Consider the following 144179-nt stretch of genomic DNA (forward strand, 5'->3'; position numbering starts at 1 on the left):
TATTAAATTCAGGGTCCCAGACTTTAAGCTATTGCTTTGCTTACTCTCCATCTAGTTTCCTCAGTCCATCCTGGGAAAATCTTTAAACCTCTTCTTTCCAAATTTATGCCTTGGTTGCAGTTTTCCCATGGACAGAAGACCAGAAGTATGTATAAATAATTCAGGACAAATATGCAGACAACAGTACTATGGATGTTCTAATATGATCAAGCATTCAGTTCATTATTTTAGTATCATGAGAAAAATATGAGTAAATGTCTTTATATTCTGACTGAAAACATCAGGTGGAAAGTTTCAGGGGAATACAGCAGTTCACATATTTTTGTATAAGGATGTTAACACATTTCTATTGTGGGAGTTCAAATTGGTTTTGTTCTTTTCAGTTCATACAGAACTGTAATTTACATACAGAACAGCTTTTAATTATTGAGAGTTTATAAAATAAAAAAAAAAAAAAACCAGAAAGAAAAGAAATAAATTGACCTTGAAGGCTTCTAATCATTTTTACAGCCCATTGAAAATAATGTTACTGACTTACACTCCCTATTCTCCTGGAGAAATGAATCACCTCTTCTGCCCTCTGACTCCTTTTTTAAAATTCTGGTTTTGTTGAATTAAACAAGCCAAGGAATAAAACAGAAAAGAACATCCATAAACATTATTTTGCAGTTTTTAGTAACGTACTAAAAGAACCACCACTCTAAATTCCTCCATAGATTAATTCTAAATTTCTATTTAAAGTATTGATTTTTAATTTTTAATTGTTTACTTTTATTTTACTAATGCCTTCTTCCCCACCTGCTGCTCTGGTCTGAGGTTGATGTTTGAGGCGTCCCTGCCCATGACAAGGTGTTGGAACTAGATGATCTTAAGGCCCTTTCCAACCCAAACCATTCTATGAATCTAGTTAGCATGTCACAATCTTTTAAAAGATGATCTCTCTTCCAAATTAAAAAAACACCAAAAAAACAGCAACAAAAACCCCCCAAACAACTACCACAGGAATAAAAGACACACATCTTAACGCACAAATTAGTTAGTCCTCTCCATCTTGTGTCAGTTCTAGGCTTTCGTAAAGAATTTACTAGTCCCAGCCTATAACAGGTTTTTATTTGCATGTTAGAAACTCCTGTGTTCTAGGGACTGGGTTTTGCTTAAGACCATGATCCACTTTAAATACATGAATTATTAGTTATATCCATTATACAAATTGATACATAATTATTTTGTAGAATTTATTGTAAAACAAATTGATGGCACAGAAAGCCTGTCTTTAGCTTCCAAAAATGATGACTCAGCCTTTGACTTGGGTTCTCTGCAGAATGACCTGCCAGTACTGATGGGTGTGCTAGGAGGAACACCAGTGTATGCTGACCTGTTTATAGATGCTTTCCCTAAATTACACTAAATATTGAGAAAACATTTTGAGAAGCTATAGGTGATTTTCATCACATAAGTTCAAGGACTTGAAAAACCCACAAAAATCAGTCATTATTGCCTATGGTTAACTGCTGTAATTGCACAGTACCAGGTCCAGTGCGTTCTGTGCCACAGGGCTAACAGTTATTACCAGATTCTAAGCCACGTAAGACAAGAAATAATTACATCTTCAAGTACAAGACCATGATATGTTCTGTCAAATAGTGCTAACCCAGTTGTAATACCTTCTCTTCTAACATGAGGGAAAAAAAAAAGAGAAATCAGAGAATTTTAAATTACAGCATTGCCATTAACCCACGTGTGGGCTCACATGCTTTCAGGCCCCTTGAAACTTGTGGGATTATCAAGCGGTGACAAGAGCAGCTCAGTTAAGCAAGAAGGTGCACCTGCTCTCTCTTGGTATGTACACTATCTCGTTCAAGTATGATACTAATCCCTTGTCCTGGTCATAATGAAGACTGTATCTTGTTTCATATACTTGAATTTCTACAATATCACTCCTCTTCTTCCTCTGTCTTTTTACCACATGAATACTTTATTAATAACAAACTTGTAGAATTTGCTTTTACATGGCATCTAACATTTTTCACAGTTTGGACTTATTTCTCACTATGCATAGGAATTACTGTAATAGCTCTTTTTAAATAAACATTTGATTTTATAAATAATATAAATTTAAATTTAATTTTTTTCTTCTTTATAACACAATATTTTTGCTGCCCTTTTTTGGGCACTGTGCAACTATCTTTCCTGCAAAAACGAGGATGGTATTTAGGGAACATCACTGATTCTTTATTTTTCAACACTATGACTGCTACCACCACAGCGCATGTCAGTTGTTTTGAGGAGTATGGTAACAGCACTGTCTTCAGACTCACTCATTCTATTTTCATTCACATATTCTCTCAATAACCTGTAAAAATCCCTATTTTTTTATTTTTTTTTTTTTAGTTAGGAGCAATGAGAATTTTCAAAGAGTCAGTTAATTATTACCTTGCACTTATCAACCCTAACTACAAACACTTCCAACAAACTTTTAATAAATCATTTAACTTTTTGTACTGTTTCACCCTGTGACCCCATGCACAATGCCCTACACAAGTACTTTTATCCCCTGCTACTCTTCAGCACGTTCACTCATCTTATTGCACATCGTGACATCTTAATGACAAGCTTTTACTTGCAAGAGCAAAGAAGCATGAAAGAGGACAAGACAAATCTCTGAGTCAAGGCAGGAAAAGAGGCACATACACTACTGGAGTGTGGAGGAGAACAGCACCACACGGACAGCTACTAAGTTCATCACATAAGCCCTGCTATCATAACCTGGCTGTTGGAAACATAGCACTGGTGTACACCCCTGCAGCCAGATCTACTGATAATGAGGATTCTAAGCACTCAGCATGGAACCACACTATCTTCCTGGTGGGAGATGATCAGTAACTTTGGTACTAATGAGGCTACTTCACTGGCTGGCCCATACCACAGACTTCTCTCAAGCAATAACTTAACTCTCTGCAAAAAAATACACCTGTTCTTCTGGCCTCCTCTTCTATTTATGCAGAGTGGAAATGTTTCTCCTGCACTAGTGACCAATTGCCTTCTCTCTTATTTCTTGACCCATGGTCTCTCATTAATTAGCCTTAATAACCAATCTGCCTCACTCAGTTTTGTTCTGTGGTTGCTTATTTTCACCCCATGACATAGCAGCACAATTGAGTAACGTGCACATAGACGTGCAGCACTACAGACAGTAGCCATCCTAGAAATTGTCTACAGTGACTGTGAAAGACAAATATAGCCCTGGTATGCCAAGAAATGTCTAACCAATGTGTCCTCAGGGGTGGTCTTGTCAATAGACACTGTGAATACTTAGAAATCTGAGCTCAAGTTTATCTGTGACCACCCTCTTACAGAGAGAGCTGTGTGAATACAATCCTGAAAAATGTTAGTCTTATGTTGCCCATGAATACTAAACAAGGGATGAAATTTCTGTTTTGTATATGATGAAACAAGGGATGAAATTTCCATCTCTCATATCACAGGAGTCAACAAATCAACTGAACACCATTTTTAAGACTGAAGTTTATAGGGCTTATGTTGGCACAAGGCACAGGAGAAAGGTCTCTATTTGAATAATTAATAAAAAAATACCAACACTGCTATTAAACTGTGGGGGGTTGTACACTTTTATGTGTACATGACACCTGCAGTGTACCACTCAACAACAAACATTTGAAGCGGATCCTCTGAATTCTCTTTGTAGATCATTTGTTACCTAAGGATCTGCTAATTTTATTAGAATAAAGGATAGAACGTTTTGAATTTATAAAATCTGAATTTCAGAGATCAAAAGTAATATTCTGATAGCTGATAGTAACATGGCATTGAATTTCCATTTTGCCTAACTGCACATAAATCTACAGTTTCCATTCCAACAAAAACTTAAGTTCTTCCTTCAAGCTACAAATTATAGGAATCATTTTACACAAAGGTACATGAAGTTTTTTTCACTGAAACTTTGCGAACCTTGCCTGTTACCCAATTAAGACTAGGTTAGCAATCATACTTCCCAGACAGGAATGGATCTGATAGAACAACGCTAATTTCTTCAACATAACCATTTACTGCAAAAATTTAGAAAGATTTTAACAGAAGACTCAGAGATATTATTTTTCTGTTAGTGGGAAATAAACAATTTTGGGGTTTGGGTTGTTCTTTTTTTATTGCCTGTTAAACTACATAAATTCTAACTGTTTAGAATAGAAATGATTTTTTTATCACACTGAAGTTACTTTTAAGTAAGTTAAATATTAATGTAAAAACTTGTGGTAGCATATAGCTACAGCATTTATTTATTTATTTATTATCAGCAACCTTAATTCTTAACTAGGTATGGGTCTCTGGTATTTCAATATTTTATTGATAAAGGTACGGAGTGCTGTACAAAACATAAAATCTTTATATACCCAAACGGCAAATTACTCCCTTTTCCACTTGGGAATAGTTTATTTTTTATGCCTTAAGGGTTTTTTAATGTTTTAATTCTTAAAATTTTTAATTCTTCATGGGTAATTGTGAATTAGCACATACATCTTTAATACTAATGACATTCAGGGAAACATTTTCTGTGGTGGAGATAATGCATACACATTAATAGTAATATATTAAAAAAAAAAAAGAAAAACATCTAAGAGAACATACACTGTATAGTTATCTGTTTATTGACTTAGAACTAATTATATATTAGAACTAATTATAGTCATAAAGCATCTGCTGCTCTTCTCATCAGGGTATGAGCCCACCTGGGTTGCCTTGAACTGTCCTTCACTTGGCTTGTAAGCACTATAGCCACTGCACAATCAGTTGCTTGCTGCCTGTACCCTCACACCAAATGGAAACCCAGCACAAGCATCTGCCCCAGATATAGCTCACAGGTACCACCACAGGCTATTGTCTCATTTACGGCACTCACAGCAAATTAAGCTTCAGCAAAGGCAAAAAACTCTCTGGGGTTAGGCTCTCCCAGCCCCTTCACCAACAGATCCCTTCTTGCAGGGCTATGAGTCCATGACTACTCCCACCTCTCACCAGATCTCACACTTAGTTCATGAGCACTGATGCCACCACAAGTCCCTGGTACTCACACTGGTCTCACAGGAGCTGAAAGCTTTGCACTCCAGAACCAAGATCCCCCTGCCCTAATCCATCTCTTCTTACAAGGCTACAAAACAGCCTGAATCCCAACAACCTCTTACCCAGCTCACAAGCATCTTTGTTCTCTCAGCAAATGGAAACATAGCAAAGACATCTACTGCTTCGGGCTAAGAACGTAGCCACCCCTGTACCCTGGCAGGTCCCTTCCTGCACCTCTGTAAGCCCTTTATACTAAGCCTGATGAACTAACAAAGCCCATGTATGTTTTCACTTCGAGCCACCTGCACACCAAACAGAAACCTAGTGCACCATGCTCCAGAACAAGGCTCTCATTTGTGCCTTTGGGCATAATCTGCAGTATCCTTAGCACCTGACCCGCATGAAGCATCCACAGCAAATTAAAGACTAGGACAGGTGTAAACCTCTCCCATTCCCTGTTCTGCCAAGTGCAGATATAGACTAGATATCATGAAAAATTTCTTCACCAAAAGGCTGATCAGGCACCGAAACAGGGTGCCCAGGGAAGTGGTGGAATCATGATCCCTGGAAGTGTTCAAAAAACATGTAGATGAAGCCCCCAGCGATACGGCTTAGTGGTGGTCTTGGCAGTCTTTGGGTAAAGGTTGGACTTGATGATCTTCAAGGTCTTTTCCAACCTAGTTGATTCTATGATTCTATGATTTTAAGCCCATGCTCTCAAGGACATGACCTCCCCTAAGCACCACCTCATCTCACCAACTCCCTCTCCAGGGCCACCCTCACGCTGCCCCTGCTCTGATGTAGGGCACCACACCATGATCCCACCCTCAGGTCATGTAATGCCATCACACACCGTTCCCAGCCCCACTGCCACCTCAGGTCCCCCCTTGGTAGGCTCACAGCCTCCCCAGCACCCACCACTTAACTCATGGCACCTCAGGCCACCTGAAAGCCTCCTGTCCTCGATAGCACGCCACCCTGTGCCCCTGAGTCAAGCCCGGCACAAAGCCATCAGTATGGGTATCCCCCACCACACTCACCTGATGGACCCCACCTGTGCCATGCACCCACCGGATGAGGCTCCCGTTGCCGGACCACACAATGTCATCATGGCTGCACTCCGCAGAGCTCCTGCGCAAGCTGCCATGACATGCTATGCTCCAACCTGAAAACCTGCCCGTGTGTGTGCCCAGGCAAGTGCGAAATGTGAACAAATCCTTCACACCTGCCACACACCCTCAGGAAGCTGCACATGACATAGGGAAGTATTTTAGGTACTTTTGATATCACACTGAGCAATTTCATTGGCATAGTCACGGAAAAAGCTACAGAGATTCTCACCTGGTCCTTTTGTTGCATGCCTTCCTTATTTGAGAATCCTTGTAGCCACAGTACCTCTGGGCAACCTGTTCCAGTGCCTCACAGGAAGGAAGTTCTTATAGGTCCCTTCCAGCCCTAATAATTTTGTGTTGTGGGCCATCCTCCTTTCAAGAAGGCCTGAGAAATAGGTAAACAGCTCCAAAGTAAAACAGATAAAGGAGCCTCTCAGGATCACAAGCTAGCCCAAACAAGAACATGTAGTTAATCGGCAAGACTGAACATGCATTCCAATGTCCTTAACTAACAGATTTCCATAAAGGGCAAAATGAGAGACCACTCCTCAAATTCACAGCACCTGCAGCACAGCCTTATCTACCAAATCTACCATATGCATGAGTAATGACTGGGTGGGGATTTTGCAGAACTATGATGAATATGCATATAGTAAATTTATATGAAGTGCAAACTGTCTCTCCTCGGTGTGCCTGATAGGCGGAGTGATCCCTATGCACCCAGTACCGTAATAAAGTAATGTCGGCTTTCTAACTTGTCATTCTGGTTGGAGAGTTTATTTCCCAGGTTTCGGTAATGCTTTTACGGAGAAAAGCGACAATCAGAAAGTTCAAAGTGCACCTAAGAGGGATGTGGGAGGACCACCCTCAAGCGCTCTGACCCTCTCCCCATCCGTCCTCCCTCTTCCTGCCCACACTGCTGCATTCGGTCGTGGGACGGCGGTGATCCCCGGGCGACGAAGAGGCTCCCGTCACCGTTCTCCTCCGGCCTCACTTCCCTCGCATCATAAACTATCGCGACAGCTGGTCCGTGCGTGGCGAACCCACAACTACCAGCCCCTCGCTGCACCCACAGCGGGACATGCCCGGACGAACGCGAACCACCGCCGGCCAGCTAAAACGAAAGCGCTGGCACATGACGTCATGAGCGGCGCGCCCGGCAGCTTTTAACTGTCCCCGCGGTGACGCGAGCTCCGCGTTTAAAGTCCCGCCTCACGGGAGTGGGTGTGTTGTTGCTGACGGAAGCGAAGATGGCGGCGGCTGTCTCTGAGCTGCTGACTGGATGGTGCCTTTTCGGCCTGGCGTTGCTGGTGAGAGGCTCATCCCGTAGCCCGGCTGTCCCAACTGTGGCATGCCTTGCACTCCGCTATCCTCACCAGGGTTTTGTTTTTCCGCTTTCGGTCTCTTGCTGTTGCAGTGCTGGGTTCCCGCTTAATCTCCTAGCTCGGGCTGTCCCACCAGCTGCCACAGCAGCGAGTCCTTTCCCGCAGCTTTCAGCGACGATGGGGTCGTAGAGGTCGGCGGAACCCGCAGCTGAAGGGACAAGGCTGCTTTGCTTTCCTGTAGTCAGCACACTTGTGTGTGTTCCAGCCCTTCTTGCGTGTAAGCGCTGCTCTTGCTATTGCTCGAGCTGTGCTTAGCCAAGTACAGAAAATTAACTACGTGCAGTGAATATAGCACTGAAGGATGTGGATCTCTTGGAGCGAGTCCAGAGCAGGGCCACAAAGGTGATGAGAGGGCTAGAGTACCTCTTCTATCAAGACAGGCTGAGAGCTGGGTTTGTTCAGCCTGGAGAAGGCTCAGAGAGACCTTACAGCAGCCTTCCAGTGTCTAAAGGGAGGACCTACTAGAAGGCTGGAAAATGAGTTTATACAAGGACATATAGTAATAGGACAAGGGGGAATGGCTTTAAATTAAAAAAGGGTAGATTTAAATTAGTAAGAATTTCCTTACTGTGAGAGTGGTGAGGCACTGGTACAGGTTGCCCAGACAGGCTGTGGCTGCCCCACCCCGCCAGTGTTCACGGCCAGGTTGGATGGGGCTTTGAGCAACCTAGTCTAGTGGAAAGTGTCCCTGCCTATGACAGGGGGTGGAATTAGATGTTCTTTAAGATCTCTTCCAACCCAGACCGTTCTGTGATGTTTAGGGCTGAGCTTAAAAGTCTGTTGATGCTCTGTCAATCATGAATACCAAGACATAGAGTTTAACTTCAGTGCCTGCTTTCTGATAGCATCATTGTTCAGCTCATAACTTTCTTTTCTTGTGTGTTTCAGGCTATTCTGATTTTCTGCTGGGTTTATGTGCGCAAGTATCAGAGTCGTCGGGAAAGTGAAGTGATTTCTACTATAACAGCTATCTTTGCCCTGGCAGTCGCTCTTATCTCGTCAGCGCTACTACCAGTGGACATCTTTTTGGTTTCATATATGAAAAATCAAAATGGTACATTTAAGGTATGGACCTTTAAAAATGTTAATTGCCTCTTCAGAAGAAGTACTTTTGTTGAAAAGGGATGTTTTTGGGTTGACAAAGTGTTTTAACTCAATGCTAATATCTGATCTAGTGCCTGAGTATTTGGGAAAGCTGGAAACTAGCGCTGTGAATGCGGCACTGAACTTTGTTTGAACTGGATTTCAGTTTTCGTTTCTAGTAACTATTTTTGATATTCTACTAATTTGTAAATGCTTACACTTTCTATTGTGCTAAGAGGAGTGTGTGTATGCTGTCCTGAAAATATAAACAACTCTCTTAAATCTTGCCTTTTAGTACATCATAGTGGGGCATGGTAGAATGCAATTTGTTGCTCCTTTGCTCAAAACCAGCTTGCATGGCCCATTTGAAGTTTAAAAATATTTTTGTTTTCTTTTTGCCAAAATTCTCTTATTCTGATAATGAAACATTTGAACTTATAAAGATTTACTGTGTTAATCTGCCTATATTGTAGAGCCTGAGTTAACAAGCACTTTTTTAAAGAGGGAAAGATGGAGCAACCCTTGGGGAAGGGAGATACAGTAATATCTCTTCTTGGCTGGTAGAGCCTGAACTACTGTTTTTGTAAACTTAAGCTGTAGAGTGTTGCTGTGCAGAATGAATTCTTAGTGGGATGAGTCCTCGCTGTGGTCTGCTGTAAGCCTTTCTGAAAGTAGGAGTTCTTCCCAATGCTTAAAGTTTCAGCCTTTTTAATTTTAGAGAAGAGTTCTTGAAGGTAGTAACTTTGTGAGGACACCACCGTTAGAAATAGGTCAAACTGGAGCATATTAGTAACTTGAATAACTGCTTAGTTTGGTTTGGAACCCACCTGGATCTGTAGTAAAATATATGATCCTGGAACAAATGAGAGAGTGGTGCCTGTGCATCAGACTGAAAGACTGGTTTCTTTCCAGCCCTGCTTCCAAAGGAAAACCTGACTCCTGCTAGATCCTTTATAAAGCTTCAGAACTAGCTTGCAGCCAATACAGTACCTTTTGACTGGTGCTCATGTAAATGCAAGTCATAAGAAGCTTTTGGAAATGAGCTGTGATGTGATTCTTGGGATATTTATTACTCAGTAGTAGTAATACAGGACAAATTAAGCTTTTGTTTAATGCTGTTGTTAAAAGCTTGTATATTCTTTCTTGAGAATTAAAATGGCTGTAGAAGGTGGAAGAAACCTTTTATATGTTATGATACTAGCAGTTTAATGAGAATAATACTGTGTATTAAGAAATATATTGAGCGTGACTAGCTAGAGAATAAACAATGATGTAACTAGGCCTAGCTGAAAAAAGTGTACTTGAAGTACTGTTTTTCTTGTGCTAGGGTGCATAGATTCTGTTTAAAAATTGTACCTGAAAGCAAGCTGTTATGCTGGTGATAAAGCTTTTCTCTCTTCAAAGTACCCTTTTGCCTGTACTTCTGAGGCTTCTTGGTCCTGCTTAATTCCTAGTGTTTGTAGATGCTGCTCTTGGCCTGTTGAAATAAAATTGCTGCGTGCTGCCTTTCAGAAGAATTATTTTTTTTCTGAAGGCTCAGATGAATGAGTTTTTACTTTGCAGCAATAGCATGAGAACTAATATGCTTGTCCACCAAGTGTTGAAATTGATGCAGAAATATTAATGTAGCCTTTCCAATAAAGTTGAGTAAAATCAATCAGACCACACAACCCTATACGTAAACACCCAGCTTGTTGATTTGGTAGTCTCAGTTTAGGAGTAATATCAAGTTAGGAGTTTCACAGCATCTAAATGTGAAATATTCCTGAATTGTTAAAGCTTTTAACTCTGGCCTGTGTAACAGGCTTTTTTTCCTGCTACTGCTTCACGAGTAGGACAGACTGGATTGGGTTCAGAGCATTTCCAAGACACTACCACCATTTTCCTGGAGCTTTCTTTAAAGCTCAGCACCTCCAAGGCACTATATCTGATCCGGGATCTGAAGGACTGTGACTGGCAAGAATCCTTTGTTGCTTTTGTATGGCCAGAATTAGTAAGTCTTCTCTAGATGATTACTCTCAATTAATTTTTGAGGTGAATCCAGGTAGCAGATGTGGATAATGTTCTCTGTAGATAAGTCATTAGTTCATAAAAAAAGCTGCCAACTGGATTATTCCAGAGCTTATGCCTGAAGAGTAGTGGCAGCTATCCAGATCATAGGTAAACACTTTTTTTGCTGCATATATTCTTTTCCTCTACCTCTTCCAACTGTAATTCCCTGTGTCAGTGTTAGAGATGAGAAGTCAAGAATGCTCAACTTACAAGGAATTGGTACTATATTTGGACTTTTAGTTAATTTTTAATGTATCTGACCCTACTATCAACTTGCAGGTATTGAGATTTTTCTGTGAACAACCTGTAAAAATCATGTTATATTAATAGCAGAGGATAACTTGAAGGCATAGTCTTATGGTTTAAAGTTCTCATTATGATTTGTGTGTTCAGTGGCAAGTAAAGGTGTGTGTCCTGGCAACAGGGATTAGTTTAACTGTCTAAAGTGAGATACCCAGGCAGATTACCTTTCTGTGAAGGCTGTCAAAATGATGCTGCTTTTTGAGTTCACTTAAAGCAGTGTTGTATAGCCCTTTTCCATCATGTGTTCTGAGGTGTCTTCCTTGACAAGGGGCGTATAGTATACCTTGGTCAGCCTTTGATAACCTTGAGGTCCTGTCCATTTTGACAGGACTGTTGAATTTCATGTACTGTTTCTACATCTTTCAATTAAGACCAGTTTTTCTTCACTATAAATGACTTATGGCATTTGGTACTTGTTGGTCTTGCTGTATTTTGTGAGACTTAACAAATATTGTCTTAAAGCTTTAATAATGAGTTGAGCAGATTTGATGTTAGGTTTTGCATAGTAGTTCTGTAGCCCTTTAGGGAAGGAGCAGTGGTGCATGGACTTGGATGGTCATTATTCCTATGTACCATAGAAGAGCTTTTCTGGAGGGTGGGATTACCTTGATTCATTGTGCTGTTAAGTAGGAAAGCAGGCTTTTGGTTTTAGTACTAATCAAAAGAACTTGAGTATTATTTTGTAAGTGAATTCCTGGTAATATTTGCCAGAACCACTTTTATCTTGAAGGTTTTGACTGTTTCTATCGACAGTATTTTAATTTGTGCAGTGGAGTTCAAATATATCCAGTTGGATATGATCTGTTTGATCTGAAAGCTTGTTTGATTTATAACAAGCAGTTAAGGCAGGATGAGTTTTCTCTTCCTAAAGACTTAAGATTGCTGCTGGAACCCAAGATGTCTGGATCTGACCTACAAGTCTCATAAATATTTAAAACTCAGCTGATCGTGTTTTGCAGCAGAAAGACTTCTTGAAACAAGGATGTTATCACCATGGTGTCTTTTTTTTTAATCTGTTGTTGATGCAGCAGAAGACAGGAGGTGATGGCAAACATTTCTTTTTGAAATGTATGTATTCTTGCTACTATATGAAGTTAAGGCAGTGATATTTCTTTCAGTCTGGTTAGACTGAACACCCGATAAACCTTGTGTGTCTGCCTGAGCAATTAAAAGCCAGTTGTCTCCTTAATGATTCAAGTAGTAATGTCTGTTTAATGAGAGATCATTTTTGCAGACCATTCTATTAAGATTTTGTATCTTTATGTAGCTGCTTAGAATACAGAATCACTAGATCTGTCAGATGTTTTTATTCTAGAAAGATGTTCGCTGAGAAGTCATTATCAAATGAGACCATGCTTCCTGTCCTTAGGAATTATTATGAGGAATTACTAATTGTGAAGTAGCAATATTTGGCCAGATGTGGCTGAGATATGAAAGGAGAATGTTATTCTCCATCTGGTGGTCAGAATCCTGGCTTTGTCCCATTTTGGAGGTAACAGGCTTTAAGATCTGAGACCTGGGTGTGAAATTTCTTCATGTGTAACCTGCTATGATGCACTCACCAGTCTTTGGTATTGCATCTTCCTTTTGTTGGCTGAGCTTTGGGACAGGCTAATCAGCAGAATGACTGGTACATCTACATTTAATGAAACATCACAAATACTGAAACCTGGAATGTTGCATCATTTTAGGCTGTATTAAGGTACATTTGCAGAATGGAAGCTGTCTTCGTTGGGTACTTGTGAAATTGTTGCAGATTCCTTTAGTGACAGTAGAAATACCTGTTTTAGGAGGAACAAAAGAATGAAATTCATGGCTATTCCCTCACCAAAAAGTGGGGAAGTTAGAAAATGTCAGATTAGCTTGTACTGCTTTCATCTGGGGAAGTTATCTGTGCAGTTTGAATAATACTGTTCTGTTGAAATATGTTAATCTAAGTCATGAACTGGACATAGTTGCTGGGAGAAGGAAGACCACTCAATGATTACTGAGGGAAACAAGTGCTCTTTGTAACTGGTTTTCTATGTATGTAACTACAAAATTAATCTTCTGAGGGAGCTTTGCTTTTGTTTAACCTTAGGTAAAACAGAAGTGCCTTAAACTGCCTTTATCTTTATTTACATAACTTTTTATCAAAGCATTTAGTTTTTACACTTGTAACTGTACTTAAATTTCCTGAATCTGTCAACATGGCTTGTGTTAAGAAATCCTTGAAAGTAATACATTAATCTAGGCCATCATACTCATTGTACATATCTCTGCAAATTGTTGGTTCCCTTATCTATCAATGCAATGCACTGGTACAGGTGTTTTAAAGATGATAGGATGTAGGCTTGCTAACCTGCATGGAACAGAATGAAGTACGGCAGAGCAGTGCAGAATGCCTGAATTCTGCAGATCTTAAGAGAATTTGTGGTCACATTTCTGCATCTTAAACTACTGCTGAAGGCAGTAATGAATGCTCATCTTCGTAGTCTATTGTGCTTCTGTGGCGTTTGCTGTGTATATTGTAGGCTTGGGCCATAATGAAGGAAGAAGAAAGTGGACTAGATGTAGAGGCTGTCCAGAGAAGTTTTAAATTGAGTCCTGGATACGTGTGTCCAGTAAACTCATACACCTATCAACTTGAGGTACCAGCACTGCTGCTGAGAATGTCAGAGCTCTGATGCTCACTAGGTAGCAGTGCTTCTTGCTTTTGACAAAGACAGTGCTGCTGTCACAAGCTTTTTGAAACAGCTCCAATGAACTAGTTAACTGCTTTTGAGATGCTGATGATGTGTGCATATGGATAATTCGTCAGCAAGAAAAGGATTTTTCAATTTGTGTAAATGCGGGGCTTCAGCAGCTGACTGAAAGCTGACATAATAGATATGATATATCATTAAATTGGCTTGCATTACAGATTTCACGTGCAAAGTAAAAGCTTGTAAGTGCAGTCATATGTACACAATGGTGAAATGTACACATCTTCTAACGTAAGATAACATCTCAATATTTTAATATGCTGTAATATATGCTTCCTAGTATATTACTGAGTCCTGTAGACAACGTAATTTGAGCAACAGAATGAAAAGCAATTGCTATGTCTTAAAGATTTACATCTGTATCCTGTTATAAATGTTACTAATGCTTTTTGTGGAGTTGGAGGAGAAGGATCCTTCTGGCAGTTAAGCCCTGTTCTGTTTCAGTTACTAGCTATCTCTTCCTGTAAAGTGGCCATGACACTTAAACTTCAGGTCTTACTGTAGCTTTTCTTGCTTATTCTTAGTTGGTGTGGGTTTTGAATGTCTCTCCTTTGCTTATTGGAGAGATCTTCTTTGAATGCTTATGTGGAAGTAAATAGTGCCACCTGTTCAGTCTTGCTTTTCCCTTAGGTGTAATTAAAGCAATGCATTTCCATAATTTTTAACACTAGGTAATTTAAACAGTTTAATATCCTGTGTATGTATTCTGAAGATCAAATTCTTTTGTGGTGTATTTTTAATACAAATGGCTAGAATTTTTGCAGTTGAAATGCTATTGTGCTTGAGCCTGACAGTCTTCAAAGTTTGGGCTTATTGTATACTTGACAAATACTTAAGGTGTTCCTTTTGTCGCTTCTGCTAAAATATTTTTCATGCATTTTTGCTGATTAGATAACAAAATGCATATGTAACTTTATGCTCAAATTCCAGTTAAATGTTAATATAATGTATTTCAGACATTGAACTTTAAAAGCTCAATATAAAGTGACCTATTGGAAGTCTGTTAATACAGTAACACAAAGGAAGGTGATACTGATTTTACTAAGGTTACAGAAAATCAGGTGTTTGTCATCAAGCCTGTATTCTGTTGGATTTTAGCCAGTTCTGGGTGAAACTGATAAAGCAAGCGTTAAATGTCTTTGAGTCTTACCATGTACACTCTTCAAAGATTATGTTCACTTGCATCTTTCATATGCTCTGTATTAGTGCGCGTATCTTTACAACTGAAAGGGCTTGAGTTTATAAGTTTGAAAAAAGCCTATGCATAGAAATTTAAAGGCATTTTGACAATACTGGACCTTTACTTTTCTTAACAATTCAGTTATGTTGGCATATATCCAAAATTGTTAGCTTTTGAAGAATTTTCCTTCTGGATAACCACTTCTTTGATCTTGACTTCTTGTAGATTGGGCCATGCAAGACTTGAACAGTTCTGGGCTATGTTTAAGCTGTATAAGAAGGCCTGGACTTCTGGATTTAATCCCTGAGTTTGGCTGCCAATAATCATGTTACAAAACATTTAGCTTCCTTAAACCAATAGTTCCTCTTGAGAAGAAGGAGAAAGGGATGGGGAGGAGCTTGACTTCAGCCTTCTGGCTGGGTGCAATTACCAATGTCGTTGAAGTTGTTTTTTCACTTCCGTTTTCTGAGCAGTTTGCTAGGACTGAGTAATACAGTTCTGAAAAAGATCAAATTTTGCTCTTGTTCATGTAATGAATATCAATGCTGTTACATGTTGGGAGTTAGGGAATCTAAATCCTAACATGAGCTGATGGGTCTCTCTGTGGTATGATTTGAGAAATACTAATCTACTAATTTCTGTAAAGAATTATGGCTTCTTGGTCAGCATGTGACTTTGTACAGTAACTTCAGGAAAACAGTCTGCCCTTTTTATTATGTAAAGAGCTTCAGTGCTTACGCCAGAAACTCAAGGCACACTGTTAATGTCTAAGCTCTGCTAATGTTCGAGTATCAAGTAATCCAGCAAGTTTTAATTTTAATACTTGGTTTAAGGTACCGTTTGCTGAAGGTAACTTGAATATTCATACAATTCAAGTCTTGGTCAAACTAAAAAGTAAAGGCTCATTGTCCTGAAAAAGGAGATTATGGCTTAAACTGGGTGGATAACTAATAAAAATATGTTTGGAAGATGCAACTGAACACAGTAAGTTAGTTGCCATGCTTATATTTAAGTACCATTTCATCTGTGTATATAAATTTCAGTCATAGTTATTCTGTCATAGAAATGCTGTGTGCATTGTTTACTGCGTCCAGGTCTGAGGCTCACAGTGCAAGAAAGACACGGAACTGTGAGAGCAAGGCCACAGTAATGGTCAGAGGGTTGGAGCATGTCTCCTATGAAGAAGGACTGATAGAATTGGGGTTGTTCAGCCTGGAGGGTGGTGAGGCACTGGAACAGATTACCCAGAGGAGCTGTGGATGCTGCATCCCTGGAAGTGTTCAAGATCAGGTGGGACAGTGCTTGTTAGTAAAGGGTGTCTCACCCCATGGTTGAGGGGGGTTGGGCTACATGATTCTTGAAGGTTTCTTCCAGCCCAAACCATTCCACTATCAAGCCAAAACTACTCTATTTTTTCTGGTCTGTAAAATTTTCCTGTTATGAAACTCTCCTGTGCTTATTCCTTTGTGCTCAGTAATTTTCACCTTTGCTAGCACTATGTAGCCAGTAATTTTTTAGAAGCAGCATTTTTGTATCTATCTCGCTGTGTTTGTGTTCTTTAATGAGTGATTCTCTTGTAGTGTTGCCAAGTACAGTAGTAACAGGAAGTGAATCACTGTAGAGATTCTCAGAGGAATGTGGGTCTTAATACACTACTCATATCTGGACTTACATGCTTGAAAAATAAATGTTTAATACCTTAGAGCCTTATGTACAGAATTATTCTTTGTAATTCAAAGTCCTAACGAAGCAAATTCTGCTTATCACATTCTGTTTATCAAATTTGACTTTGCCCTTTCTATCGAGTTGGGTCTAGAAAACATGTTTTCTTACCTGACATTTTATAGAAAATGTTCCCAAACTCTAGTTTGACTGAAAGTCAGTAATACCGATATCGGCTTCAAGTGGGATTTTGGGGCTGCTCTTTTAGCAGTTTCCATTGTCAGCTTTACTGGTTCAAAACTAGTGCTTTTTTGATTGAAAGGTATTGACTTCAAAACAAGTGCATCCTTGGCTTGATTGGGTTCTTTCATTAACGCTTTCCACATGCATATTTTCTGAGGAGTTGCAAAGTAGATGTAAATGTGTTAATTATGAAATCGAATGCATCCAACTGCTGGGCTGGACAACTCAAGCAGCTTAGTTGTTGGTGTGGTGCATTAGAAAAGACTGCACAGCTTCAAAGCCTATTATATGCTAGGTTTTGTAAAGACTCATCCTAAGGAGAGCTTTGTCCTGCAAGGACTTGACTTTGAAGCACAGTGTCCACTGCAGTGTTCAGAATTTAAAAAAAAAAAAAAAAGGCTGGAACTGCAAATTAACTATACCTTCAGTTGTCTTTTACAAAACATCTTCAAAAACTGTTCAAATTGAGCTTCAGGCTCATTAGCTGCATTTTCTGATCTGTAGAAAACAGAGTTTTGTAAAAATAGGTATTAAGAGACCGCTTAAATACTAAGAGAAGGAGAGTGAGTTATTAGCTGCTAAAAATTAACTAATAATTTTATTTTAGTTTTGTATTGGTAATATAATGTATGATAACTAAAGATTTTTAATCTGGGAAAAAGAAAAAAAAGAGCTTTGAAGGTATGAGGCTAACAGCCAGAGAGTATAAGCAGTGGGGATACTACTACAGTGTCTCCTTTGAAATGCATCACATTCGTGAATTATCATTGGAAGGTAATTACCTCTAACTTAAATTGTAATACAAACTGGGTGTTTAATGTTTTTCCTTAGGCATTTGGTATGAGCAGTGGTTTTGGTTCTGTAAGAATGCTATTGAATTAAGCATTCTTTTATTTCATTTGATAAAAATGCTTCTATCCTTTATTACTAGGACTGGGCTGATGCTAATGTTTCAAGACAAATTGAAGACACTGTACTTTATGGATATTACAGTAAGTATTTTTAACTTCTAATTTTTTTTATTTCCTACTCAGTTAATAGGACCTTCCAGTAAAGGCATGAAGTTTTTAGGGGACATATTGAATTATTCCTTTTTGGTTAAAAATTAGTCTTGCATGACTTTGGTTAAACATGAAGTCTTAGTGCTCTTCAGTTAATCTTTTTACATTGAAGTGTCCCCTAAAAATGCAAATATGCTGAAGGCCAATCCAAAAAAAGGCTGATGGTTTCTGTCATAATCTACTGTTAACGTTTTCCCTGTGTGCATATTTAGAGGCCCATTAACAGAAACTCGTGGTTTTACTGTAACTTTTATGGTACTTAACATATGCAGCAATGTGAAACTTGCTTTCCATGAATAAAGCTTGTGCAACTGTGAGTGGAACACTTGCTGTTTAAGTGTTCAGATTCAGCAGCTACCATATTCAAAGTAACAGCTGCTCTAAAGGAGCTTAAAGGAGTTGAGTCAGGAGTGGTAATCCTAAACAAAACTGAAGCAAAAGATTTACAGAAATCAAGCCAAATAAACTGATTGTTTTCTGTAGTTTTAGAATAGTTTTTTTAGTTGTCCTCATGAAGCTTGTGGAAAGCTCTACTACTAATGAATGGATGTAAGAGGTATCTGTGGAAGAGTGATGCTTATCACAGAGTGAAATGCTTGCCTTGGTCAATCATATAAACTCAAACATAATTGCCTGCTTTTGGTCACATTTTGTAGGACTTCCCATGGAAGACTGTGGGTTGGCTCTTGTGAATGTATTTTCCTAGATCAGGAAATAATTTGTTCTTAATAGTGAACTTGTTTTTTCTTAATTTACAGAATGCCTGTTGCCTGCCAGTGATAGTGACAGAAACCAGAATGTGCAGTTTCATGCTGAGTGAAATGTCAAGCCAAAAGTAGTAGGAAACTTGTTTTTGGAAGGGAACTTTTAAAATGCTAGTTTATCTCCCTCTAAGAGTCTTCACTACAGAATAGAGGAATTGCTTTGTGTCAGCTTTTTACTTTTATTAGGTTGCTACAGTCTTGTTTAACAGCTCAAGCATTTCACAAATCCTAACATGGAACAGTCTTCAAACTCTTCTGTGAACCATTTTCTATAGATTTGTGAAACTGATGGATGAACTTCCATAAGATGTTTTGGACTGAGTCTCTTTTTAAAGCAGAATGTCCCTTGGTAAATCCTGAACTAATTTTTGGAACAGATTTAAGTAAAAACAAAAACAAACCCTGCTGTTGTTTTCGGCCTGTCTGCACAGGTCTACTTGAAATATTGTAGGACTAATGTTTTATTCCATAGCATATCCTCCAGATGGTGGTAGAGATTTAAAGATGTTTTTAACAGTATTTTTCTTTTGTGATCTTAATTTAAGGAATTGATGCATGTTTTTATAACTAGAGCTACATTGAAGAGAACAGTAATAGGTAACTCATCTTTCAGAACTCTCCATCATTACTATATAAAAAGACAACTTAATGCCTATCCTGCATCATTAGGCCTAGTCCCCTGCTGCTATTACACAGCATAGTGACATGAAAGCTGAGAAGGAACAAGTTAAACAACTTTTCTAGTCTTGTAACACTATTCAATTTTTTTTCTACTTGTATCTTCTTAGGAAAGTGTTTGATGTCTCTTAATAAATAGGCTGAGGAGAACTGAAATCTCATGTTGTACTTAAGAATATGAATACCAGGACTTCCTCTATCCTGAAAATGCAGTGATAATTATCTAGATCTCATTTGCCCTCTGTAGCTATAATGGCAACTTATAGTATAAATAATTGGTACACTTAGGTCACAGTCCTTCACAATCCATGTCACTTCTAATTGTAGCAAGAATTTGGAGGCTATGGTTAAACCGGTATTTTAGAATATTAAGGATTACTTTACTACCTCTGCAGCTCACTGAGAAAGCTGTCACTAAATGTAGAACTCCCCCCCTCCAAGTTGTTATTCCACATGAACAATATTGTCTCTAATGCCTAGCTGGCTTCTGGGCTAGTCTCATACAGAAGTAGAATGGCTTTGTACTAGGAGAATAATAAATGAGAACTTTTTCAGAACAAATCTTGAAATAACTGTATTTTGAAGGGAGACTTCAGTAGTCTAAAAGCTTTACTTAGGAAACCAGTCTGCTGGTTGCTTTGAAGCCATAGTGGCTTAGTGTGTTAATTCTCATAAAGCCAACTGTAGTAGAACATGTCTGCCAGTACTTCAGTGGTAGGAGAATGATCAGCGGTTGGCAGATGCTCTAAAAACAGCATATCAGCTTGTGTTTGGAAGGAAAACCCTTTTCAGAAAGGGTTATAATTGGAAGCTGTCCAACAGTGGTTTCCTCTGCACCACAATTGGGCTGAAACAATTGACAGTGACCTAGTGCTGTGTTCTGTAGCTCTTCTTCCTCTAATAAGTACATCCTACTTGCTGGAACCTTGATGTTAATAGTCCTTTGGTGAAGTTTCGTGAATGGTGAAAGGATGCCATTGGTAGATTCCAGTCTTCCTGTGAAGCAGACAGATCTCGACCTGCATGTGTTAAGTGTCTCTAAACTGCAGTGTGGCAAGCACTATCTGTTAAATTCTGTTGGGGTCTCTACATGTGTGCTTTAAATCCTGTGCTAAATTTCCAATTTTTCATTTCTCTATTTCTTAAATAGAACTATTTTCTGAAGTCAGCAATTACTGGTATAACTTGGATCATTTTTGCATGGATTTTTATCTGCTTACTGCAAATGTTTGATACTGAGTCATTAAAACAAGGACTTGGGCTTCTAGGCATTAGTAGGTGCAAGTCAAATGTGGCTATGTGTTTTCATGGTTGGGTCCTATGAGAAGACATGCTAAATACTGTGGAAAACTTGCACAGCTGTACTTGACAAATATTGTGGAGTTACATCTGTAGAAACTCTCCTAATAAGCATGAGAATTGGAAGATGACAATTGGAAGATGGCAATTGCCAGGTCTAACTTTCTATAGTTAGGGTGTATTTTATATTGATATGGTGCAAAACAGCTGAAAATAAGTAATTTTGACTTCAGAATTACTTTCTGAGGTGAAGAATTTATTTGGTTTTTAAAACAAACCAACCTTACCAAGAAATTCTTGCTGAAGATTGCTTAGACTTTGTGGCAGGAACCATTGTTGTACTGGTTATACAGTGAAGCACTTCAGTGGTAGTGCTTCAAGCTTCTGATACAACCCAGAAAAATGTTTTGAAACAAAAGTTGGACCTCTGAACCAGAGCAAAGAGCAGTCACTGATTTAGAACTAAAGTCCATAGAAGAGTAATAATGAAAGCCAAGACAGTCTGTCGTGCCACAAGGTCACAGTGGTGTTAGAGGGAGGGAAATGTCTTTGTCACTTGGTTGACTGGCTGTTTGCTGCTGCCTGATCTTTGAGTTTGAAGGTTAGCTTTCCAGGGAGTAAACAGCTCTTTTAGTGGACAGAACAACAGGCAATTAGATGCTTGCCTTTGAGTAAGTAACTTGTATGAACTTACGAAAAGTGCTGCTCTTTGTTTTTCATAAGTTCTGAAAAATAAAGTACAAAAAAACAGACAGGAGACTGATCATCTTATTAGTAGGAACTTTGCCAAATCTTTTGAAGTTTCCTTTGTAGTATGAGGAAGAACAATGTTTTACTACCTTGCGAGATGAAAAATTAACTTTCAGATCTAACTAAAAATTCTCACAGGCAATTTTTAGACTTCACCTGATAGATGAACAAAAATGTCTGTCTTGGAAAGATTTTGCTTGGGAAAAGCAAATGCTCTTAAGGGTTTTGTTTTTTTTTTTTCCTGTGTGTGTGCTCGGTCCTATGAAATTACCATGGTAACAAGGTTATTCAACAGGGCAAATAGTAGAACTTTTGCAACACTAAGTGTAAGTTGGAGTTTATGCAGTTACATGTAAATAGAGTTATCCTCAAGACTTAATATTACATGTTGTCTTGAAATGCATTGAAAGCCTGTAACTTCTGGAAAATACATTTAAGGTGAATTTAAGGGCGAAGTACCAGCAGAGCATTCATGACAGATGGAAAATTCTGGAATGAGTCTTATGCTGAATCTTGTGTATGTGGATCCTGTCTCAAAGTCAATACAGAGTATGCTATTAGAGCTTAAGGGTTTTAATATGAAACTTCTTTTAGAAGTTAGCATTGGCTGGGAACTTCAGTCCTTCTAGTAAAGCATAAATTTGACGGAGTTGTGACAATTTAATGGCTTCAAATAATGTCTGTGGGACAGAAAACTGCAACCATGGTTGATTTTTTTCTTCTTTTTAGATGGAGGTGACTACCTGACAGGTTTATGAACTGCCTGAAGATACTAGTCTGTACTTGGGGATTTCCCAAGGTCAGCACTAAAGAAGTCCCAGGGAGAACCAGAATAGCTCTACAGGTCTGCTGACTTCCATAGCTGAGTTGGCAGAAACAAAGGTTTAGCTGAAGCTGGAGTTACCTTGGCTCAATTTTTGTAGTCAATAGCTTAAATAGTGTGAGAAGTATTAAGGCTGGATGTGCTCTTGAAATGGAGGTACAGTATTTTTGCCAGAAGGGTTCCTGTTTCCAGCAGCATTCTAGAGTGCTTTTTGCCACCCTGCTTTAGTCATTTTTTGGCATTTGGTAGACTCTTGTGGTGTCCTAACCCAAATTTCAAAACTGCTGGTGATGTTCTTCCTAATGCATATCCATGGCGGTGTTGGCCATCTGTGCTGTGAAACTGCTGTCTTTGTGGCAGTCTTCTGTCAGTGTGGCAAGTTAAGGTGACCCCGCACAAAGTCTAGCAAACACTGAAGATGGTACAAAGAAGAGTTTTAGTAGACAGGTAGGTGGTGGAGAGGGGGAAGTAGAACTCCTTGGATCAGATATGACTTGCCTCTTAATGCTCACTGAGGAAGGCATTTCAGCATCTGAAGAACAAGTAAATAAGATTTTGGCTTTTCTGCTATTGTGTGGAATGGTGATGTGCTTAATGGTCTGCTTCTCAGATGCTTACAGTTAGAAGTGAGTAGTTATGTCTGAATATTTTAGCTATACTTACGCAGTCTTGACTTTACAGGCAAAAACCGTGTATTTAATCTTTAACTTGGAAGCATGATCTGCCTCTGTAGTGTGGCTTTTGCCTGTGCTGTAAGAGTCAAGAATGGATTGTGGGTAGTTGAGACTTGAGTATAGAAAAAACTCCTATGATATATTTCACATGCTGAGCTTCAGGGATTTAGTTTAGATAGAGACCAGATGAAATATGGCAAGGAAAATTCTGACCTGATCATATTTCTTGAATGTGGTTGAAAGTGGAAAGTTTTTCCACAGAAATAACTGAGCAAGATCAGACGAGTCTTTAATATCCGGTTGCGCTTAATATTGCTCAAATTGTGCGGTACTTGCTTTTCAGTATCAGAACAGCATCAGCCTTGCTGCTAGATTATTTGATGTCACTTGCCTGCTTGAAATGGACTATTTTGAATAGAAAAAGGGAGTAGGTGAGAATGGTCTGAGATGGCTGTCTGGGGTGTCCCAAAGGCTGAATATTTCCTCTTTTTGCCACCATTGAAAGTACAATGCTGGGCCTACTGGGACTGATATCACTTGCTGTGATTTTTAGAGGATTGTTATGTTTTCCCCAAAATTGTATTGAGAATTGCAGAAATGTAAGGATGCTTTATTAGAAAAGGCTTGCAGAAATATACCGTATTATATTCTTCCAGTAGTTTAATAACCAGCCTTTCTTTTAAGAAGGTGTAGGGCTTGAGCCGATAGAGTTCTGTGTGAAAAGCATTAATTTGATATGATCTGGAATGAGACTAAACCATGGGACCCAATCTTTAACACACTTCTATAGATAGTGTAGGACTAGCTAGATAGTTATATCATGTAGCTTGCTAATCAGCTCTTAGATAAGTTTTAATTAGTTTAGCAGTATTATCTGAAACTTTTACCTTATCTTGCTAATTTGAAAATATCTTTGGTCAGATGTGGCTTGGCTTTTCAAAGTAAAGACTGGAAGCTTTTCTTCAAGAAATTGAATGGCATTTTGTGATACTTGACCGACTTTCCTTCCAAGTTGATTCTGGCTAGTCAGATAACTTCTAAAAAAAGTAACTGTTGCTACCAAGTAAGCATTCAGTGAGTTGAAGCATTTTGGTTTGAAAATTGAGGGAAGAATATACAAAAGGAGGTGGGTAATATTTAGCTTCAAATTACTAAGGAGTTGACATAAGGGGCTTTAGTGGGATTTTTAAGAGGTTTGATCCTTCATCATGCCCTGCTTTACCCATTTTTTTTTTTTTTTTTTCCCCCCTCCAGTTTGCTGCTGAATTGAAGCATGAACTGAAACCTTTAGTCTGAAAGAGTAATTCTATAAGTCCTTTGGAGTTCATAAAAAAAGTAATAGTTCATCTGCTGGCTAGTAAATTTTATTTCCTTTTCAATGCTTGAAATTAGTAAGAGCTACAATGAGAGTAAACTAACGTTTATTTCTTTCCTTTGAATTACTATGCACTAAATGAAGTATCAATATAACTTTGTCTCTTCACCTAATTAAATTATTTCTCCTAGCTTTGTACTCCATCATACTGTTCTGCGTCTTTCTGTGGATTCCCTTTGTCTATTTCTATTATGAGGAGAAGGAAGAAGATGATGGCAACACATGCTCAGTAAGTTCACTCTGACAAATGCACCATTTTCATTGCTAATGAAAAGACAAGTGAAGACAGACAAAAACGAAAACAAGAATGATTGATTGTCTAACTTGACTACTAGAGTGTTAATTTCAAAGTCTATTGCTACAGTTCCTTTAAAATACCCAGGCAGCTCTTAACGCTTAGTCTAACATAGTGGTCTCACAGGAAATGAAACTTTAGTGAGATAAGTAATTAACATTTGTATTGCCGTGAGTTCTTCCTACAGATTCCCTTGAGCCTTATTTAATATACAGGAAAAGCTTCTTGCATGAGATTTTTCTTCAAATAGAAAATATATTTCAACAGGTTTTATAATAGAAGACAGGAAGATTATACTGATTCTGAGAGAGACACTAAATTTGATTACCTTCCTTAACAGTGTTTGCGGTTTTATTTTTTTTATTTTTTTTTTCTTGAAGTAGGCAGTAGTAATTTACCTGTAGCTAGTACTTGTGTTTTTGTAATGCACAGGAGATTTTTGACTTGCATGATGTTCCAGGGAATGTAATAAATGCGTTCCAGTAAGGTGCTAACTTCTCAAATGAAAATACTTTTCTTTAAAGACTCTTTCAATCCTTGATCATGATCATTTTCCCTTCTATTCATTTGTAACTTTAACGTGAGAAAAAGTCTTCTAATCCCAGCCATACTATAAACCATTGGTAATAAGAATTTTCTTTGAGCGTATTGGCACTGAACGAATGTACCCTAGCTACTGGCCAGAGCTGCTCAAGTGCATAGTTTATGATGGAAGCAGAAGTTGAGAGCTGTGAACAGTGATATCAAACTATGAGATTCTGCAAGAATGTCTACTTCTGACTTGTGTTTAAAACTACTCCTTTTCTGTGGAAGTAATTTTGTAGAACACTTATTGCACTAACTATGCTTTGCCATAACTTGCTGGACAAATTCCTTTGGATTTTTTTTTTAATATATGAACTTCTTCTAATTTACAGCAGGTTAAAACTGCACTCAAATATACTTTGGGATTCATCACAATTTGTGCGGTTCTTCTCTTAATTGGGTAAGTATTTATATTGAATGTTAACAGGGATATGCTAGATAGGCCCCCCAAACAAAACTGTTTTGTGCACATCTAGAAAAGAGAGACTATAGTGTACCAATCTGTGTAATGAATATCTATCTTAATCTCTAATAGTACTTAAATAGCCTGAGAATTAGGTACCTGAAAAATTAGAGTTTAACTGGAAGATAAAATGGTTTTCTTAATTATGGAGGTACTTGTGCTTCCGTGCTTCCAAGCTGCTATTGTGAAGCTCCAAGCAGTGTTGCAAATTCAATTTAAGTTCACCATTAAGCATGACATGCACACCACTATTGAATGTTTCTAATGCATGCTGTGTCATAAGCTTTTTAGCATTTTGACTGCAGCAGTAAAGTTGGAAAAATTTACAAAATGTGTGCTAAAATTATCCATATTGCAGTATTGGAATGTAGGCACTAGAGTGAAATTAATGCTTCTAATTGTATTCCACCCTATGGGAATATTGTTTTAGTTATGATAAGCATTTTCAGGTACATCTAAGAAGTCTATTGTTCTTTCAATTAAAAGTAACATTTGTTATTATAAGAGACTAAAGGAGTTTGAGCTAGTTTAATCATGGTCTAGAAATATTAAAAATTCTGGCAAAAGCCATTTTGTTGACTGTTGGCTAACATCATAGGCAGACATATATGTCCTGTGTAATATATCCAGTTCAGAAAATTTTGTGGTATCTTTAGGTGTTACCTGAGCCCCCAGTAGCTGTAAGCGTGTTTGTTCTTCTCTTCTGGTAATATGGAACTTTGATTCTTGACTTCCTTATTGTCCTGTGTGCACTTAGGCTTGTCTTTTAAAGGCTTCACAACTTGTAAATTACAGCATCTTTGTGGTCCCCTCTAGTATGACAGTGAGATTGACTTGCAAACTAGACAGTACTTGGCCTGGAACTAAGTTACTGAACAGTGCTTCTCTATAGGTACAGATTTAAAACCCACTGATCTAAACAGCAGGAATATCTGCTGCAGGAGGCAGGTCTCCTTTAGATACCGATGGGATTATAAAATATCTGGATTCTAACTGGGGCTATCTTTCTGCTATTATACATATAAGGCTGCTTGCTTTCTTTTAAGATGATAATGATTAAGTAGTAGCATCATCCTAATGCTCTTGAAATGTACTTAAGATGCTGCTGCAGAAGATTAAAATTCTTGTCTGTCCTCTTGAAGGGAAACAAGATTAAACAGCTCAGTTTAGAAAGCAAATGAGGTGACTGTGCTGAAGAAAAATGTGAACTTTAGTCCTAGGATAGTTATATATGTGTGTGTGTGTATATATATATATAAAATAAAAATAGCAGATGTATAGCAGATGTTTCAGTGTTAGGTACATGCTTGCTGTGGACAAGTTACCTTAGAGTCAGTAAACTGCACATCAAGGACAAAGAGCAACCTCAGAAGTACCAGTGTGATAGGGAAGAGGTAAAAGTACTGGAGCTGGAGCTTGTATGTGAGGGGCTCAACTGAATTTGGTAGTGAAGACAAATCTTTCCATATTGCCTATAACTGGCAGTAGCAGGAGATTTTTTTTTCACTGGTGGTCCAGATCAGAGCAGCATTAAAACAGAGCAGAATGTTATGTACTGAATTTAATTTTACAAGACAGGGTTTAACGAACTAGAATACTCATGCACACAGATTAAAAGAGCAAGAGGGGTTGGGATATTTCCTGTTAACTGCCTGAAAGATAGCCTGTCTTCTTGTGCTTACATGACTAATGTCTTTTATCAAGACATTCTGTTCTGATTGATTTAGTAAGTAACCTGTATAATTAAAACAGTTTAATAAATAGCTTGGTTCTGCTAAAGATAGGTAGGTCTGCCTTTAGATGAAGTCCCTACCTCTCTTCTGGTCAGCAGTCCTCAAAAAGCCATGAAAGTTATATTAAGCTTGAAGTTTCAGATGTGTAATGTACTCCATTAGAGATCTATGACTATTTTGGGAAAATGTACCTGGTTTGTGCCATGTGATCTTGGAATTTTTTCTGAGTTGGTAACACAGCTCAATGAACAAGATTCCTTTGTCTAAATTGTTAAGCAAGAGGAGTATTTATGCCTCTTACTCTAATTGTCTGTTACAAAGCCTCTTCCTGTGGCAAAAACGTGCATATCTTTAATAGCACTTAAATGCTCTTCACACAACTTGATACAGAGCATCATTGAGAGCAGAGTATGGGACAAATATGCTAGAATACTGAGAGCTAATGCTTGTAATACTTTCCCCTTTTTAGAAATTATGTGCTTTCCTTGAACGTAGCTTATTTACTCTAAATGTCATGTGGTAGATCCAGGGGGCTTGAGATACTACAATCTACTTTAAGGCGCATTTATACAGCAGTCTGGTTTGAAGTAAAATGTTTGCTTTTAAGCCAAAGGAATGGTTGGTTTTAAAAAGAATGTTTTCCTGACACTCAGTGTTTGGAATTAAACTGGTTACCTTAAATTTTCTGGAACCATTAGCTTTTAAAAAGCTATGAATATATCTCATTAGCCTATAAATAGTTATGCAAATTATAGCAGAACTCACTTTAAGGAAATGAGTTTAATTTATTAGAAATTATTTTTTGAAGGATGACAATTAATGGCACTCTTTAAGAATCAAACTTGACCTATCTACACCTGTGTGTATTTTTAGGCCTGCCAAAAGTCAGTAGCTTTAAACTGCATGTCTTGCATTTACTTTACTTGTTCTTCAGCCCAGATATTGATCTAGATCTTAATCATAATATTCCCAGGATGTATTTTAAACAGCGTAGCGGTTTGCTTCTATGCTTAAAATTACTGCAGTGAATAATTTCATTTGTGTACAGAACTCCAAATGTAAGACATCACAGCTGAGCTGTTCTGTTTGTTTGCTTTAACTGAATTAAGCTACACCACCTAAACCCTTCACTGGCACTTGTGCTGTATTAACTGGCTGTCAGTGGGCTACTTGTATTACATCACAATGACAAATGAATTGAGTTACTTAGCATGAAAACTTTTATCATTCTAATGATGGCTGCTATGGCCCTCAGGCTTCATTGACCATTTAGTCAACACAATAGCCAAGACTTGTCTCAAATTTCTTCTTGCTTAGCATGCATGAAGAATTAGACCTAAAGTGCTGTGTGCTGCCTGGTGCAGTGGATGGGCTGTGTTTTAGAGGTCCTTTGGGAGTGTGGATTGGATGCCAGTCTGTAGATGGCTATGCATGCTACCTCTGTTTTGTTCTTGTGGCCTGTAAAGCTAGAGGCCAAAAGTCTGTTCAGGTGGCTTAGTTAGCCTTCTGGCTAGTTTGCTACTAGTTGAAGGACCCTGTTCAGGACAGGAAGTAAGATTTCTGCTAGCTTGGGACTAAACTATATGACTCTAGCTCCTGCATTCCTTTCTGAGGCCCTTGGAACCTGAGCCGGAACAGAATCAGATGTCCATCTCCTTCAGTCATGATTTAGCTGAGTACTAATTGCAGAGTGTTTCTAGTGAATACAGTGGCTTCTGCTCTCACCAGTGTCCTTTGTCACGATAGTTGTAGGTAGTCTCAGCAAGAAAATCTGAACAGGAAAAAAAAATGTTGTTGCTTTTGAAGGCTGGGGGGTTTGCGGGGGGAAGGCAAGCAAGTACAAATATCCAAAGATGTTCTTAAATCTCATTTGTTTCCTGGTTGTGGTTGAGATAGAAAACTTATACTGATGCTAAAATAAGAAGACTTGAGCTCACTTATTTTCCCAGTCTTCTATTTTAACCCTTTTAGCAAATATGCCTACAATTATTTTTGTTGCTAGCTCTTGTAAGTAAAAATTTTGCCTAGTTTACCTGTTACCTAGTTACCTGTGTCTTGGTTTTGCCTGGATTCTGTTTTACAGAAAGAATTACTACTAGAGGCAGATATAAGAACAAAAATTTTAAGTCAGGAAGCATGCATTAATTTAAATGCTAGCCTTAATTTTTTGTACAGTCCAGAAGCTAAAAACCAAACACTTTTTTAAAAGATTGCAATTTTTTAAATTTTAACTTTCTTTGCAGAGCATCAGTTCGGTTTTGGTGATTATAAGTGCACACAGGTTAGCACTAACCTTTGAAACACATGCTTATGTTCTGTATGTGAAGTTTGAGGCATACTCCTGGAAAACACATATTTGTTATTTGTTTATTGGGACTTGAAACAGAAATCTAATTATATATTTTTATACTCTGCTTATGGAAGGTCCAGAAATACTTCATGAACTTCTCTGCACTTCAGTTCTCTAGACTAGCTACATCACATCTGCTGCATACCATTCCTTGTTGTGTTGTTTTAGTTGTAATAATGGAAGATAAACATGTCCCTTTAAACTTTAATTAATGCCTAGTGCCTGGTGTGGGGGAACATTAATTGTTATATTCTAGCTTACAGAACTGTAGATTTAAGAGAAATTGTCTCAACCGGGGTGGGGGGGGTGGGGGGGTGAGTATTCTTTGCATGTGAGTCAAACCAGGATAGTAAATCAGAATAACACATCTCTTGATGCTTGAGTATAGTGTTATTAGCTCTGGTAGGACTGGTAAGTAGACCATGGACCTGTTCATGGACCTTGGCCCTGACTCCATACACTCGCACACGTACTCTGGTCTTAATACAGCATTTAAGGAGAATGCAATAAGATTAAATATTGCATTTAGATTTTTTTTTTAACCTAATGTTATACAGTTTAGCTTTAGGAATAAATGGATTTCTGTTTTCTTGATGTGGAAGTACATTTTTCTTTTTATATTTGACTAATTAGGTTGAGATGACTTCTTTGATTTGTTTACAGTGCTTTTGTTCCTTTGAATATTCCCAACAAGAAGAACTCCACAGAGTGGGAGAAAGTGAAGCTCCTGTTTGAAGAATTTGGAAGTAGTCGTAAGTTTTGAGATTTGTTGTGAGCTTTGTATAACTTGCTACTAACTTATTTTGGTATACTCATCATTGGGTGAACAAGAAGATTAACTTTCTTGGTGACAGTTTTCTAACTTGACTCTTAATTGCTCACCTACACTAAATCTTTCCAGCAAGATTGTTCTCTTTTTGTTCAGCAAAAGAAAAATCAGAACAGCCTTCGAACTACAGAGAAGAGACTCTGGCAGCGTCTGCCTTCAGTACACTCCCCATTTGACAGCAAGGATTCCAGTGTTGTGTCCTATGGTATTAGTGTGGGGGGGAAGGTACTTTCTTCCATGGAGTCTTCACTTGACACAGCTTTTATATGTTACTTGGATGCTGAAGTTTGCTGATTTTAGGATATGGTGACAGTTTTCAAGTGCTTATCTAATTAAATGTGATATTGTTGTTCACTGCAAGAGTGAGTATTAAAGTGGCTTTGCCTATTTATGCAGCTAAATCCTATGGGTGTTATGATTTTTTTTTTAATTTTTTTTTTTTACCCTTCATTCTCCTAGTATTGACCTTTACTTTAATTATTTTGTTTGCATTTGTTATATTTGTTTATGCTAGGGCTATAAAGAACTATTGTAAAGGTTAAATACTACTTCATGGAATTTGGCCTTCAGCTTATGCAGTTCATGTATTTAGGCAGAATATGTTTTTAAAGCAAAGGCATGACGAAACCGTTTTATAGGTGAGCCAAGACAGATTTGATGTCACTTTTCCAAATGTATGCAGAAAATGGTAACTAAAAGTTACCTTACAAACCTTAATCCAAATGCATAAGTACTGTAATATTTGTACCTCATTCTTGCTATATGTCAGAATATTGGCTTCTGTCTGAATTTTTTAGAATGTAATGCTGCAAGCCTTGGTCAAGTAGTATTCTGCATTATTGTAGGAGTTTTTTTCTGAAATTGGTGGTCCCTGAAGGGGTATGCTAACTTGTCCAGTTTTATTAAACATTTTCTAACTAGATCCTCTTCCACCAAGCATTTGTCTTCCCTCCAGCCTTTCTTCCTGGTTTCTAAGGCCTGTGTTTCCTAAAATCTGGTCTTGCTAGTGAGGACTGAGGCAAAGAAGGCATTCAGTATCTCAGACTTTTCCATGTCCTGTTTACCCTGCCCCCCCCAGCAGCAGACCCACATTTTTGCCTTCCTTTTGCCACTTAAGTACTTCAAGAAGCCCTTCTTTGTTGCTTTTGACATCCTTGTAGAATCTTTCATCATAATACATGCTGTGCTATAAGCTGTGTTTGCAAGCATAGGAGATAGGGAAGACAAGTCTATAGCTTTTCCATAATTTGGCTGTCTGCTTGTTTGTTTCTCTTGCTTCATAAAGATTCTAACTGGCAGTATATAATAAAATGCTTCTTAAACTGTTTATATAGGTAGTGGCAGTGGCTGAGCTGAGGTGAAAGCTAATTTTTCTAGGCTACCTTCATATGACTATTAAATATTCAGCTCTGTACATGTCCTTGCTATGAAAGTGTAGTATAGCTAATGTTTATTTCTAGGAATCATAGAATCACAGAATGGTTTGGGTTGGAAAGAATGTTAAAATCGTCTAGTTCCAACCCCTCTGCCATGTGCAGGAGCACTTCCCTCTAGACCAGGTTGCTCAAGGCCCTGTTCAGCCTGGGCTTGAACGCTGCCAGGGATGGGGCAGCCACAACTTCTTGGGCAGCCTGTGCCAGTGCCTCACCACTCTTACAGTAAAGAATTTGTTGCTTATATCTATCTTGAGAGGGCGTAATCACGAAGATGATGGATTGAGATGTGATTTTGACTTCTGACTCTACCAGCATTCTCTTGTTATTTAGTTTGATATGGTAATTCACACTGAAGAGACCTCAAGTCATGTAAGTCCAATCTCCTGCACAAAGAAGGAAGCTGCAGTATCAGACCAGGTTGCTCAGGGCTTTACCAGCCAGCTCCTGAAAAACCTCTAAGGGTGGAGACTCTTTTCATTTTGTGATGGGGAAAAAAAAATTCTCACCCAGTGTGAGTATGCACAGTGCCACCCAGTATCTCACCCTCAACTACTGTGCACCACTGGAGAGCCTGGGTTCTACCTCTTTGATAGGCAGACTATATTGTGTCTCTCCAAAGCTATCCAGGCTGAATAAGCCTGGCTCCCTCAACTTCTCTGCACAGTATGTGCTCTGACCTCTGACCAGCTTACCTGTCTACCAAGACACCCCACCAGGGCTTTTGAAGAGCTACTCCACAGCCAGCAAGTTCTCTGTCAGTAGTGTTACAGAAAGTTCTTTCATGTTCAGATGTTGGAGAAATGAGGAAAAAAATCTTTCCTGTTGTCTTTCTGCCTGTTGTCCTGTTTTTATATTAACTTACCCTTTTAATTTTTGTGCAGTTAAACAAGAAATAAAGATCTTAATTTTGGAGGGTTTTTTCTATGTCCATTAAGTTTGTAGTGGGATTGCAAAAGGAAAGCAAACTCATCCACTGAGGCAGAGCCTGATAATAAACTTCTGGTATATAATTATAAATTTTTCAGCCACTTAGCTTCTTAATGTTCCATTGAACATAGTTTAGACTTTTAAAATGGATATTAAATGTCGGTTTGAAATACATGTACGGGAGGATCATCAAATATGGTGTTTATGTGTGGGTTTTTTTTCCTCCTAAACTTCAGAACATAAGTAAAATTGTCTCAAGTATTAAAGGGAGAATAGTGCTGGGATTTTTCTTTTGTGGGGTTTCTTTTTTGGTTTGGGTTGGAATTTGTGTTCTGTTTTTTTTGGTTTTATTTTCCCCCCCTCTTTTTTTAAACATGGCTGTAATATTTGAAATTTATGAATATATTGCTGTGAGCTTTGAGGAAGTTGTTTATTATTATCTAGCAAAAATGGCAAAGGAAAGATTTGAGCCAGGAAGTTGGATTTGGTTGTGCTATTCTATTAGGTTTTGGTATTTTTGAAAGGGGGCCTGGAGAAGAAAGATATGTCTCATGGAGAATAACTGTAATAGGATTTCTGAGTTTGTGAATGTTTGAACCTGTGTTCAGGAAAAGCATGGAAACCAGCTAATGAAAACTACCAATAATTATGTGTGAGTAGGAATAAAAGTTATTGTACTCTAAATTCTTGAATTAACTATAAGGGAGGGGAGGACATGGGGCAGAACACTAAAGAGTAGCTCAGTTGATATGACTGGGTACAAAAATGGAATTGATTGCTTCAAGTTAATGTCTGCAATAGCTACTATAAATTTCCATGCTACTATAAATAAAAAAAAAAAGCTTGCCATGTTGTCCTGCATGGTGAGGTTAAAGAACGGATGTTGTGAAAAGTTATGCGGTAGGATTCAGGGAGTTTGGTTATGAGTGTAGTAACACTTCCCTTTTGCTATCCTTTTTTATTTTTAGAGTGATAGTAAGGCTAATTGTAGCTGTTTAGTCCCATGACCTTCTTCGAGTTCGTGCATCTGGATGTGCATGGTCTGAGTGTAGCTGAGGCCTGCAGTCTGGCTTGTTTTGGTTGTATGAAGGATCCATGCTTGCCTGATTCTCTGGATAGTGCTTTATTTTGGGAAATCAGGTGATGACAACAAACCAAAGATGAACTGTCCTGAATGTATCTGTAAAATAGTGAAAATGACCCTGTGAAAATAGCAAAAAGCACCCTGTGGAGGCCAGAAATAAATCTTGAAGAGGCATTAGACAGCTATGGGAGCAATTTCGTAAATGGCTATTCGACTATGTGACTGAATGTGTCACGTGTGATCTTGTAGCAAAGGTGAGATTGTTGTCCTGCTTGCAGTATTGGAGGAGGATCTACTGCTGACAAAAAGCCATTCTAGGTGCATTTTTCATCTGAGTTGATATGGCTGGTAACTATGTATCATTTTTTTTTTGTTTTGTTATTCTTGAATCTAATAAACTTAAATATTTATCTTCAGGAAACAAATTCAGGAAGAAATGTTCTTGTTACCTCTACTGCAGGAATTTTCAACAGGCTTTTCTTTTCATCTTTTTTGCAGATGGCTTGACAGCTCTTTCATTTTCCATTAGTTCCTTGACTGTGATTGGAATGTTGGCAGCTATCACTTATACAGTAAGTTATTATGGAAATGTTTCAGCTCTTCATATTCATGATATTTGCACATGGGCTATACCTAGTGAGAAAATGATCCTCATGCTGAAGAGCTTCAACAGTGTGTTCTAGCTCTGGGTTTTCATGGTTTGAAACACTACTTGTAGGCTCTTGCAATGAGAAGAATAAAAAAATTGTGTTTGGTTGGTTGGTTGTTTTTTTGTTTGTGTTGTTTTGGTTTTGGTTTTTTTTTTTTACTGCAAGTTTAAGAACCACTTTTTTAGTGCTTGAGCACAGATCAGACTTATTTTTGAAGTGTCCCTGAAAGAGGAGGACACATTATGCATTATGGCTTGTAACACACATTCACTGGTTCCTCCGTTGTTTTTTTTTTTTTTAAGCCTCTATTTCTCCATTCAGCAGTGGAGAATTTAATGTTGGGGTTTTTTATATTCCCTGAACTACGCTGTAACCTAGACTTGGTCTGGTCAGTCTACACTACTGAATCCTTACCTACATTGATGTTTTCATTTCTACAAAGGTTTACAGTAAGTCTGGCAGAGAACTTGATCTGTAAAGGAGTATACAGAATGTCCTCAATAATAACTCTTTTTGTAAAAGGCTGTTATTCAGTAAACGTAAAAGCAATGTCTTTAATAGAGCATTGCTTTACAGTTCTGTATTTGTAGAATTTGAGTAAGGGTAAATATGAGTGTCAGGATTCAGTTTTAGGTATGAAAAACCTGCATCATCTCCTGTGATATATGTCTTAAGTCAAGAATAGCTTAAAAAGTTAAAACCAGATAGTTTAGAGGCTTCCTTTCTAAAGCTTCAGGAATATTCTTGTTAGTCCTAGGCATGCAACTGAACTACTGCAGTTTTTTCTATAGCTTTGAAGGATTCAAAAGTGTTCATTCTGTGACCGACTATACATCACATGATTAAGGCTGTGTTAGTTCAACTTGACTCTTGCTTTTACATGCAAAGGAAAGGAACCATTTAACTTACTAGCTTTGGTCAACACGGGATGTTCATATGGTCACTTGCTTTTCCAATCTGTTTTATTTTTTCAATTGCTGAATAATGCTTGCAATGCTGCATGTTTTAACCTGTCATAAAGGTAAATTCTGCAAGGAAGATGAAGCTTTAAAGCTTAAAATAACTGCAGGTAAAGCTTTAAAACTTCCCAGAAGTCAAATGTTTTCCTAATAATAGGTTTGATTCCTAATAACTTTAGCTTCCTTTGCAGCTCAAACATAGTAACATTGTTCCCACATAGCTTTGCTAGTCAATTCTAAGTGGCTTTGTAAAAATAGCTCATGCAAGAAGTTATTTTGAAGCACTGCTAGCCAAGGAGATACTTTGTGGTAACTTGTTGTCAGGCAAAGGATGAATGAATAAAATTGTAGAACAAGGATATAAGAAAGGGGAAAAAATCTTTTAGTTGTAATTGAGTGAAGGGATAAAGTACCTCCTAAATACTACCTTTGGACTCATAAGCCACTCTAAATTGAGTAACAAGTGTAGCTAATGATTTTCTCTCTCCTTGTACTAGTGACTTCAGCAGGTGTAAATTAGAGCAGGATTATGGGAGGCAATTCAGTACAGGTTTTTAGTTGTGTCAGAACACTGACAGCTTGGTGGTCATTTAGGCTCTGTGCAGCAAGTAGGAGAGCAATTTGGTGGATCAGCTAGTAGGTATCTCAGGTGAGCCAAATGGCTCTCAGCCCCAATGATTAAGTATTTTAACTTGACCTAAGTAATAAATTCTATTGCTTCAAGCCTTTTCTGACTGATATGGGTCACTAAATCTTTCAGGCTCTGTTGCTGACATCTAGAGCAAGTGCTGGTCAAAAAAAAGCCCAGACCTTTGTTTAGCCTGTAATAGCATGTCAGCTCTTAAATTCCTTTCCCTTAATTAAGGAAGGAAAGATTAATGTCTTGTGCTCTGCAGTCATGTCATTGAGCATGTAGTGTTTTTTAACCTCCATGAGACTTACATCAAGAGCAAACTCATTAGCTGTGAGAATGTCCTCAGTGTTGCTTGGTTTGTTTTTTTTTTTTTTTTTGTAACAGCTGGGTGTATTTTTCTATAACTGTTAGTAAACATCCAGAAGCATCTAAAATGCAAGATTGTTTTATTTTGCACAAATATACTGCTGACTGAAATGCAAACAGTATTTTGATGGTAAATGAGGTGAAACAAAAAGTATGGGGAATAAAATAGCCTTCTCTGTATGCCTCAGTTACTAAGATTTTAGGCTAACTTGTTGCTTTGAAAACCTTGACTGAGCTGTCCATGCAAATGCCTGGAGCATAGAATTACTATTCCCTTTGTTTTAACTGCAGCATTTTATCCTTCTGAAACTCTCCTGGTTTACAGTAAGTGTTAAGACAGCGTGGGAAAAATGGAGGAGCTGTTTCAGAGGAGTTTTAGGGATGAGCTCACACAGGAGGTGGTTGTTGTCCACCTCTGAAATGAGAGGTTTTTGTCATTGTTTGCAAGCAGTCGAAGAGTCTTATACTGAAACAGTGAGCTGGCTTTGCCTGGATGGACGAAGTACAAATGTGTCAGAGTGAAAACTGCTTATTAGAAGGTCTGTGTTCTCAAAGTTCTAGAAGTAATATGCATATAGCATATATATTCATGCTCTGTGCTTTCGTAACACTTGGCACCACTGGTCAGGCTTCCATACATAAGCAGTCTCCAGCCATAGCAGTATGAGCAGTGCTCTTCACATGGTCTAAAGACTGAAGACAAATGTGACCTTGACAGTATGTGGATGCCATGTACCTGCATTCCAGTTTATATTGTGGACTGGGCTTTTTGTAGTGGTACAACTTCATGCAAAAGTTACTTTACTAGTGAAAAGTTCCTGGTCTGTCATGCTTACTTAAGCCTCAGGGAGAGGTTGGCCCCAAGTACAGCCTCTGTCTTTACCAGGTGAGATTACCCTACTCCCTCCACTGGGAGGAGAAGTATGATTCTGGAAGGAGTAACTATTTTAACCTTGGTAACTTTCCACTTAATTGCATTGTGGATTTTTTTTCTGTTAGTCTTCTATTAAAAAAAAAAAAACAACAAACAAACCAACCAATCGAACAAAAAAACCCCTAAGACAAAGGCATTAGTGCACAGGCAAGTCTTTAAGGGCAATACCTTTGTCTTTGGATATCTGACAAGTATGTAGTTAGGCTTCTGTTTCTCAGCCAGCCTTCTGCATGCCTATCAAATTGTTTGTCCTAGTTTAGAAAGGTGGGAGGCCTTTGTGCTTAGTCATCAAACCACTGTTTGATAACCGGTGATAGATCTTTTAAGCGCAAAAATAGAATACCTTTATATAAGGGTGAATACAAGAACAAAGATACATACTTCAAAATTTTGCACAAATGCCTATCAAATGATGGAAAAAAGGACAGAGGGAATAGATGAGGACACAATGTGTGGTATCTGAGTTCCTTTGTCTCTGAACAGAGGTTATCTCAGGTCTTTGGTTTGCATTAAAGAGTTGAGGATTTGTGGTACAGACATAACTGATGGGTTTTGGTTTTGTTAGTTTTTTCTTTTTGTTTCCTTGTCTTCTGAATAGCCTCAATCTATTTGATTGCCAGTGTTGCAGTTGTGTTCTTAAAGGGAATCAGAATGGTTAGAGTTGAAAAGGACCTTCAAGATCATCTAGTTCCAACCCCCTGGCAAAGGCAGGGACACCCTCTACTAGACCAGGTTGCTCAAGGCCCTGTCCAGCCTGGCGTTCAACACTGCCAGGGATGGGGCAGCCACAACTTCCTTGGGCAATCTGTTCCATAGTAAAGAATTTCTTCCTAATATCTAATCTAAATCTACCCTCTTTTTATTTAAAGCCGTTATGTCTTGTCCCCTACATGCCCTTGTAAAATGTCCTTTTTTATAGAAGGTAGAAGCAAAGACAGGCAGCATGGGAAGAATACCGGAACATTGTCCAGCAAGCTAGGGATCAGGTCAGGAAAGCTAAGACCCAGTTAGAACTGTGTCTGGCCAGGTATGTCAAAGATAACAGGAAAGGTTTCTATAAGTATGTTGCAAACTAGGGATAATGTGAGACCTCTTTGGAAGCCAACAGGAGAACTGGATACCCTGGATTTAGAGGAGGCTGATGTTCTCAAGTTTCTTTGCCTCAGTTTTCACTGGCAAGTGCTCTAAACACACCACTCAAGCCTGGGAAAACACATGTAGAAACTGAGAATGGGAGACCTTAGGCCCACTGTAGGAAAGAATCAGGTTTGAGAACATCCTAGGAACCTTAATATGCACAAGTCCACAGAACCTGATGAAATTCATCCGTGGGTCCTGAAGGAGCTGGCGAATGAAGTCACTAAGCCACTGTCCATCATATTTGAAAAATCATGGCAGTCAGGTGAAGTTCTGATGACTGGAAAAAGGAAATATAACCCCCATTTTCAAGAAGGGAACTAAGACCAGTCTCACCCCTGTGCCTGGCAGAATCATGGAGCAGATTGTCCTGGAAACTACGCTAAGGCACATAGAAAACAACGAGGTGGTTGATGGCAGCCAGCATGGCTTCACTAAGGGCAAATCCTGCCTGACCAATTTGGTGGCCTTCTATGATGGGGCTGTGGAACTAATGGACAATGGCAGAGCAGCTGACGTCAGCTACCTGGTCTTGTGCAAAGTGTTTGTCACTGTCCCACATGACATCCTTGTGTCTAAACTGAAGAGACATAAATCTGATGGATGTACCACCTGGTGGATAAAATATTGGCTGGATGGCCACATGCAAAGAGCTGTGGTCAATGGCTCAGTGTCCAGTTGGAGACTGGTAATGAGTGGTGTCCCTCAGAGGTCAGTGTTGAGACTAGTCCTGTTCAACTGAGAGCGTTTAGCCTAAAGAAGAAGGCGGCTCTGCCGAAGTCGTATCAGTGTGTACAAATATCTGAACGGAGAGTTCAAAAAGTATGGAGCCAGGCTCTTCACAGTGGTGCTGGGTGATGGGACCAGAGGCAAAGGGCACAAAGGTCATGAACCTTTATAATAATATATTTTAATATATATTTATTTAATAATATAATTATTTTATTTTTATATTTATACTTGCACAGCAAAGTATACAACTAATGCAAGTTCCACAAGCAAATTTTCTACTTTTTTTCTCATTTAAAAAGGAAAAAATTCATAGCAACCTTCCAGTATCTGAAGGGGGCCTACAAAGATGCTGGGAAGGGACTCTTAATTGGGGACTGTAGTGATAGGGCAAGGAGTAATGGGATCAAACTTAAACAGTGGAAATTTAGTTTAGATATAAGGAAGAAGTTCTTTACTGTGGCAGTGGTGAGGCACTGGAATATATATTTATTATTATATATAATAATTTAATATATATTTATTTAATAATATATTTAATATGAGACCAAAGAGTGTTCTGTTGTAGATACCAGCTGCAGAATGATGTCAATAAGTACAGGAAACTTCTAGAGCAGAACACAGATGCAGAAATTGAATCCATACTGTTAAATCCATGCAGTATGGAACAATGGATAAGACACAAGACAGCTGAAATATGAGCTGCAGATTTTTGGGATGAAAATTTTAGGTCTTTTCCTAACATTATCATTACCTGATACCACCCTGCCCGCAGCCCAAAAGAACATAAGGAAACAAGTTGGCAACTTTTGGGATGTTTGGAGAATGTAATGCATGATGAAGAAAGTAGTCCACAGAAACAAATAATAAAATGCTTAGAAACAGTCAGCCAAAAGACAAATGAGTTGCAAATATCAAAAGGACATCCAGTTAAAGGAAAGATTGAGCAAGAATTTGGAAAACCAGCAGGGAGGACAAAAAGAGTCATAGAATCATAGAATAGTTAGGGTTGGAAAGGACCTTAAGATCATCTAGTTCCAACCCCCCTCCCATGGGCAGGGGAAAAAAAGAAAGGCATATGGTTTTAAAGATGCTGTTAGAGGCATTTCAGATAGCAGCTTCAGTGCATGAAAATGACAGGAACTGGTTTGGAAGTAGTCCAGATCAACTTGGCAAAAAGAATTTTGAGACAACAACTACAGTCAGCATGGTAAGCAATCTTAGAACTGAAAGGCAGGGCATTCCTAAGTTGCACTGATAAACCTAAAAGGGGGAAAGCTTGGGGGAAAACAGTTTGAATGTTAAAGGCCAAGAAACAGCAAGAAGGTCCAAATGAGCAAGTAGTGCTGTAAGACTGAATGCTGCAAGAGCAGAACTGAAGAGGTCTCAGGAAAAATTAAATATATCTTTCTGAATTAGTGTAAGCACTGAAGATTATGAACTGACTTACATGAATTATTGCTCTGTAATGTGAATAATTCATTAAGTAAAAAAGTCCTACTTTAGCATGCAGGGATGTCCTGGGTTCAGCAGTGGCAGTCAGTTTTTTTGTTTTTTTTTTTCCTTCTTAGTAGCTGTTGCAGTACTGTGTTTTTGACTTTTGGCTTGGGAACAAAAAAAACTGATAATACCGATGTTTAGACTGACCAAGGATTTTGTGAGTCTCATGCTCTGCCAGGGAGGAGGAGGGGCCGGGAGGAAGCGGGGACAGGACACCTGACCCAGACTGGCCAAGGAGGTGTTCCATACCACAGCACGTCATGCCAGGGGATGGAACTGGGAGCTAGCCGGAAGGGCAGGTCCCCTGGTCGGGCGGGCTGTCTTTTCCGGCGGGCGGTATCGTATTCTCTTCCCTTGTTATTTCTCTTGTCGTTGTTATTGTTGGTGGCGGCAGTGGTGATTTGTGTTATACCTTAGTTATTAAACTGTTCTTATCTCAACCCGTGGGAGCTGCATTCTTTTGATTCTCCTCCCCGTCCCTCCAGAAGCGGAGGGAAGAAAGGTGGGGGGGGGGGCAGTAGACTGCGTGGTTCTGATTTACAGCTTGGGCTTAAACCACGACAGTTCTTTTGGCGCCCAACGTGGGGCACGAAGGGTTGAGATAATGACAGATCTGACCGGAGTGTGTTTAATCGTATTTGTGATAAGCATTCAGTGTTTTGGATTGATAGTCACTTGTCACAATGCTGATTTATTGGCTCTCAAAGTTGTTGTTTTTGATCTCACAGTCTCAATATGCCGTAGGTTACTTAGAGCCGGTATTTGCTGTGTTAGTGTTTTTCAAGTGTGGGGCTTGGGCTAAGGTTATTGTCTCATTATATTTTATGGTAATGACTTGTAATACAATAGAAAAATTGATCATGAAACTGATCTGGCTTATGTTCCCAGTGTGGTCACCACCTTTATACTTTGGGAGGTATATAATACAAATGCTTAGCAACTATACATCTTTTTTCTCCTTCCTGGGTGGTCAACCTATGAAGGAGACATTCTTTTACCCTCCCAGTGCCCCTCCCAGACCGTTTACAGCATCGTTTGAGAGTTTTGAAGTTTTTGAGTGGCCTTTTAATATTGTTGAGACCTGTTTGCTGATTGTGATGGGGGTCACCATGTTGGCACGCATACAGAGTGTGTTTTGTCCACAACCATTTCGTCTGATCTCAAGAGTTAAGCAGAGTCGGGTTTGGGTCTTGTCTGGGGTTAGACGACAAAATAGGGGGACCGAGAGATTTTCCCCGAGGCTGGACAGCCATGAGTGGCAGGGTGTGTGGGATAGTATGGGCAAGTATCTAGGCCAGTGGGCCCCTCCAGTGTTTTGGAACTTCACCACCGAACAAGTGCAAAATCCAGAAGAATTAGTAAAACACTTAAATGAGGTGTGCTGTCATCCTGGTCATACCAGAGAGGGACAAATCATGTCAACGTGCTGGGGCTTGGCCTATGCTTACCGGGCCTTGTTCAACACTATCCAGCACCTTCAAAAGGAAAGAAATGTCCCTGGATCTGAGGGCGAAGCAACAGACAGCGCAGCTACTCCAGCTCCGAGCACAGCAGCTACACCACCCCTAGCGACAAGTACAGCCACTACTCAAACTTCGACTGCAACAGACAGTGCAGCTACCCCAGCGACAAGTACAGCCACTACTCAAACTTCAACTGCAACAGACAGCGAAGCTACCCCAGCTCCAACCACAGCAGCTACACCACTCCCAGCGACAAGTACAGCCACTACTCAAACTTCAACTGCAACAGATAGCGAAGCTACCCCAGCCCCAACCACAGCAGCTACACCACCCCCCGCGACAAGTACAGTTGCTACTCAAAGCACAGTGATAATGACTGCAGCTAAACCAGAGGACCAATTCGTACCAATATCGATTGCCCCCATAAGCAAGAGAAAAAGCAGAAAAGAGGCAAGAAGGGTGAAGCAAGATGAAGAAACAATGTATTCACCACCCAGGCCACCACCTGATCAGGAGTCATCATCCCATGATGAAGAAGAAGAAGAAGAGGTGACTTCTCGACCTCGGACCTCAACCGAGCTACGGAATATGCGAAAAGATTTTACCCGTCAACCAGGGGAGCACATCATCACCTGGTTGCTCCGATGCTGGGACAATGGGGCTGATGGTCACAAACTAGGAGGTACGGAAGCCAAGCAGCTGGGATCACTTGCTAGAGAAGGGGGAATTGACAAAGCAATTGCAAGAGAGAAAAAGTCCCTCAGTCTTTGGAGGCGGCTCTTGGCAGCTGTGAAAGAAAGGTTTCCATACAAGGATGATGTTACGAGTCGTTCGGCCAAGTGGACTACTTTAGACAAAGGCATCCAGTCTCTGAGGGAATCAGCCATCGTAGAGATGATCTATCACACCAAACCGAATAACGGAGATATACCCATAGACCCAGATGAAGTCGAATGTACACGACCCGTGTGGCGAAAACTTACACGGAATGCACCGTCATCATATGCCCATTCATTGGCAACGCTAACCTGGGGTGACATAGTAACACCAACAGTGGATGAAATGATTCACAAACTCCGAGAGTTCGAAGACAATCTCACCCCTTCCATCATCTCAGCTGTGGAAAAACTGTCCCAGGATGTCAAACAATTGAGGGACGATCTATCTGATTTATCCAGCTCCTCACGTGTACCAACATACGTCTCAGCTGTTAACAAAAGACGTCCTATTGTTCAAGACAGAAGATATAGAAGGCAAACACCACGGGCCACCCTATGGTTTTACCTGCGGGATCATGGAGAAGACATGACGAAGTGGGATGGAAAACCTACTTCAGCTTTGGAGGAACGGGTGCATGAATTGAAAATAGGAACAAGGGTCAAGACTAATCATCCCATGAGAGCTGGGGCTTCAGTCTCTGGTGAGCAGGTTCCCAGATGGAGCGGAAGAGCTGATTTTACTCCAGCTCCTGTGATAACGAAGAATAATCCCTTTCAACACGACTTAGGTGTCCAACGTTGTGATGACTGTTAGAGGGACCCTGCCTCCAGCCAGGTGGAGGTAGGGGATAATCGGATTTACTGGACTGTGTGGGTCAGATGGCCTGGCACATCAGTCCCACAGAAGTATAAAGCTCTCGTAGATACCGGTGCACAGTGTACCCTGATGCCGTCAAGCTGTCAAGGGGTGGAACCCATCTATATCTCTGGAGTGACAGGAGGATCCCAAGAGTTGACTGTACTGGAGGCTGAGATCAGCCTGACTGGAAGGAAATGGCAAAAGCACCCCATTGTGACTGGTCCAGAGGCTCCATGCATCCTCGGCATAGATTACCTCAGGAGAGGGTACTTCAAAGACCCAAAAGGGTACCGATGGGCTTTTGGTATTGCTGCTTTGGAGACTGAGGAAAATGAACAGCTGTCCACCTTGCCTGGTCTCTCAGAGGATCCCTCTGTTGTGGGGTTGCTGAAGGTCGAAGAACAACAAGTGCCAATCGCAACCACAACAGTGCACTGGCGGCAGTATCGCACCAACTAAGACTCCCTGATTCCCATCCATAAACTGATCCGTAGTCTGGAGAGTCAGGGAGTGATCAGCAGGACCCGCTCACCCTTTAATAGCCCCATATGGCCAGTGCGAAAGTCTAATGGAGAGTGGAGACTAACAGTAGACTATCGTGGCCTGAATGAAGTCACACCACCATTGAGTGCTGCTGTACCGGACATGCTAGACCTTCAGTATGAACTGGAGTCAAAGGCAGCCAAGTGGTATGCCACGATTGATATTGCCAATGCATTCTTCTCAATTCCTTTGGCAGCAGAATGCAGGCCACAGTTTGCTTTTACTTGGAGGGGCGTCCAGTACACTTGGAACCGACTGCCCCAGGGGTGGAAACACAGCCCTACCATCTGCCATGGACTGATCCAGAATGCACTGGAACAGGGGCAAGCTCCAGAACACCTGCAATACATTGATGACATTATTGTGTGGGGTGATACAGCGGAAGAAGTCTTTGAGAAAGGGAGGAAAATAATCCAAATCCTGCTGAAAGCTGGTTTTGCCATAAAACGGAGTAAGGTCAAGGGACCTGCACAGGAGATTCAATTTTTGGGAATAAAATGGCAAGATGGACGTCGCCAGATCCCTACAGATGTGATCAACAAAATAACAGCAATGTCTCCACCAACTAATAAGAAAGAAACACAAGCTTTCTTGGGTGCTGTGGGGTTCTGGAGAATGCACATCCCGAATTACAGTTCGATTGTAAGCCCTCTCTATCATGTAACCCGGAAGAAGAACGATTTTAAATGGGGCCCTGAGCAACAACAAGCCTTTGAGCAAATTAAACGTGAGATAGTTCATGCAGTAGCCCTTGGACCAGTCCGGACTGGGCCAGATGTAAAAAATGTACTGTACACCGCAGCTGGGGAGAATGGTCCTACCTGGAGCCTCTGGCAGAAAGCTCCAGGGGAGACTCGAGGTCGACCCCTCGGCTTTTGGAGTCGGGGATACAAAGGATCTGAGGCCAGCTATACCCCAACTGAGAAAGAGATACTGGCAGCCTATGAAGGGGTTCGAGCTGCTTCGGAGGTGATTGGCACTGAAGCACAGCTCCTCCTGGCACCCAGGTTGCCCGTTCTGGGCTGGATGTTCAAAGGCAGGGTCTCCTCTACACATCATGCAACCGATGCGACATGGAGTAAATGGGCTGCACTAATTACACAACGAGCTCGAATAGGAAATCCCAGTCGTCCAGGCATTCTAGAAGTCATCATGGACTGGCCAGAGGGCAAAGATTTTGGAATGTCACCAGAGGAGGAGGTGATGCGTGCTGAAGAGGCCCCACCATATAATAAACTATCAGAAAGTGAAAAGCAGTATGCCTTGTTTACTGATGGGTCCTGCTGTATTGTGGGAAAACATCGGAGATGGAAGGCAGCTGTATGGAATCCTCAACGACAAGTTGCAGAAACTGCTGAAGGAGAGGGTGAATCGAGTCAGTTTGCCGAGGTGAAAGCCATCCAGCTGGCCCTGGACATTGCTGAACGAGAAAAGTGGCCAGTACTTTATCTCTATACTGACTCATGGATGGTGGCAAATGCCCTGTGGGGGTGGTTGCAGCAATGGAAGCAGAGCAACTGGCAACGCAGAGGTAAACCCATCTGGGCTGCTGCACTGTGGCAAGATATCGCTGCCCGGGTGCAGAACCTGGTGGTGAAGGTACGCCATGTAGACGCCCATGTACCCAAGAGTCGGGCCACTGAGGAACACCAGAACAACCAACAAGTGGACAAAGCTGCTAAGATTGAAGTGGCTCAGATGGACTTAGATTGGCAACATAAAGGTGAATTATTTTTGGCCCGGTGGGCCCATGACACTTCAGGTCATCAGGGCAGAGATGCAACATACAGATGGGCCCGTGATCGAGGGGTGGACTTAACAATGGACACTATTGCCCGGGTTATTCACGAGTGTGAAACATGTGCTGCAATTAAACAAGCCAAACGGTTAAAGCCTCTTTGGTATGGAGGACGATGGCTGAAGTATAAATATGGGGAGGCCTGGCAAATTGATTATATCACACTCCCACCAACCCGCCAAGGCAAGCGCCATGTGCTTACCATGGTGGAAGCAACCACCGGATGGCTGGAAACATACGCTGTGCCCCACGCCACTGCCCGGAACACTATCCTGGGCCTTGAGAACCAGATTTCGTGGCGACATGGCACCCCAGAAAGAATTGAATCAGACAATGGGACTCATTTCCGGAATAACCTTATAGACACTTGGGCCAAAGAGCATGGCATTGAGTGGGTATATCACATCCCCTACCATGCACCAGCCTCTGGGAAAATCGAACGGTATAATGGGCTGTTAAAAACTACACTGAGAGCAATGGGTGGGGGAACTTTCAAGCATTGGGATACACACTTACCAAAGGCCACCTGGCTGGTCAACACCAGAGGATCTGCCAACAGGGCTCGCCCAGCACAGTCAGAACTTTTACATATTGTAGAGGGGGACAAAGTTCCTGTGGTGCACATGAAGAATTTGCTGGGGAAGACAGTCTGGGTTATTCCTGCTTCAGGTAAAGGCTAACCCACTCGTGGGATTGCTTTTGCTCAGGGACCAGGATATACTTGGTGGGTAATGCGGGAAGATGGGGAAGTCCGATGCGTACCTCAAGGGGATTTGATTTTAGGGGAAAACAGACAATGAACTCAATTGTACGCTGTTGCCTGCTATAGTCCATCAACTAGAAGTCTGCAGGGCACCAGCGACTGGCTCTGACTTCCCTCCGACCATCATCCCAACAGAGAATGAACTTTGATAGAACCGGATGAGTTCTACAGTAAAGGAATGATCAGCATCAGCAGGCAACGATCCAACACTGCATACAGCTTCTTCTGTCCTGAAAGACTGTTCCAAGAGATGGAGCCCACCATCATGAACCGAATGGACTCAGTAGCTTTATAGGAATTGGTTCGTGCACTAAGATAACAGTGCACCGAGATGAGAGTGAGGGTATATGGAAAATGTGGGATCTGAGCATGACGTGAATGGTATGGAACAAGGGGTGGATACTGTCCTGGGTTCAGCAGTGGCAGTCAGTTTTTTGTTTTTTTTTTTCCTTCTCAGTAGCTGTTGCAGTACTGTGTTTTTGACTTTTGGCTTGGGAACAAAAAAAACTGATAATACCGATGTTTAGACTGACCAAGGATTTTGTGAGTCTCATGCTCTGCCAGGGAGGAGGAGGGGCCGGGAGGAAGCGGGGACAGGACACCTGACCCAGACTGGCCAAGGAGGTGTTCCATACCACAGCACGTCATGCCAGGGGATGGAACTGGGAGCTAGCCGGAAGGGCAGGTCCCCTGGTCGGGCGGGCTGTCTTTTCCGGCGGGCGGTATCGTATTCTCTTCCCTTGTTATTTCTCTTGTCGTTGTTATTGTTGGTGGCGGCAGTGGTGATTTGTGTTATACCTTAGTTATTAAACTGTTCTTATCTCAACCCGTGGGAGCTGCATTCTTTTGATTCTCCTCCCCGTCCCTCCAGAAGCGGAGGGAAGAAAGGGGGGGGGGTGGGGGGTGGGCAGTAGACTGCGTGGTTCTGATTTACAGCTTGGGCTTAAACCATGACAAGGGAGAAAAGAAGAGCTGGCATAATAGAGCAGCATGAGAGATACTAAGGTGTTTTCAGGACAAAGCAGACACTAATGTAACTAAGGAGCTTCCTTCTGGACACCAGCAAACTCTTTCACTGTGAGGGTGATGGATCACTGGCACAGGATGTTCAGTTTGTGGAGACTCCCTCCTTAGATATATTCCAGACTCATATGGACACCCGTCTTTGCAAGAAGGTCTTGGTGACCCTGCTTGAGCACAGATGTTTTACCAGATGACCTCCAAAGGTCTTTTCTAGCCTCAGGCGTTCTGCGATCTGTCTACTATGTGGACTTGGAGGATTTAGTATGGCACTTAATACGTTATACTTCATGGTGCAAGATGTCTTCTCTGTTTAAGCTTGGTTTTAGTCTATAAAAAGCTTGAGGGGACTGATTGCCAATAAGAATCATTATTGCATTCACTTAATTCCACAATATTGGTTTTACTGTTGTAACCTCATCCAATACATGTTGGACAACTTTTTGTTCCATCACAGGTGTTATTTTGTGAGAGAATGACTTATGAGAGATTTTTACTATTTCTCCACGTGAGTACAACTAATAAGCAGAAGTGCATGGATGCTTTGTTGAAAAACAAATGCTGTATCTTAAGAAATGTAGGTAGTTCTATGTTTTAGTAACTACAAACTCTTGGAAGACTATGTTACAGGATGGTAATAACTTTTGATACATGGTAATGCCATTGATAAGTGTCAGTTTTCAGAAGCTCCTTGTGTAAGCAGAGAGGAGAACATGCCAGTTCTGGGGCAGGGGGCAAAGAAACAAATGTTTAAGAAATACTCTTAATCTAAGCAATGCAAATTACTTTTTTTATTATTCTGTAACTTTAAAAAGTTGGTTATACTAGAAACAATTCATGTGCTTCTGTGTATGGATGTAAAAATATAAAAGTAATTTTTAGCCACAGAAGCTGTAATTGTTTCTTGTGACTAAATTTGAGCTGATCCTTATTAGCATGGTCTTCTAGAATATAATACTAAAACTCACACTTGTGAGGTGGGCTGATGCCAACCTTATGAAGTTTAACCATGCCAAGTGCAAGGTCCTACACCTGGGTTGGAGTAATCCCAGGCACAGCTACAAGTTGGGCAGAGAAGAGATTCAGAGCAGCCCTGCAGAGAAGGACTTGAGGGTGTTGGTCGATGAAAAAATGAACATGAGCCGGCAGTGTGCGCTCGCAGCCCAGAAAGCCAAACGTATCCTGGGCTGCATCAAAAGGAGTGTGACCAGCAGGTTGAAGGAGGTGATCCTGCCCCTCTACTCAGCTCTTGTGAGACCTCCCTTGGAGTATTGTGTGCAGTTCTGATGTCCTCAACATAAAAAGGAGATGGAACTGTTGGAACTAGTCCAGAGGAGGGCCACGAGGATGATCAGGGGACTGGAGCACCTCCCGTATGAAGACAGGCTGAGAAAGTTGGGGCTGTTGAGCCTGGAGAAGAGAAGGCTGCGTGGAGACATCATAGCAGCCTTCCAGTATCTGCAGGAGGCCTACAAGGATGCTGGGAGGGACTATTCATCAGGGACTGTAGTGACAGGACAAGGGGTAACGGGTTAAAACTTAAACAGGGGAAGTTTAGATTGGATCTAAGGAAGAAATTCTTTACTGAGAGGGTGGTGAGGCACTGGAATGGGTTGCCCAGGGAAGCTGTGAATGCTCCATCCCTGGCAGTGTTCAAGGCCAGGTTGGATGAGGCCTTGGGTGACATGGTTTAGTGTGGGGTGTCCCTGGCCATGGCAGGGGGGGTGGAACTAGATGATCTTAAGGTCCTTTCCAACCCTAACTATTCTATGATTCTATGTTGCATTTCCTTGCTGAATACGCTGATGAATAGTCTTTTTATGTTAACTGACATAATGCATATTTCTCCCTGCTTCTCAGTCTTCCAACTAAGGAAGATAGTATTCCAAATATTTAACTTCTTAAGGGGAAATAATAAAATAGTGGCTTTATCAAAATCGTAGATGAAGTCTACAAATGTTCATGATAGATATGTTAATGTTACTGACGATTGTAAACATAGATGTAATTTTTCTGAAGTACATGCAGTGTTTAAATGGGTAACATTATTTTAAACTTATTTCTTGTTGTGACTCAACTTTAAACATAATCTTGAATTGGTAGTTGCTTTTCTGTTTTAAAACTTCAGTAATGCAAAGTCTACTTTTTTGGTGCTATGTAATGCATACTGAAGTACAGCATTTGATATTTAAAATTGCTTTTTAAGAGATGCGAACAAGTGATCCTCAGGGGGGCTCAATAAATCCATGACCTGGCTTAGTACAGACAGTTTTTCCCTGTCTATAAATGTGGAATATAACAAGAAAATTATAAATTAGTGCTGCAGTGCTTGTGTTGATTTTGGCTGGGGTAGAGTTTGAAATGGTTTCACAGATAATGTGGTTTGCATCTCTTCTTTCATTAATGTGTTCTGCGTGGAAATGGTTTCACATTGCCTTAGGTATTAATACAATAGTTGTTGTCAGTTCCAGATTGCTGTTTGAATTCAAGGCAGAATAATGCATTACACAATGATAGGCAGATTGATTTTTGAGTGATGTTGTGCATCTCATTTAGCATGTCCTTGAATTGTAACTGGCTGTGTAATTTTTCTAGACACTTAATAAGCATTATATGATTTCTTATGAAACTTAGTGATCCTTTTTCCTTGATCCAAAAAGGAGATGTTACAAAGCTCAGCTCGTCTACTGACAAATGTAATAACCTTTTCACACCTAATTTTTGTCCAGAGTATGGTTTACTTTTCTAGCAGCTGATTTATTAACAGCCAAAAAGCTTAAGGCCTTTTATAATCTAACATTAAAAGCACTCATTTACTGCTGATTTTCTCTTAGGTAGACATCAAGCAGTTATTGAGAAATACAGAAGTTAGTAACATTCATCATCATTATCACTTAATCACTTCAATGTCAGTTGTGAAATATAAAAGAAATGTAATTATTTGAGTATGTTCACTTCTCCATGAAGCAGTAAATAACCAAAATAGCGAACCAATTTAAGTGTTATGTTTTAACAGCCTGATTCCTACTGTTTTCTTGGAGAAGTGTAGATGGTAAATTGCTGGATCAATAATAGTTTCGTACTTTTGAGGTTTTAGAGTTGCAGCTTGAAAGTAGGTTGATCTTTTGTTTGGTTCTTAATGCTCTTCTAAGCCTGATAGAGCAATGCAGAAGATGGCAGCTGGGCAAAGTAGTTACGTTCCATATTACAACTGAGTCAGTTAAATTATTTACAGACAATATGTCCAGCAAGCACAAGTTCCCAATGTGTAGTGGAACAACTGTAGCATAGAAGCTTTTCATGCTTGCGTTCTGCATCTTGCAAACCTTGACTGCAAAACAAAAACCTTTTTTTGTCCGCTTAGACTGATAAATGAGACAACTTTTGAATCTGCATTGTGGGGAGAAGACATTAATATGCAAAATAAAGGTTAATGTGTAGCAAGATACTGTAATGATGAATGTTAGAGAAATGGATAAAAAAAGCACAACATGCGCTGTTCATCTTTTGTGCAACAGGTCACACAAGAAATGTCATACTGAGCCTACCAGTTCAGTTTGTTCAATCTGTCCCATTGTTCTATGTTTTGAGATTTTGTTATAGCTTTATATATATTTTTATATATATATATACATATATATATTTGTTATACTTAAAAATGTGTGTGCTCTTACAGCATTTGAAGATTTGATACTGAAACTTCCCATGAAAGAAATGAGGTTTTGCAAGTTACCATTTTCAGTATTTTTTTCAAGTTGTGTGGCATGAACTTTCCCTTACAAAAAGAAGGGGGGGAGAGGAAAAAACCCAGAAAACCTCCACAGAGCCCCAGTCCAACCATCCATGATGTTACCTGACATCTTCAGATGCATTTAGGAGGCTTTTTCCTTTCCACAGTTTAGGGAGGATGCATGAACCACTGTCACTGTTTGCCATGTTTGATCTGGAAATAAAATTCTTGAAGTATGGTTTTTATCTTTAGAATGGTAGTATGTATAGATAGCTAGAGATGGAGACCAATTAATGTCAGGAAGTAGATGACTACTACTGAACTCAGATTACTTTTCAGAAAACTGTGCAGCCTAGCTGCATGGAGGAGGGTATAGTTTTGGAAAATGTGGAGTCCTAATTTGAAGTGGAGTGTTTTTCTTTTTTTTTTGTTGGACCATTCATGTTGAAATGAATTATGCCATACTAGACTTTTATTTTGTTAAAGCAGTGCATAACATAAACTAGATTTTACCCTTTTTTAACTTGATGTATTTTTAATCACAGTCTAGTGGGTAGAATTGCACGTTTTGTGTTTCATGTTAACTTTCAGATGAAGTCTTGAAACAAGCTGTTTTAAGAAAATAAGGGTTTGAATACTTGTAAATTTTAACTTGTGAGCATTTCTTATGTCTTATACGCTGGTGGAGTTGTCTTTTTTATATGGCTGTTTTGTGTGACTTCGCTAGAGGGCAGTGCTAGGCAAGAAATGTTTGTCGGCGTTAATTCCGACGCTTTTTGCGCAAGATTACATATACACCTTTTAAAACACCTCAGTGATGGCACCTAAAAGACATGCTTGATATATGGACCTCTAAAAATAAATGAAATGGGGAGTCTTTCTGCTGTGCTATACAACTATTTGCTGATCATTTCTTGAAGTCACTAGTCCAATTCTCAAAAATATATTTAACCAGAGAAAGTTGGTGAAGTACCTTTAGTTGCAGTGCTGGTTGTGTGCCATACTGATCAGAAATAACTTAGCTGTTCTGTTAGTTATCTAGCAAGGAAACTGTTCTCTTTGTGCCATGAGTTAATCATTTAGACCATATCTTATTAGCTGTACACAGCAGATGTAGAAAGTGATCCATAATCAACTTCTAGTTAAGCTATAGTGCCTCATGGCTTCAGGCTTTTTGCAGTAGATGTTCAAAGTTATCTTGAACTTTTTTTAACTTTCTTCTGAAGACATTTGCTATATTAATTTCAGTGTGTATTTTTCTGTGCTCCTCATGATTTATCTGAGTGCTAATGGTCTGGCTGATTATTAGATGTTCCCACCTTAATACACGCTTTTCAGTGGAACTCTTTGGTAGCTTGTGCAATTTAAATATGTTAAACTCTAGCAGTTGTGGTTCCCTCTGGAAAACTTTCACAGGTCTTTTTAATACTGAAGGGTTTATCCCTGACATAGTTGCTTGCTGCAGTTTTTGTAAAATGTGATTTTACAGCTTGTCTCAACTTTACTTGTTTTCTGTCTTCTGTTCCTGAGTGACTATTAAGATACCAGGCTGCTAATAAGAAAGACTATTCTGTTATCTAGGCATGGGCTATGTGAGTGGCAAGTCTAAAATGTTGCAAGATGCTAAGTCTGCAAGAGACCGAAGGTTGAGAACAGCAACTCTTTCTTCTAAATCATATTAGGAGAATAGGTGGATTTGCTGCAGATAGGATGGGAAGAAGTGAGACATGGGAGAAATGAAGATTCAGCAAACTGAAAGCAATACTCATGTAACCTCCTATTGAGGTATTTCCATGCTCTGTTTGGAGCACAGAGTATATTTGTGTTCAGTGGCATACTGAGAGAACAGCTAGAGTATAATTCTTGCTCTTCTTTGGTGCTACTAATACTGCATAAACAGTATTGAAGTAATTGTTGCTTTCATGTGAGCTTGTCCTGGTTTACTGGTGGCAGATTTCTTTGCAAACAGCTGTTTTAGACCTAGCTACCATTTCTGTGAATAGCAGATAAGAAGTCTTAAGAGTTTTGTTTTCTCGCCTAACATTTGTATAGGATAGGTAAGCTGGGTTTTCTCTTGCTTAAAGTTACTCTGTTTTGGGGTTGTGTGGGTTTGTTGGTTTTTTGGGGGGTTTTTTGTTGGGGTTTGTTTTTTTTTTTGTTTGTTTGTTTGGTTTTTTTTGTGTGGTTTTTTTTTTTTGTTTGTTTGTTTTTGGTTTTTTTTTTTTTGCCTTTTTTTTTTTTTTTCCTTCTGAGTAGAAGGCCATCTAATTCAAGAAATCTATGAAGTATAAACATAAGCTTCATCCATCCAGAGATATTACCTGTATTGCTTGTGGGCAGACTCTCCAATTGGAGTAAGACAGCTGCCCATGAATGATGCCTCTACTTACTAGGTAGTGAGCTCTTAGTGTTTATTTTTCCAGCTCTTAAGCTAACTGATGGGGGGTGATCTGTTACATGTATCTCTTGTGAGGATTCAAGAGAGGGGAGTCTTCTCTGAAATAAATTGCTTTAAATAAAAATTTAGATTCTTTTTTTTTTTTTAATATTGTAAAGTGAGGTTTGAGTGAAGCTAATCAGGCATTCGGTAACAGCAGAGATAGCCTGAGACTTTAAAGACCTAACTTTGCAGCGTGTATTACCAAGTACCTGAATAGATAGCCTAAACAGTTAGTGTTTATCACTAGACTCAGTTCATTTTGAAGAACCTATGTGGAAGAAACAACCATTTATGCTGTAATTGCCTGTTGGATTTGAATGATTGTTTTTACTTTTCAGTGCAGTGCCTTTTATCTGACTTAACCCTTCTGTGCAAAGGTTGTCTAAAAATAAGTTCTGGAAACTTGTTTCAGTGGTGTAAGTATGTCAAGCTTTAATTACTCATGGTAATTAAATGGTCCTGGTATAGAGTTAATTTTCTTCCTAGTAGCTGATGCAGTACTGTTTCAGCTTTAGTGTGAGAATAATGCTAATAACACACTGATGTTATAGTTGTTTGTAATTAGTGCTTACACTGGACAAGGACTTTTCAGTTTCATCCTCTGCCAGTGAGAAGGGGCACAAGAAGCAAGAAGCCAGTTTTCCTGTGCTATCTTTGATATGTTGCTTGCTTGTTGAATTGCAGACGCCCAAAATAATAGCCCATGAATAACTTAACACATGCACCAACCCAGGGGATTAAAACTGTATCAAGCCTTGAACTTCTACATTAGCCTGAAGAAAAATGCAACCCTGAAACTGAACTAATGAAGCTTCTGTTCAGACCTATGACACATCGCATGGGAAGGTGAATGAAGTTGCTAAGCCACTGTCCATCATATTTGAAAAATCATGGCAGTCAGGTGAAGTTCCTGATGACTGGTAAAAGGGAAATATAACCCCCATTTTCAAGAAGGGGAAAATGGATGACCCAGGGTATTACAGACCAGTCAGTCTCACCTCTGTGCCTGGCAAAATCTTGGAACAGATTCTCCTGGAAGGCATGCTAATGCACATGAAAAACAACAAGGTGCTTGGTTGATGACAGCCAGCATGGCTTCACTAAGGGCAAATCCTGCCTGACCAATTTGGTGGCCTTCTATGATAGGGCTACGAAACTGATGCACAGGGGCAGAGCAGTTGACATCACCTACCTGGACTTGTGCAAAGTATTTGACACTGTCCCGCACAACATCCTTGTCTCTAAATTGGAGAGACGTAAATCCAATGGATGGACCACTCAGTGGATAAAGAACTGGCTGGATGGCCACACGCAAAGAGTTGTGGTCAATGGCGCAATGTCCAGTTGGAGACTGGTAATGAGTGGTGTCCCTCAGAGGTCAGTGTTGGGAATGGTCTTGTTCAACATCTTTGTCGGTGACGTGGACAGTGGGATTGAGTGCGCCCTCAGCAAGTTTGCCGATGACACCAAGCTGTGTGGTTCGGTTGATACGCCAGAGGGAAGGGATGCCATCCAGAGGGACCTCGACACGCTTGTGAGGTGGGCTGATGCCAACCTTATGAAGTTTAACCATGCCAAGTGCAAGGTCCTACACCTGGGTTGGAGCAATCCCAGGCACAGCTACAGGTTGGGCAGAGAAGAGATTCAGAGCAGCCCTGCAGAGAAGAACTCAGGGGTGTTGGTAGATGAGAAACTGGACATGAGCCGGCAGTGTGCGCTCGCAGCCCAGAAAGCCAACCGTATCCTGGGCTGCATCAAGAGGAGCATGACCAACAGGTTGAAGGAGGTGATCCTGCCCCTCTACTCAGCTCTTGTGAGACCTCCCTTGGAGTATTGTGTGCAGTTCTGATGTCCTCAACATAAAAGGGACATGGAACTGTTGGAACAAGTCCAGAGGAGAGCCACGAGGATGATCAGGGGACTGGAGCACCTCCCGTATGAAGACAGGCTGAGAAAGTTGGGGCTGTTGAGCCTGGAGAAGAGAAGGCTGCGTGGAGACGTCATAGCAGCCTTCCAGTATCTGCAGGGGGCCTACAAGGATGCTGGGAAGGGACTATTCATCAGGGACTGTAGTGACAGGACAAGGGGTAACGGGTTAAAACTTAAACAGGGGAAGTTTAGATTGGATCTAAGGAAGAAATTCTTTACTGAGAGGGTGGTGAGGCACTGGAATGGGTTGCCCAGGGAAGCTGTGAATGCTCCATCCCTGGCAGTGTTCAAGGCCAGGTTGGACAGAGCCTTGGGTAACATGGTTTAGTGTGAGGTGTCCCTGCCCATAGCAGGGGGGCTGGAACTAGATGATCTTAAGGTCTTTTCCAGCCGTACCTGTTCTATGGTTCTGTGATTCTGTGACTCATCTTTCTGTCCTTTATTCTGTATACTATGTCTTGAAGGACCAGTGTTGCTTTTTTCCCCCACAGATGATGGAGGTTTACTTGTGTGAACATCTCAGTATTAGCATCTTTTGTATTCAAGGGAGGAATTTAGACTTCCTTTATTACTAGAGTAAGCTTGACGTTTGAGTTTGTAATTCACATCTGCAAAAAACAAAAAAAACAATGTATCAATTTGAGTTGGAGTTTGCTTTGTAGAAACTTTGATTTAGAAGATTTAGAGCTCTGAATTTTATTCCTTAACTACTTTTGTTGAGTAAATACTTGATATTTGTTAGTTGATGGTAGCTGTTTGAAGAACAGTTGTAAACCTGTGCTTAATGGTGAAATCTTACTGTTCCTAAGCGTAGGTTTGTAAAATTGCATAGACCTGATGCCGTAGCATTTCTCATTACTACGTGTGTTTCTATATACTAAGTGTCACTGGCTCTGGCTGGAAATGTTTTTGGTTCCCCAGCCTACATTCTAGTTAGGAAATTGGGTGGTATTTATACTTTCACCTGAATTTTGGAGTTACGCTACTAGCAGCCAGACCTGAGTGAGCTTTTCGTAGTTGGTATGGGCCCAATGCTATTCAGTCTTTGTAAGTGATCTGGTTGATAGGGTTAGGTATATAATCAGAGTTTGAGAATTATTTCAAACTGGGAAAAGTAGATACGGCAGAACAACTGTAAAGACATTGACAGGTTGGAAGATTGGGCCAACAAGAATGGCATCAGGTTTAGTGAATGTTAAGGCCTTCTCTTGAAATGCATTAATTGCACTCAACGGTTTATGCTGGGGTTTGACTGGCTGGGGATGGCTCTGCTGAAGAAGAACTGGAAGTCCTAGTGGATAGCAAGCTGAGCATGAGCCAGCGATGTGCCCTGCAGCAGGAAGGCAAAGAGTGTCCTGGGTCTGCATCAAGAGCATAGCCATTAGATCAAGGAACATGATTGTTCCACTGTACTTTGAGCTTTCAAAGCCATAGCTGGGAATGGTATCAGGATGTGGTCCCCTAGTTTAAGAGACTGAAAAACTGTAGAGGCCCCAGTGAAGGCTTGTGAAAGTGATTAGAGAGTTATAGAAACCAAATAGACAGGTTGGAAGGATTCTTTCTTCAGCCTAGAGAAGAGGAGGATTCGGGATGACTGCTTTTTTAGCTCCTGTAGATAGCAAAGCAGCTTAATGCTCTCAAAGAATGGACTGAAGGGAGAAATGAGCCACAATTAAGGACAAAACTTAAATTCTTTTCCTTACCCAAATTCCTTAATCTTTTAGGTAGGCCTTTCTGTAGTTGTATAGCTTGTGTGCAAACAGGAGCTTCTAGAATGTTTTGAATGTATTTCATTGCCATCACTAGCCTGTGACAAAGGATGTCTTTCCCTTGTATGTAGAGCTTTTGCAGCGAAAATCTCTAACACAGGGATTGCAATTGCCAGTTACCTTTTGTACCTGGAAAAAAAGAGTTTAACTGTATTTGGAACAGTATGTAAACAGTGCTGCAAGTATTTTTTATTTTTTAAGCTGTAGCTTTGAGTGAGAAATCAGGCTCTCAGCTATAAAGTCCTGTAATGCTGAGCAGATAACTGATAGCCTAACTTATTCTCTAGGAGTCTATGGTAAAACCAATTCTAATACTTCATACCTATGAAAAAAGAGTCATGTAGTGCAAGTTGTCAGAGATCTAGCTGAATCTATTCTTTGCTAGTGTATACGTCAAGAAGGAAAATACTTTTCTCCTACTTCCATTTCTTTACAGTGATTTAACTTGTACCACTGTTTCCTTGGGTTTGAAGCCTCTTGAGAGAGACATATGCTGTCTGCTTGTTGAACTTAAATGACACTATTCCAATAATTTACTGGTAATTGTCACTCTGAACATTAGAAACCTAATTCCATAGTAAACGAACAAGGCTGTCAGACTGTTAATATTTCTGTTTCATGCTTAGATAGCCCAATACTAGGAGGAATGTTTCTTGAAATCATGAAATATTGTCACTTGCAGAGTGAAAATTAAATTTGTGGGCTCAGATATTTATATTGAAATGGTTATGAATTTAAATAGTTAATGTGGTTTAGAGCTACAATAATAGTAAGTAAGACCCCTTTGTTAAAGGGGCTTAGAAATGGGTGTTGGTAGCAGGGTATACAGCATGTTGAAAAATACACCAAAAAATTGGACTGTGTCTTGCTTTAAGTACCACGCAGGAGACACTAGTATGTCTAAGTAGGTTCTTAAGCAGGTCAAATCAAGTCTGGTGTACTTCAAGCTCATGTGAACTGACAGCATGTATGGTGACATTTATAACACTAGCATTTGTATTATATCCTCAGTGTGAAATGTAAAGCAGTGTTTGAAATTGGGAGTAGTATTCCTGTGAAAATCCAGAAAACTGCTTGTTTATGAAGTTAGCAAATATTCAGATATCAAGCACTCTAGAAGAACTGCATGTTATTTGTGATTAAGGGAAAGAACAGCCTTCCTGCTGACCTCTGCACCTAGAACAATCTGTCACCAACAGCCTGCCACCCATAGTAACACAAATAAAAAAACCTTATGGCTGATGTTTTTAGACTGCTTGGGGAAACTTCAGACCTTGCCTTATATCTATAAGACTTAGAGGGTAGCAGGGAGGAAATAGTGCCATTTTCTTCTTGATTACCTCACTTCAAATGTTTGTTTTGTAGTGGAGAACTTACAAACTTTGCCTTGGAAAAATCTGAGCGTAGTGCTGATGCAGAAGCTGACAAACACTTTTAATAGTATTAGGATTTACTAGGAGTAAATGCCAACAAAACTTATGAGTATGAATGGCTATCTTGGTAGTCTTGGAGTGTAAATGAGTGTAGGTGTTCGCCATGCTTCTGCCATGTCTCTTTACTGCACAGTTTTTTCTAGTAAATCACATACTTCCTACATGATTTCATTTTTAAATAAGTTGAAGACTACTGTCTAAAAAGAAACTCTATACTTTGCTTCTAAAACTATTTAAGCTCTATATCTATAAATTCCTATATTACACAATGTTTTGATTATGGTCTAAAGTGGGAAAGTAAGCTTTTGGGAAGCTAAATGACTTGACGAAAACTCCTAAAGGGCAGCTTGATAAATCTTCCGTGTGTTATGCTTATGTGAAGTTTCTATATATGCTATTGTCTTGATGATCCTGAAATGCTTAAATACCACTGGAACAATTCAGGACACTGGAATCTGCATAGCATATTTGTTACACTTTACTAAAAAAAAAAGAAAAAAATTGTTTGTTTAGGAAAAGGGTGGGGAAAAAAACCCAGCAGTGACACCTTATAGTTGCAATATACAGCAGCCCTAGCAGATGAAAATGTATGGAAGAAAATTTGAATGTCCCCGTTTTATTTCAGGCTTATGGTATGTCAGCTTTGCCTCTAAACTTGATTAAGGGAACTACCAGTGCGGCTTATGAACGTTTAGAGAACACTGAAGATATTGAAGAAGTGGAGCAACATCTATTAAGGCTTAAATCAAAGGTATGATCTTCACTGTTATCACTTCATTAACGATTCTATTTTTATTTTTGTTGCTTGCTTACTAGCTTATGGTCATGCTGTAGATATGTTTGCTTCAGAAAGAATAGCAAGTCAGAAGTGACTAGCTTGCAGGTATTTGAGTTATTTGGAAACCAATGTGGTCACTACTGTAGTAGCAATCAGGTTTTCTTTCAGTCCTGCAGCAGTAGTTGTTTCTGTTTAGTTAATAATGATGCTGATGAGCTGAACTCAACCTTCTGTAGTCCTGCTAGTGTATATGGAAGAAATACTTTACAGAGTAATACTACCTTCACTTACTCTGCTGCCAGTAAGGCATCCTATTTGTTGATACTCAGTAAAGCTATTAGAACTGGATACTTGCTGCATGGAGCTGTCATGAGTTAGATTCATCAAACTATTAGTCATCTTTGTGAATAAATAACAGGCCTATATATTCTTGCTTCCTAGTTAATGTATCTTGCTGTTATAAATGATTTCTTTATGAAAACCGTATACATGCAAGTCTCTGTTCTGAATCCTAAACACCCCTAGGATGTTAACACCATTTGTAAACACGTGATGGCTTTGCAGCTCACTGAAAAGCTATGACTAATGTAAGCATGACACTTTGAACAACTTAGGAGTGCAAGCCCAAGGAGGATAAGATTTATCTTTTACATACAAGATGCTAAGGATAATCTCCCACCCTTTCTTAACTCAGAAAATGGTTTGACCAATGTTTTCAAGCCCAGAGTGGGGAGAAGGGACATTAAGATGCATCGCTCTCATCCTATCAGTCCATCTGTGCTGTTGTGTGCTCTGTGACAGTAGACTTCAGTAGCATTGAAACAGTTTCAACAGTTTTCCCTTGATACTTAGCTACCTCTACACAGTGTGGGCACCTTCAGTGTTCTAGAAATCCTGTTGCATAATGAAACCTAAAAAGCAATCTCCCACAGTTAAAGTTGTGAAATTTGGAGTTTATACAGAGTATTGCAACAACAAAGGCATCAGTATTACTGAAATCAATATCAGAAACCACTGAAAAATGGAGCATTACTTATTACAGACAGCTGCTGGCTTATGAGAGTTTTCAAGCAACTGGTCTTGTTTGATCTAACTAACAAACAGGATCAAAAGCTGAGAGACTTTAAGTTATGTCTATATTTTAATGTGACCATTAGTATAAACTGATTTTATTTGGCATATGGATTGTGGTCAGGATTCTGATGCAGTCTGTGATTGAAATCCTAGTTGTTCAGTTGCATTTGCATGAAGTTGTGAAGAAAATGATGTTACTGAGAGAAATGTACAGTGAAAAATAGAGGTATGAAAGTGTGCCACTTAACCTAATGAAAAAAATCAGCATGTAATATGGTCTTCTGCTACTAGGAGACCTGGTAGCCTTATTTTATTAGTATTAAAGAAGCGCAGCTTGACTTGCAGCTGGGGAGGTTGGACTATTTATAAAAAGTGACTTTTTTGAATTCATTGTGATGCTATACAGGGTATGGATAATGTGTTCCTGTTAAAAGTACATTGTGATCTCCAATTTAAATGTTACATGTGCCTTGAATGTGGTTTTAGTGTTGCAGACTTTGAGAAATTTATCTAAAATAGATGTGCTTTAACTTTACCAGTTGTGAAGTTTCACTATTTTCAGGAAGGCTTTTTTAAAATAAGAGGAAAAAAATGGAATAGTGAATTTAAAACTTTATATATATATGTATATATATATGTATATATATATATGGAAATGTACTTAAGGTGTAAAAATCTTTACATAAGAATCCGTTTGTTATATGGCAGCATCAATGTTAGGAACAATTGTGGTTCGGCTACTTAATGCCTCTTTTGTTGCTTTTGCTTATTAGTGTATAACTGAGATTTAAGGATGTGCTACTCTATTTACAACAGAGTTCAGTGATTCCTGCTCACTATTTAGAGGTTCAGAACTGGAGTGCATTCTTAAACATAATCATCAAACAGTTAGCTAGTACACTCAACTAATTCTTGGGGTAGTGGTGCCTCTTGTTTAGATTTCTATAAGGTTAATTTTTGGAACAGCAAGTTGTCTTGTTTTTGTAAGTGCAAGAAACATAGCTGACTGTCTAGTGGAATATTGGAAAGAAATACAAATGTAAAGCTGGCTTAATCATTGAACTAGATTGGAAGGGGCCTCTGAAAGTAGAGGGTTGAATCTGAAAACACAAAGTAGAGACCTCTTTCAGGTTAGATCAGGTTATTCAGGTCACGTCTGGGCATTCTGAGTGTTTCTAGCTGTGGAGACTGTCCACTGTCTTTAAAATTTTTTTTAACATACTCATTGTGGAAAGTTTTCTACCACCTAATAGGAATTCCCATGTTGCATCTTGTGACTTACATTTCATCCTCTCGGTATGCATAGAAACAGTATGAAATGTATACTACAAAGTCTTGCGCTATTTTTTTGGTAACCAGTGCAGAGATGGTCGTCCTCTGTCGTCAAGGGATAGACGGGCTTTACAACAACTAGAAGGGAGACTAAGGACGCTTCGAAGAAGAAAGAGACACCTGGAGTCTATTGAGAAAAGCTGGTGGACGAAGTTCTGTGAAGCTATCCGACCTCTAAAGGTAGAACTTTTTCTCTCTTTTTGAGACTTAAATTGGAATAACTTCCAGCTTTCTTCCTGCCATATAAATCATAGGTCAAGTTTAATAATTACCATGCCAGATATCAGCTATTTATTATTTAAATTACTGTTATACTACAGAATGGCAGTTTGGTTGGGGTTTTTTTTCCCCATAATGGCCTTACTAAATTCCTGTGTGTTTGGCTGGGACAGTCTCTTTCTTTTCACCTGTTCTAATATAAAAGCTTTTTAGTATCAGTTGATAAATAGTCCTGCTGTGAGAACAGGAGGTTTTGATTAAGCGCTGTCCTTTGCTCTGAAGTTGAACATGTGCTCCTGTTCTCAGAGGCTTGGATTCCTTCTCATTTATGCTGTGACACAAATGATTTTGTAAATTCTCATGGCATGACCAAGGGGAAGTCGTGCTTGACCAACCTCATAGCCTTTTATGAGGAAATAACGCGGTGGATGGATGATGGCAGAGCGGTGGATGTGGTCTACCTTGACTTCAGCAAAGCATTTGACACAGTCTCCCACAGCATCCTCATAGCTAAATTGAGGAAGTGTGGTCTGGATGATCAGGTAGTGAGGTGGACTGCGAACTGGCTGAAGGAGAGAAGCCAGAGAGTTGTAGTCTATGGGGCGGAGTCTAGTTGGAGGCCTGTATCTAGTGGAGTGCCTCAAGGGGGTCAGTATTGGGACCAGTATTATTTAATATATTCATCAATGATTTAGATGAGGGAATTGAGTGTACTATCAGCAAGTTTGCTGATGACACTAAGCTGGGAGGAGTGGCTGACACGCCAGAAGGCTGTGCTGCCATCCAGCAAGACCTGGACAGGCTGGAGAGTTGGGCAGGGAGTAACTTGATGAAATATAACAAGGGGAAGTGTAGAGTGTTACATCTGGGCAGGAACAACCCCAGGTTCCAATATAGGCTGGGGAACAACCTGTTAGAGAGCAGTGTAGGGGAGAGGGACCTGGGGGTCCTAGTGGACAGCAGGATGACCATGAGCCAACACTGTGCCCTTGTGGCCAAGAAGGCCAATGGCATCCTGGGGTGTATTAGAAGGGGGGTGGCCAGTAGGTCGAGAGAGGTCCTCCTTCCCCTCTACTCTGCCCTGGTGAGACCGCATCTGGAATATTGTGTCGAGTTCTGGGCCCCTCAGTTCAAGAAGGACAGGGACCTGCTGGAGAGAGTCCAGCGCAGGGCAACTAAGATGATGAAGGGAGTGGAGCATCTCCCTTATGAGGAAAGGCTGAGGGAGCTGGGTCTCTTTAGTTTGGAAAAGAGGAGACTGAGGGGTGACTTCATTAATGTTTATAAATATATAAAGGGTGAGTGTCACGAGGATGGAGCCAGGCTCTTCTCAGTGGCAAACAATGATAGGACAAGGGGTAATGGGTACAAACTGGAACACAAGAGGTTCCATTTAAATTTGAGAAGAAACTTCTTCTCAGTGAGGGTGACGGAACACTGGAACAGGCTGCCCAGGGGGGTTGTGGAGTCTCCTTCTCTGGAGACATTCAAAACTCGCGTGGACGCCTTCCTGTGTAACCTTATCTAGGTGTTCCAGATGATCTTTTGAGGTCCCTTCCAATCTCTAGCATACTGTGATACTGTGATGCTAAGTGTATTTAGAATCTTTGAAGATATTCTAGTTGGTTCAAAGCTAGTAAAGAGCACACAGTAGTAGTAATAAGATTGTCAATGACAGATTTGTCCTTTGCTGTAGGTGGCAAGTAAAAGGCGACAGCGAGTGCTGCAGCTCCTGCTGCATTGTTTTTCTAACCTATCTTAAATTTTATGGGTCAGGGGAAGGAAATTAATTACTTATTCTTTAATTTACCCAGATACAAAATGATATCCAACTGGAGGTATGCTTTTAATTTTAGTTGATACCACTTGATGAGGCCCAATTACACTGTCTAAGCTGCAAGATCAACTACTAGTCTGAGCGTTGGTATTCTCTTAATTGTAAAACAAGTGTTGGTTAATAGACTAGGAATGAGGAGTTGATTGGTTTGCAGTCAGTTGAGGTATGAGGAAAATCTAGGCAGGAACACAGGGAAGCCTTCTGTGAAAGAACCAAGTCAACTGATGCTTCGAAATTGTGTAAATGTAGGTCAATGTTAATTACAAATCACTTATGGTTCAGTAGTCTTAATAGCTTTTTGAAAACACAGGACGTACTAAGGTAGAATGAACGCCTTTAATATTAGACTTTTCAGTCTCATAGTTAATGGAACTGGAGTTTATGTTAAAATGGGAAGAGGGGTCTTTTTCAACTACTTAACTACTTCTGAGAGTGTTATGCGTCACTTTGGAAGACAAGAGTATTCCAGAGGAGATAAGGAACTCTCTTTACTGCTGTAGTTGGCAAAAGGTGATGAAGTAATGTGAACTTCAGACTCTGTCTTAATTCTTTTCAAACATCTATTTCCTGTACAGATTATACCTTAGTGGGATTTTGCTGTGGAGAGGTAAAATCATAGTACACTTAAATATGTAGGATTGTGCGAGTTAATACTTACCTTGATATTAATTTCTATATCAGTACCTAATAAGGCTTACAGTATTTCAGCTGTTTTATAAACGATGTTCTAATATTCTGAGTTTGCAGATAGTTTATCTTCAGAATTTAATGAACAATAATAGCATTGTAACATTGAATATCTTTAATGACCAGTTGTAACAAAATTTTTAACCTTTTCAAGATGGCTGTGTGCCAAATTTTAAAGTTAATAAAATAATTTAAACCACAGAACTCCCCCATTCATGTGGAAGACCATGCATTGTGTTCCTGCATATAGAATTTGGAAATAAGTCTTTCTAGATTGTCTCAGGTCTGGCAATCAGAAAGTATTACTGTCTTGGGAAATTCAGCTTGCTTATCTGAGCATGTTCTGTGACACGGGTTTCTAGGAAAGTACAGTGAACCTGTTGGAGGTGTAACTGAGTTTGCTACATGGGCTCACCTTGGTGTACCATTGCCTAACACTCCCCACCAATGAAATGAGGGGGAACACCTGCCAAAGAGTTGAAGAATGAGTTTCTGAACTAGCTTGTAGCCCTGGAAAAAAGCACAGGAGCTGCTCTTGTAGAGGACAGCTTGGAGAATGAAGTCCCTGGTTTGAGTGCTCTGTTTGGGCATAATAAAAACACTTTCCTGTTTTTAATGAAGATCTTAAAGAGCAACTTTATTTCTTCAAATCGACTTGATTCAGACCATTTGCAAAAACTGAAAGAAATGAAGCCACCTTTGAAAGAAGGTAGCTTCTTCCTCTAAAGATTGAAAATGAGAAGGAAATGGTGAAAACAGTGTAGACATATCAGAATACTACTTTCAGTTCTCTAAACTTACTGCTAACTTGCTTGAATTATTCCTGTTTAAAATAAACTTCTTATACTATGATTATATTCAGGGACTAAATTATCTAGCTTTTTCAGCTGTTTGCTTATTTTAATCCATCCCTTTTGTTGTGGTTTAACACCGGCTGAAGCAAGGACACCCTTAAGACCTGAAAAATCAATCTTAACTGATGTCGAATCCATCTTAACTGATGTGGTTGGTTTACAAAATCTTAATTTACTCCTGGTAAACTTAGTTTAGTGTTTTATGTGCCACTTGGCTTAGCTGAGAAATTCTGTTCTTACTTTATACATCAGGCAGTTCTGTAATAGTATGCAGAAGCTTGCAAAAAAAGCCTGCTATTGCTGATTTTAAAAACAATAGCAGTATCTGATTTAATTACAGTGATCCTTAAAAATTTTTATCTGTACTTATCTGTGCTTATGACTTTCTGGCTAAATAACCACAGCTGTTCTCCTTGTTTCTATTTCAAATTACTGCATAGGATATGTACTCTAAAGGAAGATTGTGGGGCAAATGACTCTCCTAGTGCAACTAAAAGGATAGGAATCTCTTCTACAGCCTTCACCAGAAGAGAGAGGCCTGTGACAGTTCTGATGTATTAATCTCATTTTAATCACTTGTGGATATGTAGTGGTTTAGAATAACAGTAGCAGTTACCTGGATTTCCTTGTAACTCAAATATTTTTCCTACTACCGGAGTATTTATAAGAATTTTTTTCTTCTAGTCCATTCCCAAGTCTTTACTTCACAGTTAATTTTTTAGGTAACTTAAACCTTTGAGTCAAAATACATTGTGAAGTTGATGATTTCTATAACTTGAACCTTGAAAATTTCTTTGAAAATACTCAATACTGCTGATTAACCGAGAAGACTTGCAGGCAGAAGAAAGAAAGGTAGACCTAGTATTTTGGGCTTGGTTACTTGAATTTTACTCATTCCAAGTGATTTGGTCACTGAGTGTGTCTGAGTAGGGTTACAGAAGGGAGCTCTCACTTGGAAAAAATAAAGTTAAGTTGTGCATAGGTTGCCTTCTGTTGGAAGGTGAGCACACAGGTGTGGTGGCCGAGCACACAGGTGTGGTGGCCAATCACACTCTTATTTCCCTTAATTAAACCCAAATGCATATATATAGTTAAGGTTTTCCATATGATATGGCAAGTACAGGTTGTGCATTCTGCTGAATGCTGTATTCATTTAATGTAACGTCTCATCTGCATTCTGAATACCACTTTTCATCTACAGCTAGATTCTGTATTGCACCATTGCACATGATGTACTTTAATGCTTGATTCTGAGTTTAGTGTGTCCACCTGGTGAAGAGGTGGTTCTCATCTTAGATGATCAAATCTTTAAATGTTTGACATAAGCTCTGGTTAACAAATTAAACATTTTGTTAGCACTTTTCTTAAGTATTTACCAAAAAATTACTGTTTCAAATGTGCATAAGCTCTGAGGTGGTCCAAGATCATTAGTCCTTTATTGAAGCTTAGATACATTTTCACTTGTATCAACTGCAAGCACTTTAGTTAAATTGTAATAAATCTTTACTTTTAGATTGTGTGGGGAGTTTTCTTCATCATTGTGGCATTACTCTTCACTGTCTCTCTGTTCTTGTCAAAGTAAGTAATTTCAGTATTTTTTCTTAACCACTTAAACTACATAGTTTCTGTTCTGACAAAATCAGGGGTGGTTTGCTTCAAAAGTCAGCCCACTTTGCTATGTTGTTTTTCTTTGTTTTTTTTTTTAGCTAGAGCTGCATTTCTCATTCTAATAGTGTATATTACACTGAGCAAAATGTACTAAAACAGATTCAAAAAAGGACATGGTTCAGCTTGATTGACTGTATGCTGCTAAAAGCAGTTCTGATACAGTAGAAAAATTAAGCATAGATTTTTAAGGAAGTTTAATTCAGACTACAGAAGTACTCTGCTTGCTTGAATGAATCTTAATGCATGTAGGTACTTCTCGGGCTGGGTAATAGGTGCTTAAATTCTTGCATTAAATTACATATATAATCCATTATGATGTGCATTACATTGTAATTGTTTCATGGTGTTGAAGTCAATATAGCTAGCTGCAAATCTGATGAATTTCAATGAAGATTGACACTAACCATAGGTCTCAAATTTTGGCATTTTTAATTTTGTGGGGCATTATAAGCCCTGTGACCCAAACTAGGGAAAAGCTAAAATGTCAAGGAGATGCAGAAATCAATATACCTTTTCACAGGACAAGTGCAATGAGTGTAGTAAAACAAAGCATGTGTCTATGTAGATGTGAAGAAGCTGTCAGTCTCCGAGCTTAGTTCAGTTTCATTTTGAGCTGCCCTTAAAATCAAACTGAAGACAAAGCTCTGGGAGAACCTTAGTACTTACAGAGTTTTTCTTAATTATCGCAGTTTGGACAAAGCTCTGCATTCAGCTGGCTTCGACTCAGGATTTATAATTTTAGGAACTAATCTGACAAATCCATTGAACATGTTGTTACCTGTTCTTCAGACAGTAAGTAAAGAAACTGGTGATATACATATGTATGGATACTTCTCTCTGTTTTCTGGTAAGCTGTCAAAGGCAAACTACACTGTTCCCCAGGTAATTAATTAAAATAAAAAATTGTCTGGGCATGTGGTCTTTAAAATCAAGGCAACTTCATTGTTAACAATATTTCAGTTATTAGATACTGATATGAAAATCTTGATTTGCTGGAGGAAGGTGCTACTTGAAACTAATTTTTGTCTGATGAGAACATAGAGGAAATGAAGAATGACATCACATGTGGTTATGTACAGAATAAAAGCAACTTTCTCCCATACCCTACATCACATTCTAGTTGTTGGTGTACTTGGTAGTTTATCCTCTTTTAGTAAATGCACTTTTTCACTTTTTAGTGTATTTATTGCACTTTGAAATATATATTACACTCTGTGCTTGTGTATGTTACAGTAATGCTTTATTTTTTGGAAAAAAAAAAAAAAAACCTCAAAAAAAAACCTCAAAAAAAAACAAAACAAAAACAAAAAAAAAAACAAAAAAAAAAAAAAAAAAAAACAAAAAAAAAAAAAAAAAAAAAAACCAAAACCTTACATGAGAACAACCATCTGTTAACTTTAGTAGGGTTGGAAGGCAACAAGGCCACGTAGGAATTTGGCAATCAGTTGTAGGTAAGCTAATGAAAATAAAAGCCATAATGTAAACTAGTGCTTTACTCTCCCCTAGTTGAATTCTTTCCATATTCTTGTTATAATGGGTTGGCACAATGCATTCCTTCTCCATGGTTTCCAAAACATTTGAACCCCTAAGCTTCCAGTTTATTCAGAAAAGTAATGTTCAGCAGTGGTATTCTTTAGAGCAGTTATTAATGCAAATCTAAAATTAAGTTTTGTATGCAAATATGTTCAGAAAGATTTAAAAAGAGAATACCTGTACAGTCCTGAAATGTCTTGCCACTGTGGGCTTATTTAAATGTACTCTCAAGAACAGAGTGAAGTATTTATTGTCCTAAAAATGTATAACACTATGAAAATAAGGCAAGGTTGAAATTAAGAAAAATGCTCAGTTGCTTTCCCCAACTTATTGTATAAGCTATATTAGCTCTATTTGGAGCCAGCTCTGTAAAACTTGCGAAAGGTTTTCTACTAGTTCAGATGCTATAAGTAGAAACTGCTTATTTAGCTTTAAGGGGAGGAAGAACTTGTTTTCTTGTGTTTTTAATTGCTTATTATTCTTGTTTTAGGTTTTCCCATTGGATTATATTCTTATTACAACTATCGTTATGTACTTTATCTTCACTTCAATGGCAGGGATTCGAAATATGGGTATATGGTTCTTCTGGATAAGGGTAAGTATGACTTAAGAGTTTAGTGTATAATATTCAGTAAGGTGTTTAACAAATATGTGATATTGAATATATTTAATAAATAGTCATTAAATAGCTTCATAATGCTATTTGCAACATCCGGTGTTTGTCTATGTACCTAATAAGTGTTAGAAGCCTGTTGTACAATTTTCATGGCTTTTGGAAGGCGCTCTGTTCCAGATAAAAACTGCTGTCTTAGTTTGACAAGCCATACAGTCAGCTCACTCAAGCATTTAATCAGTGGCATTTTGGCTTCTCACTTTTCTAAGTTGCAGTATACCAGAATCTTATAGCTTAAAGTATTAGCGAATTTTATGGTCAAAATCTGAGATATGCATACAGTCGGTAGTGCTTGCCTTGCTTTTCAGGTGGCAGGCAGGTTTAGCTTGATTAGATATATAACAGTACAGTGATGATATAGCATGGCAGGGGGGTTGGGCCTAGATGATGTTAAAGTCCTTTCCAACACTAACCATTCTATGATTCTGTGATACTAGAATTACTTGATGCTGCAAGTAATACGTAACTATTTGAAAAAGCAGCTTAATATCCAACAGTATGCCATTCATATCTGTGATGTTTGGTTAAATATTTACTTGCTTCTGTGCCTACTTTCAATTTAATACTGTCAGCCTTTCGTGTGCTGATACCCTAAAATTGTGAACAGTGATCCTGAGTCGTTGCAAGGAGTTGACATGGGCTGTTGGCTTTGGTCTCCCGTCATTTACCCTTCAGCTGCCAGCCTCTTTACCCTAATATGATACTCAGGTTGAGGCTTTGGAATTACAGAATAGTGGTATCTACAGGGTAACAACAAGGGGTTATATTGTTCCCTGCTATGTTAAGTGGAAAAGATAGCAGCATATGGTGTGCAAGTTTTCTCAGGGCCTGGGAATCTCTCAGAACTCCTCTGGGTCTAGATCTCATTAGAGGTGTATTGATAGGCAGCAGCTCACCATGACCAAAGGACACAGTATTCTTTGACAAAGCAAGGCACAGTTTATCAGTGATAGGCAACACTATTTAAATCTTGCCACTAACTGCTGGTGTAGCAATGTTCTGGGTCATTATTACAAACAATGTGATTAAAAAGCTGTGCTTTGAAATGTAGGTAAATGTACCTGGAAACCTGCTTTGACTTATTGGAATTAAGTTGCCAGAGGATAATTTTAGCAGCCTCCCACTTCTCAGTAGAATTAGAGCTGTTACTTGAATTAAACTGGTTTTTAAATGTCTTTGGGGGAGGAGAAAATTTTTTCATTATGTTAATATTTGTTTTCTGGTTTCAGCTTTATAAAATCAGAAGAGGAAAAACTCGACCTCAAGCACTCTTGTTTCTCTGTATGATACTTCTGTTGATAGTTCTTCATACAAGTTACATGATCTATAGTCTTGCCCCTCAATACGTAATGTATGGAAGCCAAAAATACCTGGTACAGGTGAGATGTGATACGTGTTTTAAAAAAAAAACAAAACAAACCAATAAACAAAAAAACCACCAAAAAACCTAAAAATTACATTGTGTCAAATGTTCTGTTTACAGCAGCTTTTAAAGCCAGACCCATTCTCAGTTTTGAAGACTTCGTTGTAGGCAGGTTTTTTAACTACTAGTAGGTCTCTTGATAATACTGAGACAAGAAACTGGTTGTACTATATGTTACACAACTTAATTTCTAGTTCATTTTCAGACAGCGTAAAACTGAATATTACTTTGCTTCTTTTGATAAGACAGTTGCTAGCTTCCACTAGGTTTTGTACTGATATGCTTAGGTTGCTGTCCATGACAGTTGCAATGGCTGACTGCAGTTGATAGTTTCTTTATGTATTTTTCTGAGAAGTGGCAAAGATAGCTTGCTACATTAGGGGATAATAATCAGAATGAAGCTAAGCAGATGCAGATTATCATATTTCAGATGCTTTGGACTGCTCAACTTATTGAAACACATTGCAGTTCTTGTTCTATAAAATACTCCATGGAATTAAGTAGTAAACTCTTTTATTATTTGACTTTTGTGTACTTGAAGGTTTTGGTTTTTTAAGGTCCTTTTCCTTCTGTACCTGAAGGCTTTAGTTCTTTATATGTCATCTTAGTTTGAGTGGAGGACTGCGTATTTATGGGAAAGTTCAAAGTTACAAATCATAAGCATCTTGAGAGGTTCTATAGACAGCTGTTTACCAAGATCTGATATCCTACAGGGGTAGGTTTTGTTATATCTTACCTTGCAAATACAGGCTGCTAACTGTGTCATGAACTGATTGTTCATATTCAAACACAATGGGATTCAGATTTGTTGGTGTGCTGTTTGGGATTAAAGTTTCATAAAGAAAAACAATTGAGCCAGGGTGGTTGGGAGAAGGGATTTAAATGAGAACAAAGTGACTGGGTGCTGCTTTGAACGTTTGGAATACTTTTATTAGTTTTCCAGAAGACTGTGCCTTTGGAAGGAGAGCACACTGCTTTAAAAAAAAAAAAAAAAAAAGAAAAAAAATTACCCACCAACCTTCTTCAGCTGAAAATTTTCAGTAAAGTGTGTAACTTATCCCTATCAAGCCTTTCAGTTTAAACAGAGTAGATTCAGAATGCTTAGAGCAAAAGGATTGCAAGGAGAAATTGAAGTAACCTGATCAACTTAAATTTGTTGAGTGAATGTGAAGAATTGCCACTGCAGGAAGTGAAGCATTCAACAAATGCTACTTTCCTGCTGCCTTTACATCTAAATTGTGTCTGGTAATGGAAGGTTGGTCATCCTGATACCAATCCAAGCACAATAATAGAATCACTGCAGGGGACTTGAATATTTGGTGTTTAGGAAGTTTGATGCATTTTTATTTGATTTTATGCTAGATACAACTAATGCAAAATAAACATGCTCAATTTGTCAGAATCTGTGTAGTAACAGCAAGAAACTGAGTTGAAAATCAGTTTAGGAAAGTGGCTTGCTCGTGTGGTGAGTTTACAAAGAACTCCTGTCATGATTACTTACTGTGTATGTAGTCTAGAACATCATTACTGATTTAGATATAGCTATGAACTCAAGTCCCTGTAAAACGCAATTTGTTGTCTGTTGGGGTTTTTTTATATTGTAGGGTGGTTGCATATCTCTCATTACAGTGCAGAACTGTGTAATGATAGGTGAAAGATAAAAAGATAGGCGTAAAGATACATGAAAGGGTGGGAAGGACAGTTTCATTAAAGGTTTTACCAAGGTAGTCTTTCAGACCCGAGAAAAGAATCCTTCATGATAAAACTTGCATATAAAATGGAATATTGAAGGGATATACAGATAATAAAGACTGTAGCTAGCTGTTTGATTCGTTATGAATAAAATTACAATGTTTCAGTAAGTGCAGAAGGATTGGGACTTAAACAGCTAACATGCAGGTGTGTGTTACAACAAATAATATCTGAACATAGGTAGCTAGTTTGTAAACAAAAGGGTCAAGAGAATGAAATGAAAAGGATCAAAGGAACACAGCAGTAAGGAGGCTGTTACAGCATTCAAACAGCTATTGAAATGCAATCCTGGTCAGTGCTGCAAGAAGGATTAACCGGAATGATTGAGTAGAGCTACAACATTTCATTTAAAGGATTAGAAAAATGTTAAGGTCAAGACAACCAACCTGGGTCTTTAACTTCTTGTGTCCCATTTCAAAGGGCTATATTTAAAGTGCATCAAATGACTTGGATAGAAAGTGGTTTTATTGTTAAGGTAATATGAGGCTTAAAGAGTATGCTGGTAAATCACATCTGGACTTCTCTGGCATACCAAGTAAATACAAAGGTTTCAGACAACATTCTCTCTAAGAATCTTTCAGAATGTACCAGACACATTTTCTGTGCTGAAAACCGATATATATACCCTGATAACTGGATGTTAAATATATATATTTTGAAATGAGGAGAGATGGTGGCTATGAATGAAGAGGAGGGATGGATTTTTCTGTGGATGTTAGGGATGAAGAGATTCTTAAGAGTTATGAATGAGTTATTATGGAACTGAGGAGGGGTCAAGAACATACACAGGAACTGAGCTAATGAAATACTTTTGTGCATATGGCAAGCTTCCTGATAATGCACCAGTTTGCTTGGACAGTCTAGATGTTCATTGCTCACACACACCACAGTCAATTTCATCAGTTAAAGTAACACCATTGGTAACCAACACTGTAAAATCAAACAATAAATAAACAATATTCCAAGTTGACACAGTGGATGAGCGGGCTGATAAATGTGTGTCATAATCTGGTGGCTCACAGATAGTATGTGAAAGCAGCACTTCCTTTTCATTGCTCTACAGGAATTCCCAGTCTAGTACCCTATCAAACTAATTTGTAACCAAAATCTATAGTGATGCCTTAGACATTTTAGACATTAACAAATTACAGGACTCTGAGTGTCTTCATTGTTATAATCAGGAATCCAGAAGTATTGCTTAGATGGCCAAGTATGCATACAGGTCTAACAGATCTTGAACATAAACAGGAAAAAATTAGATATGCTGTAACCTGACCCTTTATACTTGTTACATAATAGATTGCTATTTTCTGATGTGTCCAAAATGTGTTGACTATTGAAGCACACACACTGAGTTACTGTACTTGGTTTTGTCTTCTGCTTGCCCTTGAGGCATCTTGCTTTAGACAAGATAGAATTCTGTTTGAATCTTGAACTGTTTGCTTTAGAGACCTTTACTCTTGACAAGACCTTTTACCTTTGAAGTGCTGTAGACTTCTGGCAACTGAGTATGTGTAGAAAAATGGAGTTCTTGGGAGGCCATTAATGTTAGATAGACCTGGGCTTCTTGTTTTATTTAAGTCTTTGACCATTAGGGTGTTCAAAACATGTGTCCTCAGTTAATCAAAAGCGTCTTCAGCTGTGATGTCTTTAGAAATTTTTTGAGAGCTTGTTTTGGATACAGTGTCGTTACCGAGGCCCTGTACAGGGCTTTGGTTAACTTGTGTAACTCTTCAAACACTGAGGAACACTTGGCTTCATCTCTTAAGACAAACTTCGTAACATCTGCTGAACAGCTATAAGTCTGTTTATAGACTTTCACAAAGGTAAAGATTTCTGTCCGCATCCAAGCCTCTCACTTCTGTAGCAAAAACATAACTTTGCCTGTACTTGAGGTGTAATTGCTATTTCTGTTCATCAAGGCCAAGTTTTGTTTTCCATTTGTCTGAAAGAGCACAGCTTCCTGATGCTTCTGCCTAGTGGACCTGTAAGTTTTGACTGGCCCAGGCAGGAAATAGGCCAGAACTGGCTGTAGGTGATGCTGACACTCTTCTGCAGCTGAGGGCCAGAACAGCAGCAGTCACTTTCATTCCTCAGCCTTCACAAATCTGTAGGAGTGGAGCTAAATTGCAGGGCACTTGAGTACCTTCATTGTTATAGTCAGGAATCCAGAAGTACTGCTTAGATGGCCAAGTATGCATACAGATCTAACAGATCCTGAACATAAACAGGAACAAAGTAGATATGCTGTAACCTAACCCTTTATACTTGTTACATGATAGATTGCTATTTTCTGACATGTCCAAAATGTGTTGACTCTTGAAGCACACACACTGAGTTACTGTACTTGGTTTTGTCTTCTGCTTGCCCTTGAGGAACCCAGCTTTCAGCTTTAGACTGGATGTAATATCTGGAACACTGGAGTGTTTTATCCTGACAATACTCTCACTAAAAACGTCTGAGACTGAGTGGTCTACTCTATAATGTTAGGTAAATTTTTTTGAAAAATTAGTCTGTAGGCACATCTCTGTTGTCACTTATGCATCTTTTCCATGTCCAGTAATGGTCTCTGCACCCTGTGGGGCAAAAGGGACTCTACCTCAAGTGTATGTGTGCTAATATTAAAGTGGTGAGATGTCAGCATTAAAGGCAAAGTTCTCATACCTTTTCTGGGAAACTGGCACAACTTGGGTGCCCCTAAAGTATCTGGGTACTAATGTACACAGCAGGGAAAAAGCAGGAGTTAGAAGTTTGTGTGCAGTTGCAGGTCTGCAGATCAGAAATGTGGTGGAATAGTTTGCACTGCCAGAGTGCTGCAGTGGCTAGATGTGGGCTCTAAGAGCAGCAGGCTGGGATGGCCAAGAGTGAGAGTTGACCTGCATGTGGGAGAGCAGTCAGAATGCATGGAGTTTTGCCTTGAGGTGGATAAGCCAGCTAAGTGCTTACAGGTTAGGATTAGAGGACAGATCATTGTGGGTGATATTGTCTGCTGAGGAAGTAGCAAGCAACTTCATGTTCACAGTTCCTGGTCCTCATAGGAGGCTTGAGCCATCCAGGTATCTGCTGCAAAAACCAACACAGTTGAGTACAGGCAATCCAGGAGACATCTGGAGTGCACTGATGACAACTTCCTGAATGTAGGCAGCTGAGCTGAAATAGGGAGATGTTGTCTTGGACCTGGTGCTGAAAAGAAGGAAGAAATGATTGAGAGCAATCTTGGCTGCACTGAGTATGAAGTGGTGAAAGTTCAGAATCCTGAAAGAACAGGGCAAACAGTAGGATCACAACCCTGGACTCAGAGTAGATTTTGGCCTTTTCAGGCCTGTTTGGAGGAGTTCTAGCATGTAGAAACCAATTCTGTGCTGGCAAAGGTGTAATTTTTTTTTTTTTTTTTTTTTTTTTAATTCTTTCACTGGATGAAGTGACACTGAGCTCTTGAGTCTCACCATAAATATGGTTAGGTTTTAGTTAATCCTTGAATATAAGCAGTAACTGCCAGCTTCTTTTCTGTGTTAGCTGTAATACTTCTGTAGTTTGCTTTGTGTATTACTATCTCTATATTAAAGAATCTTAAATTTGAATGTTAGAAATTCTGGCAACATAAAAATGAAAATGGTGTTCAACTGAGTTATTACAGACTACCATTCCTTTTAGCATGGCAAATGTGGCCCTTGATTTCTTATTAGGAAGGGTTAATACTATGAAATGCTTTATATCTCTGGTTTGGAAATACGTGGTCGGTTTTGGGGGTTTTCGTGTCTGCTTTGTGAAAAGGTGGAAATACTTCAATGGATGCTTACAAGGTTTTTTCTTGTATAGGAGAAAAGAAAGGATTGCTAGGGAAAAAGAGGCTGGTTTTATGACTTTAAGGTACACCCCAGTGCCTTCAGCTTGTGAAAAGCATTTAGAGTTGAATCTAGGTATGTCAGAAGTTTTAAATTACAGGAGTGTTCATGGAGAGCAAGACTGACACTAGACCTGCAAAAAAGCATGGATATTCCCAAAGGAAACCCACAGGTCTAGCTATTGTTGCATGTTGTATTTTCAATTTTTACTATGTAAAAAGCAAATTGAATAAAGGTAAAATGAAATTTTGAAGTAGGAAGATTGATCTGTGCTTTTAGTATGCCCCCCTGTACAGTGTGTAATGCTGTTCTTCTGAAAGCAGCACTCTTTATGACTGAGCAGTGTAAGCTGCAGTGGTGACAGCCAGCTGGAATGCATCCTGGAGATGGGCCACTGCTGAATGTGCACTGAATAATTGAAATTTCATGTATTTTGTTCTTAGCCTATTTTTCTATCTACTCATTATTCTTGTACTATTGGTTCCACTTCAGTTCCTGATTTCTGTACCTAATTGTACTCCTTTTGGACCAATTTTTTCTAAGGCAGTAGTGGTCTTCATGCTTCTATGTGTTTGCATGTATTGAAACTAACTGCTCACACAGACTGCTGCTTTTTAGGTTAGACATATGGTTGTTTCTTTTGAATGCTTAGATTTAAAGCTGAATTTACTTAATACTGAAACTTTCTGAAGTTGTCAGATAAACAGTTTTATGTATCAGCCTGTGCTGATTTCTGGTAGGTTTTAAGGGACATTGTTTCTTCACCCTGAAGAAACAGTGTTGACCCTTACTGGTTTCCTTAGAGGGCTTCCTGTTTAGGAAATCATGAGGTTGAAAGTAAATACAGTAGATATGAACTGAACTGCATATTTGTAGATACTTGAACTGAATTACTATATGAAGAAATTGATGTATCACAAAGGATTTGCATTGAACTCTACTAAAATCATTCACTGATTCTTCAGAAGTAAATGTGCATAAAAAGTTTGAGTAGTCTCTGAAAGGGTCATCTTTTCAGAGGTATGAGACATTTAAACAGGAGTATTTGGGTTTTCAGTAGTTCACTTGTGCATAATTCATCTTCCTGTACTCTGGCTCTCTAAGAATATCAGATACAATCGTTTGGCTTTTAGACCAGAAGATTGCTGTATTGGGTATCATTATGCAAACTTAACACTTCCATGGTGTCTTCAGCACAAAAGTTGAATTCCAGATTCATTTTATGCACAGTAAAAAAGGTTTAATTTGAGATAAAGCTTTTATTTTTCATGAGTGTTCAAAAAAACCGCAAGCTATTATTTTTTCTAAATGAAAGCATACTTAAAACGTTCGTGTTGTACCACTTGCAGCTTACTTTGCATATGCAGTTCAAAAATAGTTTTAATGCTTGTGAATATTGTAAGAGATTTGTCAAAGTGTTTTTCATAAAATTAATAATTTATCAGGAGATATTTGTTTCAGGGACTGTCACTGTGTATGAAGAAACATTGCTGGTAGGCTAGTGTACTAATTTTCCTTACTTGTAACACAGAGTAATAAGACAATTGGTGGCCAGCCAAGGAATGTGACATACGTATCTAAAGACTGTGATGCAGATGCACCTGAAGGTAAGATAAATTAATTTCTTTTATTTCCTATGTGATATGTGCACAGTCAGCTGTAATAAGTGGCTCAATCTTTTTGTGTGTTTGCTTCGCTCTCATATGAAGTTTTGATCTATAACTATATCCAGAAAACAGCTTGCTTACAACCTAATTCATTTGAAGAAATGGCTTTTTTTTAGTAGAAACCATGTGTAATAATGCATTTTGCTTAATTTTAAAATCTCCTATTTGCTTTTACATACATGTAGAAGACCTTAAAAATTAACCCTAGCCAGTGAAACATAAAGGCGGATTTGGTTTTTTACATGTAACCTTTGCCCTTCCTTTCCCTCTGCATAGAAACATTTTTTTCACAGTTGCCATTAGTACTAGGCATTGCAATACTGATACTGCTGTTTAAGGTCACCATCAATTGTATTGATTGCTTTGGTGTCTTGTTTAAAAAATTGATCTTAGCAAAAGATTTATGGCCTTCAGAATGGACCATGTTTTTTCAGGCTGAAGCTCCCAATTGTTCTCATTCTGGCAAACTTTCAGCTCCTCTGAAGGAGCTGGAAAGAGGAGTTAAATTATGTATGCCTTTATATACTTACAAAAAGTCTTAGAAGTGTTTGTTAATTGATGGGAAAGATAAGATGAGAATACAGGACAGCTGTTTATTATCAGTATTCTGTAACTACTGAATTCTGACTTTGCTCCTAAAAGGTCATATTAGCTCCTCAAGCTTTTTTCCTACTTGTGTTACTGGGAAAGATAATATTTAATTTTTAGTAACTTCTATGCTAGTGGAGATAACCTGACCATTAGGTTTGTTGTTGTGTTGTTTTGGGGTTTTTTTTCCCCAGTCTATCAGGCTGTAGTCTCTTTTGCAAGGTGGTTCCCTTGTATTTAAACTCATCTTCAAATATATTTTGTAGGTTTTCATATAATTTCCCAAGGGGGGTGGATTTTTCTCCTGTCTCTGCCATGCTTCAAATAAGTCATTCACCCCCATCTATTTTTTATGGCTATTTTTAGACTTAATGCAGTTTTGAGTGTTTTGATATTTTGACAAATACAATTGATCGTCGTCATACATGTTTTTCTGATTAAAAAATAGAAATGCCTTTGCATCAGAGTTTAGAAGAGAAAAATCTGTCATCTTTCAGAATGAGATCACTAAGCAGGTTGAACAGGTCTTTGTTTCTTGTAAATAGCTTCTTGGCTTGGCTAGTATCTGCCTGGAGAATATACTTGCTGGCATTGGTAAACTCATTAGTTTTGACTTTTCAGGGAGAAATTCAAATAGTTTGATTTTCTCAGACTTTGTTGCTTCATAGTAGGAACTGGAGTTGGGCTGAAATAAATTTTGTGAACTCCATCTATGCTTGATGACATTTTTTTGAGTATTTTGAATACTGATGCTTTAGGCTAGTGTTCTGATATGTTGAGCACAAGAGTTGGCATGTATAAATGATGGATTTGGTTTGTCATCATTAACATGTTGATGCATGGCATTTCTTTGAGAAAGGTTCTCAATTCTTAATAGGAAAGAGGTAGAGAAGTTATTGATATGCTGTCTCTATACTAGCCTAGTGTAAATAGAATATAGATGGATATTTCTCAAGTGGGAATGTTAATGTGATCAACAGGCTATAGTGGAGTTATATTAATACAGATACAGTCAGGCCATTAAAGCGTTCTTGTAAATGAAAGAAAAGTTTCTTTTGTAATTCTTAACTTAAAGCATTAGTTGAAAATACTATTTTTGTAGAAAGTAGAAATGTAATGCTTGCCTTGGAATACCTGCCACTTTTAATACCTGACAGTGAAAATTGATTAGACTAACTGTTGTAGAACCTGCTTCTATGCTCTATGATCATATAGAATATGTTGACAAGTGAAGCTGATTTTGAAGGTAGGAACTAGATTTCTAAATACAATTGCTCTTTTATTTTTTTTAAGGATAGGAGACACAGAGCGAAAATAGATGCAACTAACTTCAAGTTAAGATAAAGGTTGACCAAGCACTTGCAGTTTTTATTGACTTCTCTGGTACTAGGGTTTTATCTTATGTAAGCCAATGAACTGGAACTAAATGCAAATATTGATTTGTGTTCTCAGTGCTTTATTTTGTTTTATTTAAACTGAATTAATTCTAACAGATGTTTTTCCTTAAACATAAAGCAAACTGACCTTTTAATGGCTCGGCTGCTAGATGAGCTTATGGATATCTGCTCTCATGCATTGAATACTCAGATGTTGTAGGTGTGATCTCTACTTACTATAACTACATCTTTTTTGTCTGAGATAGTAGAAGAGACCTGATCTTGTAGGAACTAATAATTTCAAACTTCAATATTAGAACTTCAGGCTTTAATGGGCAATGTTTTCTATATGTTTCAAGCTGGTGTTTGGCTTGATGAGAAGGACAGTCTTATCTTCTGGAGCAAAATAAGGCAGTTAAAATACAATCTTAGGAAAAAAAAAAAACAAAACAAAATAAAAAACCAAACCCACACTCTTTATATATCTAACTGCAAATTTGTAGAGTTTTAGCATTATATTGTATGCTTTCATGCAGCAAAGCTTGTGTCATGAAATGGGTAGTTTAAGGTTGCTCGAAGAGTGGCTGTCAAAGATAGCAGGAGCAGTTTTAATATGAATTTATAAAAGTACAACTTAACAGAATTCGATGGCAAGGTTCACTCTTACCTATTACATGGATGAAGCATACAAAAGAAAGTTGAGGTAAAATTGAGCTAAAAATTGATAGAGACATGAGGGAGACTGTCCTGTTGAGTCACGAGGTTTAGAATAGAGCCCTTTTCTCTCTGAACTCCCAAAGGAACTTAGTTGTGTTGTGGGCTGGGTTTAATCTTAGTCTTGGACTTGGTCAACATTTTATGTCTAATAGAATGTATAAAAGGAAAATCCAAGTACAATCAAGCTGAAATAAGTGGGGGATTCTTTGGCTCAAGCCCCACTGTCAGCTTTTGGCAGTGATTCTCCAGTCATCACAAACTCAGGTGTGTCATTTCTGAGGGGTGTGCCACCCAGAGGGACATGCTGGTCACAGCCCATTGCAGTCCAGGAGAGCTCAAAGGGCCTCACTTAAAACCAGTTTATAGGTTTGTAAGATGATTGGCTTTACTAATTAGTGAATTTTCATCCTGGCCACAAGCCAAGTTGGCAATTACTAGGAACTTTTCAGAACTCCAGTGATAATGGTATGATTCCACATTGTCAGCAATCAATAGAAGGAATGTTCTGAGACTGTCAGGGGATGACTGATTTTCTCTGTTCTTGCTTCCCACCTTAGCCTAGCCAGGGAACAGGAATCCCTGGTGTGATCAGTGCCTCCCTCCTTAGCCATCTAAGTTTCTGGTACTGTCAAGGGACGCTTCATCACCCAACTTGTTATACAAAGGCCAAGGCCTGATGGGAATTCCTGAGAGGAATTCCTAGAGTAGCCAGAGGATTGGAGCACAGGGCAAGGTCTGTACACCACCATAGCTTGTCCCTATTTACTGCTGGCATGCAGGAGGGAAATCATCTTTATACTGAATGCCAGAGGCCATAATAGCATAAGTACATGAAACAGACACAACAGAAGCCGAGAAGTAATAAAGCAGATGTCCTGGGTTCAGCAGTAGCAGTCATTTTTCTCCTTCTTAGTAGCTGATGCAGTGCTGCATTTCCAACTTTAGGTTTGGAACAGGGCTGATAACACACTGATGCTTTTAGTTGTTGCTAAGTAATGTTTATTTTGATCAAGAATTTTCTCAGTCTCATGCTCTGCCAGTGAGGAGGGGCACGGGAAGCCAGAAGGAAGCAGAGACAGAACACCTGACCCAAACTAGCCAAAGGGGTATTCCATACCACAGCACGTCATGCCCAGTATATAAAACGGGGGCAGTTACCTGGAAGGCCCAGATCGCTGCTCAGGTCAGACTGGGTGTCTGTCGGCAGGTGGTGAGCGACTGTATTCTCTTCCCTTGTTATTTCCCTTATCATTATTATTATTGGTGGTAGCAGTATTGGTTTGTGTTATACCTTAGTTACAGGACTGTTCTTATCTCAACCCGTGGGAGTTACATTCTTTTGATTCTCCTCCCCATCGCTTCCCGGAGCAGAGGGAGGAAGAAGGTGGGGAGTGAGCAAGCGGCTGCGTGGTTCTGAGTTGCTGGCTGGGCTTAAACCATGGCAGTTTGTTGCATCTTATAACTCAAAGTATCTTTTCCTAGTTATATTCAAAATTTTGCACAAAAGGTTTGTGTTCTGGTTATCACAGACCTTTCAAAAGCTTTTTGAATAGTTTTTTGGAGTGGCAAATTTAATGTATTTGTTATAGGCAAAACAAGTGTTATTTTTCAGTGTTCAGTACAGTTGGGGCAAGACCTCAATTTGATCATTGTTTTCAAGGACTAATGCCAGCTGAACTGGTCAAGGACTAATGGCAGGTCCAAAGTTCAACTGAGCAAAAGGTCAAGCAAAGGAGTTCAATTATGTGATTAAGACTCTTGCAGCTGGACTAATGCATTGAGAACTTGCTGAACAAATTAATGATATTTCATGTAAATGAACAATGACTCAGCTGCAAACCTCTATATGACTTTTGCAACCTTAATTATGAGATCTGATGTACACTGTCTGCTGCCTTCTAGACCAAAAACCCCATGAAATGATGCTTTTTAAGCATCATTTTTAAGCATCATTCACTTTACATGCATAACATACTATAAATCTCACTTGGATTCTTTCATTTCCTTAATTGGGGAAATGAGCCCTCCCCAAGGCATGCTAAATGCTTAGTACAGTCTGTCTGCTGGCCCTTTAGCGTAGACCTACACTGACTCCAATTGCATGTAAAGTGGGGATGAAGAAAAGTTACCTCAATTTTTATGGCTTTGAACTGGGCAGGACTTACTGTGCTGATTAGATCTGTGCCTTTTTACAGAACTCTCTTGTCAGCTGGAAGTCAACAAGTGCAAGACCTCAGGCTTTATTTTAGCCTGAATAAAGTAGACGTTACTCAAGCTGGAAAGGAACCCCAAATATGAATACCAAACCAGGAGCGCATATTCTTTGTTCTTCAGAGAAATCCAGGAGGTGTACAAAGTGAAAGCACAAGTTGCTCAGAACCTTCAATATTAGAAATTTCATGTTAAGTATCTTACGACCATAGATTACCACTTCCAAATGCTTGTTCTAAATGAATTAATTTTCAAAGTTAAATGCTACGCAAAAAGCCTAAATGAGATTTTTAGTTAGGGACTTGATCATTTTTTCTGTTAGTTTACTGAATGCAACTTACTGGTGGACTTACTAGTACTTTACCCTGAATTTCTACTTAGACCTAACACTGAAGTCCTCTATAATTGTGAGAACTCAATATAAATAAGCACAGTGGTGTGTTTTTGACTGAAGAAAGCCCTGTTTGGCAGCTGTAAATAGCATGAGTAACTAGGTGCTGTGAATCTTTTTCTGCAGTACATTGTTCATGGATGTGCAGTTGTAAACACCTCAATTCCTACACTTGTTTCTGCACCCCACTGTGGATAGATATGAGGTGCTCTGAATTACCCCTCTTTTCCTTCCAAGGGATTGTAACTGGGGAGAGAGGAGGCTGCATTTACTAAATTCTGTGAAATGTTAAATGGAGTTTAACAGTAAAACAATTGCATATTTTCTTCTTGGATTGACATCCTAGTTCTGTTGCTTGTTGGACTTCAGCCCAACAGTAAAGTGAGATGTTCTGATACTATCAATACTTTTAAATAAGAGTTGGGGCTCCTTACAAACGGTTGAGAGGTATGAACCCCTTATTAAAAGGAAGTAATAAACCTGGTGTAGTGTCCCTTGTGAGTGAGAAACCTGCCAATACTTTGTCTAAAATTATCAGTTTATTAAAGGCAGTTCTCTTACCAAAAGAAGGCATCATATTTGGCCTGTCTATAAGTAGCAAAGCCACCAAATCCTTTAATGACTGTGAAACATAAGTTACAACTTGGATTGGGAATATTTCCAGTGAAATGTTGAGAGCTGCTTCTGTGTGTAATCAAATAATCTTTTTTATCTTGATACAGACAGCTGATAAATTCAGTACATAAGACGTTCAAGAACAGTCAAACAGAAAGACAGTAGCCTGATGAAGCTACATACAGATGCTTCCTGGCCATCTTCAAACATAGCTTGCCTAATAGAATTAGGATGTATTAATTCATGAAGATGGTCTTTTTCACTGCTCAAGATGTATCCTGCTGGTAGATTGGGTAAAACGATTTGCCCAGCCTGATGTCAGTCTGAACCGTGATGGAGAAACTTGACTGGGTTACAGTCAAATGTATCATAAATTGTGTCTGAAGGCAGCAGAGGATTGGAAGGGAGCCATTGTTCTCAAAGTATCATTAATGAGAAAATCACACATTCACATGCAATTTCCTATTTGAAAGAATTTGCTTTAGGTCTTTTATGTTTGACTCTTTGATGATAGTCATAACTGTTTTTATTCTCTAGAGAATAAACAAGGCATTCCAGCGCTAGAAGTTGCCCTATTTTATCAAATGCTTCATTGAGTGTAAGCTGCATATAAATACTTCTCTCTACAGACAGAATATGAGGTACTCTGTGTATGGATACTAAGAGGTCAAGATAAGAAGGACACGGAGCTGTTGGAGTGAGTCCAGAGGAGGGTGACAAGGATGATAAGGAGCAGCTCCCATATGAAGACAGGCTGAGAAAGTTGGGGCTGTTCAGCCTGGAGAAGAGAAGGCTGCGTGGAGACCTCATAGCAGCCTTCCAGTATCTGAAGGGGGCCTACAGGGATGCTGGAGAGAGGATTCTTCATTAGGGACTGTAGCGATAGGACAAGTGATAATGGGTTCACACTAAAACAGCGGAAGTTGAGGTTAGATATGAGGGAGATCTTTACTGTGCAGGTGATGAGGCACTGGAACAGGTTGCCCAAAGAAGCAGTAAATGCTCCATCCCTGACAATGTTCAAGGCCAGGTTGGACAGAGCCTTGGGCAACATGGTCTAGTGTGAGGCATCCCTGCCCATGGCAGGGTGGTAGGAACTGATGATCTTTAAGTCCTTTCCAATCCTAACTGTTGTATGATTCTAAGAATCTGTTAAAATATCCTCTTTGTTCCTCTGAATTCTTTTCCATATAGCCTGATCTCATACCGGGGAATACAATGAAGCCTTATCACACAGGACAGACATCCTTCTTAAGTGGGCGGTTAAAGAGAGTAGGAAGCAAGTAGAAAGGACGTGCAAAAATGAGGCTAAAACTGAAGGTCACGTGGTGCAATGTAGTTTCAAGGAGAAGTCTGAACTAGTGTAAGTTTAAGCTTGTACCAAGTTGGTACTGGAAAATGTGGTAGGTAGCTAATGGAAAGTGTTTTCATTAGAATTAAAATGAAAAGTTTTGCTGTCCATTGGCTGCTTGCTTCCTGGAATCTTGCATCCATTTTCATCCCTAGAGTATTGCGTCAAAATTTATCAATATCTGTGTCTTTAAAATAAAAATTGCTTGCCTTTATTTAAAAGTAAGGTGTTCAGGGGAGACTCGAAAAACACCTCTTGCAGAAGTTCAAATTTGAAGTCAGCATTTTAAAGGCAAGCAATAGCAATTATATGGCTTTTGTCCAAACACATCTGGCCAGTGTTCATAAAAGCTGTACGTAGTGTTTCAAAAGGTATCTAGTTTCAACAGAAGGAGTATGCTTTTTCTCTCTGCAGGTTAATCCAGTGGCTTATTGCTTCCCTGTAGAAAAAAAGGGCATTATTTCTGTTTAGAATTAATATGGCTTCAGATTTTAGTCACTGGTTAATGCTGTACCTTTTCACTATACACGTGGCCTTGTAATACTAATATTTCTTCACTTAATGGTATTTAATAAACATTAAAATTGTCATCCTTTACACTTAAAAATGAGATTAACAAGTTTAGCTCTTTGAATCTCATTATATGTTTTTTCTCTAGTCTGTTAATATATGCAGATCTTGACACCCTCACAGATTCTCTGTCACCAAGCTAAAATAGAAACCTTATAGCTGGGTGCAATTTTCCATTGTAATGCCATAGCTGTGCTAGGATGAACTCCAAATCTCAGTCCTCTTTTTACCATTTTAGGCTCTTGAATGTATAGAGGGAAGTGGTGAGAACTCTTGCCTATGTTTAGCTAAGGCTTATTTGTGCTTGCTTGTTTGTAAGATCTAGTACTCTCTTTCTGTGACAAAATCGTAGAATAGTTAGGGTTGGAAAGGACCTTAAGGTTATCTAGTTCCAAGCCCCATGCCATAGGCAGGAAGGCCTCACGCTGAGCCATGCTGCCCAAGGCTTTGTCCAGCTTGGCCTTGAATGTCCTACGTTTCTTGTTCATACATGCCACTTTGTTTAAACTTGGCTGTTGGGAAGAGTGGTTATGTGACCCAGATCACTCAGTAGGACATTCTGACTTCTGAACAATGAGAACAGACTGTGCTGACCAGTGACTCTTTTCCTTTCCTTTCAGCATAAAATCTTAGAGGATACTACTGGAAGCCTCCTTTATGCTATGAAATCTTAGTAGCACTGATGGGACATGCAGGCTCTTGGGCAATTTAATGTAAGCATTCATAGGCTGTAGTTATTATCAAGAAGTTGTATGACTACTGCAAGAATGTATTGCAAAGTAACTGCAAATAGCTATTGGTTGTCCAGACTTAAAACTTTTGTTACAAGATCAGATCTGAGTATTTGTTATAAAACCAGACTGATTCACATTGATTACATCATTTTCTGGCTGTCTAGGTTTATATCAGGTTGGGTTTGATTTGCAGATATGCAGTATTAGATATCTTGTGCAACTTAAGTTGTCCCTTAAGTCACTGGAAAAAGCAGAGTTGGCGTTCTAAATGATGGTTTGTCTGAAAAAGCTTTTCTGGGTTCCCTGTTAGTGCCTGGTTTCCAAGTTCGCAGCTCTTTCTTAGTCTGCTAAATCTTCTGTTCCTTTGGCTGGAATTGTTTGCAAACCTTCTGAACAGGTCTTATTAAATAAGGTAGCATTTTGGACTGGACTTTATTCAGCTAGACTTTTGGTCTCTAAAGATCTCTTCTACGTGCCAACCCACTACCAATTCCAGCTAAGAAAATAAAAACAAAACCAAATAAAACCAAAACCAAACCCAACACCCCTGGGGAAAAAACAAACAAACAAACAAAAAAAACCCTCCACCGCAGAGAAACCCAAAACTGAGGTGAAACCCTAGGCAGCTTTTTGTATTTGTGTGTTAGGGCCCATATTTAAAAAGATTGTAGGGAGCTGCAGGCTATTGTTTAACATCTGAGTGATTTGATAGTCATGCATCTGTAGTGTACTGTAGTACTTCAGCATGCTGCCAGCTTGAAATGCTGGAAGCTTAGTGGTTCACATCTCTTTAAATGGGGAGCTATTATATCTACATACAATCAGTTGGCAAAATGTTTTGAGATCCTTGCTGTGTGTGAATAAGCCAGTTACATTAATGTTTTTCAACCTGTTTTTCAGCCTGATAAGGAATGGAAGGTGTAAATCTGTTGTAAAGTGAGCTAGCAGTGCTCAAACTCTTAAGACCTGCATTGTCATGGAAGCTGAAGGAGGGACAACTTGAAGGTTTAAGCAATTTCTAGAACAAGTTAGCTGAGGGAAGGATATGTGGGATGCCACAAATGAAAAATTGTAGAAGCTTTGTATAGCATATTGATTTTAGCTATTGAAACCAGAGAAGCAGGAGCTAGATTGTGAACTGCAACAACAGGCTTAACAGCTGAATAAGGCTGGTATTAATTTTGTGTGTGTATATGTCTGTATCTATACACACAGAATATGGAATAAGTGGGGGATGTGCTCAAATAGAACATGCAAAAAAAACACTTTTGTAGAAACTGCTGAGTAACAGGCACCTAAGAACACAGGCTTTTTGACCCTGTTTAGCCAACCAGTGAAGAGAGAAATATTGCATTTGTGGCTGAGGGCAGCTGTTACTGCCAATCCATTAATCTGTTTCCAGAGAAACCTGTGAAAGTAGTACATAAAATAGAATCTTAAACTCCTGTGGAAATTTGAAGTCCTGGAATGACCTTAACACTTAAAGAAATATGGATGCAGATTTTAAGTTGTGAGGTGATAGGTGCAAAGGTACAAGAGCAAAGAGCAAACTTGTAGTTTAAAAACTTTTGATATACTTGTTAACATCTGAAGACTCCCAAAGCTTGTTTTGTCTTGGCCATCTGGTCATTTCGGCCTGTGGCCAAAGCCAGACCCTGAAACAAGTCCATGTTCTGTCTCTTGAATTTCTAGTCTTTTGCAGATTTTTTTTTTAAATTTTATTAGCTGCTTATTTACACTGTGTTGTTTGAAATTTATTTTCTTATTAAATGGAAAAACTGGTGCATGTCTCAGGATTGCTTACAGCACAGTCTCCTTCCAATGGTCAAAAGGGATTCTGATCACTAAGGGGATACTTATGCTGGAAGTGGAGGTATCACAGCTGCTTGAGAAAAATTTTAATTGGGCATAATGCAGTGATGAATATGGAATATGGCCGTATGGGTCTTATACAATAGATGTTACTTGATTTCTTACCCAGTTGAAGCGTCATGTGTGTTTGTGGGCCATTAACTTCCTTGTCCAGTTTCTTTGTATGGGCAAAGTTGCTCAACTTTTTGGGTCAGTTTAATTGTTATAAGTTAAAGATTACTCTTTGCATGATTCCCCTTGTAAAATATTGAATTGCAAGACAAATAAGGCTCTTATTTTGTGTACTCTATAGTCATATGTAGCTAGTCCATGGATCTTGCACATTTCGTAGTCTTTCATATGTGGGCTGAGTTTCAACACACTTTTCTTATTCAAGGTGAGATATCCAAGTAAGAAACTCCTTTATTTTGAAGTTTGAGAAATTGCTGCATATATTGCTGCAAAGAAAATGTTGCCATTATAAAAATAACAAGACATTATCAGAGCCTTTACTTTGCCTTAATGAGTGGGAGAGCTGCAGATGGTGTTGACAATACTATCCACAATTATGAAGCGTCTTCACTTTACCTACACTTCTTTGCTGGAAATTTCCTCTTATATGGACATGCCATGCTAGAAAATAATGCAATGTTGTGAGTGGTTTGCTGCTTTATTTTTTTGCTTTTTTTTTTTTTTTTTTTTTTTTTTTTTTTTTTTTTTTTTTTGTAGGGTAGGTACTATTGACTGGTATTAATCAGGAGGAGAAGGGATCAGTTTGCTCTGCATAACTGAGATCTAGTCTAGAAAACCGGGAAGGATTAGTTCACGGAAGATTCCTTCCTTGTGCTTTCACTCTCTGTGTTAGTGGAGAAGTATGCTTTCGATAATTAAGCTGTTTCACACTTTAATTATCTGCAGAATGTGCCTATTTGTGTGTTATATCCCTTGTGTCTAGTAGTTTTGAAATGCCAGTTTAACTTCTTTGTCTGCTGATACTTTGTAATAGATTCCAAAAATTAGTCTGCTGCTAAATGTATAATAATTAATAATAATATATAATATAATAATATATAATATAATATAATAATATAATATATTAATATAATATAATAATTAATAATAATATATAATATAATGTATAATGCTAAAGGGTAGGACTGATCTTTGCTACTTATTGGATGAGGCAGGAAACTTAGTAACTAAAGATGAGGAGAAAGCAGAAGTGCTTAATGCCTTTTTTGCCTCAGTTTTCAGTAGGAAGACACCTTGCCCTCAAGATAACTGTACTTTGGGGTTGGTAGGTGATGTTAGGGAGCAGAATGGTCCTCTTGTTATTCAAGAAGAGGAAGTTAGAGAATTGTTGAGGCACCTGAACATTTATAAATCAATGGGACCAGATGGGATCCATCCCAGGGTGATGAGGGAGATGGCGGATGAGCTTGCAAAGCCGCTCTCCATCATTTACCAACAGTCGTGGCTCACTGGTGAGGTTCCAGATGATTGGAAGTTGGCCAATGTGATGCCCATTTATAAAAAGGGTAGGAGGGAAGATCCTGGTAATTACAGGCCAGTTAGTCTGACCTCAGTGCCGGGAAAGTTAATGGAAAAGTTCATACTGAGTGCTATTAAGCAGCACTTAAGAAATGGCCAGGGTATTAGACCCAGCCAGCATGGGTTTATGAAGGGCAGGTCATGCTTGACTAACTTGATTTCCTTTTATGATCAGGTGACCCGCCTGGTGGATGTGGGAAGGGCTGTGGATGTTGTCTATTTGGATTTCAGCAAGGCTTTTGATACTGTACCCCATAACATACTTCTGGAGAAGTTAGTAGCTCATGGCTTGGACAGGAGCACTCTTTGCTGGATCAGTAACTGGCTGGATGGCCGGGCCCAGAGGGTGATGGTGAATGGTGTTGCATCCAGCTGGCAACCAGTCACCAGTGGTGTCCCTCAGGGTTCTGTGCTGGGACCGGTGTTGTTCAATATTTTTATTGATGACATGGATGAGGGTATTGAGTCTTTCATCAGTAAGTTTGCAGACGACACTAAGCTGGGAGCTTGTGTCGATCTTTTGGAAGGAAGGAGGGCTCTGCAGAGAGACCTGGATAGGTTGAATAGATGGGCAGAATCCAATAAGATGAAATTTAATAAGTCGAAGTGCCGAGTCCTACATTTTGGCCGTAAAAACCCCTTGCAATGTTACAAGCTGGGGACAGTGTGGCTGGATAGTGTCCAGGTAGAAAGGGATCTGGGGGTATTGGTGGATGGCCAGTTGAATATGAGCCAGCAGTGTGCCCTGGTGGCCAAGAAGGCCAATGGTATCCTAGCCTGCATTAGGAATGGTGTGGCCAGCAGAAACAGGGAGGTTATTCTTCCCCTGTATTTAGCACTGGTGAGGCCACACCTTGAGTACTGTGTCCAGTTCTGGGCTCCTCAGTTTAAGAAGGACGTAGAAATGATTGAGCGTGTCCAAAGGAGGGCTACGAGGTTGGTGAGGGGCTTGGATCACAAGCCCTACGAGGAGCGACTGAGAGAGTTGGAGTTGTTTAGCCTGGAGAAAAGGAGACTTAGAGGTGACCTTATAACTCTCTACAACCTCCTGAAAGGAGGTTGTAGACAGATGGGGGTTGGTCTCTTTTATCAGGCAACAACTGATAGAACGAGAGGACACAATCTCAAACTGCGCCAAGGAAGGTACAGGTTGGATATTAGGAAGAAATTTTTCACAGAAAGAATAATAAAATATTGGAACGGTCTGCCCAGGGTGGTGGTGGAGTCTCCATCCCTGGATGTGTTTAAAAAGAGATTGGATGTGGTACTTGGTGATATGGTTTAGTCGAGGTGTAAGGCATGGGTTGGACTCGATGATCTTGAAGGTCCCTTCCAACCTGGTAATTCTGATTCTGATTCTGTTGTATATAACTTCGTATTTTAAATTATTCTGTTAGTTTTACAAAGTATAAGTCATTGGAGAACTGCTGAAGAAATAGAGTTGTTTGTCTATTTAGAGAAGAAATTCTAGATTGAGATTTTAGTTTGGGTGAGATCATCTTGGCAAAGTCAAGTGCCAAGACATTAACAGAAGTGAGCTACAGAGCTGCACTCATCTCTGATGCCCCCAGTGCAAGAAGAATGTGGATGTGCCTGTCAGACCAGATGAGTGCCACAGAGATGATCAGAGGGTTGGAGCACCTGTGCTATGAAGGCTGATAGTACTGGGGTAGGAAGAACAGGCAAATCTGGGTTGCTTACTTCCCCTAGTGTTCAAGTTGTTTAGGTATGAAGCATAGTAAATAAAAAGCCTGGAGATTGTGTTGTATCTGAGTATGGACTTGGTGCATCCTTCCTTGCACTGAAGAGGTTTGTCAGCTGGGTTGCATGTCCTGCTGTCTGCTCTCTGCCATGATCACTCTAGTGGTCACAGGCTGTCTCCCATACGAGCCTTTAGGCTAACTGTCTGCAGTCTTAAGAATGGCTTGACAGCTTGATTCTTAATTCTGTTAAAACTTGCCACTTTGTAATGAAGAATAATTAAGCAGCATTTTTAGATGTGGCTATATTTATGGTGTTAGAGGAGTAAGACTTAACCAGTAGTGTCAGGTCTTGGGTACTAATAAGCCCTCTATTATCTAGGTCACTAAAGGCTCAGGATTTGTTAGGGGTTTCTTTGCCTACACAACTCAACATTGTAACTGACTTTATTTTTACAAAATTTATGCAATCCTAGTAGAGGTGTGTTTTTAAAGTACTGAAATGTGGGTTTGAATACAGAATCTGCTTTGTATCTCCTCCTTAATGGCTACAGTTTCTCTAAAATGGGAAGTGGGTGAGCAGGATCCATCAGAACAGGCAATAATCGGTACATCTATAGGAGAAATTGTACCCAATCGTAATTGAGTTACCTGCATAACTCTTAGTTTAGTGTACCTGTTCTCACATTCTTCCCCATAATAAAAAATATCCCTCTTGCGTATCTTCCAGGTATAGGAGAATAAATTTGATTTAATGGAGTGTGACTGTTCTTGAGAGCTGAATGCTATCCAAAACTGTTGAATTATTATCCTTTAAACTGAAATTAGCTTTTTCATTTGTTCTGTGTAAATCAATACTATTTGCTTTCCTTTTAGATCAGTGTATTGTTACTCGGACATACCTCTTTCTTCATAAATTTTGGTTCTTCAGTGCTGCCTATTACTTTGGGAACTGGGCATTCATTGCAGTAAGTACTTTGATTATAGAGATCACTGAATCAAGTTGGATAATTTACAGTATTGAAATAGTTGTTGAATCACTTGCATCACCACACTGTCATTTAGTGTTGCATACATTACCCTTTTATGCTCTTTAATTGAATCACCATAACTTTTACTACTTATTTTAAATTTGCAGGTCTTTTTAATTGGATTAATTGTTTCATGCTGCAAAGGCAAGAAATCAGTCATTGAAGGTGAAGTGGATGATGATGATTCAGACATGAGTGATGACGAATTATCTGCTTATTACCATTGATAGTCTTTTGCCTTCAAGATGAAAAAATGTAATAAAGTTATGCTGAAAGTTGTACCCATGTGGAACTGATACCTAAGTAAGCATCCTTGCACTTGTAAAAATAGAGGAAATAAGTGTAATCACTTAAAGGGGTCAAAAAATCAATATCACTTTTTGAGTATCACTTGCATAATAACATATCAAAGCTGAATAATATATAGAAAATATTGGTTTATGATTAAACATACATGTAACTTTCTGATGCATAATTTGAACTACTGTAACTATTTCATAATTCAAGATGCTCTTTATTAAGTTTTCTTAAATACTTTCATGCCTAACTTGTAGGATGTTTTTTTTCAAGTTCACAAATAAAACTAGCTAAAATCTGCAGAACAGCTGGTGCAAACATTGCTAGAAAGATTTGAATAAGATTTATGCTTTCAGAAGGACATGACAAAACTTTTATGCTAGTTCACTGGCTAAAAAGAGACTGTCCTAAAAGTATGCCAGCCAACATCCACATAATTGATGAGTTCCCAGTCTGTGAAGAATAAGTCCTTTACATACTGTTATCCCCACTGAGTTACCATGAGAATCTTCAGGTAACCATGAGGTGGCTTTTGCTCTATCAAAGGAAATAGTTAGTATAAATGAAAATATTTAGCATTGTTGCAGTGTTTTAGTATAGTTCAATTCTGAAACTGCCAGGTGCCTGACTTAGTAATAACCAATGGAATAATAAAGCTGTGATTAATTTTTAACTTATTTTTCTCTGTAATGCAAATTGTCTACTTTGATGTTTTCTTTCAATATTTAATGTAAATGTTGTCAACTTGTTTACAAGCCAATATGTTTATATAAACACAGTTCATAAGTATTTTCATCATTTATGTTGTCTCTGTAGTGTTATTTTAGCTATATAGTTACTGAGCTATATTTCTAAGGCTGAAAACTATCTTCAGATATCCTTTGAAAGACTCTGAAAGTGAAAATATTTACAAGTACAGGCTTTTAAACTTTTAATGCTACCTGAGTGAAAGTATAGTCCATGCAAGCACATGGAAATGTATCTTGGGTAAACTTTTTATAAGACTGATTGCAAAATAGTTATTGAAATGTAGGGGAATAATTAATGTTCTGCTTATGTGTTTGTAAATTCTTAAAACTGACAGGATTCTGTTCCATTATTTCAAAAGCAGTCTGCCTCTTCCTGCAGTATTTCAAAACAGCAGGCTTTCAGAACTTTGGAATTTTAATTTAGCTTCAGTATTTCAAGAAGTCTTAGGTGAGTTGCTTAGTTAATGTGTGAACACAGGGAACTGATGTTTGGATTCTTACAGGAACAAACAAAACTGAAGTCTTAACAAGCCGCCTGTGCCAGCTGCTCCAATAATATACATGTTTATGTGGCAACCTGGAAGAATGTCTGATGTAGCTTGATAATAAGCTACAAATATGCAGTCAGGTCTGCTCAACTAATAGCAATCAGTCTGTTTGCTACCCATGAGACATTTAAAAGGACAGAAATGTAGTCAAACACTGATAGTAGGTACTGAAACTTGACTAGGCAGTCTGACTTTGACTAGAATTAGCTGAATTCTATTTAAACATGACCATTGGGGAAACTTACAAGGCATTATTTATAAGAAGTTCAGGTAACTCAAATCAAAGGTGAGTGTGATGTTGGCTGCCTGGAAGCTGCATCCAGAGGATATCAAGAAGTTAAGTATACTTCTTTTTGGATGCCCTGGTGAAAAAACTTACATGAGCTAATTTAAATAAAGACAGCTGCACAGATCTTGTTCTTTTTTGTGCGTTTTGCTTATATTTCATCTTCAGCTTTAACCACTGATAATTATCACTTCTTTCTGTAGAGATGTGTTAACCTTTCTGGGTGTAAGTTTGAGCTGTGATACCCAATTTTTAAAGTTGTATGCATCTTAACGATTTGCCGACTTGTCTTCTGAAGATTGGCAGGAAAGTGTTGATTTCAATGCCATGTAGTTGCTTGCATGTGACATGTAGGCTTAGGGATCATTGGCAAAGATGTCTGGCCAGTCCCTATGTATACGTTGCTATAACAAGTCTTCCCTGTTTCTAGGCTCTTCTTCATTGCTAGTTTTCTTCCCAATCCAGTCCTGTTTCCTGTCTAAATAGTCTATATGCAGAAATACAATGGTCTGCCTTTGAATTGGTGGCTTGTCTCTTATTTCTAATTGAAGGATTCAGTAAGTACCACTTTTTTTTTTAAGTGTACTTTTTAAAGTAACCAGGTGTTAACCAGATTTACAACCAACTTATTGCTAGTTGCAGCTAGTAAGAAGCCTGCTTCTTCATGGGAGTTCAGAAGTTCTTTCAGATATTTGCTGTCACCGTCTGTCATACAAGCAGTAAATAACTGTCAGCGTTTATAATCAGTTATTCTTCACATGCCACATCCTCACTGAAGTATCTCAGGAGCTCAATGAACCATTTGACTGACAATGTTTGAAAGATTTTTTTATGTGCCAGTATAATTGTAAGAAATATACACTCAATAATTGATCTGTAGTCAACACTTCATGTTATAGAAACTTGACATTTTTAACTGTACAGTGCCTTTAAAGTGAACTAAAGGTGTTTTTGAAGGTTATTGTGTGATAAAGTTGCCCACTGGATTTGTATATCCAGCACCAGCCAGTGAAGAAAATTAGCAGTGAAATTTAAGATAACCCTGACTTAAAATACTTGGCTTTGATCAATTCTTGCAGGAACTTTAAGAAACAGAATTTCCAGTATATTATTTCCTAATTGTTTCTTGTGCTGTCATCAATAAAGTACTTGAAAGTAGAAAAATTAATTACTTCCAAGCTATTGCTGCTGTGGCAGCACTTGTTGCATGGGTGAAATGAATCACTGAGGTGTTGTGTTATGAAATTGTATTTAGAATTTTCTGCAGATTTTGGAGTAAACTTGAACTTTCCAGTCATGTCTTAATAGAATATCTTGTGAGCAAACCTCTAGCATCTTCAGCTGAGTTCAGAGGTCTCAGTTTTCTGGACAAAAGTCACTTAAAAAGCCATCAAAGTTGTTCCAAGTACATCTCTGAGGTTTCAAGACTTTTGAATAGGTGTAATGTAATGTCAGTCCTGAGTTAAATTAATTGTTGTTGTACTTTCTACTTAGCTTCTACCATGTTGGAGGCTCATGAACACCTAGAAACCAGCAAGCCCTAAATCTTGCTGACACATCGAGGATAAGCTATGGTCACTAGGAATACGCAGAATACAATTCAGCAGGAACATGTGCCAAATGGGTACCCCTCTTGCTGCTTATTCTGTAGTGATTGGTAGTTTACCTGGAATTACAATTTTTAAGTACAATAAGACCTGTAATAGTGTGTTTCTTAGCTGAAAGCTGACAGTATGCTGTGAATTTCCTGCTGATTGTCATTAATGAGTAAAAAGCCTTTTCTGATAAAGACTGCAAAGAAACATCTGCTACCCTTTTGTATTGTCAGCTTTGACTTCAGAAAAAGATTTCAGCACGGACTTGAGATTTTGCACCGACTACAGTAATTTACTTCTAGGTGGTATGCCATGCTGCTTTGAATGGTAATTTCATACTCAAATAATGTGGCAATTTAAGCTAAAAAAAAAAAAAATTAATCCATTCAGTGCTTATGTTTTGCTTCTGAATAATCAGCATAGACATAACTCTTCGGTTTCTTTGAGGTATCTTCTACTGCTTAGATATTGTATGTCTTTGGCTCACAGCTGTTTCATTATTTGACTTTCTCAACACAAGTTTCTGAATTGGATGGTAGCCTACAACATCATTTTGGAAAATATTGCTCCTTTATAGTAACTGTCATGTGGTTTATCCTGAAATACCGGTAACCTACTGGCTTGCATAGCAGAGTTATAGTTGAAGTGTTTTAAGATAGCTGAGTAAGTGTAGAAGGTAACTTGTCTCCATGTAAGTAAGTAGATGTTCAACCCATTATGGCAGCACTGGAACAGTTCTGAATATGGATGGGGAATATAATGCACTGCTTGTGAGATTAAGCAAAGGAAAAATATTCATCCCTTTCTAAAATCATTTAATACTTGAAGTAACCAAGCTGTAACATTTTTTCAGACTCATAGAGTGAAGATTACAGTTTGTATTGATAATACATCTTACATTAGTGTAGGTCTGTTCTCTTGCAACCTTCTGCAAAGTTAGCTTTCTTGCAGATAAAGCAATGAAACTGAGGATCACTATTCTTTTTTCTTAGAAATGTGTGTTTTGACTACTCAAATAAAAGCCTTGTTTTGATTGTGGTAAGATAATAGTAGTCTAAATTTTAAAACAAATTGTGTTTCTATATTAAGACACTTGCCAATTCTGTGTAATTAAATAAATAAAATTCTAGTGTTCTTGACCAGCTTTACTGAGATGTAGTTGTTACAGAAATTATCTGGAAGTTGGACTCATTTTAACATCCCATTTGGAGAGATTGCATGAGTGATAGCACCTCAATCAAATTTAAAGCTACAAAGAGGATTATTTCTTTGAAATAGAAAATATAAGCACACTTAACAAAACTATAGCTTTTTTTCCAGGTTCATGTCTAGAAAAAATGATATATTTAGGGCATCAGAAAGAAGAAGTTTGTTTTCTGGAGGGCTGGTCTTAGAGATTGTCCTGGTTTCCACCTGCTGGGCGTGGTGGTGTGTGCCTGTAGCCCCAGCTAATTGAGAGGCTGAGCTTGCTGCATTGCTTAAGGCCAGAAGTTCTGGGCTGCAGTGCACTATGCTGAGCAGGCATCCGTGCTAAGACCGGCATCAATATGGTAAGCCCTGAGGAGCTGGGGCATGCCGTGTTGACTAAGGGGGACAGTGAGCAAGCAGCTGCATGGCTCTGAGTTACCAGGTGAGCTTAAGCCAAGATGGAGTTATGCCAAACATCTCTTTTTTTCTGATCCTCCCGTGTTCACCACCTGGAAGGACATGTGGGACCCTCCTTTATAGCAGCTGACTAATGCTGGATCTTAATTTTTCTTGCTATAAACATATCTGGGGCTTTTGCCCAGAGGAAGTACACAAGTTGCCTCTAAAACATACAACTTACAGTTTTTGAGCACTTTTTGAAGAACAGTATCAAAATCCTTACCATGAGAATCCAAGTATTTTGCATAAGGGTGGTGACTCTGAGAAAATTCAGTGCAAATGTGGAGCTGAACATATGTGTAGTTCATATGGAAATTCAAGTCTGGATATGGGCCTTTTCATCAGAAAGTATCAAACTGCCTGTGAGGAAGTAAAATATAGATTGATTTAATAGCACCTCTGCTTCTGCTAAAGTGCTTAAACATAAATCATGATGTTACTGTGAGCTATATAGAGTTAGAAAACTCTCCCACATGTAGTAAGTGTATTACTTTGACTGAGAGTACTTCAGACTCAGGACAGTAACAAGGACTTCTAATAGTTTGAATGTCTATGATGATTCCCCCGCCCCCCCCCCCCCCCCCCGAAACTATATATAAAGCAATCTATAGACATATTACGATAATACACACTTGAAGGAATGTTCTGGAACTAAAATGTTTGATTCTGATAGTTAATGTGTAATTTAAAGGTACCTCTTACTTCCTAATCTGAGAATCATAGAGCCTTTAAGATCGAATCCAACTGTAGCTCTAACACTGCCAAGTACACCAGTACCGTGTCCCTGGGTGTCACACCTACGCAACTTTAACTTATCTGAGTTGTTCTTCTCCAGACTTTTAAGTTAAACAGTGCAAGTCTGCATCCTTGCTGCCTGCTGACTTTACATCCTTTCCAAATAGAAATGATCAAGATGCTGATGGCAGGTGTATCTGATTTGTGTGGAATATTCTCTTGGAATGCACCAGTGAAAATTTATTGTAAAGAAAAGTGTTTTCCTTCTGCTTTCAGGTGCATAATCGTCAGTGTAGAACAGCTGCTTATTTTGAACCTGAGACTTAAGTTCTTAACAATGGACAAGTGCATGGGGAGGGAGGGGAGGTAGCAAACCAACCCACAATTATAAAACGTGAACTCCAGAGGAATCTTTATTTCCCCAACTATGAAGCAGAGATTTTTTTTTTTTTCCCAGAAACTGATCTTGAAGAAATGATGGTTTTATTAATATCCTTGTCTACAAAAATATGCCTAAGTTCTGCAGACACTGTTAGCAGGCTTGTTTCAGGGTGGGATTTTCAAAAATGAGGAGTGAGCTCCTACTGAAAAGCTCTGGGAGTTCAGATCCCAGGTGATTTGAAAAATGTTGCTTTGTGCTGCAAGTACTTAAGGAAAATATAAAAGTTTTCCTTCCTAGTTCATGAGTAAAAAAAAATATGTAAAAAACCCAAATGCAACTATATACATGTATGTAAAAAGATACGTAAATATGTAAAAAAAAAAAAAAACAACAAACCACCAAAAAACCAAAACCCCACATATATATGTATATAAAAATATATCCTTTTAATGAATGGAATCAAACATGCCAGCAGGCTTTGTGTATTTGAAAATACTTTCTTCAAAAATTAGTACTTGACTAATACAACCATTGTAGAACAGTTTTCAGATTTAACTTCTGAAATGTTATCCAATATTCCCACTTCTGATGGGGAGCAGAAGTGTACTGTCAGAAGCTGGATTGTGTCTTTTCTAAACCTAGCTTGGAGCACAGTGTTAGGAGATGTAATGATAGAGAAGTTTTGTTTGGGTTTTTTTTTGTTTTGGTTTTTTTTTTTAGATGCTATATTTAGTATGTGACTCCTAGCCCTGTGCTATTTAAAGCCTCTCCAAATGCTACCTGACAGTGTGCTGGAGAATGCTGACATCTCTAGGAAAAGAGTATGTTCAAAGAAGCAGTTTTTCATAGGCAAGACAAAAGTTGAGAGGAAAGACACTTCTTCCATGTGCTAGATCCACAGAAGAATTTACAGCTTGTGCTGCAGAGCTCAGTGCTACCTACATTTTAGACAATCTGGTAGCTGAAAGCTAGACATAGTTTTGCTTTAGGCTAATTCTCATTGTGGGGAGATGTCATGGTTTAAACCCACTAGGAAGAAGAGAAATAACTGCTACAGCTGAAACCAGGACAGGAGAAGTAATGTTGCAGGATGGTGTATGCAAAACTAGAGGGCTAAGAAGGAGCTTGCCAGTTACAGATGCACAGGACCTAAACTTGGTGTGTAGGTTCCTATGTTTTGGTCTATAAAGAGGCTTTAAATGGTGATAAAGGAATCTAATTTCTCTATTAGATCAGTAGACAGCTGATCTAGTTGAAGATGTCCATGCTCATTGTGGGGGAAGTTGGACTAGATGACCTTTAAAGGCCCCTTCCAACCCAGCCTATCTATGATTCTCTTCATGTGATAGTTCTCTTGATGGTTTAGATCTCAAAAGCTATATAGCCTATTTGAGAATTTGGCAAAGAGATGAACATTTGGTGGAAGCTGGATGAAACCTGATCCTGGGATATTAGACCTGGCATTTGAACTTTCTTGCATTTGTAGAAAAGGTTGGTTAAAAGATGTGAGCAGAACTTAGCCTGAGCAAGTCCTATCTAAATCCTGAGCTATCTAATTTTAAACAGACTAATCCCAGATATTTTTGAAAACTATTAATGCATGATTTGGGCTACCAGGCTTCCAAGATGTCTGTAATTAAGGTCCCTTGCGCGTTCAGAGATGATGTTCTCTGCACATGTGCCTAGCATCTAAGTTGTACTGTTCGAAATACACCTGGGCCTACCCACTTAATGCAGACAACCAGCTGACTGCAATATCTGCCCAATCATGACACTATCCTCAGAATTCTGTTTTCACACCTGGACAACAATTCTCATCACCACACTCTGAGGGAGTACTCTGTATCTATATTGCAGACTTCTAAACATCTATTGATGTCAAAGAAAAAAACTTCTGTAGACAATTGCTCTGTGATGTGTCCACAAGCCAAGAGTGGTGGTGGTGTTCTGACTGGAGGATGATATGCCTGATTGGCAGCAAATTATTATTTTTGTGGTCTTGGAGGTATTCCAAATGTAACTAGATTGGTTCTACAAGCCTGAAGAAAGCTGCATTGTAACATAATCAAGCAAAAGAGCACTCATTTGTCCCTCACCCCAGTGCATTGCCCCACTGAGCAAAGGATTTATCATGCTGTGGAACCAGTGCTACTCATGTGAAGTGCATGGAACCAGCACTGTTGTGCAAGACTTGCTGAGCAGACAAGTGGTGCCAGCTTGAAGTGGTAACAATAGAAATCCACATTTCACCAACAGGAATGCTGCCTTCTTTCAGAGCTTTTTCTTTAGAAAAAGCTTAAGATCAGCATCCTGACAAGCTGGCATCCTCCTACAGTGGAGCAAGGAGCTGTTTTAATGCCTTTCAACTCTTTCTGCAGATCTACGGTGCAACTGCAGAAGTCATGTGAGGTTGGTTCTGTCTCATCCTCTTAGCTATGTGTGAACAGTCTCTGTTTTGACAGGCTTGTTGGATGTGTCATCACAGTTCCCAGTAAGGCTCCCAGTTCTCCTGCCAAAGACACAGTGACAAGTACGTCATTTGGGCTTGGCAAATCTACAGTTGGACTGGATGAGTAATGTGGAGAAGGGCAGCTCTTCACATACGTGAATTTGTCTTATGGAACGTACTCTAAATAGAAATGTTTCCATATTAGTGTCCTGTTTTAGGCTAGTGCCTGAACAAATCTTTGTAGCAGCAACTCTCAGTTGTCTGATATGATGGGGATGCCTTGAACTGAAGAGTTCATCTCATTAGAAAAAAAAAACAAAACAAAGGGTATATCACTGCTGATAGTGTTATTTTTAATCATACTCTGTTTCTGAAGGTTCTCATGCCAGTTTGCCTATTCAGTTTAAATTTAACATAGAACTTAACTCATTGTTCTCCAGTGACAATTATTAGGCTTTGGTTTTTACCTTTGTCTTTCAATTTATTTTTTTTAAAAATGCTTTTCCAGGATTGTCATCTAATCCTGTGGGCAGGTGATCTCCAAGTCCTTTGAGGAATCCACTCATTTTGTACAATAATGTTGCAGAATTTATTCAAGCAGTGTTGGAGTTGCATTTAAGAAATCTGATTGCATAGTTGGGTTCTTCTAAGTTACGATCCTCTCTTGGATAAAAGAATCTGTATACTTTCTGTGTACCTAGTGCTCTGCTGTTGCCCTCTGACATGGCTGTATTGTTTGGACTATTTCCAAAACTCTTCTCAGTGATTCTTTTGCAGATCCTCAGCTCTTTAACTGCAAAAATTATGTTCCTCGTTGGCAGATGTACTTTTCTTAATTTCCCTTAAATTTTATCACAGCTCTGTCCTGGGTTCAGTAGCAGTAGTCAGTTCTTCTCCTTCTTAGTAGCTTTTGCAGCACTGTGTTTTTGACTTTCGGCTTGGGAATGGAGCTGATAACAGCGATGTTTAGACTGACCAAGGACTTTGTGAGTCTCATGCTCTGCCAGGGAGGAGGAGAAGCCGGGAGGAAGCAGGGACAGGACACCTGACCCAAACTAGCCAAAGAGGTATTCCATACCACAGCACGTCATGCCCAGGGGGTAGAACTGAGAGTTCCCGGAAGGGCTGGATCATGGCAGGGTGGGGGTGAGGTACCGGTCGGTGAGCGGTTGTATTCTCTTGCTTGTTATTTCCTTTATCATTATTACTATTAGTGGTAGCAGTAGTGATTTGTGTTATACCTTAGTTATTAAACTGTTCTTATCTCAACCCGTGGGAGTTGCATTCTTTTGATTCTCCTCCCCGTCCCTCCAGGAGCGGAGGGAAGAAAGGTGGGGGGGGAAGTGGACTTCGTGGTTCTGATTTACGGCCTGGGCTTAAACCATGACAGTTTTTTTTGGCGCCCAACGTGGGGCTTGAAGGGTTGAGATAACAACAGATCTGACCAAGGCACAATGCTGATTTATTGGCTCTCAAAGTTGTTTCTCTTGATGTCACAGTTTCAGTGTGCTGTAGCTTACTTAGAGCCGGTATTTGCTGTGTTAGTGTTTATCAAGTGTGGGCCTTGGGCTAAGGTTCTTGTTTCATTGTACTTTATGGTAATGACTTGTAATACGGGCGGGCTCCGGCAGCAGGGCGGGATGGACGTGGCCGTGGACTTGTACCTGGCCGTCCCGCTGCTCTTCACTGTCCTGGCCCTCGTCCTCGCCTCCGTCTTCGTGATGCTGCGGGGAGCTGAGGGGGAGTGGCCCCGGGAGCCGGCGGCGGCCGAAGCGGCCCGGGAGAGGGGCCCCGGGGACCAAGCGGCGGTGGGAGCGGGGCCGGAGGCCGGGAAGGAGGCGGCTGCCGAGGAAGGGAAGCAGGCAGCTGCCGAGCAGCAGGAGGAGGCGGCGGAGGAGCCGAGCCCCACAGCCGAGCCCAGCCCCGCGGCGGCCGAGAGCATCCCCCAGCAGCAGCCCGCCGAGCCCCGTGAGCCCGAGCCGCAGGAGGATGCAGGAGACCCCGCAGCACTTTCCAGCAAGGCAGAGGAGCAAGATCTGGACTCAGAAAAAGAGAAGCTGGTGGTGAGAGAGCCTGCAAGCACAGCAGCTACAGCCCCAGTGACAAGTACAGCAGCATCATTTGAGAGTTCTGAAGGTTTTGAATGGCCTTTGGGTACCCTTGGGACCTGCCTGCTGATTGTGATGGGGATCACCATGTTGGCACACACACAGAGTGTGTTCTACCCACGACCATTTTGTCTGATCCCGAGAGTTAAGCAGAGTCAGGTTTGGGTCTTGTCTGGGTTTAGACAATACAGGGGGACCGAGAGGTTTTCCCCAAGGCTGGACAGTCATGACAGTTACGGTGTGTGGGACAGTATGGGCGAGTATCTAATCCACTGGGCCCCTCCAGTGCTTTGGAAGCGTCGGAGATGGAAGGCAGCTGTGTGGAGTCCCCAATGACAAGTTGCAGAGACTGCTGCAGGGGAGGATGAATTATTTTGAGCCTGATGGGCCCATGACACTTCAGGCCATCAGGGCAGAGATGCAACATAGAGATGGACTCATGATCGAGGGGTGGACTTTGCAATGGGCCTCTCCTGCTCTGAAAGACTGTTACAAGAGATGGAGCCCACCCTCATGGACTGAATGGACTCAGCAGCTTTATAGGGATTGGTCCGTGCACTAAGATAACAGTGCACTGAGATGAAAGTGATGGTATATTGAAAATGTGGGATCTGAGCATGACGTGAATGGTATGGAATAAGGGGTGGATACTGTCCTGGGTTCAGTAGCAGTAGTCAGTTCTTCTCCTTCTTAGTAGCTTTTGCAGCACTGTGTTTTTGACTTTCGGCTTGGGAATGGAGCTGATAACAGCGATGTTTAGACTGACCAAGGACTTTGTGAGTCTCATGCTCTGCCAGGGAGGAGGAGAAGCCGGGAGGAAGCAGGGACAGGACACCTGACCCAAACTAGCCAAAGAGGTATTCCATACCACAGCACGTCATGCCCAGGGGGTAGAACTGAGAGTTCCCGGAAGGGCTGGATCATGGCAGGGTGGGGGTGAGGTACCGGTCGGTGAGCGGTTGTATTCTCTTGCTTGTTATTTCCTTTATCATTATTACTATTAGTGGTAGCAGTAGTGATTTGTGTTATACCTTAGTTATTAAACTGTTCTTATCTCAACCCGTGGGAGTTGCATTCTTTTGATTCTCCTCCCCGTCCCTCCAGGAGCGGAGGGAAGAAAGGTGGGGGGGGAAGTGGACTTCGTGGTTCTGATTTACGGCCTGGGCTTAAACCACGACAGTTTGGCTTAAACCACGACAAGCTCATACAGTGTCATTATTTTTTTTTTTTAAATATGCCAGTACTCCCAAATCTGCAGTGCTCCTGTGTGAGCATTTGCTGTTATAAAACTTTATGTATTGGACTTGACTATTAAATTGCATGCTGCGTGAGAGCTGTTCTCCATACCGTAATGGATTCAGCTAGCTGCTCTTGTTGCAGCTGTTATGAAGAGAACCCTGCTTTGTAGCTACCTACAGTGGCTGTCATCTGTATGAAGAAGAAAACTCCAAAACCTATCTAATGTGCTCCAGTGGGAAGTTTGGCAGAGTATCTCTGAAGTCACAGAGCCCCTGCAAGCCATATCCAGCTTTTAACTATCCTTAAAGCATTCCTAGTTGTTTGTTTGCTATTGTTAGTCTCTTGAGCTAGTAACAAGTCATATTGTTTGCATCTTATATTTCAGATGACTAGTTCTTAGTTATGAAAAATGGTCTTCTACTGCAATGATGTTTAATTTTTTAAAATTCCTAACATGGAAACTGTTGCCCCAGAGTATTAAAATTACTTTTGTTATAGCTTGTCTTGCCCCAGAGATGGGAACCTCAAGTGTAATTGTCATAATGTGGACACTTATGTTACATTCTATTAATATGTATTTTGATGTAGCATATAAAGTCCAGTGTAAATTATTCTGCATTTAAGCATACTTTGAGTTATCAGAAGTGAAAATTATCAAAACCCGGGATGGGGTCATGATCTCAGTCTTGAATACAGATTTATTTTGGTTTTATTAGTGAAATAAATAAAAAATATCTACAGAAGTAAAAGGGTGCCCATTTGAATTAAGGACAATCATACATTGTCCCTTAGGTAAGGAGGAAAAGGATGAGGATAAAACTGAGTCATGCTGAACTGCTTTAATAGCTTCCTGGCAAAAGGGGCCCTGATGCATCCAGTGCTTGCCTAATCTGTTTGTGAACTGATTGTTTGCACTACAGTCTTACTGTAATAGCAAAAATAATCAGAAACTAGGAGGTGTAGAGGAGGGAGAAGGAATGCAAGAGAAATTAGGAGCGTCCATGTCAGGGCTGCAGACTTGGATATTAAGGTGGATGTGATGTTCTCCTAGCCACTCTGGAGGTTACTTACCTAGTTAAGGGAGACCTATGTTGTAGGGAAGTCTTGTCACCAAGAGTTCCTTTTTTGTCATTTCCCTTTTCTATCTCTGGCTGTTACCACACTCTGATCTTATTTAATCTTTACTTCTGAACTGGTAGTATATACCATCTGTGGGGTTTTTTGTTTGTTTGTTTTGTTTTGTTTTGTTTTTTAACTATTAATACATCTGTTTGGAGTGCTTTGCTCTATCATGACTTGAATTAAATGTGGTCTAAACAACAAGATGGTAACATGACATTTTTCACACAAAGATGCAGCAGGTCTTGGGTATGCGTTAGCAGTGCCCAGCTCCCTTGTGTGTGACACTCCCAGGTATCCAGAGCAGCAGACTTGCATGGACTAGGGAGCAGCTGTCACCTGCAGGGGAAGAAGCCAAGAGAGTTCTGAGAGAACTGAAAGAGTGTTCTTGGGTTGTGCTGAGGCACTGCAGTATGTACGCTTGCTCCTTTGGAGTCCATGAGGACTTCATCTCATCACACGAATGAGCTGACTTATCATCATCTGCCTGTTCCTTAACAAGTGTTTCCACTGCTTAAGCAGGTGGTCTTACAGCTAGCTATGGAGTAAGCCAGGCTGACTTTCATGCCCCAAGGAGGAGCCCAGAATCACCTTTGAGACAAAGGTGAAAGGGAAGGGCTTTAATTACAGTAAAAGGTAATCCTGTAAATCCTATAAAGTAAGAACACAGGGATGGACTCCTCTGTGGCTCGGAGTGGGCCTCAACATGCATTGCTAAGATCGTCAAAGGATTTACTATGCTTTTACTGTGCTAATCTTCACTGAAAGGGTCCCATGGCTGACTCGATTTAATCCAGTGACAAAATGGTGGAACCTAGCTTGCATCAAAATGAACCAGATTAAGAGATCACTTCGTTAAAATACTTTAAGATGGGTTAAGCCTGTTCAAGTTAATCCTAAAATAAAACACTCCCCCGTGCTTCTGAAAGGCTGATGTCAGACCCTTTCAGTTATTTTGGGGAATTCAGTGATGATGTGTCAGAACACCGAAAAAAAAGAGCAAGTCTAGTGTTTCTTTCACTTGGAGAGCTGAAAAGTCATAGTCAGGAAAAGCCTAGCCCAGTCAGCTTCTAAGAAAGTATTTGAATAATTAGTAAATACCTGGAAGCTTTCCAGCAGATAAGTAATAATTGATATAGTTTTACTGAAATCAATTTTCTACCCTAAGAAAAGTATAGGCATTGTGGGCAGAAAGAAAGAGCTTCTGGCTTTAAGAAAGCATTTTGACAGTCCTGATGGCATTCTGATAAACAATCTCAGGAAACCTACTGGTGGGTAAACATAAGAGTGACTGGGGATCTGCACTCAGAAGATGCTAACTGATCATTAATAGACTAGGAAAAATGTGACAGGTTGGGCATTGCTGTCTGTCTTGGATCCAGTGTTACACAATGGTAACATTATGGATGAATCTGGATGATGGAATGGATGGTAGCTTTAATAAACTTGCAAATAGTTTAAGTCTGGGGAAGAGTGCAAGCACTGCAGAATAAAAGGATAAAATTTAAAACTATCTGATAAATGACATGAATGGGTGATGTGATCAGGCAGAAAGCAAAAACGAAGAACAAGTGACTACCAGTCGTAGCTTAGAAAAGGCTCTGGAAATTATTCTGCATTACAAGCTGAAAAAAGGTAGACCTTGTGGCTACTCTCTTTTTCATTCCTTAACAAATTGATGGAACACATAAAAGAATAGCTGACTTGCAAGGACTGCGAGATCTTTGTTCCACTTAACAATCTGAAGGCTTGACCTGGAATATTTGCTTTTCAGAAGGGTATAAGCAAATGGGAGAAAATTCTCAGGAGGGTACCAGGAATGATTAGGTGTTAAAATGTGACTTGCAGGGACAGGCTGCATGAACTTCTGGCGAAATTGTTGTGACAGCAAAAGCAATGAAGTACTGAAGCTGGTTGTTTAGGAAAGTCATGACGTCTGTTATGGAAGATCTCTGTCTAGCCTGTTCTTTAGCATGTTTGAAGGAAAGTGCCTGTCTTCACTGTGTCAAGGAGCTGCAAGTTCCTGCATTATGCTTCTAAGTGCTCAAGCTGGTAAAGGCTTCCTGTCATGTTAACTAGCACACATTAGAGCCCCTGTCTCTAACATCTGATTTCCAAAAGCCCCTTGGTGGTGGGCAATGCTTCTGAACTGCTGTTCTAGACTTTTTGGTAATTGTATCTGTTACTTTCCACTGGTGAGAATCTGTGAGAAGAAAATTGAACGCTAGTTATATTTTATAGCGTGGTAATATTTCCATGTTGATTTAAAGCAGTTGTAGGTGCTTCAGAGGCTGAATTCACTCTGAAGGAAGAAGTGGCCTATCTGAAACTAATTTCCAATTTTAGTGGCTTGTACAGCAAGTAATTCATGGTTAGTGGGGGTTCTTTGTTGGTGGTTTTTTTTTTTTTTTGGTTGGTTTGGGAGGGGGTTGGGGGGGGTTGGGGGTTTTTTTGTGTGTTTGTGGTTTGGGGTTTTTGTGGTGGTTTTCTTTTTTGTTTGTTTTGCATTTTGTTGTTGTGGTTGGTTGGTTTTGGGGGTTTTATTTGAGGGGGGGGGGAGGTGTCCAAATATTGTCCGGGTGCAGATGAAAAAAAAAATTGCAACTGTGACTTTAGCTGATATCTCTCTAAGAGAGAGGAAAACCAAGGCTGAGTATCCCCTGGTGGTGACTGGTCAGCAATGAGACTAAGTTGGGATGGAAAAAAAATAGATCCCTCAAAAGCTGTAAATCAATTTTAGGGATATAAAATTGCTAATGGAAACAGGCTAATTGGGGACAGACTTTCTGAAAGTTAAGCAAGTAGTTCAGACCAGATCAAAATGTGATAATATGCTGCACTTCAGTGATATACCTTCCCTTTCCCCGCTGATTCGGAGAAAACTCCAGGAACGAACTCGCCAACAGTTTCAAGTTGACAAGCAGGTATTCTTCATTGCGGCGCCGGGAGACACGGGGGATAGCTCCTCCTAACGTGTGTCCACGTATTGCTGTACAGGCCATTCTTATATAGTCATTGGGCACACATACATATCCCTGAGGCTACACATGGATTACATCATTTTTCCAGAAAGTTTCTCACATGCATACAAAAACGTGGTGGTGGTCTTTAAGAGTCGTTTACTTCTCCCGACAATCTTCATACCTTCTGGCAGTCTTTGAAGCACCAACTTAATTAACATTACAGACATAGCAACCATCCTGTCCTTCTACTTACCAGTTAGTTTAGCTGCTCCCACCCTGGACATCTGCTGGTCCCAGATACTCCCCATCCCCCGGTCCTGTTTTCCTATTCTGCTTTTCTTAGGCTTTTTGTACCAAGGTCCTAAGGACCTAAAACTATGTCAGCTACCTTCAAGCACCGCAGTTATTTTACATTACAAAGCCATCAAACTCAACGTTACTTAGAGCTGATTACATTGTGCTTTTGTGCCTCCTTGTCTCGCTACTCTTCCCCTCTTAAAGAATGCTGGTGTTCCTGTTTTCTTACTGGGACACTGATAAGAGCTATTCAGTTAAGGATAGCAAGAAAATGTTTTTTAAAATAAACTATAGCTAGAAGTTGTAGAAGTCATTGCAACTGACTTAATGACTTTTCACAGGTTAAAGATTCATCTTGGCTGTCTGTGCATTACTTACAAATAAGCTTGCATATATGTTCCATTCTTTTCTTGGAAATTGAATCTAAGCTACTTTATGATTATTTTTTTTTTTTTTTTTTTTTTTTTTTTTTTACTCCTTATTGTATACCTGTACAGGCAGATAAGAACCTTTTCCATATTTTTTTGAATTTCTTCTTTTCAGGGCTCTCCTATTCATTAGTTCTAAGAATAGACAATTGATATGAACTATTGTACAGGGGGGTTGTACAGGGGGGTATTGTTTAGAGTATATTATTTGCTTAACGCCTACCATGCCTTACCATGATTTATTAGGGGCTGCAGCTACTTGGTAAACAATGTATATTGCTTGCTTAATATTTATGGTGCTTGCCAAGGCAGGTTGGAAGGATGCAAGACTATTGATAAGAGGAAAGGAACCGTGACTTGGTTCCTGCTCCTTGGACCTCTAAGCCAGCCGAAACTAGCCTCTGAGCTTGGACCGAGACCAAGGGACTAGGGAGCATGTGTGACAACTAGAGGTGAAAAGTTCAGACCCGAGGAAGACTTGTTTACTTCATCTTGAGACCCTCGCCCACGACCACCAGGAGGCACTGCGCAAGCGCAAAGAACTTTTTTCCTCATTATAATATGAAGTGGAGATAGATCATTAATATGTATAAGCGTGTTGTGTAACCTGATTAATATGTATACCTTTAGAGAATAAATATAGAGGGAAAACGACACTGGGTTGCGCATGCTTTTGGAGGAGCGATCCCCCATGCGCCTCAGCTGAATAAAGGCATACCTACTTTACAACTTCAACAAGTTGTGGAGTCTATCCACGTATCATAATAAACACAAAGATATGTCAGTATGGGTCAGACCAAACAACTGTTCACCTTTCAGGGTTCTGAAAGCTCAGGGAAGGAGATAAAAATATGGTGAATGTGTAGTGATGCTTTGTAAAGCATCACTACTACTGCTTTGTAAAGCATCATCCATTGGTTCATTCAGGTCTTGCCTTTTCTCTCTGTTTCCATCTAGGATTCTTCCCTCATTTCATTTTTTAACTTCCTTCGCTTCTTCCTTTGTGACTGTCATCTGTATGGAAAGTTCTTTGTGATTATTAGCAAGGAACAACATCTATGTCATTTTGCCATGGACTTTCTCATTTGACTCTCTTGCCCTAGTAATTTGAATCCATTTTTGTTCCATGAGCTGCTTTTTTAAATTTTAGCTGTTGAACAGCTTGTGAGTTCTTGTCCTTTATCTACTCAGGGGTTCTTTTTCTCTGTGTTTTTACTGTCATTCTTTAACACCTGGAAAAATCTCTCCCCTCCCCACCATAATCTTATTCTTGTCTCCTAGTTATCCTGGCTGGCAAATTTGTTTTGAAAACTACGTTCTTAAAATCTGTGCTCCTTCTGAAGGTGGATTAGCAGTATCGTTCCATAATAATTTCTGTGCAAGTTTGCTTCTTACTGTCATCTTTTCAACTAATATTTATTCTATTGTACTTGTTTCCACAAGGGAGGTGTAGATACTAAACTATCACCATGTTGAGCATTTCAGAATATTTCAATAGGTGTTAAAAAAAGTAATTCTTATTCCTCTCATCTGCTTGGTTTGCTCTAACATAGTCCCTATACCATGATGGGAGGGGTTAGGGGTTTTTTCTTTTTCTTTTCCTTCATCTCCTGATTTCATTAGCTCGGACATAATGCCAGTCCAATGTTGTATGGCATTTAATTGATTTACAGCCTAGACAGAGGAGTGTTACTTTAACCTCATCTACTCTTCAGTCATGAGTAACAGGAATTGGAGAAAGAGGCATATGGGGATGTGGATTGGGTGTGACTGTATGTGAATTTCTAACCTGGAAGATTTGCTTTTGGATTTGCTCTTGGTCTTACTTAAACCGTAGCCTTGTCCTCCGATAATCCCAGTTGTTTGTTCTTTCAAGCTCTATTACAACTCTATTACAATAAACAATTACTAAAGGAGAGGTTTACACTTGCCTCTTTTAGTAGTGCCCTTGGCCACTTATAGAGAATATCATTCTTTCTAGCCTAGCTGTAGTGGGTTGACCATGGCCAGCAGCTAAGCACTCACCCAGTTGCTCACTCCCCTCACTCTCCTGTGGCTTGGTGGGGGGAAGAATCAGAAAAGCAAAACGAAAAAAACTTTGTAACTTGAGATAAAGACACTTTATTGGAGGAAAAAAATCTGTGCACCCAAGCAAAGCAGAAGAAGGAATTTATTCATTACTTCCCATCTGCAGGTAGATGTTCAGCTGCTTCCTGGACAGCAGAGCTTCCTCATGCGCAGCAGTTACTTGACAAATGCCATAACTGTGAATGTCCTTTCTCCTCCTCTGCTTCCCAAGTTTTTAACATCATACGGTATGGGATATCCCTTTGGTCAGTGACAGTCAGCTGTCCTGGCTGTCCCCTCCCAAATTCTTGCCCACCCCCAGCTTACTCACTGGACAGCACCATGAGAAATGCAGATGGCCTTGATGCTGTGTGAGCACTGCACAGCAACAGCTGAAACACTGGGGTCTTATTAATGCTAATCTTGTCACAAATCCAAAACACAGCATCATACTGCCCACTATGAAGAAAATTAACTCCATCCAAGCCTCAGTACACTAATGAATACCTAAATGGATCTTTTCGTTCTCCTTAGTTGCCATCTTCATCAGCTTTGTGCAGCTCATTGTTCCCTGTGAATATCACACAGTTGTTCCTGTTTCTATGTGTTTCTTGTGGGGAGATACAAGTGTTTTGTAAGGAGTTGAAGATTTCTTGAAGTGCTTAATTACCTGAAAAAATATGTATTACCATCCTCAAATAGAAGAAGCTATAAAGGAAGTCTGAGAAAAAAATTGAGTACCATTTTCTATGGCTTCAATTCAGGCTTTGGCTACATTTTCTTCCTAATTCCTGGCAGCATCAAATTCCCTCCAAGATTTACAAGTACACCCCTGAAGTTTCTGTTCCCATCTAATTTTTACTGAACTTGGTTGAAAGAATGAGATCAGATGAGATGCTCCTATAACAAAACTAGCTCTGTTTCAGTCTTTCTTTATGAATCAAAAGACTGAGTCTTCCTCTTTCCTGAGTCTGCATTAGTGGGTGCTGTGATTCAGTTAAAAGTGAATGTGTGAAACAAATCCCTTGGTGTGAAGACCCTTGTATCAATGCTGTGTGCATTTTGGAAGGGTTTATTTGAAGTACTTCCGATCCTGCAGGCCGTTTGTGGTTGGAGTTCATAAGGTTCAGTCTGGATGTACGTCTTCTGCTTTGTTTTGTTCAGAAAAATATCCCAGTGAACAGTAAATGGGCTGATCAAGAAATGTACTTCAGATCAAAACTGAAACAATAATATAATTACATCCTTGTTTTTGGACTCGATGATTGTCCTGGATCCAGAAGTAGCAGCCATTTTTCTCCGTCTTAGCTGGTGCAGTGCTGTGTTTTTCACTTTCAGCCTGGGAACAGCGCTGATAACACCGATGTTTTTAGTTGCTGCTCAGTAATGTTTACTCTGACCAAGGACTTTGTGAGTCTCATGCTCTGCCAGGGAGGGGAGGAAGCAGGGACAGGACACCTGACCCAAACTAGCCAAAGAGGTATTCCATACCACAGCACGTCATGCCCACTGTATTGTAAGCCCTCTCTATCATGTGACCCGGAAGAAGAATGATTTTAAATGGGGCCCTGAGCAACAGCAAGACTTTGAGCAAATTAAACGTGAGATAGTTCATGCAGTAGCCCTTGGACCAGTAAAAAATGTACTGTACACTGCAGCTGGGGAGAATGGTCCTACCTGGAGCCTCTGGCAGAAAGCTCCAGGGGAGACTCGAGGTCGACCCCTCGGCTTTTGGAGTTGGGGATACAAAGGATCTGAGGCCAGCTATACCCCAACTGAGAAAGAGATACTGGCAGCCTATGAAGGGGTTCGAGCTGCTTCGGAGGTGATTGGCACTGAAGCACAGCTCCTCCTGGCACCCCAGTTGCCCGTTCTGGGCTGGATGTTCAAAGGCAGGGTCTCCTCTACACATCGTGCAAGCGATGCGACATGGAGTAAATGGGCTGCACTAATTACACAACGAGCTCGAATAGGAAATCCCAGTCATCCAGGCATTCTAGAAGTCATCATGGACTGGCCAGAGGGCACCTCAGGAGGAGGTGATGTGTGCTGAAAAGGCTCCACCATATAATAAACTGTCAGAAATGAAAAGCAGTATGGTGTCCTCAACATAAAAAGGACATGGAACTGTTGGAACAAGTCCAGAGGAGGCCACGAGGATGATCAGGGGACTGGAGCACCTCCCGTATGAAGACAGGCTGAGAAAGTTGGGGCTGTTGAGCCTGGAGAAGAGAAGGCTGCGTGGAGACCTCATAGCAGCCTTCCAGTATCTGAAGGGGACCTACAAGGATGCTAGAGAGGGACTCTTCATCAGGGACTGTAGTGACAGGACAAGGGGTAATGGGTTCAAACTTAAACAGGGGAAGTTTAGATTGGATCTAAGGAAGAAATTCTTTACTGAGAGGGTGGTGAGGCACTGGAATGGGTTGCCCAGGGAGGTTGTGAATGCTTCATCCTTGGCAGTGTTCAAGGCCAGGTTGGATGAAGCCTTGGCCGACATGGTTTAGTGTGGGGTGTCCCTGGCCATGGCATCGGGGTTGGAACTGGATGATCTTAAGGTCCTTTCCAACCCTAACTATTCTATGATTCTATCATTATCTTGGGTTCAGCAGTAGCAGTCATTTTTCTCCTTCTTAGTAGCTGGTACAGTGCTGTGGTTTTCATTTCAGCCTGGGAACAATGCTGATAACACCGATAAAAATGATAAAAATGAGTTGTTCGTTTCTGAGAGGTCTGCTATGTGTGAAGGACCTAAAGGGGCTGGTGTTGGTGCAAACACATTGACCTGGCTGGTGATAGAACATACTGTGCAATGACTATGTGATAAAACTTGTACTAGCAATAAGACATCCCTTGGCCATTTAACCTGTGGATTGAAACAGTTGGTGCCTGACCTGTTCTGAACCTACCTGAGACTGGGCTCCAAGAATCTATAGGGCTTAAAAGTGCCTCTTAGCTGTTTTTTTGTTTGGTTTTTATTTGTTTGTTTGTGGTTTTTGTTACGTTTTCTTTTTTGTTTCTCTGGTTGTTTGGTTTTTAGCTGTTTCTTTTTGCTTCATGGTGTCTCACTGCCAACAGGAGGGGAGGGGAAAAAGTGCTTCTCCCTTCAGCTCTGATCAGTTAATGCTATAATGCTGAGTTTAGAGAACTGCCGCTGGATTAGTACATTGGGGGAAGCCCTTAGACCAAAGAAAGAACTGACCCATGGTCTGTTGCATCTTTCCTGTATTCATTTATTACCTTATGAAGGTGATGCAAATACTTTCTCTTTTGCCCTAGGTTGTGGTTGGCTAAAATCTTTGTGTTTAGTTAAAGTGTGCCAGGCTCTGGGATTGTTTCCCATGGGGTCCCTGAATTTTCAAGAATAAGTGATACGTTGTGTATGACTGACTGTGGCACATCTCATGGATGGCTGCCTTGACCCAGTCAGAAAGCACGCAGCTTTGTGTCCCTTTCTTATGTTACTATTCCTATTTAAATTGCAAGAAGCTTAAGTATGTAATTCAACCCCATGTTAAGTCTGTACCTTATACTTGGTGCTTTAATGATTGAATATCATGACTTAAATGCTGGACTGTACTATTAAGGATTTTACCATTTGTGAAGAAACAGATGAGTGACTGCATCCTTTTGTTGCAAGTCCCCACTCTTAATTTCAGAGCATCATTTACTGCAGAGTCAGAATTAACAGAAATGCAGAAATAAAATACCAGAAAAAATGCAGCCTGTTTTGCAGCTTCATCATCCCTGTGTCTTAAGTGCTGCTGGATGCTGCAGAATGATTTAACTCTTTATTCTGAGTTGCTGAAGCTATGAGGGATAAAGAATAGTAATTGTCATGCTTTCTAGTTGTGTTGAATTTCATTACTGCAAATGTAGATCCAGCTGTTCGTTTCAAACCCATGGCTTATATACAGCACTTTCTTTGTAAGTACTGTTTCTTGAGCCTTTTGAATGTCTAATAACATTCTTATTAAATCTTTTTCTTTCTCTGAAGATTCACTCTGAAGGCTTGTGTTACTTGATTTTTATGGGTGAATGTTACAGCTAAAACTTTTGCACTCTTACGTGAAATATATAATACTGAAAAAGTCAGATATGCTTAATTCAGTTACCATGAGAATTCATGAGCAGCAGAAGACTGTTTTATAATTTTAGCAAACTTTTATTTCTTTGTGGAATCCCATTTTATGTAAGGAGGTAGCAAGATAACGTTTTGATTCCAGAAAATATTAACTGAAGGGTCAGGACAACAGGCCAGCCTAATTTATTTCAAAAAGTGGTAATGACAACATGAAATTATCACTATGGGAAGATAAGCCTGGGTTTTGTCTCCTGAGTCTCAATTCTTTTCCTGAAGGCTTTAGTCTGATTCAAAGATTCACAGTGATCTTAAAATGTCATGCAGCATTACTCTATGCATAGCTCATGTGGGAGTCTGCTGCAAATGAAATACAACTCCCATCAGCTTTTTCCACTCTAGTTTCTAGATGCAAAAGTAAACCTCAGCTCTTCCTCGTAGAACCTGGAAATAAAATGTACTTGAGCTCATATATGTACCCTGGTTTTTAATAAGAATTTGAGGATAGACAACTGTAGAACTAATTGTATTTCATAGTCAATTTCAAGTCAGTTTGGGAAGGAATGTTTTATGTGACAAAACAACAAATCGTTGGAACATCTGTAATTTAAGATAGTTTTTCTTGATTATATAACTGAAAAATAGTGTAGTAATTTTACTGCCCAAAAAGTTCCAGTCATCAAAAGGAGAATGGCAGAAATCTGGTTTTGAAAAACAGTAAAGGAAAAAAGTAAAAAGAAACACTAATGGTTGAAGTGGCTACATGGCCGAAAGGTCATGAAGATGATTGAAGACCTTTCACACGAGGAAGGGCTAAGAGAGCTTGGACTGCTTAGCCTGGAAGAGAGAAGGCTCAAAGAGATCTCATCAATGTACAGAAATATCAGAAGGGAGGGTGCAAAGAAGACAGAACCAGACTTTTTCAGTGGTGCCCAGTGAAGCTCTTGGAAAACTCCTTTATTTTGTTTGCTCACATTCTCTGTCAGTCCTCACTTTGGACTTGATTCGTCATCTGGTTAGTTTCGTATTTTATCCTCTGCTTCTGATAAATGGTTTCCTTAGGTGATGATGTGTTCATGTTCAATGTCAACCCTCCATCAATGGCCTTGGTGAAATAATTAAGGAACCCATAGCTAGCTGTCAAATGCTCGGGACAAGTGCCTTTATGCTTGTGCATGTGCATATACATTTATACATACACATATTTATGTATTCCTGTATATATTAGCTGCTCTAATCACTTGCATGCTGGCTAAATATCCCCATAGCCTTACTGTCCTCATCTCATTCTGAATTTGTACTCTTCACCTGTAACATAACTAGATTTACTCGGTAGTTGACTGTAAGTGCTAGGAATGAGAGCTCTCTCTTTTAATGGCTTTGTGAAATGTCAGCAATAATGGAATCCAATCATGATCTACATCTCTCAGGATTCCTGTACCATAGACAAATGGTTTGTGCTCCTATATTGCTCAGTCCCACAGTGCAACGACTTTAATATTTTCAAGTAGAAATTAAGCCGAAGCCTATTTATATTTGCTCACTATTAAGTAAATGACACATTTGTTATTTAAACATGAGGGGTTTTCCCTACCTTGTTCACATCCTTCACCATTATGGCTTATCATAGGCTTTAGACTGAGGTTTTATGATACAGTTGGGTTTTTAAGGTATTCAGCAGAAGTGATACAAAAACATGGTACTATGCAAAAATCTATTTGTAATAACTCCTTAGAAGCCATGTGTGAGAGGACTATTGTCATGCTGAAGTATTCCACCTGAATACTGATTTAAAGAATTTTTCTACTGAGAGTATAATTTCAGTCTAAATTATCATTCATATAAAAAAATTAAAATATAATATATAATATATATTTAAACCCCTCCTGTTTTTGTTTTCTGTCACAAGATTGGCTCTTCGTGCCTTCAGCCATACTTCATATCTCTGTTATTGTACCAGAACTTCTGAATCACAGGAAAAGTATTGACACTCTGAGGAACTAACCCTTCTTTTTTCTGAATACTGCTTGAGACTTCAAGTTCTGGATGCATTTGGCTCTTGTTGTTGTGGATTTAGGGTTGGTTTTTCTTTTGGTGTTGTTGTTTGTTCTTTTTTTGGTTTTTTTTTTTTTTTTTTTTTTTTACTGAAACAAGTGATACATATACAATAAATTCATCATTTTTCTTCTCAAAAAACTATTTGAGCACTTGCAACAATCAACTGACATTAAATAATTCAAAATTTCCTTTTATAGCCTTTGTAGTTTGCGTAGGCGTATGTGAACGAGCTGTCTCCTTCCCTGCTCCAATAGGAGTCAAACATGTCAAAAAAAAAAAAAAAAAAAAAAAAAGAAAAGAAAAGATTAACCAGGAAGAAACTTTTGTTATGATTTTCTTAAAATTTCTAGATGTTTCATGGCTGTTTTGTCCCTTAAAATTTCTTTCTGTTAATTCATGAATCAGAACAGAATAACACAGTATTCTTTATCTGAAGTGACTGGCATTACTTCACTGCATCCAAGTAAACCACCTATATAAAAGAAAAGAACTTACACTTTTCACTGACTGGATTGGAAAATCTGTGGCTATTGAATTAGTCAGCAGGATGTTTAGGATTATGGGTCTCTCTGTAGATTTCCATAATCCTTCTGTAAAGCCCTGACTGAGAAATAAAATTAGAAACATGAGGCCAGCAAGAATTTAAATTTAAATCATAGTGGTATGACAACTGTATATTCAATTAACCATGTATTTAGGAAAATAGTTGCTTGTTCTTCATCTGCTCCAACTCTGGATGCAAGAGGCTTAAAAACTCTACTTTTGTACTCAGCTGCCTGGCTTAGATTTTACATTAAAAATTTACATTAAAAATGTGAAAGGTGAAATGTTTACTTGTTCAGAGAAAAAAAAAGAAGTCTTCCTTTTTGAATTCACCTTCTCAAAATCAAATCTGATTCCTACAGGGAATAAAAAAACCTTTGTTTGGTTCGGGTTTTTTTTTTTTTATTTTCTTTACAGGAGTCCTGAGAAAGCTGCTTTTTCTGAGGAACAGAAGAATACAGGTATTTTCTTTTATTGTATTTTTGATACTGGAGAAATAGGATCATAAAATCATAGCATGGTTAGGGCTGGAAAGGACCTTAAGATCATCCAGTTCCAACCCCCCTGCCGTGGGCAGGGACACCTCACACTAAACCATGTCGGCCAAGGCTCTGTCCAACCTGGCCTTGAACACTGCCAGGGATGGAGCATTCACAACTTCCCTTGATCAACCCATTCCAGTGCCTCACCACCCTTACAGTAAAGAACTTCCTCCTTATATCCAATCTATACTTCCTCTGTTTAGGTTTTAACCCGTTACCCTTTGTCCTATCGCTGCATCTCTATGTTGTTCAAAACTACCTGTTTAAGGAGCTGCAAATATGCAAGTCTTGTATGTCCTGTATAGAACTGCCTGTACTCACCCCTGCAACACATGAGGCTGACACAGCCTAGGAAGTTCATCTTACAGCACATGAGGTCACAGCTGAAAGGGTCATGGTGGTATCTAAAACACAAATCAGTAGAGTTCAGTGTGTTTATTTTACCATTTCCTGATGAAGACAATGATTGTTTTTTTTTAATTGTCTGGCTGACACTGGGGGATTCCTGGCAGAATCAATGAGCTCCTCCAATTCCTGTGGGAATAATAAGGTATTCTGTACTTAGAGAAATCATATTTTTAATGGGTATATACAGAAAGTTAAACTCATCAAAATAAATAAAATTTCAGAAAAACTTTGATAAACTGATCACTCCAAAGAGGTAAACTAGGATTTATTGGCTGGTCCAGAGTTGCAGATGGTCTTGTTTGCAAGTAAAACCAGTAACTTCTATCATGAGAAGGAAGAGGCTTTCTATGTAGCAAACAGTTCTTCCAAGGGTTTTTGCAATTAGTAATTTAAAAATTGATTTTTTTTTTTGCTTTCAAAAAGGGTACCAAAGGCCATTGTAAATGAAGTGCAACCTTTAAATTCTGATCCTGTTAATTTTAGAAAATGCAGGAGCTCCACTGAATAACTTTTAATAGCTAGTTTTAGCAGGACTTTCTGAATTGGCAGTCATCCAACTCATTGACTCAGTCTTAGAAAGTGCTATGGCTGATTTGTCTAATGGCCTAGCATAGTGCTTGCTCCAAAGCAGAGTAAATCACAACGGGTAAGACTTGGATGTGTGACCAATGTTTTGTTCATTGGGTCAGCAAGTAATTAGAGGGAAAATTCAAGCCCTAGCACACAACACAAGCTATCCTGAGAAAGGTACCACCAGCCTATAGGCTCTATCAACCTTCAAATATTTTCCATATGCCCTCTAATCTCATCAGCATAAAGTCTTGTATTAACTACACTACCTATAGGAGTCATTCACAAGTACAAAACCAGAAAGATATGAAGAGTTTACAGATCATTTTATCTTGCATCCCAATTCCTCTTTCATCTCTGTTTTTTGTTCTCTGTTTCATTTACTGGCATTCAAAGTTAAAATAAAAAAAAAAAAAAAAGATGTCTTTGGTTGTCTGCATGTGTATAGACTTTTAGGGAGAGTTGATCAGTCCAGGTGAGGAAGGTGCCAGAAAGAATATTCCTTTCATTCAAGTGTATTTTTGAAAAGCAGAATACAAATTTTTCCTATCTGTATAGGAATCTAAGGAAAATCTCTACATTTTTTATAAGGATTATTTGATTACTTTGAATAGGCTATTAGAGATACCTGAGTGGGAAAGGGAATGAGAAAGGTCTTTCAGTCGTATAAAACCTGAAATGTATGAAGAAAGATTTAACTGGCTTTTAGGCTGTGAGTTAGACAAAGCAATAATTCAGTGATGAATCCCCACTATGGAAATGAATCAACAGTAGTAAATAAAGACTTTACTTGGCTGAATATTTTACAAGTTGGCTATGCCTTGTTTTTCCCTAATAATATGTTAGCTTGCGGTGCTAACTTTATGATTCAACTAATATGTCTTCAATCTAATACAACAGCAATAATCCACAAGTGGAGTTTTAAAAATTAAAAAATATGGTGTTCTAAACGACGGGCTGTGTTCTTGCAGCTAGGCAAGAGGAGCAATAGAAGCCTGATTTAGATTCAAGAGAAGCTCTCTGATTCTTGACTGCCAGGAACAGATGAATTCATGGCACAACAAACCTTTTCTCATTTACCTGCGCATGGAGATATTGCATTTTGTATTTTGACATTATTCACAAAGTTTGCCTCTGTGTCCAAGAAAAGAAAGAGCAGAGCATACAATATCTAGTTCTTTTCCACAAGACTCCTTCCCCATCATTTCTCTTTCTAGATGCTGTTTGTTCCAGACAGCTTAATCAGGCATTCCAGGCATGGGGGCTCTGAGTTGATGAGACACCATTTAATCTTTTCACAGCAGCTGAGAACTGAATCTGCCCGATGGCCATCTGTCTTTCTCTTCCCTGACGGTTGCTTAGACCTGCAGCTTCTTTTTCAGACCCAGTTCTTTTGATTCCTAGGGGGAATGCATACTTCAGGTTGTCTTTTCTTCCTTTTCATCATGAAAAACAATGGCATTAGAATGCCAAATGTCTGCATTTGGGATGTATATTTTTGTTTTCTTTATTGTTCAATGAGGAAAAGGTCAGTTTTTAATGGAATTTGTTTACTCAGTGAGCCCTATCTGAGCCTGTCTTTTGTCTATTTTATTACTAGTGCAATCTTTTCTGTTAATGAGCAGACACTTCCCATGTGAATGGTTTTGTACAGAGATAGAGAATAAGGTGTTTGTTATCTTACCCTTCTTGAGAGGCCTGCCTCTTGGCTATTGATAAGGGTATTTCACAGAGTAATTTCTCATTGTAAAACTGCTCCTGAGCAGGACTGACTTCATGCTGAAAAGTCTTTTCAAATATGTGAAGGCTTTTCCATGATCTTCTGTCCATCAAGTTTTATCTGTCTTTCATTGTATACTCCTTATGGGATTTGGAAACTAAGTAGGCTTTTAGCATAATTAACAGTTACTTGGTCTGATTTCAGTAGATTTGCGTGGTAATTCCATAGGTGCTTCCTCTTTCTCAGGAGTCTAATCTTGTATAACCAAACTATTTTCACCCACTTCACTGTCTCCTTACGTACAGCTACTGATCGTAGTCTCTCTCCCAGCCCTACATTTTAGTTGTGCACTAAAGAAAGTGGAATGTTTCCTACCCTGACTGCGTTTCTTCACCTAGTGAGATAAGGCTGCAGTGGCAGAAAAAAATGATGTTTTCATCTTCTTGATGTCATAGATACCTCAGTGAGTCTGTGATCCAAAGCTTTATTTGCTTTTGCACTTCTGAAAACAAAATCCTAACGAAATTTACTTCATTATTATTATTATGAAGATCTTGGAGATCATAATAGAAACTCTGAAATGCTGTGCTAAAACAACTTGCTGTTGTATTCTGACATTATGCTGCATTGTTTCATGGATAATGTGGATTTGAATTGTGATAGCACATTCTGATTAAATGATTTTGAAATCTTAATGTTATTTTTGTCATCAAAATTAGAAATAATTAAAACCAGAGAAAATTCTTTTTTATTCAAGAGCTCAGAACATTTCCTTCAAAATATTTCCTTATCCCTCACTCACCTGCACTTCATCTAGGTTTGGAAATCATCTGTAAAAGAATAAGTGAAATGTGAAAATTAATTCCACAGAGCTCCTGAGGATGTATTTTATACTGGGGATCATTAAGAAACAGAAATCTGTTTGCTGTCTCTGTAGCAATCAGATAAATCCTGTTGAGTCTAGATACCCTGTTGTGGATACATCAAAAAGATGTACTGGCATGCACCTCGAAGTGCTTCAGTATAACATTTAGCTCCTGCTAATGTTCACAGAACATCCATTAGACTTGCAGTCACTGAAGCTGACTCTGCAACTAAATTTTACTCATCGCTGCCTAAATTCTGATAGCTTCAAGTCACTTAACTCCTATCTTATATAAAAGTACTGGCAGAACTGGCAAAGCAGACATTTGCTTTTGGAAGAGAGGTGTTCTGGTACACATTTAGAATCATAGAATCATAGAATAGTTAGGGTTGGAAAGGACCTTAAGATCATTCAGTTCCAACCCCCCTGCCATAGGCAGGGACACCTCACACTAAACCATGTCACCCAAGGCCTCATCCAACCTGGCCTTGAACACCGCCAAGGATGGAGCATTCACAACCTCCCTGGGCAACCCGTACCAGTGCCTCACCACCCTCTCAGTAAAGAATTTCTTCCTTATATCCAATCTAAACTTCCCCTGTTTAAGTTTGAACCCATTACCCCTTGTCCTATCACTACAGTCCCTAATAGTCCATCCCCAGCATCCTTGTAGGTCCCCTTCAGATACTGGAAGGCTGCTATGACGTCTCCATGCAGCCTTCTCTTCTCCAGCCTGAACAGCCCCAACTTTCTCAGCCTGTCTTCACACGGGAGGTGCTCCAGTCCCCTGATCATCCTCGTGACCCTCCTCTGGACTTGTTCCAACAGTTCCATGTCCTTTTTACGTTGAGGACACCAGAACTGCACACAATACTCCAAGTGAGGTCTCACGAGAGCAGAGTAGAGGGGCAGGATCACCTCCTTCGACCTGCTGGTCACGCTCCTCTTGATGCAGCCCAGGATATGGTTGGCTTTCTGGGCTGCGAGCGCACACTGAAGCCGGCTCATGTTCATTTTCTCATCGACCAACATCCCCCAAGTCCTTCTCCGCAGGGCTGCTCTGAATCTCTTCTCTGCCCAACCTGTAGCTGTGCCTGGAATTGCTCCGACCCAGGTGTAGGACCTTGCAGTTGGCATGGTTAAACTTCATAAGGTTGGCATCAGCCCACCTCACAAGCGTGTGAAAGGTCCCTCAAATGTCAAGGTCCCTCAAATCCCTTAGATGTCATCTAATGTGATTGAGCATATGTCTTACCTCCTCTTCCTCTTTTATAGACCATTGATTAAAGAATCGGGGTCTACGGTGTTTTTCCACTAGTCCTTAAATTTTAGTATCTTGTAATAAATTCGCTTTATGCACGCTACTTAAATACTCATTAAGTGAAAGACAGAAAGCAGGACGGACTGAGGCTTTACAGGCTAGCCATTAGGGCACCCACTAGGGAAGCAAAACATCATCATTTTGTTTCCTGCTCCAATAAATACTTAATAATGAAATATTCATTGGTAAATGGAAATGGTATCTGACCACATAAAAAGTAACATCTTGGATTGCATGAAGCTAAAATGAAGACAATCCTACAATGAGCCTGAAGAAAAATGGTCCAACACCTGACATGATGTATAATCAGCTAGTTTTTAAGAAATGCTGAAAGAAAACTTGCCATCAATGCTAACAGAAATATCTTTCTGGGTGTTTATTAGGAATTTAAAATTATAAGTATTTGTTATAATGTAAGATGTATTAGTTATTTCCATTCTGCTGGGCCTGATGGGACCATAACAAAAAATTTTTAAAAAGGAGAAGTTATTCATAACAGCTTGGCCAGTACCAGAATTACAAAAGATATTCTGCATATTACGTAGGAACTACTTGTCATCTTTTCTAATGGAAATAATGGCATTTTCAGTGTGGTATGATGTGATGGGCATCAAACTGGGGTTTTGGTTGATGAGAAGCTCAACATGCCCAGAAAGCCAATTGTATGCTGAGATGCATCAAAAGAAGCATGACCGGCAGGGTGAAGGAGATGATTCTGCCCCTCTATTCTGCTCTTGTGAGACCTCAGTTGTAGTTCTGCATACAGTTCTGGGGGACCCATCATCAGAAGGATTTGGGACCTGTTGGAGTGAGTCCAGATGAGGGCCACAAAGATGATCAGAAAGCTGGAGCATCTCTCCTATGAAGGCAGGCTGAGAGAGCTGGGATTGTTCAGACTGGAGAAGAGAAGGCTTCAGAGAGACCTTAGAGCAGCCTTTAAGTACCTAAGGGAGGCTACAAAAAATCTGGAGAGGGACTTTTTACAAGGGCATGTGGTGACAGGACAAGGGGGAATATCTTTAAACTGGAAGAGGGTAGATTTAGATTGGATATTAGGAAGAATTCTTCACTGTGAGGGTGGTGAGGCCCTCCAGTGAACAGGTTGCCCAGAGAAGCTGTGGCTGCCCCGTCCCTGGCAGTGTTCAAGGCCAGGCTGCATGGAGCTTTGAGCAACCTGGTCTAGTGGAAGGTGTCCCTGCCCATGGTGGATGGTTTGGAACTGGATGATCTTGTCCTGTCCAACCCAAACCATTCCATGGTTCTATGAAGCTATTTTATGCTAGTGGGGAAATTGTTACACTGCACATTATTGTGATGCATAAAGTACAGAGCAACAGGTGATATATTACAATAAAATAGAGCAGTTCAGGCTTTCTGCGAGTGCTGAATAAGTGATAACTCATGAAAGTGTGTTGCTTAGTTCAATCCAGGTAATAATAGTAAAATGGGTATTCAGTTACTGGGAAGATGCAAGTAGTAGGTGGCCATAGATGGATGGGCATGTCACGAAAACTGCCACTGGAATTACCATTAGATGGAAGCCTTTGTTGGTAGCTTCAGCTGAAACGTCAAATCCTAAATGGACAAAGAAATTAATCTAGTATCTCTTTCTTGCCTGTTGATAGTAATTAGTCTGATGGATCTTTCCCCCTGTTTACTGATTTGAGGCATTTACACTCTGTGCCATTTTAAAATACTCACATACACTGTAACTTCTCCTACGTTTGGAGTGCTGGTAGGTGGTGCGTAGGTAAGTTGAGCAACTAATCACTCATTATCACTGCTGCCAATCAAACACATCTGCTACTTTTTTCTTCACGCAAAATACTGAGTACAATTTTGATCCTTTATAAACAATTTGGGGGAAGTTTCATATAGCACACGTAGTTAGCCTTTAGACATTACACTGTTATTTGAAAGCAATGTAATCATTAACTTCACATTTTTTACTTCTTCACAAATAGCCTGTGAAAGGTTTGAAATACAGGGGTTTGTCTGAAAGTGTTTGACAATACCATGTAAATATTTTCGAAATTGTGGCTTTTCTTGACATTTTTTGTAATAATGTATTCAGGTGGTTATTAGTTGTTGAGAAATTATCATTTATCATTTGGGATTTTTTTGAATGTTGGATTAGGTGATATAAAGGTAATGATCTATTCTGCCCTCACAGGAAAATCTGGTTACAAAATTAACATGTGTTTAGTTACCATGGTGATAAGGGATTTTTTTAAATACAGCTTTGTTCTTTTTTCCTTTTATTCTTCTAATGAACAAATGTATGTTTCAAGACTTTTCTTAAGCCTTCATATGAGCAAGAAATTGATGTATAAAATGTTCACAAATTCCAAAAGAAACACTGTAACTGTGTGGTTGAGAAGAAATATTTGCAGATGTATCTTTCTTTGTATTTGTAAATAGTGTCATTTTGAGCTATCAATTTAGGCAATATATCTCTGAAAAAGTGCTAAATTATGTGGTACAATTAAAATCATTAATGTGGTGGGATTGACTCCTTTCAAATAACTTCTAATGAGCAAAAAATTCTGCCGTCTCTCCAACTGTTTACTATCACTACTGAGTAATAATTAAACTCCTCTTGGACATGTATTGTTAAGATGGCAATAATAGCAATTTTTACAGAACTAAGTATTCAGTACAAATGGGTGATGAACACAGAATATGTTCTAGGAAACCTGAGGCATCACCTTACCTATCCTCTGCTTCAATGGTCAGTTAGGTTTTTTCTTAGGGATGTTTGCTTTTATCGTTGCTGATGACCTTCAGTGGTCAAACCTCCACAGTTTCTTGTGGATCAAAAAGAAATAAGAAAGTATATGCAAACGTTTGAAGCATGAAGGTCGTAACCTCAAAACTATATTCTTTATATATGCATGCATGTTGTGTAAGCTAAGCTGATTATGCACTTCTGCTCCAAATCATATTCCTATATAACCCAAGTTCTGTAGAAGCTGTGCATGCAAAGAGGTTCTTAGAAAGACACACCATCATTTTTGGGACAGCAGTGGGGAAAAGAGGAAGAAAGAAGGGACCTCACTGACAGACACATAGAAGTCTTCTCACATGTCAAGGTAGATAATATTTGGTTATGTCTTTACTCTGTGGATTAGTTATAAGACCCACAGATGACAAGATAAAGACAGATTGAAATTGAATTTTGAGTCTTCAGTGCATTTTAAATCTGAATATATATACATTACGATTAAGGATAAATAAATTAATTGAAGATTTATATGAGAATTCAAAAGCAACTGCAGCATGTAGGAAGAGAGTTGTGTGGTCAGAAATCGGAAATCATAGAATCATAGAATAGTTAGGCTTGGAAAGGACCTTAAGATCATTCAGTTCCAATCCCCCTGCCATTGACAGGGACACCTCACACTAAACCATGTCAGCCAAGGCTCTGTCCAACCCAGCCTTGAACACTGCCAGGGATGGAGCATTCACCATTTCTTTGGGCAACCCATTCCAGTGCCTCACCACCCTCTCAGTAAAGAATTTCTTCCTTATATCCAATCTAAACTTCCCCTGTTTAAGTTTGAACCCGTTACCGCTTGTCCTATCACTACAGTCCCTGATGAATAGTCCCTCACCAGCATCCTTATAGGCCCTCTTCAGATACTGGAAGGCTGCTATGAGGTCTCCACGCAACCTTCTCTTCTCCAGGCTGAACAGCCCCAACTTTCTCAGCCTGTAAAATTTCAGAAGTAAAAATATTTAATTGAATTATTCTGATTAAGTGATCTGGCTTTGAATGCTGAGACTTAGACTTTGGGGCCGAAAAAAACGCCTAGAGTAAGAGAAAAAAAATAATCATACTTTCTTTCTGAGTGCAAATGGATAACAAAAGAGAGACAGGTGTTACAGTGTATTCCAGAACTGATACTCTGGTGTTGACTTTTTTTAGACATTGCAGTTGAAGTGGTTTAGATGTTCAACCAAATCTTCAGGTCACCAGCACTTATATAGCATGCAAGCTTGCTTTCATGTAAATCTGTTCTGCATTTTTCCAACTTATGCATTACAATTCTATAGCTCTGATTTTAACTTCTCTCTTTCAGGAAAATAATGTATTGCACAGATGCAGAAACCTATCTTTGTTCTTTGAAAGCACAATCTCTCAATATCCTTTAATCACAACAGAGTAGGAGGCCTAGCTTCCAAATGGAAAGTAGCATTGGCTATACCACTGAAGATGGCCAAGAAATTCTCTTGCATGCCAGAAGCTCTTAGCTGACACACTATGGTAGCAACTGTATTAATGGTTAGCTTCAAATCAGGAACATGATTTTGACAGGAATTTTCTGACTGTTCCTGCTTACATTTGGAGAAGTTTCAGACTATGTAAACTAAAGTGAAATCTAAGGTGTGCTCCAGGAGCAAATCTAATATGCTCCAGCCACTAGGAAATGTGCACCCTGTTGGACAAGACCAGAGGCAGTCTGAAGGAAAGCCTTCGAACTGCAAATACTGCGGACATGTATCATGTTCTCAGCACCAAATAATTCACTCTATAAATCTTTCCCATTGTGCACCACTGATTTTCAATGTAGATACAGCCACTAGATCTTTCTGTCTGATTTATTTTCTTACTTTTGAAGGAGAAATAAACACAGTAGGCTTGAATCCTTTCTGCAAATCATAAACACAACCTGTGCATGCCTGGCTATGCATGCCTGAATACTGTGCTAGAGGTTTAACAGCAGAACCTCAACTTGCACTTCAGAGATTTAACTTCATCTCAACCGCTTAACACTTAAGGTAAGAAGAGAGAAAATTGTTTAAAATTGATCTTATTCGAATTACATGAAGTCTTATTTATAGTGATGCAAAAGAAACAAAATGTATTTGACACTACAGATTTTTTCCTTTATTCAGTACCCTTCTTTTATCTCCTCTTGACTTTAGTCATGATATATCAGTTCCTTGATTTAGTAGGGGACTACTCAGGTGGTTGATGAGGGCTTTGTTAGCACAACTTTATTAACTGAGCTATTTAGCAGAAAGAAAACAGTATAAATATGTCCTGGTTTCAGCTGTAACAGATATTTTTCTTCCTAGCAGTTGATGCAGTGCTGTATTTTGGCTTTAGTGTGAGAATAGTTATGATAACACACTGATATTTTAGTTGTTGCTAAGTGGCACTTATCCTGATCAAGGACTTTCCAGTCTCTCATGCTTTGCTGATGAGGAGGGGCATGAGAAGCTGGGAGGGAGCAGAGACAGGACATCTGATTCAAACCAGTCAAGGGGGTATTCCATACCACAGCACATCATGCCCAGTATATAAACTGAGGGGAGTTACCCAGGAGGGACCAGTCGCTGCTTTAGTTGGGCTGGGTATTGCTCAGCAGGTGGTGAGCAATTGTATTGTGCATCACTTGGGTTTTCTTGTTGTTGTTGTTTTCTGTTATTGTTATAATTATTGTTATTGTTGGTATTCTTTCTATTATCACTATATTTTACTTTAATTTAGTTATTGAGCTGTTCTTCTTTCAACCCTCAGGTTTTACTTTCTTTTGATTCTCCTCCCCATCCTGCCTGGGTAGATGGAAAAGTGAGGGGTAAGTGGTTGTTTGTGTGGTGCTGAGTTACTGCCTGGGTTTAAACCTTGACAAAACATTATTTTGTTACCAAGCTTTCTTCCACCTTGCAAGAACAGAGAAAGCTTTCTTCAGAAATTTGCCTGTTTTCTGATAGGTTTTCAGTGATTTTCAGGAACTCTGTTATGCAAAGGATAAAAGCTGTTTAATTCATTTGTAGTTCCTAATTCAAGTACTGCATAGAACAATCCATAGCACCCTGCTGTAAAAAAAAAGGACTCTTGCTCCACTCAAAAAATGTACTGGGCCTGGGACCTGCACGAGTCTGTAATTATTTGGGACCTCTCTGTCTCCTTCCCCAGCTCCTCTTGGGTAGAAGGTGCCTGCTCTTCTCCTTTCTGTGTGTTTTTTTTTGTGATGGCAAAAAGTCCTAAATGTTTTGTTTAAAGGAAAAAAAAAATTAAAATGTAAAGGAAAAGAAAAAGCTGATGTACCTGAGGAAGAAAACCCATTTTGCTTCAAATGGGAGCCCTAAGAAGGGGAGAGGTAGCATGTGCCTTTCCCAAGATCAGATTTGACCATGTGCTCCCTGGGAATACTGGAATGCAGGGCAGGATGGGCTGAGAGAAAGACTATACGGGGACCCTGCAGTTCATGCTCTCTCTGTAAATACATTGTTGGCAGGGAATGTGCTTGTTAAGAGTCTTAAGAAAATATTTTGTGCCTGTGTAAATAAATTTTTGCTATTAATAGATATATTATTGATGTTAATTATATCCTGATAAGGTCTTTTGTATCTTACAGCAGGTGCACAGTGGAAGAAGGGGCATAATTTCACTTCAAGGCTTTGGCCTATTGAAGATCCTAGCACAACCCTGCAAAGTCCTCCCTGTCCCCAGCCCTGAAAGAGGAAAATTATCCTTAAAGAAGATATCTGCTTTTTTCCACCCTGTCTGCCCATCCTTGTTGGTGTGGGGAAACTTTGGTCCTCAGCTTTTGTCCTAGTTCTTGTATATAAGCAACAGAGACATTAATTTGATAGATGGACCACTCGGTGGATAAGGAACTGGCTGGATGGCTGCACACAAAGAGTTGTGATCAATGGCTCAATGTCCAGCTGGAGACCAGTAACGAGTGGTGTCCCTCAGGGATCGGTAATGGGACCATTCTTGTTCAACATCTTTGTCAGTGACATGAACAGTGGGATTGAGTTCAAGTTTGCTGATGACACCAAGCTGTGTGGTTTGGTTGATAGGCTGGTGGGAAGGAATGCCATCTAAAGGGACCTTGACAGGCTTGTGAGGTGGGCTGATGCCAACCTTATAAAGTTTAACCATGCCAAGTGCAAGGTCCTACACCTGGGTCGAAGCAATCCCAGGCACAGCTACAGGTTGGGCAGAGAAGAGATTCAGAGCAGCCCTGCAGAGAAGGACTTGGGGGATGTTGGTCGATGAGAAAATGAACATGAGCCGACTTCAGTGTGCGCTCGCAGCCCAGAAAGCCAACCATATCCTGGGCTGCATCAAGAGGAGCGTGACCAGCAGGTCGAAGGAGGTGATCCTGCCCCTCTACTCTGCTCTCGTGAGACCTCACTTGGAGTATTGTGTGCAGTTCTGGTGTCCTCAACATAAAAAGGAGACGGAACTGTTGGAACAAGTCCAGAGGAGGGCCACGAGGATGATCAGGGGACTGGAGCACCTCCCGTATGGAGACAGGCTGAGAAAGTTGGGGCTGTTCAGGCTGGAGAAGAGAAGGCTGCGTGGAGACGTCATAGCAGCCTTCCAGTATCTGAAGGGTGCCTATAAGGATGTTGAGGATGGACTATTCATTAGGGACTGTAGTGATAGGACAAGGGGTAATGGGTTCAAACTTAAACAGAGGAAGTTTAGACTGGATATAAGGAGGAAGTTCTTTACTGTGAGGGTGGTGAGGCACTGGAATGGGTTGCCCAGGGAAGTTGTGAATGCTCCATCCCTGGTGGTGTTCAAGGCTGGGTTGGACAGAGCCTTGGGTGGCATGGTTTAGTGTGACGTGTTCCTGCCTATGGCAGGGGGGTTGGAACTGAATGATCTTAAGGTCCTCTTCAGCCCTAACCGTTCTATGATTCTATGTAAAATACCTTTAACTACAATAGCAACAGCCTTTCCCTTCCAGTTTGTTTTTCCACCAAGCAAGACAGGACTTTTGTACCCAGAGGACAGAATGAATCACTGAAGTTATTTTTGTCTTAAGTGGTAAGTAGGAGTGAAAACAGTTTGGCTTATCCTGCTGACGTAAGCTTTGGGTTTGTGTCAGCAGAGCAGGACTGAGGTTAACTTCACTATGAGAAGTACGAGAATTTCTTCTAAACTTTGACATTCAGACCTTGCGTGAACCTGCTTCTGAGTTCATTTGTATTGGGAGAGCTGTGTTTGAACCTATCTGTGAGGATTTATGTATGCTGCCTTTAAGCTTTCTGCCTGAAATGCAGAAATGTTTAAACCCTTTCAGACTTTAAACAAGAATTTGCAAAAGTGGCTAAAAGCTGATGGCTGTAGCCTTGAAGTTACAACGGTCAGGTATACTACTGCCCATACTGGGGGCTGTGCTATGAGGCTAGGCCTTGTTCCTAACTGACATCATAATTCAGGGCTTGTGTAACTTTCATGGGGGAACAACCTAGAAAGTTTTGTCACAAATTCTCTCCTAGCTCAACCCAGAATTGTTAATTCCACTTACCCTGTTTGAGGTTCTGTCTTCCCAAAGGGACATACAGATGACCCTACACAGCTGAACCAAAGTCCCAACATAGCCAGTGCATGCAGTGGTTTGCACTGAAGGTGTCTGGAAACATACAGAAAGAAGGATAGGACTCACCTGTTTAATACCTTTATGTCGTGATTTAAATCCAGCCACACAGCTTGTTCATTCACTCCCCCCTCTTTTCTTCCCCTTTTCTCAGAGGGATGGGGAGGAGAATCAAAAGAATGCAACTCCCACGGGTTGAGATAGGAACAGTCCAGTAACTAAGGTATAACAGAAATCACTACTGCTACCATCAGTAATAATAATGATAAAGGAAATAACAAGGGAAGAGAATGCAACACGTCACGACCCGTCGACCGATACCCCATCCAGCAGTGAGCCAGCCCTTCCGGGTTACTCCCAGTTATATCCTGGGCATGACGTGCTGTGGTGTGGAATACTTCTTTGGCTAGTTTGGGTCAGGTGTCCTGTCCCTGCTTCCTCCTGGCTTCTCCTCCTCCCTGACAGAGCATGAGGCTCAGAAAGTCCTTGGTCAGAACAAGCATTCTGACCAGCAACTAAAAACATTGGTTTTATCAGCGCTGTTCCCAGGCCAAAAGTCAAAATCACAGCTCTGCACCATTTACTAAGAAGCAGAAAAAATGACTGCTACTGCTGAACCCAGGACACTTTATTATCTTGGAGCAAATTGACTAAGTGCTTGCTCATAGTTTGTAGATGGCACCAGACTTAAGTGGCACCAGACTTAAGTGGCACCAGTTGGTATGCTCAAGGGAATGGCTGCCATTGAGAGAGATGTAGACAGGTTAGAGAAATGGGACAATAAAGACTTAATGAAATTCAGCAAGGACAAATGCCAAGTCCTGCATCTGAGAAGGAGGTGTCCCTTGCTATGACAGAGACTGGGACTGCATTTGTAGAGAGGCACTATGCAGAAAAGGCCCTGGGGGTGCTGGTGGGCAATGAGTTGAATGTGAGCCAGCAGTGGCCCTGGCAGCAGTGAGGGCCAGCAGCATCCAGGGCTGTATCAGCAGGAGCGCACAGCCAGTAGGTAGAGCAATGGATGGATTTTCTTCCTCTAATCCATGCTACTTGTGTTTTGTATATATTAATATATATGTGTGTGTGTGTGTGTGTGTGTGTGTGTTATATATGTTCTGTACTGTGAGAATGGTGAGGCAGCTGGACCAGGTTGCCCAGAGAAGTGGTAAATGCTCCATCACTGGCAGTGTTCAAGGCCAGGCTGGACAGAGCCTTGGGTGAGACGGTTTAGTGTGAAGCATCCCTGCCCATGGAACTAGATGATCTTCAGGTCCTTTCCAACCCTAACCATTCTATGATTCTCTATCCATCTGAAATACTGTGGGTAGTTTTGAGCACCCCAGTACAAGAAAGACGTCAGTAAACTGGAATGAGTTCAGTGTCTTGAATCTGAATTGCTATAAAAGTAAGTCTTGAGATGGACAGAAGTGATGGGCTCAGTTGCTACCTGTACGCTTGCAATGACTTTCACTCTTCCAATATTACACTTCTCACCCCACTGTCTCACATACGAATTTTGAAAGCTGCTTCCCACATCCAAAGCAAAGTGGGATCTCCAGGGGGATGTTTTCAACAAGGCAGGATTTCAAAGGAAATGCTGCTGTTTCTCAATTTGTCTACATATGTCAGTTTGACTGTGGTTGTAATTTGGAAGCTGATATGAAAGGATGGACCTGAAAGAATATTTTAAAGCTGAGTACTGCCATGCCCTGTGGGGACTGAAATTCCCAAACTGCTTCTTCCGGTCCTAAAAGCTGTGAGTCAGAACTCAGAAATCATGACATGGGCTTGGTAACAGGAGTTACTTGTGTTGATACGTTTGGATTTGTCACGACACATTCAGGTACATGCCTTCTGACAGTACCCTTTTGACCCTTCTGGCTTTGTGGCCCATTTTCAAGCTTTCCTTTGTAACCAGAAGGATTAGGAATATAAAGTGTTCTTTGTTTTGGTTTGTTTTTCTCCTTTTTTCTGGCTTTGCTTTTTAAACTTATTTAAATTTGTAGTAATGTTCTGGTGCATTCAGACAATGTCAGATGTAATGTTTGTAAGGTAGAAGCTGATGATTAAAATCTATGAGCTGGCAGCACCAAAAATTGGATGCAAATGTTGTAAGTTAGTCTTATATGTAAATTATATGGATGTACAATATAATTCTTATGTCTATAATCATAGTTCCTCCTAATTGACTGCTTAGCAAGTGATTATCACTGTAATTCCTGGTGTTCAATATCTATAATAAAATAACATTTGCTTTCTTTCTTAAGATGTTCATTGGCTCTAGTAAGTGTGGCAAAATTTTTCTCCACAGCAAAGGAAAGCAGCTATCAGTGGAGAATTTGTGCCTAAGTAGCAGGCTGTAGTAAGAATTTAAAATTATCAGTTTCCAGGGTGAATTATTATTTGCGGGTTTATGCTTAGAGCCATACATTCAATGTTTATATCTGATACCAAGCTGTGGGGAAATATTCCTGACAATGTTTTCTCTGTGCCCTGCACTGACTGATTGAAATTTACAGCCGACCTCCCTGACAATAATTCTGTCAGAGGATCGGTCCTTCAGGCAAATTGCCAGCTCAGACATGAAAATCTGCAAATGGAAGAATGCAGAAAGCCTTTTGAATTAGAACCGCAGAGATGTAAATTCTCCCTGACAAAGCTGGCGTTGTGGCTTCTTTTGCAGTTTTCTCCTTCCTCATTTTTCTCCCAGCTGAGGTGGGGGGAAATGATAGTTTTTTCTCCCATGGCATGTCCAATCGTACTAAAATGCTGTTGTACTAAATACCAAGGACTCATTACTGTTCTTGAAATTTGTCTCTTTAATGGAAATTTGTGGCCTCTGAGGAAGTTTCAGTTAGTTCACAAGTCCAGGTATTAAAATGACTTCACAATATCAAAATAGAAGACTTTCATTATAAAGTAATCTAAGGGAAAGATTATTTTCATTGCAAAAGTTTTACTGGTAGATCATGCCCCTTAAGAACTTTATGCCCATTAAGTACAAAGTGCCTTAAAAAGTGTCAATGATTCAGTAGGACACATTTTTTTATTAACAAATTGATACATGGGACAGTTTCACAGGTGTTATATAGCTGAATGTGCTGGGTTTGAGCTGGGAAATACATTAATCTGTGTAACTATATTCTGCCTTATGATTCACTTTTCATGTAATTAACAATTTACTTCTCTACCTAAGCTCTCTATTGGTTGTTACTGTGTCCTATAGAATAGTTAATGTGTTTCAAAGATCAGGAAGATGAACCCAGAATTTAATGAATAACTAATATGCACATTTCATATTTAAAGTGGCTTGGAAGCCCCAGGTATGAAAAATTCCATGCAGAAGTACTATTCTGACAGTTCAGGTGAATTTATGTTGAGCACAGACATGATCTCAGTTCAATTCCTGCTTCTTTTGGACCCTTTCCAAGTATTTACAGGTAATTTATTTAGGCTCAAGTGTTTTGTCTCATCCCTGTAGCAGACTACTGCCTTTATAAACGTGTTCTTCACACAAGCAGTGAGGAAACTGAAATAAGACCCCTTATGCCCAAAAAGGTGACAGAAAGCTCTCCCAGGCAAGAAGCAGCACTCAAAATCTTTTTATGGCCAAAATGGAATTCATTATATATAAAGACATATATTTATACATATGTATATAGAACTAAGAATTTACTCTTGGCCAGTGAATACTCTAACAGTCCAGTCAAAATACAACAAATAACTATTGTTAGCCCATATAAGGACAACACTCATTGTTCCCATTGATAAAAAAAGAAAAAGAAATGGATTTTTAATACCCTTTTTAATACCCTTATATAAGAAACCCCTACAAATATGGACCCCTTTTCTTGGGTATCATGCTTGTCCTTCCAATGTAGCTTAGACAATGCCAGCTGACAGCTTCCTGCTTCCTGGAGCAGCGGGGTGGGCAGAAGGTGTTATGACAAAGCACCAGCATCCTTTTGTCCTTATCAGGAAGAGAATGATACTCATGGTGGGGTTTTTTCCTCCTCAGTCTTTCCCTACTCCTGGGCTGCCAGATGCAGCCTGAAAGTGGCTGGGGAGGAGGCAGCTGTGTGTGCCACCCCCTTCCCAGCGGGGCAAGGGGAAGCTGGAGCAAGGGAGGCAGCAGTCACTGGTTCCAGCATGTGGGTTAAACCAGTGACAGCTCAGGTGATTCTCCTTCTTCCTTTCTCTGTATTTTATATTTTTCTCTAGTTAGCTTTTTATGAGTAGATTTGGTCCTGAGCCACAGATTTTTGTTTAATTCAGGTTTTGCTGATCTAAGCTTATATTTCTGGCCAGTCTCTAGTTTGGCAACAGAATATTTATTTCATTGTCAGATTGAAATACATCTGGTTTAACCCCATTTTGCAACTAAGCACCATACAGCTGCTCACTCACTTCCCTTTGCCTCCTCCCCCAGAGGGATGGGAGGAGAATCAGAGAAAAGGTAAAACCCATGGATTGAGATAAGAGCAGTTTAATAATTAAAATAAATTAAATATAATACTAATAATAATAAAAAGGAAAAGGTAAACAACGTAAAAGAGAGATAAAACTAAAAAGAAAAACAGCAGTGATGCACAACACTATTGCTCATCACCCACTGACCAATACCCAGCCTGACCTGAACAGAGATTGGTCCCTTCTGGGTAACTGCACCAGTTTATATAATGGGCATGACGTGCTATGGTATGGAATACCCCTTTGGCTAGTTTGCGTCAGGTGTCCTAAAAGTAGGATCAATTTTTTGTGTTTGTTTCATGGCACAGAAACCTAGCTAGGTTTTCTCCCCTGTATAGTTCAACTTTTCATGTAAGGAACCTATCTAAGATGCAGAAGACTCAGTTTCATTTCTGTTTCTCAACTAAAAGGGTTTCAATTCCAACTCTTCTCAGTCCCGTCTCGTTGGAGAATGTCTCACCACCAGAGTGTTCAGGGATGCATGGTAGGGAGAAAAAAGAGCTCATTTGTCTACCGTTGAAGTTCTGTCACTGACATGGAATAATTTGACTTTTTGTGCCTGTAAACGTGCCATGACTGCATATCCTGCCTGGCTTTTACAGCTCCTATGTGGGAGCAGGCCTAACTTTGACTTCCGTGCCTGGATGGGTAATGAATTTATGAAACATTCATCAATTTAAATTAACAAAGAGACTTTTGGACATCTAAAGAGATCTTTATTTTTAGTATGTGTATTTGAAATATATAATAGCCATCAGAAATCACAAATCTGAATCAATGGAAATCAATCATATGTATATGGCATGTAAAAAACCTCCATGCATCTTTTCTGCTCTACGTGGTATCATATTCATAAAAGTTCTGGTGTACTCTTTAATGAACAGTTTCATGTGACCAAACAAAAAGGGATTAAAAGGAAAAGAGATTATTTCATTTACTAATTTCTCTTTATTGTTAATCTTTCTAAAGCAGATTAATAACTTCGGCAAGTGGTGTAAAGTTCAGAGCCCTGGAATTCTATATTTCAGAGAAAAAAATCAAATAATGTACTGACAGATAAAAAAATGAGTGAGACATGAACCAGCAAATAAGATTTACTAACAAAATTAGCTAATTTTCCTGTGCAAATAGTTTTATTGACCTTTGCAAGACTACTGTAAAGTGAAACTAAGGTATTCAATAATAGTAGCTGTCAGTTTCCACAGAATTAATCTCTTCCTGCAACAGAGATCTGTCTTTCCTCCTTCTGTATTATACAGTTAATCAACCCATTCTTAATGTGTTGTTTTAGCTGCACGGGATTATCTATGACATACACCTAAAGGAGTATGTCTAATGATAGGCAGTGCTGATCCTCTGTACTTACACATTCACAGTCTATCATAGCTTCTTAAGATGATACCATGACCAGTATCTGAGCTTCATAAGACTGCCCCCCTTGTAACTACAGTTTCTGTCCTTTGTCATTTGCATCTATTACGTAATTATTTCTGTTGTGCTTTTGATCTTTCGCCGTTGAAGAAAGAGAAAACAAATGAAACAGACAAGCCTACCGAATGAACCTGCAAACCCTGGATTTTAGATTCGTGTGCTGTACTTTAGGAGTAATTTGGATAAAAACAACAATTGCAGAGTTGGAGGTGAAAAAAGATAAAATGAAACATAGTTTTCCAAAACGAGATAGGTTATGCCAGGCTGTATTGGATGCAGTTTATGATGACCCTATGTGGAAATCCAGTTTGAAGTCTGAGCACCTAGGGAAGTGGTTACTGAAATTTTTTTCATAGAATTATAGGACAATTGAGCTTGGAAGGGAGCTCCGGAGGTAATTTGGTTTAACATCTCTGCTCAAGCACGATGATGTACGGCAAGTTGCCTAGGACTGTGTCCAGATGGCTTTTGATATCTCCAAAGTGGGAAAGTCCACAACTTACCTGGTCAAATGTGCCAGTGATGGGTCATCCGCACAAAACTATTTCCTGATGTTCAGAGGGAACTTCCTGTGTTTCAGTTTGTGCTGATTGCCTCTGGTCCTGTCATTGGGCACCTCTGAAAAGAATCATGGAATCATAGCATGGTTAGGGTTGGAAAGGACCTTAAGATTATCTAGTTCCAGCCCCCGTGCCATGGGCAGGGACACCTCACACTAAAACATGTCGGCCAAGGCTTTCTCCAACCTGGCCTTGAACATCACCGTGGATGGAGCATTCACAACTTCCCTGGGCAACCCATTCCAGTGCCTCACCACCCTCACAGTGAAGAACTTCCTCCTTATATCCAGTCTAAACTTCCCTTCCTGAAGTTTTAACCCATTACCACTTGTCCTATCACTACAGCCCCCTAATGAAGAGTCCATCCCCATCATCCTTGTAGGCCCCCTTCAGATACTGGAAGGCTGCTATGACGTCTCCACGCAGCCTTCTCTTCTCCAGGCTCAACAGCCCCAACTTTCTCAGCCTATCTCCGTACGGGAGGTGCTCCAGTCCCCTGATCATCCTCGTGGCCCTCCTCTGGACTTGTTCCAACAGCTCCATGTCCTTCTTATTTTGAACATTTTAGGTAAGAATTTGTTTTGCTTTTGGAATAATAAAATGGTTTTATTTGTGCTGGCTGTCAAATGTTCCCCTGGCAAAGGGTCTTTCTGTATCGCAATCTGTCCAGTTGAATCAGGGAGCTTAAATGAAAAACTCAACTCTTGCCTTTAAGGAAGTGGAGTCTGAAAAAATGTAGGCCTAAGAAAAAAACCTGATGCAACTGGGTTGCATATTAGGCATGCTGACACATAAGTTACCCTGTCTTCTAGAATAATCTTGAAGACAAATAAAACCAATATATTTGTGTTTGATTTTGGTAGAATTGTTTGCATATAAAAAAATTGCAGGGTGGATATTGACATGGCAACAAGTTAATGTGTTGACATCAGCTTGGTGAAGACAGTTTCCATAATAAACTATTAATTCTTTGATTATTTTAATCAGAATCAATGCATTAACTAATAAAATGAAGAGATGTTTATAAAATTAACACATTCAGTAGACAAATTAAGATTAATAACTATGCAAAATAAGGTAGTTTTAAGGAGTTTTTCCAACACTAGTGCACCTGGACCTCATGAATTCTTTCTGCTAGGACATGTCAAGGTAAACTGGGAAGCCAGATCTAGTGTTTGAGCAGTAAATGCACTACTTGATTCCGGCAGTGTTTGCAATATCTTTATTCAGCCTGGTCAGTGACAAATCCATCTGGTGTAACAGATGTTTTGTGAGCCCTGTCTAATTTCATTCTAGTTGGAGGACAGTAGAGAAAGAGCCTCTTCTCCGTAGAGGGAGAATTCTCATATTCTGAAGGAGTTTCCTATGTCTCATAAGTCAATCTGCATAGCTGAGGAAGCTACAGGGTAGTGACAGATTGGATGTGGAGGCAACTGTGAACAGTGTACAGGTGGTTGGATCTGAGACCCTTATTTAGTAAATTAAAATCTTCCTTAGAGGGTTGGAATGCCTGCAGGGTGGACAAGGAATGTTTAATAAATAACTACTGACAAAGGTAAATTAGAGTTCTAAATAGTCATGGTTTGAGCTAATTTTGTTTTCAGAATTAATCCCTAGATAGTTCAACTGAGCCTGTTGCTGATGCTAACAACATACTTGCAAAGAATTATTTCAGCTTTAGTGTACATAGGCTGGAGTTTCATGTAATGATTTAGAATTACGGGGAAAAAACATGGTAATCCACAGTGATGAAAGTAATATGGTGGACCTATACATTAGGAGAATGATATTTCTGGACTTATAAGCCAAATTCAAAGATGATCTGTTGAAGTTTAAGTAGGGGAATTTTCATCTTCAAAATATTCTCTAGTATATAACCTGCATCTCTTAGGCTATGTATATTACAACCTTGCTTTATAGCATTTTTTAAACTGAATCACTGTGCTTACACTGTGGGTTTTAAAATTTACTTGTACAGAGCCTACCAGAATGCTGTGAGATAGTCAAAGCAGAATGGAACTAATTTAAAGGAATGGTCCTTGAGTCTCTTGTATTCCCCTTTAATGTGTGATCATATAAAATATACAAAAGTGGAGATAACTTTGTTCTTACATGTAGTGGGACAAAATACAAAGGTAATGTGTAAATGTTGCAATGTATGTGAATCAGATTCTGTGAGAGTAGGAAAGAAATAGGAGTAATAGTAGCTCAGTCTCTCTTGTACCCTTTTGCATTCACTTCTGATTTAAGCCCGGTGAAGCTGTGTTTTAATGAACCATGCACCCTCGTCTTAAAACACTACTGTAAACTCTCCCAGCTTTGATTAGAGGGGCAGCAAGGTAGTAATTTTTAAATGGGATGTTCTGTGCATAGGAAGCTTTCTGCCAAAGTGTATCTTAAAGTCCTATTTAAGATGGAAATCTAAACAAGGTGCCAAAGGAAGAAACAAAATACGATTGTCAGCTAAATTTTACCAGGAGAGATTATATAATAAAGATTGTAATATTACATTACACTGAAGCTCTACTCTAAGAATTACTAATAAAACACTAAAACATTTATTAGACTCAATTATGCATATCTGAAACCACTTTGTGGAGCTCTTCATTTAGCTGTAGCTTTTAAATGAGTAAGAAAGGACAGATGCATTAACTTGTCTGCTTCCCAAGCCTTTATCCTAGCATTAGGCTTCCTAAACCAAAATCTTCTGTGCTTATTCTAAAAGTCTCCTCTCAGAGGATGGATTCAGGGCTTGATATGGTCACCCCTCAGTCTGCGAAAGGGCTTGAGACAGCAACACCAGTGTTAATATACACACATTGGCTGCCCTTGTTTTGTCTCAAGCAGTGTTGGCTTGTCACAGGCTGTTTGCTCTGTATCATTATAGAGTTTGGAAAAGGCTGACTGTTTAAGACTAATTTGAAATTTAGAGGCCAACATGACAGGGATGAACATAAAGCAAATTTTATATTCTTGAGCATACACAGGATCATATTTAAGAAGGGATTCAGTGTCTGGGAGAGGAGCAATAATACTTTTTTCCCTATGACTGGACAATTGCATCTTGCAGTTCGAGGCACAAGTCTGCCTTTGTTTTAATTAGGATAAAGAATTTTCTTCATGGTTCTTTTATGAAGATTACTGTGTCCAATTCAGTTTAAAAATTCGTTAATGGGTTATAATTTGTAGCGATCTGTCAGTGTCCTGGTAAGTTATAATAACTTTCTTCAGTTCTCTCAGGCATTAGTATGTTTCTCAAATGCACCTTTTTCCTAAGACATATCAGTCATTATAATTTACCCTACATTCAATTATGCTTTAATTGCCTGATCATCTATGCAGATTATAGTTCAGTATTAAAAAAAAAAAAAGGAGATTCATAGTGTTTGTTAGAAGCAAGTGCTCTTTTCTATCTTCACCTGCTGTGTACGTTTCCTTCAAATTAAGTTGAGGTTGGTAACTGGAGAAATGAAAGAGGCTGTGTGAAATGCAAATTAATTTGGAACACATGGTGCAAAGGATGCTTTCTTATAAGACAGGTTGTTTTTTTCTTTCTTCACCTTTTTATGTACCTGTAATTATTTATGCTAATTATAACAAAAGTATCTCTCCCTTACACACACACATGAAACTGACAATTATATGTGACCTCCAAATGCAGCAACCTGTAAGAAACAATTTAAAATTGCAATGCTAGAAAATATAAGCTCCCTGAAGTTCCCTGCTATGAGAACTTTTGCACCCAGGCCTATATTTGTCCTGGAAACAAGGACTGACTGTAATGATTGATTGAGAAAGTTTCATAGGTAAAAGAAATAATACTTAATAGCCCTTTCCAAGCTACCTGGAATGCTTCATATTGCCATGTAAATTTGAGTTTTCCTTGTAAATGGGGAGGATAAATGTTAGGTAATTGTCCAGTAGCTGATGATATGCACTAAATTGAAAACTACTGGATTTAAGAGAAGTCACAGAACCACTCAGTGCCTTATTTCTTCAGTTACCAAAAAGCACAAAAGTAAATTAAAGATTGAAGTCTGCACATAATACGGTAATGTATGAATATTCATAAGGTATTCCCACCCCAGTATCCAAGATTATGTGTATACAGTAACATTTGCAGTAAATGTAAATCCAAATTTGCCCTGCATGCACTGTCTGGAATGTAGAAGCCGTGTATCTCTTTCTTGCACAATGCACATCCAAGCTGTCTTGTTGATTTAGAAAGCGTCAGATGGCATATTCTGCCTTTAGATCTTGGTTGGATGTCCATATAAAATTTGGATGGTACCATATAGGCTGACAGCCTTGGTCTTCCTTGGTACAGGAACCTTTGCACCACTCTTCACAGATGAAAGCAAGTGAAATTTTGTTATTTATCTATGTACATCTAACAGTGTTAATCTAAAGTAAATTAGAAGGGGATAGATTGTGATCTCTTCTGAAATGAAGAGAGATGCCTGAAAGATTGCTGATTGGTTTATACTATCATATGCAAGTAATTTTGATTCCTATTCTTTTTGAGGTATAGATAGCTGGCTATATGAATGAATTTGAATATTAAAAACTGTCCTGGGTTCAGCAATAGCAGTCATTTTTCTCCTTCTTAGTAGCTGGTTCAGGGCTGCGCTTTTCACTTTCAGCCTGGGAACAGCACTGATAACACCGATGTTTTTAGTTGTTGCTCAGTAATGTTTACTCTGACCAAGGACTTTCTGAGTCTCATGCTCTGCCAGGAAAGAGGGGAAGCCAGGAGGAAGCAGAGACAGGAAGCCTAACCCAAACTAGCCAGAGAGGTATTCCATACCACAGCACATCATGCCCAGTATATAAACTGGGGGCAGTTATCCAGAAGGGCTAGATCACTGCTCAGTCAGGCTGGGTGTTGGTCAGTGGGTGGTGAGCAGTTGTATTCTCTTCCCTTGTTATTTCCTTTATAATTATTATTATTGGTGGTAGCAGTAGTGATTTGTGTTATACC

The 144179-nt window shown here is 39.5% G+C and overlaps 1 protein-coding gene across 3 annotated transcripts; it reads left to right on the plus strand.

The window, feature by feature from the left end:
- The first annotated feature begins 7426 nt into the window (after positions 1–7426).
- On the plus strand, positions 7427–95234 carry LMBRD1 (LMBR1 domain containing 1). Of its 3 annotated transcripts, none has more exons than XM_080614747.1 (16): positions 7427–7498; positions 8462–8638; positions 17772–17832; positions 24396–24493; positions 25477–25544; positions 30354–30442; positions 34465–34538; positions 59967–60092; positions 62553–62705; positions 67636–67700; positions 68480–68582; positions 69814–69918; positions 71226–71375; positions 78548–78623; positions 93215–93306; positions 93477–95234. In XM_080614747.1, exons 1-16 carry the CDS (start codon positions 7439–7441, stop codon positions 93594–93596), a joined length of 1617 nt encoding a protein of 538 aa, XP_080470873.1. In that variant the 5' UTR covers positions 7427–7438; the 3' UTR covers positions 93597–95234. The 3 variants fall into 3 exon arrangements, with proteins under 3 accessions (XP_080470873.1, XP_080470871.1, XP_080470872.1); XM_080614745.1 differs by having other exon boundaries at positions 7433–7498; positions 25480–25544; XM_080614746.1 differs by lacking the exons at positions 67636–67700; positions 68480–68582 and having other exon boundaries at positions 7433–7498.
- Positions 95235–144179: the final 48945 nt, after the last annotated feature.

Source organism: Psittacula echo, assembly GCF_963264785.1.
Source record: "Psittacula echo genome assembly, chromosome: 4".
Lineage (NCBI taxonomy): Eukaryota > Metazoa > Chordata > Aves > Psittaciformes > Psittacidae > Psittacula > Psittacula echo.

What these genes read in the sequence shown, in the direction of transcription:
- LMBRD1 (XM_080614747.1), top strand. Translation starts at nt 7,439, where the DNA reads ATGGCGGCGGCTGTCTCTGAGCTGCTGACTGGATGGTGCCTTTTCGGC. An exon ending in TGTACTTTATGGATATTACA is followed by an intron (nt 17,833 to 24,395) that starts GTAAGTATTTTT and finishes TATTTCTCCTAG; the next exon opens with CTTTGTACTCCATCATACTG. An exon ending in TGGCAGCTATCACTTATACA is followed by an intron (nt 34,539 to 59,966) that starts GTAAGTTATTAT and finishes GTTTTATTTCAG; the next exon opens with GCTTATGGTATGTCAGCTTT.